Source organism: Cydia fagiglandana, chromosome 12, assembly GCF_963556715.1.
Source record: "Cydia fagiglandana chromosome 12, ilCydFagi1.1, whole genome shotgun sequence".
Classification (NCBI taxonomy): domain Eukaryota; kingdom Metazoa; phylum Arthropoda; class Insecta; order Lepidoptera; family Tortricidae; genus Cydia; species Cydia fagiglandana.
The window spans coordinates 11,001,398-11,145,576 of record NC_085943.1 but is presented as its reverse complement, the minus strand read 5'-3'; the positions used below and the strand labels follow the sequence as shown (position 1 = coordinate 11,145,576).

Here is a 144,179-nt window from a genome sequence, read left to right as displayed (position 1 = left end):
TACGAAGTGAGTGAAGATTATCAAAACACACTGGAAAAAATATAAGGTATGATTGTAAATATTCGGTGAAGACTCAAAAAAGCCCATGCACTGTAATATGATTGTATTTTTATTATAAATTACAATTACTATACAGATTTTTACGGATGTTGTTTGCATGCCAATTTAAAATGTATCTAGATATTTTCTTAAAGACTTTCTGAAACATCTATAAAAAAAACACAAAGAAAAGAAATTATCGCTTGGAGCGAGGATTCGAACCTGCGACCTTCCGACGCATGGAGCCGGAAGCTCTGACCAACTGAGCTATCCAAGCTCTGCCCCAATTGTTGAATCCTTCAATCACTTCCCTCTTGTTACATAAAACTACCTACAATACGATGGATTTTTATCATTTGTTGTAATTTAAAGGTCGCGTCACGTCAAGTCATAAACAATATTTTAACCATGAATGATAAGTTAACATAAAATATATCAGATTTGGCCTCAAAAAGTGTACCCGTACCATGAGCGCCTGACAATGTCAAAACTAACATATGCTATCGTCTATATCAGCGGTCGGCAACCAGCGGCCCGCGAGTCTCCCTGGCTATTTTGTATGTGATATTAACAAATGTGACGTCCCACGTGTAAAGGTACCTTATGGCGGTTGGCGCATACGCTATTATTAACGTCACTCCAATATTATTACGGCGCTTTGTGACGTAAGCGCCAGCCGCCATAAGGTACCTTTTTTCGTGGAACGTCACAAATGACAATGTCTGATTAAGTCATAAATTATTAACAAAGTGCGGCCCGCGTCCACTTCGTGAACTGCTATGTGGTCCTTGGCTGCTAAAAGGTTGCCGACCGCTGGTCTACATAATTTACTCTCTATACATCTCCTTCGCACTAATATGCGAGTACGAGCGAGACGCATAGAAAGTAAGTTACGTTCTCGATAACCCATAATCCCATAAACCAAATTTGTCAGTAAATAAGAACAAAGAAAACTATACCTGCTCATGCCTCTCGTTTCAGTGCTAGTACCTACTAGCGTAAGAAAAAAACGTACAGGTCTGTTTGTTTGAAATTAAATAAAATTGTATACAGCGTGTTTTTTTTTATTTCCGTTAATTTCAAGGGTGCATTCCTGAGCTTAAATCAAGTAACTTTCACAAAGACACCGATGTTCTAATTAAGTCCATTTCGGAGATAACCAATAATTTATTTTTTTCCTATAAGGCCTTACTTGCCTTAGGGCCGGTTTACATATTGATTAGTATTTAGAATGAATTCATACATTTGCTACTAAACTTCAGTACAATCTCGGTCGATTGATGTATGAAATGACATTGATATGTCACAGATTTCAATTGTTTGGTTGAGTTAACTGTAATGCCCGTGTTACAACAACGCTATATGCAACATTTAATTACTTTTTAAACAAAAAAAAATCCAAAAAAGAAAACAATTTTTTTTTTTAATTAACTATGCCATTTAGTTCTCTTAAACGTACTTAACCATACCCCGAAGTTAACGGAATTCAATAAAAACACGGTGTATAAGTAGGTACCTATCCATATAAAGTGATAGAAAAAAATGTTATTTTGCCCCTATTATTCCAGGGATGAAAAAAATAACTCGCTTCGTGCAAGGATTCGAACCTGCGACCTCCCGGCGTGACAGGCCAGGCGCTCATACCAACTGAGCTAACGAAGCCTTGCCGAAGCTAAGGAATATTTCCATCACTATAGTTCGTTTTTTTTAGCATTAGAAAGAACTTGAAAGAAGGTAAGCGATCTTGGCATATCTTTTAATTAAAAAACGCTTTTTAAAAATCAATAACTATTACTTATGAAAGCAGACGAATATAAATGATCGTATTAGATTCATAATTGTTACATATTTGCCGTAACTTATTTTTAAAATGTGTTTTTAAATTAAAAGACACATCAAGATTGTTTACCTAATTTCTAATACTAAAAAAACGAAGTATAGCCTAGGAAATGGGGATCTAAAAAAATGTACAATCCTAATTTTGTGAATACTATTTCTTCAATCTTCTTAGATAAAAGTGTAGTGGCATGAAGTTGAGCTGAATTATATTATATTATGTGAGTAGGTAATTTTAAACTATCTAGAGTCTGACTAGTCAAAAATTGTTGACAGATATTTCGTTGTTGTATCACCAATTGTCTATGATTTAAAAAAAGCTAAAAGTCAGTTGTCAATTTATGTAATTCATTCAAATTTTATAAAGTTAATAGGCCAAGCAATAAGTCGCTAAGACGCAAAGTTTCCAAGATATCAATGAAAAACCGAAAAATTCGACTTTCTTACCCCCCTCTACCCCCCAGCACCGGGGCTACAGCCGGGGACTTTTGATATGTTCACCTCCTAACTAGTCCAAACAAAGTTACGGAGTCAAAAATTCTGTTCCTAGCATTTCCCTCTACAACGTTTTTTGAGCATTCATTTCCTGACCTATAATATATGTAAAATACTTCTTTTATAGGAGACACTAAATAGTAAATAGGTACTATTTTCATTCCCTATATTGCAGTATCTGTATCTTTAGGTACCTACTTAAGTAAAAGTAAACAAATAATTTGTACATTCTCAGATAGTTAAAACAATTGAGTAACCAACCAAATGCAAAACCACCTGGATCTGTCACTGAACGACCTGACCTACATTATTTGGTCATGTTATGTTTTTATCTACCCTCAATTGCCTTAAGGAGCCATTTGAGGGTAGATTTTGTTTACTCTTTTTTAAATGCCTAAAGATACAGACTTGTAGATAAGACACTAAAGGCGCGATTCGGGAAATGAATTAGAGATTCACTAGATATGAAATAGTAAAGATATGTGACGTTCCACGGCAAAAGGTACCATTGCCCTGGCTAAATATTGGAGCGGCGTTAATAATAGCGTAAGCGCCAGCCGCCATAAGGTACCTTTTTCCGTGGAACGTCACATATCTTTACTATTTCATATCAAGTGAATCTCTAATTCATTTCCCGAATCGCGCCGTCATGCATTACTTGGATAGAGCGTAAAAAACTCCCTACAAGAACGCCAATAAAATAAATCTCTGTTCGTGTAGCATCATTGCTACGAATAGGTAAATATTTCCTGTCATTTCGTTTACACGAAACACTGCTCGGATACAAAGCAAAAGCAAGACAGTAAACAAAATGGCGTATTTAAATGGGCGGCAACTGCATTGTTGTTCTACGTTCCATCGATCATCGATATCGCTGTTGTTGTCTCGCTTGCACCCGCTCAAACTCTATAGCCGCAACCTCTTTATTTTCATTTGTCATTCGGAACGAGTATAATGCAGTAAGACTTACCCCAACTCACTGAAATTTGAATCTTAATACCATAACCTAAGGTTCAAATTAAATAGGAGCGGTTTGAAGTGAAATGGTATCGCGACTACCTTAACTATAGACATGTGAAACTGTTGCACGTTGCTCCGTCCCTATCTGGCTACAGAGGGGGAGAGGTGTTTTTGTAGCTGCGTCCCGCTCTGGCCCGCTTCCTGAGAAGTAATGTGTTGTTGTGTGTTGTGATATCTCTAAAATAACAGGGAAGCACTCGCTACGAAGTTGTCATTTGTAACGGTTTTGCAAAGTACCGTCAGCAAAAAACTAATGTAAAAAATAAGTTTTTCGTCGAGGTTTCTTTATAGATAAGCAGACATATTGTTTTAAAATTTAAGATGTATATAGATAGGTAGGTATTAAAACAGCCTTAGCGGGATTATACTGAGAATGTATAATAGATCAAAAATTAATCGCTCACAAACAAATAGGTATATAATATAGAAATATATTATTTTTAATAATTTGACATCGAATTATTTGTTCACCTAATGTTGGTTAGGTAGTTCCACCCTTCTTGTATAAAAAAAGCTTTAAGTAATATCAATCTCAGTTTAGTTTAGGATAAGAAGACTATTTATTATTTATTTTGTCGTCTGTACCTAACACTTTTATAAAAAACCCTAGTTACCTACACATTCAATTTATTATTTGATTTAGGTACCTGAGCGGCTACTGCGAAATCTGAAATTCGCAAATTGCGGGGATCTTTCTCTTTTACTCCAATGAAGTCGTAATTAGAGTGACAGAGAAAAATCCCCGCAATTTGCGAACTTCGATTTTTGCGGTTATAGCCCTGCCTGACTATTCCTAGCGCAATAAGAGCGTGTCAAATCATTTTGCGGCCTGTGTAACATAGGTAGATAGAAAATAAATATTGTTGCAGGCACGAGATACGAGAGAGATTAAAATTAGCATAATGAACATAATTATCGTAAATATAAGTATCATAAATATATTCAATCATCATCATCACGCAATCAAATACGTAGGTAACCGCCATAACTGTTAATTATATACATAGTTTTTTTTTAATTGTGAGGAAACAATTGAGACAATTGAATATTGTTTAATTTAATTTTTATATTTCACTAATATTTTATTTTAGTGGTACTAGAGACTTATTAAGGGTTAAGTGACAAGTTGTTAATGTGAAAATCAGGAGATTTATCTGCGAGCAGTACCTGTAGCCTCAAGGCAGGGCGCGCGTCGCAAGCCGCCGGAGTGGGGCGTCGCTAAACAAAAACACGTACACAGCCAGAGCGCGCCGCGATTGGCTGCGGGCGCGGCCGGCCCCCGGCCGGAGCACCCGTCGGGCGGAGCGCCTGCCCGGCTCACTCCGCCACGCGACCTCAGCCCGGCAACATGTGCAGCGGTGCCGAGGGAGGCCCCTGGCCGCTGAAAGACGCGCCGACCGTTACCGCCGCGGCTCTCGACCACTACCGACTCCAACTGTACAACTACGCCGTCGCCGAGCGACTCCGCCTTTACCCTCCGAGTGTCGCACCATGCTACGCACCATATGCTCCACGCTTGGCGCTCTCCATGTCCCTGCTTCAACACCGAGCGCTCCAACCTGAAGAACCGAAACCCCAGCACAGCTACATCGGCCTCATCGCCATGGCCATCCTCAGCTCCCCGGAACGCAAGCTCGTACTCTCCGACATCTATCAGCATATACTCGACAACTACCCCTACTTCCGCTCCCGCGGACCAGGCTGGCGGAACTCCATCCGACACAACCTATCCCTGAACGATTGCTTTGTTAAAGCTGGAAGATCCGCGAATGGAAAAGGACATTACTGGGCGATTCATCCGGCGAACGTAGAGGATTTTAGGAAAGGTGATTTTAGAAGACGAAAGGCGCAGAGGAAAGTAAGGAAGCACATGGGATTGGCAGTCGATGATGACGGGGAGGACTCACCATCGCCGCCGCCGCAGTCACCGCCGCCAACGACGCTAGCGCTGCCTTTTTGGGGAGCAGCGCGGTTGCCGGGCGGCGGCCAGCCGAGGAAGCGGCAGTTTGATGTCGCCTCGCTGTTAGCACCGGACGATGTGCCTGAAAAGCGCGCCCGGAGAGACAGTAATAGTGAAGAAGAAGCGGAGGAGGATATTGATGTAGTGGCTAGTGATCAAGAGCCGAGTCCGGAGGGTGAAGAGCCGTGCGCGGCGCCGGCCGCGTACCCGCTGCTGGGCGGCTGGTGGCCGGCGCTGGACCCGGCGCTGCTGCAGCAGCTGCGGCGGCACGCGGCCTCGCCGCCGCGCGCGCCCAGCCCCGGCCACCCCCAGCGTCCGCCGGACACTTAAACAAATTCCACGTCTCTGTATATTTTGTGAATACTTAGTGAACTTTACGTGTTAGAAATCCCGACGGATAATAAATGTTGCCTAGTGAAATACTCATGTTGATGTTAAGCTGTCCTATCTCCTGTTCTATTCTGTAATTTCTATGCTCACTTCTTCGTGGGTCTTCACCATCTATGTCTATTCTAGTTGTGTTGTGATGATGTTCTGAACTATGTTTCGTGATCGCGCGTTGATATCTTATTCGCCGCGGTGCCTGGTGATCTATTATTCTTAATTTTACTATAAGTATGTATAATCTGTAAATTATTGTACATTATAATATTCATATATTTCCAATAATAATACCTATTTAGCGAAGTGTTCGTTCGTAGTATTATTCATTCTAATAATGAAGTCTGAAAACGACCAATCGGCTGTAGATTGATATTCTTAGAGCTATTTGTATATATTATATGATAAAATATGATAATGAAGGTCACATTGTTATGGACAATGTTGAACATGCTGTTATTTGTTTAGTAACAAGACATTAATGGATTTAAATTACAATATGATGAGTCTATACAAATCTCTGAATAAATAGAAAGTTTAACTTAGTGCCTCTTTTATTTCTCACTGTTTTTATACATATTATAATTATTAAAACACTAGTTATTTTAACTATTATTTATATACCTACCTACTTATATTATGAAAACAAAGTAAGTAATTAAGGTAGATAAGTGGTTCACGTGGGTAGGTTAGGCTGATGCTGTCACTTAAATAATCTACCGCAATATTTGGTTATATCTATTTATTTTTAGATAGTTTGATCTATTCTACAGTATTTATTAGGTACCTATTTAACCCTTAAATGCATGATTCTTTTAGGGACAGCCAAAGTGGCCAAATACCTATATCGCAAATCGCCTTTTACCATAGGTTTAAGGTGCCGCGAGCCGCCACCGAGATATATATGTATTTCGCCACTTTAACTGGCCGAGGTAAGTTCATGTAGGTACTTAAGTTACCTAAGTACCTATTTGATCCCTCCTAACAGGGAATAAAAAGCCCTTTTTCGGATTGGTGATGTGAAAAATCATTTTCTGGACATGGACATAATAATATATCCCAGACATATAATTTGTTTAATGTAGTATGACTAGCAAAGATGAGTCAGATAGCTTCTAATAAAGAATTATTTAGCGTTATTTTGTTAGACTATGGGCAAATTTGTACCAGGTTATGCGCCTGGTTATATAACGGTTATTAAGTGACACTTAGAATCTACAAAATTTAACCAAAAGTACTCCGTCCTTCGATCTGCCTTTAGTTTGTTGTAATTAACATACAAGACGTTAAAATTACTGGTCAAGCTCAAGACAATGTAGAAGATACATTAATAGGTTAAAATTGTTTTCGTCGGAGAGTTTTATTCTAGAATAATTTTCAAGATGTAATATTTGAGAATAAATCGAAAAAATTACTTACCTATCTATCTAATCAATATTTAGTCACCTTATAATTTCGACGGATGACTATAGCGAAAATGAGTACGAGTAGGTACAGTCAAGGAATTTAAATTCCGACCCATTTCGTACTTTGTCACAGTGACAACCGTATGAGGTCTCTAGCGGCTTTCATATTGATTGTCACTGTGACAAAGTACGAAATGGGTCGGAATTTAAATTCCTTGACTGTACATACTTACCTATAAAGTCTTGATTACTACGGATCCCTACAAATGATTGAATGATAACTGATACCTTTATATCTAACAATGGTAAGTCCATACCTACCATTAGCGGTAACTTATCAAGATAATATACATGGATCGTTTTTAAACAATTCCTTTGTATTTGTTACCTACCGGAAAACGATTATGACATATTGTACATGCTTGTATCTACCTAAACTTACACCTAGTTATATTGTAGCATTTCTAAACTGACATTAATAAAGTAATCTAACAATAAATGATTTCGGATTCGGATTCTAAATACCCCGATATGGGTTAGGTACCATATAACACTTACATACCACTGCCAATAATTTGCCACATTCACCAAACCGAAACATTACCATGACCGGCATTACCACATTGGCTTTTTTTGGATGCAAAAAAATCTAAATAGTTTATTGATACCTACAGTGAATTATTGATTAAACAAGGTTAAGTAAACTTATTCTAATAGTTAAACACTGTTAGATGTTTTATAAGATATAGTAATTGCCCGTGGCACCTGCAACTAGGCTAATGCTACGTTGAGAAAGATAATTAGCAAAATTTCTACCTGGCGTCATTAACCCTTTACCTAGAACCTCTGATTAACCTAAATCCGAATCTTGGTGTGAAAGTACTAATGGGAGTGTTCCCACGGTCAGTCCTAGGAACTATTTATTAAACTGTGTATTACCTTCCTAATACTTAAAACTTGGTTAACAATGAGATAGTTGTTTGGAATTTGGAATTACAACATGGTGATTAAGATTTTAAGGAATCGTAGTACAAAAATTACTTACCGACGTGGGAAAGTTTTAGAAACAATTACAAGAAAAAAAATAACAGGTTAATAATTAGGTACGTGAATTATGTCTTTCTCGACTTGGCGTTTAGTTTTTTATTCACGCCTTTCAGGTTCGTGGTTAATGGTGGTACCTGAACTACGTACCTAGTAGAAGAAAATAAATGTTGGTTTTTCGTTAAGTTTGAGTAGGTATATAAAAACTAGGTTTTCTTGTATAACCTATGTATGTCTATTAGAAATTTAAATTTGATCATTGTTCCAACCGATTAATCCAGACATTTTTTTATATTATATGTATTTCTGAATACATATGTACTTGTTTTGAATGCAGTTTCATAATGATGGTGTGAGAATTCGTGCATGTGCACTATGTGCAGATAAAATCGTAACTTTCGCAACAAAAACTTGACAAAAGGCTCGACGGAAGAGCTCCGGTAACACTAGCGTGATCTATGATAAGATGGTTATCACTCACACAAATATGCTTTCTTAAGCCTTTCGTTTTATACGTTTGGCTAACTAGTTCCTGTACCTGGTAAATTAACTGATAAGTGAAGTTACCGATTAACTAATGCGTTTGCGATTTATTTGGTAACAAGGAACAATATACAACATAATAATTGATAGTCCTAATGTAATGTCACACATAAAACTCATTTCGCGTAATGGTTATTGTGCTGGAAATATTAACATTTCTGAGAAATTATAACACAAACCTAACCTAACCTACCCTATTCTACACAACCTATGCAAAATATTTTCGAAAATACTTTCTGTTTCAGCTGGAGAAAAAATATGCGAAAAGAGTTTTATGTGTGACATTACATTATGACAATCAATTATTATGCGACGAGATAGGATTCCACAGATTCCGGTCTCGGCCACTGGGGGGTTTGGTCACTTTTTCTTTAGTAGGTACCTATATCACATCTATTTCAGTTTATAGCTTGTAATTATGTACTACTTGTCATACAAACAGAACTGTCCTTCTAATAAAATAAGATAAAATGCAGTAGCCTGCGTGTAAACATGACAAGTTATAAGCTCAATAACAAGAGTCCATAATAATATTACTGGATCATATTGTTAGATGTAAACTAGTGCCTACGTCAAATCATGGGATTAGTTGTCAAGCGGACCCCAGGCTCCCATGAGCCGTGGCAAAATGCCGGGACAACGCCAGGAAGAAGATTGTTAGATGTAAATAAATACCAGTGCACACTGGATGATCGAGCATCTAATATGCTGCAACTCTCCCATCTGCCGGCCTAGCCAAGGTTACAATCGCTATCGCTTCGACAACGAAAAGCATTATGTCTCTCTATCACTCTTCCATATTAGTGTGACAGTGACAGTTGCGTTTCGATCGCTACGAAGCGTAAGCGATTGGCGTCTTGGCTACGCGGCCTGAAGTGTCTACAAATTTAATCTAGACGCACGAGTAGGACGAACGGAGAAGTCGAATCCAGCATACGAATCCCATGTAGCCCGGCCTTAAAGACAGAAACATGTTTAAAAGAATGAATTATGCAATAATGAATGAAACACAACGATTTAAAAACGGAAAGGAGCAAGTGACTAAACCACCAACCACGTCTAAAACTTCCTTATCAGTTAACAATGGTATTAAGGGTTATCGTTGTTCAATAATACCATCGTCCACAATTCACTGCTAATTCGTAAACCTTATTGTAAGGACATAAGATCCATCAATGGTCAGTTAAAAGTGTTGATGTTACTACAAACAGGTTGAATTTGGTTCAAAGGAAAGCTGAATGCGTCAACTTCCCGTGTCCTTCCTTTTGTCTGTGGCGCTTAAGCTGTAATCCGGGATTAGAGAAAAAACTATGGAAACATCATTTTAAATTGACGTCTTAATCTGGCATATTGCTACTGAATTTCTTCTCCATGAGAACAAGTCCGAGTCGGGTGTTTTTAAACTTTTTTTTACAAGCATTTAGATTTTCAGAACTACGATGTAATAAATTTGCATTTTTCACTGTTTATAATGAAAGTGAATTAATGCATTAAAAGACTTTTACAGTTCAGCAGGGACGTATTACGTACTAGTTTTCACAAATGTGTCCATAGTGAAAAGGATGCCATGTCACGAACTGTCTTTAGTGGAAGTCGAATTTGCTGTTGTTGTTCTTCCATCCCCGTCCCGTAATCGGCGGCAATGTCGTAATCAAATGTGGCGTGTAAGCGGCGCGGCGGACGCATGTAAATGCCCCCTAATAGTTAGTGCCGCCTAAACTCGACAGCGAAATATAAGTATGGCAACGCAGTGTTAAAAAGTAAGAAAAAGGGTGCACGCTGAGCAAAATATTAGTACCTTCATGACTTTTGATCAAAACTACGTGCAAACGCGGTTGTAAAAAAACGGTTTGGTGTGGTGGAGGTTTGATTGCCGGTGCCTAATACGCACAGCCAGCAAAACTATTAGCAAATAACTAAAGCTAATGTAACTACATGCTGGTAGTTGTAGCTGTAGGTACATGAATTTTGATGATGGTGATGTCAATTGAGATTCTAATTTGTTATATTAATATAGCCAAACCAATACAACTCAATTCAATTCAATTCAACCGTTTCGAATGAATTAAAAAATATGTATTAGACGCAACTTAGTAAAACAACATTAACAGCTATCATCGCACAAAAACAACCTCAATTAATTCCCACATTCGCGGAGTTTTATCGATCATATATATATTATCTCGCAACTAATCGGACTGAAACAACCGGACCACCTGGATAGCGAAAGACCTCCAACCACAACAATAAAATTATTTATCCACGCAATTCCCGGCTAAATTATTTAAACCTACAAGTTACAATTTGATGAATCTAAAACGAGTCACTCGATTGAGTTGGTTTTTATTTTTAGCTACTTACTTACCTATATTATTATAAGGTATGTACTTTGAGAAATAAATAAGGTGTTTGCTTCATGAGACGGAGAAAGTCTGCTTTTTCTGGTAGATTACATTTTTTTGCGGTCTGGATATGTTACGCCTCAATGACTATGCCAAAATAGTTCGCACCCACAAGAGTGCTCAAATGTCTTCAAACCCAAATCCATTAGGCTCCCATCAACGTACGAGCGTCCGGCCTGGATGTTCACAAAAAATATCGCATCAGTTAAAAATAACCGGTATAACTATGATCCCTGATCATACATAGAGGTGTTACGAATCTAGGAGTCAAGTTATACTAGTGAAGGAAACCAGGTTTTGTGAATTAGACACCAGTTCCCGTCCACTCTCCGCGATTACCCTCCCGAATCTAAACGCTCCCAATTCCAAGTGTCGACAAAGGCCGACTTTTAGCCCCACAATGACTGAATGAAGCAAATTACCGCCTTTCCACACTTGAAAGCGCCCATCGAATCGCACCGGTTAGCGCTTTGTCGTCGAACGGTTTGCGAGTCGAAACAAACGATAACAATAAACAGTAAAAAGGAAAGTGTAGCGTTTTGCGCGCTCACAAAAGGTGGTGGCAATCGGCGACGGTGCTCGCTGGCTGGAATGAACGCCCCGCGACGCGTCTTTCACGCGTATTGTAATTGTGACTTCGTAATTGTTATTATATTTGTGAGTCGGGAATTATTTGGCGCACTTAATTAACTTTGAAAACGAATCGTAGGTAACGTAAAAGCTTTATACAACAATGATGTGCATATTCGTATGCAAGACATTTCAATTCTGCAGTAAGTAGATGAATTAGGTATACCTAAGGTACAGGTAAAATATGAGTGCACGGATCATACTCAAAAATATGTAACATATTTTTGAGAAGTTGCACCCATATTTTTACACTTGACTGTACCTAGTACATTTTTGTTCTGATGAAATAAAATGCAGCTACTATTAAAGTGGAGATAGTTATCCCTATCTTTAGCACATAATTTTGTTGAAGAGCTTGTTGTTATTATGTATGTGAATATTCTTGTCATATTGTTATTTGTCTAAATCAACACCCATTTTATTTACGAGATATATATACCTATGTAACACAATCTGCACTACTTAATGGTGATCCCGTGAAAATTATGCAATAGCAAACAACCGCTGTACCCCAGCAGTTCAAACACTGGCAAAACAAACACTACTGAAGTGGACCTCCCGTGGTTCGCACTTCAGACCTTCAGCCCAGTCCCTGTTCCTATGACTTCCCGCGCTAAATTCATTCGGTCGCCAGTATAAATTGACTCCGCGAGATCCTTTAATTTGCGTAATCGGAAACATTTCTATTATAATTAGGCAGGTATAGTAGTTGGAAGCGCGGGTAAATCGAACTCTTGGGCTAACTTGTGTGACAATAGATTTAGATGGAACTAATACTGAAACTGCTGTATAGAAAATGCGTAGAAATCGAGTTTAGGAGATATAAGCAAGCATAGGATAACAATTAATACATAAATGATACCAGTCACTAAATTTTGAAAACAGAAAATACTGTTTCCCTGTGACCTGTGAGCGATTGGAACACCATCACAAGGCAGCTGCCCTGCCCCTAATTGGTGCGAATGTCAACACAACACCCTTACTACAATAATGTCACATATAACTATAGAGCACAAAGATATGTTAGGCGTTTTTGGCAAAGTAGATGGTTGTGCGTGTTTGCAGTTCTTCAGAACTGAAGTGTCGGAACAAAGCAATTATTCTCGCATTACATGACACTTAACTAACTGGTGTTATGAAAATGATACGTATAGGTAGGTACCTATCTTTTAAATATGAAACATAGGTAATTATCAACTTTATAGCATTATATGTTTAGGCTTTAATTAATAACTTTTTTGATTGTATCCTCCAATTGTAGGCTGATAGGCTCTTTGTTTTGCCGTTAATAAAAAAATCTGTTTTGTTTTACTTGAGATTTTCGAGATGCTTAGCTCAGTTTATCATTCAGACATATATAGGCCTGTGGACGCCGGAAGCGTGTGCGCTCCTACGCACGCGCAGCCGATGTGGTCTAGCCTTAACACTGATTGTATCTACCCACCAAGTGGTAACTTTCGAATAAAACAAGCCCACAGATAACTCACCCCCAATTCACCCAAATTACACAAACACAAAACATCAACTTAGTCAAGGAAGTAGGTACGAGGAAGTGAATTGTCAAGCCAAGAGCGAGTTCGGCCAATTTGCAACGTGGAGTCTGGACGTAGCGGACTTCCTGGGCTGATTCCATTTGCTCGCAGGACTCACTAACCAGTTTATGAGTAATCTTTATCCGCATATAGTTGTTTCGGGTCTGGGGGTCACTTAATACTGGTTTTAGAATAGTAGGACGTTCTGACAGGCCCAAAGTGCAGTTCACGTGCGAACAGCCGAGTCTGGTTTAGTGACGTACCAGCGTAACCTGACCTCACAGACGAACACCTCTTAATTACTTCGTTATCAAAAGAACAACACATATTAACTCACATTCATAGACGGGTCTTTCGTGAATTCGCGAGTTTATCGGTAAATAAAGGCAATAAAATTAATTCGCAATAGACCCGTCTATAAATGTGAGTTAGGTAATATGTGTTTAAAACGCGAAAGTTTTAAATTTTATAAAAGAACAACACTTAAAACCCTACGTGTTCATTGTTAACCCCCAATGCAAAAATCAAGTCTTCGATACAGTCCTTAACTTTGTTTTGATAAGTAGGTTACTTCGCAGTATTAGACTGTCATAATACTCATAATTGTGTACCTTTCTTGCCATCTTGATCGAACCATTCGTGGTATTAGGCTGTCATAATTCTATCGAGCCAGCCGACGACGCTGGTTCGCCCGAGCCTCGGACTCCCCGCGACCTCTGCAACACCGCCCTGCACCGTGTGTCACGCCACAATTAAATGTGTCCACCCCGCCAACTCTCAATGCGGCACGCATGGCTGCATTTTACTCACCATTCACGGCGATTTGTTATTCGACTCGATATTTATGTTCCGGGATCGGTGGATCGTGAATTTTGTGGGATTATTTGCGACTTGCGCGATTTTAACGAGATTTTTGTTTATTCGATACGTACCTACTGTACTGTACGTGAGCGTTTTAACAAACTTACCTATTCTATTTGCTTCCTTATGCTCCAGTTTCCTAGGATAGCGGTGCCGTCATATAGCGGCCGTCTCCATACAAATACTACGATATCCATATTTAGCCGTATTATTTAGTATGGAGACGGCCGCTATATGACGGCATCGCTATCCTAGGAAAACCGATCTTTAGCAGCAAGAATACTACTTAGCGGAGCAGGCCAGTAATTTCTCAATACAGTACAATCGTAGTTTTCCTCCCTGGATTGTGTATTATGGGAAATATTTTTTAGTTTAATGTTCACATCGATGCCTCTCCGTTAGATGTTAGATTCGAAATTTCAATTATACTCCGAGATCGACACAAAATGTCCAATAAAAACGTCGGCAATAGAATAGAGCTAGAGTTAGATTATGAAAAGTCTGCATCGATTTGAAACTTCTATGAAATTATGACGTACCTAAGTATAAATAACTGTGTGCTATGATGCTATCAAAATTGCAGACTTTCTGATACTACTACTGATTGAGATCTTTCTGTATACTGTATAGGTATCTAATATGTACATATATGTTGTTTTAATAAAAATACTTGATACGTACTATAGTTAGACCAATCTAACTATAGTACGTATCAAGTATTTTTATTAAAACCACATATATGTACATATTAGATACCTATACAGTATACATTTAAATAAATTAAAGGAAAAGCAGAATCCTTATAATATTGTTCGTATCATATAGGATTTTATAATTATTACTTATTAGTACAATACCTACCTTAAATGTTTAGGTAGGTATTTAAGTAGGAAAATTACATCCTATTGCGAAAGTTATGAATGTTATGATTGAGTTGCGTTTCTTTTGATTATGCTTGAATATTCACGTAGGTGGTACACTTCCACGTAACCAGGTAACCCGTAATCAAAATAAATTAAATGTATACCCACAATATTCCTAAATATAAGCACTGCATTACAATCAGAGTGTTTACCCACAACACGGAGACACAGAGTGACACAGATTAAATGCCTCTTTAGCAGATGTGCTACGCTTGTCTCAGGACATTCAATATGCTACGCCGGTATTTTAAAATAAAATAAAATTTTCACTAACATTTAAGTTCTGAGTGCCTGTTAAATGTTTCATAATAAAACTATATCGTATTTTCTGTGCAATGATGTTTCAAATAATTATTAATAAGTACACATTAAATAACTGCACTACGATATATAGCGAGCTGTAAGAAAGCAGTATGAATTAATTAATCATAAAGTGGCCATGCAATTTTGCGGCTTGGTGTATGTCTAATTCACTGTGCTGTGCTACATGATGTTAACTTGACTCAAATGCACGCGAAAAATCCGTGATGTCTTCCTACACATACACAAATCTCCGGGATAGAATGTAGATGTAATATGTATATGTTATGAAAGTTTCCTAAATTACGAAGTTTCTACATCCCTTTCGGATACTTCTCATAATTTCTAAGGAAACCAAAATTTTTCATTACCTAAATGAAACTTTCCATTGTTATTCCCTGGGAAGTTTTCGAGAACTTTCCCAACTGTCTACGTCACAAAGCGGTTAGCCCGGACTCCCGTGGTCGCGTCCCGATACTTCTCTTTCCTTTGGTGCTCGTTGCTGGTGAGGAGCGCCTCCACCGCTCCGGTGTGACGCCTCGCGTGGTCCGGTAGGAGCTAGGCCTTCCAAAGCCTGCTGTGATGCCGCTGAGGACCCTGGCCGCTCCGGCCTGGGTGGTTCGGGTAGGTGTGGCGATGAAAAGAAACTCAATGTTTCACATGCACGTATATTTTACGTTAATCTACACTTATTCGTTCGTACACTGACGCCTGATGCGTGACAATCGTGACACGACAACTACTATTCTTAGAAAATAACTATACTGAAAACACACGCGGCGTGGTCAATGGCTGCGGCCAAGTCTCGCTTCAAACCCGGCAGGAATGCAACCTACGTGCGTTCGCTACAACGCTCCGAATCGTCCTGTTCCGGAAATAGAATCCATCGATATGAAGTTTTACCATAATGAATGTAGTGACATACCATTTAAGTTACGCTTGAGCCTCTAGGAAATTGGCCTACGATTATTGCACACGGCACATGTGAAAGGTGCTTGCACTTGGCGTAAACATTCCTGCGGGGGGGAGGCCAGAGTTGAGCTGATACCTTGAAGCACAATGGATTAGCTAGTCTAACTTACAGCACTATCAAACATTGACCACAGCAAAGTGGTGACATGAAAGAACAAGTAACCAACTAAATACTTATAAAGAAACAGTACCTAGTACAGTTGCAATTAGAAATCAGTGAGTCATCTTGATATAAATAAATTCAATTTAAACAGTAGGTACCATAAGTTGTTAACATGTGACAATACCAAAACATAACTTATAAATTAATACAGTTAAGTACACTCTACTGGTAATTTACACAATTTGACAACGGGCCGGATTAAGTCGCCGCCCTGAGTTTTTAATTTAACTGATCGTACAATATCATCTGCACCTTTAAATAATTGAATCACTCTACCTCTACGCCAGTGGAGAGGGGGTGCAGTTTCATCCTTGATTAATACTAAATCATTTAAAGCCATGTTAGGAACATGATTGTACCATTTGAGTCTGGTTTGCAAATTATTAAGGTAAGTAATATGCCATTTAGCCCAAAAGTTTTGTGAAATCTTTTGTAAAGACTGGAAATGTGATAAACATGCTACATTAGTGTCTTTCCACGGGTACTCAGGTACCGATAGCAATGGTTGCCCTATAAGAAAGTGGCCCGGAGTGAGTACTTCCAAGTCACATGGGTCCTCGGATAAAGGAACCAGAGGCCGTGAGTTAAGCACCGATTCTACTTTGGTAAATACGGTTGAAAGACCCTCGAAGGTCAGTATGCGGTCCCCTAACTCACGCTTGAGTAGGTTCTTACTACTCTTGACTGCGGCTTCTACCAAGCCTGACATGTGAGGGGCACCAGGAGGATTGAACTCCCAGCGGACACCTTGGCGACGAAATTCCTCCTGGAGGACAATTTCGTTGTCAAGTAAGAACTGACTAACCTCCTTGAGGTATGAGCTAGCACCTTTGAAATTTGTACCTTGATCGCTCCTGACTAAGGCGGGCAGCCCTCGTCGACTGACAAACCGTGTGAACGCCGCAATGAAGGCCTCGGTGCTCAGCGACGAGACGAGTTCAAGATGTACGGCTTTCGTTCCTAAACATACGAAAACACACAGATAAGCTTTGAGTGATTTAGCATTTCTGAGGTGACTACTTTTGACCCAGTAGGGACCGGCAAAATCGGTTGCTACTCCTGAAAAGGCACGAGCCGCCGTGACTCGGTCCGCTGGCAAATCTGCCATAAACGGGGCCTGCGTTGAAGCGTTGAATCTGAAACACGACATACAGCTATTGATTACGCGGGATACCACACGTCGCGCCGACGGGATCCAGTAACGTTGCCGGAGTATATTGATGAGTGCGCTCGTTGAAGCGTGACAATAGGTACGGTGATAATGCTGCATCAACATTTGAGTCCATTTATGGTCTTTAGGTAGAAGGTATGGGTGCTTAGCATCGTAACGTAAGCATGAATGTCGCAGTCGCCCTCCGACGCGAATGAAGTGATTCTCATCTACGAAAACGCTGAGTTTTTGAAGTGACTTGCAAACAATCTTGCCTCCTTTCAATAACACGATTTCATCTCTGTAAGCATCCAGTTGAACGTACTTAATCCAGTGGTTCATTGCCTCACGATTTTCGTCGATCGTTAGCGTAGGGCGAACGTTCCGTTGCGCTTTCGGCAAACGAACGTTCTTACAAAATCGCAATACGTATGACGTCACATTGATAAGCTTGTTGAACGAACTGACTCGTGATAACAGAAACTCCTCCCATGACTTCTCGGCCGGCGTAATGTGATGTAACTGTTTGAATCCGGGTAAATCTGGTGACATGGTGACCGGCATCGTCGGCCACTGTGACTCATTCGTCATTAACCATTCTGGGTTCCACCAAAGATGAAACCCGATGAGGTCCTTCGCCGTAGCCCCCCGCGATGCGACATCGGCAGGGTTCGACTCCGATCTGACATACCTCCATGTCATAGGTCGGGTTGACTGTTGAATATCTTGAACACGGTTACCTTCAAAAGTCTGTAGCACATGAGGCTTTGTGTTCAACCAACATAGCACGATTCTGGAATCTGACCAAGCATTTATGCTGTCAATCTGAACTGATTCCTCGTATGCCGCTGCGACGTGGTTTAATAACTTATAAACCAGGTGAGCTGCATTTAACTCGCTCTTCGGAATGGTTTGTTTGACTCTCCTTGACGCTACGCGAGTCTTAGCTATCACTAACCGTACTAGTACATTCCCTGACGCGTCCTCAGTCCGGAGGTACACGCAGGCTCCGTAGCCGAGCTCCGACGCATCTCCAAAGCCGTGGAGGGAGTGTGACACCGCACCGGGCAGAGTGACGCACCGCGGAATCTGTAGCTGACTCAAGTGATGTAGATCTTGAATGAGTTCATTCCATTGAAGGTCTTGAGTATGGGACAGTGGCTCATCCCACTGTAATCCATCTGTGAACAGTGATTGTAAAAACAGTTTGAATCTAAATATGATTGGTGCGCAATAGCCACACGGGTCATACAGTCTAGCTATGGTACTCAATATGCTACGTTTCGTCGTTGGTTGGCCCAACGGTATGTTGAGTTGATACGACATGGAATCTGACATGGGGTTCCACTGTATCCCTAATACCTTTATGAAACTCTTGTCGTCAGTGTCAAACTGACGAGGCATCTCACAATGCTCCTGCGGAAGATCCTGTAATAATTCTCTGCGGTTAGACGACCATTTGCGTAACTCATATCCAGCGCTCCGCATGAGTTCTATGAGTTCTGATTTGAGTTCTTGGGCCTCGGTGAGTGAATCAGCCCCAGTGAGGATGTCGTCAACATATACATCTCTGCGCATGATATGAGCAGCCGGTGAGTCTGGATGCTGGGCTTCCCAGTCATCAGCTAATCGAAGTAAGGTCCTTATCGCGATGAAAGGACTGGAGCGTAGTCCGTATGTATTGGTATTTAACTCATATACCTGTACATCCTGCGACGGATCCTCGCGCCACAGAATCAGCTGATAGCGCCTATCGCTGGGGTGTATCCACGTTTGCCGGAACATCATTCTGATGTCGGTCGTGAAGACAACTTGATGACGTCTGAAATTTAACAATATTTGAGTGATATCATTTTGAAGCGGTTTGCCTGAGTGAAGGCATTGATTGAGCGATACTCCGGTGCTTGAGTTAGCTGCAGCGTTATATACGACGCGGATCTTTTCGGATCCCTTTTTGAAAATTCCGTGGTGGGGTATTACATAGTGTTCGCTCTCGAAATTAAAGTCTGATTTGGACATATGACCAAGTGCCTCATAGTCCCTCATGAATTCCTTATATTTTTCAGCAAATACTGGATTTTTGGCCAGCCTGGCCTCCAACGAAATCAGTCTACGCATGGCTAGAGCCCTAGACTCGCCCAGCTTGGGTCGGTCTGCCCGCAGCGGCAACCGCACCATGAATTGGCCATTATCTAAACGTTGAGTAGTGGAGGTATACAACCTTTCACATTCGAGGTGTTCTGGGTGTTGCGGCCGCTCCTCGGGGGGCTGCTCCACTCTCCAAAACCTTTCTAGGACGTCCTCGAGCCGAGTAGCATGGATGCCGTAGTCCTCTACTGATGTCCCGGCGGTCGGTGTTGTTAATGATGATGGGTAATTCCAAGTTGCCCCCATCAGCACGTGACCGAAGCAGGTGCCGTACGCCTCAACACCTGGAATGTTAGTGAGTATCTTTGAACCAGTGTATATATAATTGAGCACATCCGTTCCTAGAATGATGTCCACATCCTGCGATTTATCCAAGGCAGGGTCAGCTAATTCAAGTTTTGATGAATCCAAATGAGTCCTGATCTCAGTATCATAATAAGGTATGTTTCCCGTAACCCTGTACATGACTGTAGCTACTACACTGATGATAGGCACTGTTTTCCCGCGTGGTTTGAATACAAGCTTAGCAATCGTGCCTGGCACATTTACCTTTATGTCACCTACTCCAAAAATATTATTCCCAGTAAACTGTTGGTGTACTTTGAATCTTTCTACAAATGATTTCTTCACTACGGAGCACCCCGCTCCCGAGTCAAGCAAAGCCCTAGCTTTAACATAAGACCCATTGCCTGATCTGACCATGATCACAGCTGTAGGAGAGACACGAATTGGCGCCATTCGTAGTCTTTCCTCCGGTGCACCAACAGTGGCCTGATCTCATTGTTCAGGCTCAGGACTGCTCCGAGTCCCGAAGCGCAATGAGTGGAATGACTGCTGCGCCGCTTGAACACGCGCGCCTACCTTAGCCCTCGGTATATGACCGGTGGGAATCAGCTGAGCCGGCTGAAGCGCACTATGAGGTGACCCTGTCTCCCTCCTTTGGGGTTGGTCTGGTACTGACGGCTTGGGAGACTGCGGCTTCGCAGCCCTCGGCGGAGATGTAGTCCGTCGCTGGGGAGACGGCCACCGCTCCGGCAGCGTGACTGCTCTCGACGTGCTTGGCGTGGCAAGCGGCATGACCCTTACCCGATGGACAGCTGCTTCAACTGCCATGGGTGGGGCTCTCCCCGCTGCACCACCATCGCACAGCAGTGAGTTGTGTGCGGACGACTCACACTGTGCGCACCAGTTGCGCTGCATGCACTCGCGTGCATAGTGACTGCGCAGGCATCTGAAGCATGCGCCTGACTTCCTAGCCCAGGTCTTCCGCTCCGAAATCGCCAGGTTAAGGAACTTCGGGCATTTGTACAAGCTGTGCTGGTCACTCGAGCAGTATGAGCAAAGAACAGGGGGTGAATTCACCTGATTGGTCTCTTGTTCGATGGCGAAGACCCTCGCTGGCGGTCCCGGTTTCCTGGTAGCTTGACCCGACGGCCCCGCTCTTCCTCGTGCAGGTGCGGAACCACGCTGCGCAGTTGGTTGCTCCACCGCTGCTGGCGAGACCGCTTGCTGAACCCGGCACTGCTCCTCCAACAGCGCCAGTAGCTGCGTGAGAGTGGGCAACACCTCCGGATTGCCACCGTACCTCTCCTCGTATAAGGTCTTGATTCTGTTCGGTAGTTTCTGCAAAATTATAAAAACCAATAAGTATGACCACTCCGTGATTGGCTGCTTGAGCTTCTCAAGCGCCTGGACTGACTCCCGGAGCGGGTCATAGAAAGCTGAGCGTGACCCTGCACTCCAGTGCGCCACTGAAGGCAGGTTCATGATTCGGCTAATGAATGTATCCAACAGCAGCCTGTTATTCTGATACCGAGCCCGCAATAACTGTAAAGCTACCGCGTAGTTGGGTCCGTCCATCGGAAGGTGCTGTATAATGGACAGCGCCTCCCCTTGCAACGACGACCGAAGATAGTAATGTTTCTCCGCGTCGGAGATGTCCCTACTATTGACTAACGACATAAAGAGATCATAGAAGGAGAGCCACTCTGGCAGGTTGCCACTGAAGGTGGGCAGCTGCACAGAGGGCAATTTGACTTTACCTGCCTGTCCACGGGGTGTGTGTGACTGGCCAGCCTCTCCAGCCGACGCCTCGTCTAGCTGGATCAGCAGCCGGTTAACCTCGCTGAAGCACTCCTGGTATTGAAGTCGTTCCTCCTCCTCGAGCTCACCTTCGTAGGCCAGCAGTGACTCGTGGGCCTTGACGTACTCAGTATAAATAAGATCAAAGTGCCGCTTCGCCACCGACGCGGCCATGCTGTCAGGTCGTGATGTGACCGTGCCAGCATAGTCGGTCAACATTTGGTACTTGGTGCGCAGCTGCACCTTGATTGACTTTAACGACATGACGTGAATTTACTTTACGATTAATGAAAGACACTAATTTGTGACACTATTCGACTAACAGTTTACAAGTTAGGTGGCTTTGGCTTTACCTTAAAGTTGGATTTTATATTGACGATAACCTAATTAATCTATTGGCGACACTTGACGTTGACAGATAATTCTAACCTAAATGTCCCAAACTGACGTTTGCCGCGAACCGGAAATGTCCTTATGCTAAAGATGGCCGCACTCCGCACTGTACGGTCCCCGTCCGTTGCCTACGCAAGAAAATGGCGGCCGACGCCTTCCCTTTTATTACGATTTGATTTGATTTTTTCGCACTATGCCCAACCGCACCGGGCTCCGTTTCCACTGAATTTAACGGCAAAAATGAATAATGCTGACACGATGAGTACTTGAAGCGATGATTACGCTACCAATGCGATGTACCGCTGCGGTGCTCGCGTTGATGACGATGGCTTTCAATAATATCGTGCTGTAATTCCTCCCCTCTGATGGGAACACCAAAAATGTCTACGTCACAAAGCGGTTAGCCCGGACTCCCGTGGTCGCGTCCCGATACTTCTCTTTCCTTTGGTGCTCGTTGCTGGTGAGGAGCGCCTCCACCGCTCCGGTGTGACGCCTCGCGTGGTCCGGTAGGAGCTAGGCCTTCCAAAGCCTGCTGTGATGCCGCTGAGGACCCTGGCCGCTCCGGCCTGGGTGGTTCGGGTAGGTGTGGCGATGAAAAGAAACTCAATGTTTCACATGCACGTATATTTTACGTTAATCTACACTTATTCGTTCGTACACTGACGCCTGATGCGTGACAATCGTGACACGACAACTACTATTCTTAGAAAATAACTATACTGAAAACACACGCGGCGTGGTCAATGGCTGCGGCCAAGTCTCGCTTCAAACCCGGCAGGAATGCAACCTACGTGCGTTCGCTACAACGCTCCGAATCGTCCTGTTCCGGAAATAGAATCCATCGATATGAAGTTTTACCATAATGAATGTAGTGACATACCATTTAAGTTACGCTTGAGCCTCTAGGAAATTGGCCTACGATTATTGCACACGGCACATGTGAAAGGTGCTTGCACTTGGCGTAAACACCAACTTTTTTAACACTCCGCACCTGGCAAATCTGTAATGTTATGGCAAGATTATGGGTAGAATGTATTAATAGAACCTCTCATTATGTAATCTATGTCCAGACCACCGCGACGCACTCAAAAGGAAAGCACGTCTCCAATGGGCCAGTTTCTATAGGTTTCTATGACAACACTGTTATTTAGTTAAACAAGACGGCCATTATTCGAGAATCAATCCTTTCGAGCCCTCACATGCCCGATATTGTTTGTTTTATTACGAACAGCGTCAATAAACCCACGCGTGGAAATAAATACCTACTTATAAATAGAATTGTCCGCTTGAAAAATGGCTCAATATAGTGACAAATTATGAGGAGTTATGACCTTATGTTACGGTTATTAAGCATCAAGGCTGACTCACGTTGGCTTTTGAATTTCCAATAAGGTTTCTAGTGGAACGAATCTGTTTACAACACATTAAAAGCAACGCGATGTTTTATTGCAGAACATGTTCCTTTAAAAACTATTGTAATGAATGTAATGATGGGCGCAATTATTTTGTACCCACCAAAGGAACTCGTAGATTTTCCAAGATTGCGAAAATCACCAAGGGGTTTGGTTTGGCTTGGTTAATAAGAAAAAAATCAACTGCAACACCTAGCCTTTCTGACACTTGGACATATAAGGTAAATACTAGTGCTCGACATGCTAATGCTCAATAGATGACACCCTACTGTCACCTCTATTTGACATGTAGGTACTGGGACCATATAGGCAAAAGAATGTTAGGGATGAATGTTGATGGACGGAGAGCGTATGGTAGACCCAAAAAACGATGGATGGATTGTGTGAAAGAGGATATGAGAAAGAAAGGAGTGAGTGCTGAGGACACGAAAGACAGAGGAGAATGGAAGAGAAAAACATGTTGTGCCGACCCCACATGACGTGGGATAAGGGCAGGGGAAAGAAGAAGAGGTACTGGGACCGTGACGAGCACTAGTACGTTTACCTTATGCCCCTAAAAGGTTAAAAAAAGGCTAGTGCTAGAGACTTAACCACAGCTAAAATTTAATAGATGACAGTATTCGTACGTACTTATTTGTTACAATCCCGACTATCATGTACCTAACCACAGAATAAATAATAGTACTAAGTACAGTACAGAAGACTCACTCTCTAACAAAACGCGTCTGTTACGATCAGCAAAGATATGGCCGCTAGGTGGCGACAGCGCCACGTGCGGCTTTTGGCAAACCCCAAAATTGGGGCCGAACGGATGTACTTTTAGCTACCTGTAGCAAAGCGACGAAATCGCGGAGTGAGACACGCCTGACCTAACTGAAAATTCTGCAAAAATTCAAACAAAGCTTAATTTGGCATTAATATAAAGATGGCAGATCGGTTTAATTTTCAAAACTAAACTGAACTTTTCGATACCACTTCCAAAATCAATTTAACCTATCCCAAAAAGCAAACTTATCGACGCATACGACGTTCTTTGTGTGCTGTCAACCACACCGTGAAGTTTTGAAATGGACACGGCCACAAAGAGGTTCGGGGAAGATTCCTGGAGTGTTGACATTAGCCCACAATGGAGGCAAACTCGCCTGTCCTACGGATTATTTTGAAAGGTGACCCAAGTTTGTCGAGATGACTCTGACATATTGGGATTAATAAAAAACGCTTATTGTGTCGATAAATTAATTCAGGTGCATGATTTTGAGTGCGCATGCAAATATGTGTGGTTGGGGTTTGTATGCAGGTTGGATTAGTAGGACACAAATTGAATGTGGGAATCTTGCGATGTAAGATGGAAGAGAGTTTTTTACAAGTTTAGGTTTTAGTCGGACATATAACTTAAAAAACTGTTTTCTTTTATTTTTAGGAACTTTTTTAGTTTATCTACTGTATCACTGCATGATCGCTCGAAAGATATATATAGTTTAAAGACAGCAACAACGTTAAGTCGGCAATACAACAAACAGTTAACAAATATATATGTATTAGGAGTGCCGTAAAATAAAACACTAAAAAGTCGTAAGTAATTACAAAATATTGTTATTTAAAATATATTTATGTAGATGCTGTAAATAAAGATGTTCAAGCAAATCTTGTCAGTAGAAAAAGGCGCGAAATTCAAATTTTCTATGAGACGATATCCCTTCGCGCCTATACATTTTTCAAATTTGCCGGTTATTCCTTATCATATGAACATGGCAAGATGTTAAAGGAAAGTATTTTATATAATTAATCACATCCCATGACAAGATGGCTTAAACCTGAAACAGCTGATGTTATTTTTTTAGCAAGCAATGTTGACGGCAAGCGACCTATCGAGGTGACCGAGTCGGATTCGTTCGTTTTACTTTTTACTAGAACAGATACATCAAGCTTTACAAATGCCGTCCTCTAAATTAAAGTAATTGGAAAAACGTTTTCAGCGAGAAAAGAGTCACGATCCGCCAGTTATAAGGAAAACGAAACAAGGAGAAAGGGTACCCCATGCCTCGCTGAGGACTCTCTACAAGTCTGTCTCACATAGTAGGTGGGTAATTACCATAACAATAACAAGCCCATCTTATTTACACGTCCATATTTTTGTCCACTATGATCTCACAATGCCGTCAAACATTTCGAGTGCCTTGGCACTATTTAATTTAAATATTTACCTCGCCTTACAGTAGAATTACACAAAAACTAATATCCAATACTATTTACTTTCCCAGCAATATGTAGTTGAATTCTCAAAAATTCCAGGTAAATTCTGGCTTGCAATAACAAACATGATGTCTCTGTTTGATTTGGGTAAACACGGCAAACAGGATTATTGTTAACTATTTTTTTTAATTACTTGGTGGAACACGTTTTCTATTTGGTGATTGGGTAGTGAGGTAAACAATGGAAAGGAAAACTTCGCCGATGGATAATATCGGTAGCTCATTACCGGTCGAAAGTTTGAGGTAAATATTTGAGGTTACCGGGCGTATCGTAATTACCGTCGGTCAGTGGTCGCACAAAGACTGGTAGTTGGTATAACAGGCGGTTATCGACGAGGAAACAGAGGAGCTCATTAGAAACACATCGGGCAACATGTGTAAATAAATACGGGCGGACAAAACGCGCGCTCAAACATCTCGAGCGGTCGATGTGCGCTCACTAAACAGTTTATCGGACGTGATTGAAATTTTTATTTGACCCGTTTGTTTCAAATAAACACTTTACATTTAAATAGTATCAGAAAGAAATCTTTGGCAACCTTAGTACCTATTTATAGACTTTTTAGTTAAGTAGCAGTAGGTATTTTGTGAATGACATGGCGCACCAACAAAAATTTAAGAGTAGGTAAGTTGGATGTACCCGGGGGTGTGTCGTTAAATTACGTCCAAAAAAGAGGTACATATAGGCACTGTTAATGTCATCTCGCTTTGTGTGGTGGGGCACAGCACAGCGGTTGTCATTCCAGATCTAGAGTAGAGCCCAACAGGGGAAGTACCTCCACCACCTTACACAAACCCACAGTCAAATAACACTATAGGGTCTAGTGTTGTGTTCCTGCCAGTGAGTATGGTTACATTGGTTACCAGAGCTCAACGGGAACATCTACCTAACTATATTTTGATAGTCCAGATTTCAGAAATTATCCATCCGTCCTTTCAGACATAACTGTGGTTAGTATATGGTAATTGTCCCTCAGACTCTATAGCCTACATCCCGTGGACAAGTGCACAGAAGAGCAGAGACAACACGGCTCGGGTATCATTCTATACGGTAAACAACCCGTCGATGATGACTTGATGACCGCGCACAGTTTATTACAGGAGATGTTTTCAAGCATTGTTGGAGGATGGAAAGGAATTTCTTGACTATATTATTCCTTTTATTCAATACCAATACAATAAGGAAGATCTTAAATTGGATATTTGTTTAAACATAATTATTGACAAACGTTAAGTACCGTGAAAACGTCCAAATTTTCTCTGAAGGGTATTTAAGGACTGTATCGTTTATTATGAATACAACTTTACTTAGACGTTTTTTCTGGTATTATATTTTTATTAAAAAATTACACATATAGTTTAATTAGTGCTTTAATAATAAGTAACATTTTGTCCTGGGAGATCACGTAAAGCATATGGTTTGGACAATATTTACCCAATCCTCCCGAGTAACTACAACGATTTCGGACAAATACTACAAGAAAATTTACGGTTTGCGAACAAGACGAGATATTACACAAAAAAAATCGTACTATGTAAACAGCAATTACATATTATTCGTAAAGCGAAACATCTGGGCATAGTCTAATCATTTCTTTTAGTTGGAAAAAAAGATTTGGATCTGTGCTTGGTGGCCTTTTAGAGAATATGGCATGTTACTTACGACAACCCCGACTTTGGTATACAATATAACCATCAAGGAGCGTTTCTATCGACCTGTTCTAGCCATAGTTCAACGCCATGAATGTCCGTTAGGCTTTGGATTTCGGTAGATTCTTTTAGCTGTTTCCCTCATTTCGCTGGCGTCAGAAATTGACGGGAATCCAAAATGTTGCATAAAAAGTCGTTTTCATGTAAAGATAAAAATTCACCACATTTATTCTGTGGATGTTTAGTTGAGCAATCATGAAAAGGACACTTAGATGGCATATTTTGGCAGCATATTAACCTTTTGTTTCTTTAAATCGTACCAAGGAATCGGTGAAATAGTCTCAAATTAAGCTCGATAGGCTTGTCCAAATTATATTTGCTAGACGGTATTAAAATCATCATAAAGTCCCTAAAATAAAATAAATGTAAAACCTTCTTATATCAGATATGGCTTAAAAATACTCCCAGATTATACCTTAAGAACATAGTAATACAAAATAATACACACGTCAACAGTTAGACCAGGTTTTATCTGTATTTATAATAAACGATACAGTCCTTACATACCTACATATATCGCCATATCGCCATATCTCCGTCTATCAGGAACGAAATTGGATTATTTAAATGTAACTATTCTTAAATATTAATGGTGGTTTACCAAATATTATCCGACTGGCTGCCTTTTTTTTACCATTAGGTACCTATGTATAATATGAATTTGTCACTAATATAATTTCAATGGACTATTTTACCCTCCGACAAAATTAATGCCAATAGGGCAATATATACCTACGCGAGTATTTTTGAAATTGTAAATGTTTCACTTCGCTCTCAAGTTTTTGAATTTTTTGATATACCTACAAGTATATATTTTTTATATTTTCACAAATTATCACTATTAAAGAGTAGACCTACTTAATGTTATGTTTTTTACCCTAGTGGATTAATTGGAGTTTTGTCCGCTGATTTCGAACGATAACAAAAATCTTTAAGAGCCCTCTGAGGTGAAAAGTTGTTGTTTTGTTTATATACCGAGCAGTCCAATAAGTTCATGTTAGTTAGTTACTTAGAAGCTGGTATAGAAATATTGAAGATGTCTCAGAAATCATGTATGTTTGTCTGTGTCTCTGTTTGTCCCACTTGACCGATGTTTACATGGACATTCTTGGTCCCGACCCGCGTGACCCCTCGACAGCCCACGACGCTCTCGAGGTCTGCTTTAAACATATAAATACATGCACCTACAGTTATTTTGTTGATGGATGTTGGAAACAGTCGTAAGTGATCTCGTGCCAATGAGTGTGCTGTATGCGTATGATTCGTGGGTCACATTCCAACCTTTGGATATTTCGGTATACCCAAGAATTTCGTTATTTATCTTATTAACATCCAGATTCTGTATTTGGTGTCCATGAGCGACGGTAATCGCTTACCACCAAGGACATTCGTCTGCTCGTTTGCCTTCTATATAATACAAACAAGTTAGAAAACATACTACAAAGCATTAGCCCAACGTACTTTTTCTATACAATTACGAGTAACTCATTGGTTGGAGGTTAATATCGTATACTTAATATACTGTGTGGGTCAAAAAGAATCCGGGAAACGGGCGTATTTCCTGTAAATCATATTGATGATACAGCTTTTAAAAAACTTTGATTATTCAGCAGTAGAAGGTTTGATTGAACATACCTATCTTTAAGGGTACAAGAGGCAAGTCAATTTATTTTATGATGTCCAAAGGCTTATAACGTTAACTCATACTAAAAATGTTTTTGACCGTGTGAGCTGAAATCATAAGTTTCCCTTGAAGCGCTCACAAAGTAAAACAATTGTGTAGAAGTAAGCAGAGCCTCGTTTAACCGGCCAGCAGCTTTGATCACACAGTGAGTGTTAACCCGGCTGTTGCCGGTAACGAGTCTCGCCGACTAACCGCTACCAGTGATATCTTTACTCAATGAATTCTATAGTAATTTAAATTGTATTTTTTCTTATTTACTCGTAATACGTGTTAATTATAAGATGTAATGTTTTGAAAAGATGTGTCCCGCCGAGTTTGTTACCGGTCCCATATTGGGATACCCTCCTCCAATTGAGGGGGGATTTAAATCTTCTCCTACCTAATTCTATCTGGTTCTATTTATATAATTTTATACAAACCTCACTATTATTTTTTGGTTGACCGTCTTCTTCTTCTATTACCTACCCACCTATCGATATCTGATACTGATACCGATATACATTATACAAACCTCACAATTTTTTTTTTTTTGGTTGACCGTCTTCTTCTTCTATTATGTTTCTAACTCTAGCAAGATTGCGACAGTCTTTTGTTTTGCCGTGAAAATTCCAGGCTCTGTGATAAAGCTTCAAAAACATGATGTTACTTAAAAGTATCTACTTATCTGAAATATTTTTACTAAAATAAATTTTCAAAAAGCAAAATATTTTCACAAACAAATAGTTATTCTCGAGAACAATCAACAAGAGCAGCAGTAACCAGTAGTAGCCACGTACAAGTCTGACGTCGCGGATTAGGTTAGCCTGAAGTGAAGCCGTATGCAAATGCACTCCCGGGCGCCCTGTTTGTGTGGTAGGTACTTTACATGCGAACGTGTTATGTTTCGTTATAGTCTGTAGTTACATCAGGAATATAAGGGAAGACATGTGTTTGAAGAAAAGTTTGTGTCGAAAACAAAACGTTGTGACGACACAGGACGTGATAATGATAAGATTATAATGAATAGAGGTAGTTTTGGTCTGCAAAGAATAGCGTAGGACCTTTCTTAGAGAAAGTGACGATACCCTTCCATATCGCTATTAAAGTAATGACGAACCACCATAAAATACCAATAAGTGTTAACGTCAACACACTAGAATACGTTCAAAGCTATGTTTACTTAGGCCAACAGGTGTCATTCTTCGCAACAAGAATCGAAGACGAGGTCAAAAGAAGGGTTAACATTACATATACCTAATACAAGATTTAAAACAAAATTAAGTAATCAACACCAATATTCTCCTAAATTAACTGCCAGCGTTCCTTGAAATTCGTATTGATCAAATATTGGATGAACATTATGTTAGTTGTTCTCTTTGTAGAGAAAACAAACGTGATGGTGCCCGCTGCTCTTTGACGTCAGGAGCCTTTGTTTGAAATGCTTTTGAGGTGCATTCTCCCAATTTAGACTAACAGAACACAAGAGAACGTGTTACTTGCTGGTCGTAGGGATCCTGCGCTTTTGAAATTGTAGCGGCGATTACTCGGGGCCCCGATGACCTGAAATACCAAGTATTCGTAAATGGAATATCGGTTATAAAAATGTATAACGGTAAACAACAAATGCATGTCTAGTAATTGCAACAAAAATTCCATTCAGGTTTTCGCAACCAGTGCCTTCAATTACGACAATTCCTGCATCTCCTCCTTAATACTTCTGGAATAAGGAATAGTTATTTATCTCGTAAATAAAGTGTTTTTTCTATAACTTTTCCTCCCGGTAACTCAACTTAGTTGTGTATTTATTTATATAAACACCATACCTGTGAACACACAAACAGACAGAATATGCGGCGGGGGACTTTGTTTTATAAATTAATGTAAAATATTTGGTTCTAAACATTTTGGTTGTAATTTTTGAACCTAATATATTTTTTATGTTTGTATGTTCGCGATAAACTCAGAACCTATACTGAACGCATTTTCATGCGGTTTTCACCTATCGATAGTGATTCTTGAGGATCACTAAACATAAGATATAATAGTACATTACTACAGAGGCCGGGACGAAAGGGGTTGCCGGCCGAAGACATATAGACGGCCGAGCGAAGCGAGGCCGGATAGGTCTGAGCGCGGGCAACCCCATTTCCCGCCGAGGTATGTATAGTGCTTTTCTCAAACATGCAATGAAATAAATAAAATAAAAAATCCACGAAACCCAAGTTTTATTTATAGAAAAAACTAAAAGTAAACTACACCCAAAATATAACCAACACGTACCTATATCATTATCACGCTTATGTTTTACACGAGTCGTGTATTTTTACTACCCGTCTATTTTCATGTATCTTTGATTTTTTCGCCTTGTATCCGTCTGACTGTCGTTTTCGTCACATAAGTTTACATAGTCTTTCATTTTGATATCATGTTTCACATACATCGTTGCTTTATGCATGGAGTAAATAAGTATAATTTCCACAGTGTTGACGAATTTGTAGTTACATTCATTTAAAATATGCCACAAAACTGTTTCTAATAAACTGTAAACCATTTTTCTTAGTTTCTCATATAATAAAATTGCCATAAGCAACCATATACACACTTCGTCTTTTACTTGGCGGCAGAGGCAGCAAGTTATTTAAAATCAATTCTGCTTACGCTGCCAATTCCAACACCTAATTAATTTCATTATTTCGTCGGAACTCATATTAAAGTCAAAAAATCAACAACGCACCATAAATCCAATAAAACAGAATGAATATTTTTCAACTTTACCTCCATAACAATTTAAAAAATATAACTACGCGTGTTTGAGTAGACCTTTTTACCGCTAACGTTTAGATGAAATATTTTGAATGTTTTTATTTGTGTAGTTAAATTTATAATTTGAAATTATAAAATTATAGAATGTATTATTTATTAAGTTCATGTTAATTTTATACAAATTAAACTGCTAATTATAGCAAACATTGTTTTTTGTTTTTTTTATAGGCGTAGTGGCAGAGTGTCATTACGAACCATAAAGCAAATACTGCCTCTAGTTTTTTTTTTATGGATGAATGCCACGATGCTGTGTCACAAATATCTGTGAAATGAAAATTAAAAAAGAGGACTTTGCCGGCCTAGGCCTGCAAGATGTGTATGAAATTCCATTAACGACCTTTTGTCCTAGCCGCACCTGATCGCAGCCTATTATAAGGAACATAACATCAATATTTCATTGCATGTTTGAGAAAACAAACTTACTATTCAAATGGAACCCATTAAGATACATATGAATAAACTATTACAGTTTTAAAAGAGTTTCACAATAATTGCCCTCAAACACAATAATTATCGGACGTTTATCTCACGCCTTCTGTCAATTACCAGGTCCCACAATAAGGCACAGCTCAACGATTTCTTTCACCCGGCGTGTTCAGACAGAAATCATCGTTGTTCAACAAAGCATTGTTATAAAAATAAAACGGCACAATAGTGGATCTAATTGAAATGCTACATTACGTCAGCGTCGGAATAGGGGCACTGTTCGACGCTTTACAAATATAAAACAATCATTTGGACAGCTCAAAGAGCGCCGGCAACGCAATCATGCCTGGTGGGGCAAGTCGCCGAAGCAGGCGATATATCATGTAATGATGCATTTTAGAGCGGTATGCCGTTTAAAATCACAGTGTTCATTTATTTACCGTATAAAAATGTGAGACTAGTAAAAATAATGTCATAATCTGGCCTGAACTTATAATCCTTTTAATCAGATAGCTCTTTTGAATCTGGAATAGGACAAAAAATATACCTAATAGTGCTTGGTATGTTTAGATATAGACGTCAATTTTTCTATGCCGTTTGTAATAGTTGAAATAATCGCGGACGTTATTTAAGCAAAGCTTAAAGGTCTGAATATTAAACATTTAATATACCCAGAATATACCCATTTAAGACAGCGCCGATAGCGGCAGAAAAAAGATAGCGCTGTTCAGCCAGCATTGTTACTTTGTAGTTCTTATGTACATGCTTTGTAGTTCTAACTATGGTAAAGATACAAAAAGCGAACCTGTACGTCAAAGCATCAAGGAAGGAACTTTATCCTCATATTCATAAGCGAGTTTGAACAACAAACTGTATACAGTCGCCTCTTCACTCATGACTCGCGCCGCGGCCGGCGCGCGCCTCGTCATCCCGCGGCGCCTTTCAATCCACATCTCAAACGTTTGGATACTCCCCCACAATGCCCACAGCCTACGTGTGCCTCGTTATGTAAAACGCGCCAAACAATGCATATCGCTTTCTGTAAGAACGCAGTCGCACCGACAATGGGCCGGGAAACTGACAGCTTCGCTGAAGATTTGATTGTTGACTATGACTAGCTATTGTGGTTACAATGTCTAGCGCTATTTACATAAAGGCTTGTGTAAAACAATGAAGACGTGCCAATACTTTTGTAAATCAATACGTCGGTATGTGTATAGGTTATAGGTTCTCGCGGGCTTGGTTTCCGCAACTCGACGTCATAAATATTATTGCGCCTATTTTGCGTGGTGGTTAGCGGCACTATTCTTGCCAACCCAATTCTACCAAGAAGCCTAGCAGACCCTTGACGTTGCCGACGACTTCTGACAGAAACCCCGGTTAATGGAGTATGTGTATTATTTAGTTTATGAAATGAAATAATTTGGTGCGTCATTTTGATAAATGAACGATAGAGTTGCAATTCTACGCCGTAACCATGGGTAAAATTATAAGAAAATTTACTTATTCTACTCCATTTAAAAAAAAAACCTAGGACACATCGAAGACTTGACTAAATTATGGTTAAGTAGGTACCTAATTATTTATTTAAAAATATATTGCCCGTTGTTAACGAAAAATCTAGGTAGAGGAGGTTTTTAGAGAGATGGAGTACGATTCTAATTTTAATTAAAGCTTTAGAATAAATCCATAACAGTTGTAGAACAAGAAATTAAAATTAGAATCGGGCTTATTGGTCAATTGAGGACATTGAGGTGCAATAGTGAAACGAACATACAGAACTCTACAATTTTTATATTTTAATTTATTTTATTTTAACACAAATGAGTACCTATTACGAGTAAAATTACAAGTAATAGAGTGCTATCAGACAGCATTAAGATAAGGCATTAAGTCTACCATTGGTATTATTGGTGAATTTCAAAGTGTTTGCACATAGTTAATGCCTTCGTGGAACCATAATTGAGCTTGAAATACACACAATTTAATGGATTTAGTGCAACGAAAATTTCTTAATTAATGTTCGTAATCTTCGTTACAAAATCAATTAAATTGTAGTATAATTTTATATCTTTACAATATACTTTTTATATTAACTCCATATTGTGCAAATAGGGCTATAAAAACTGCTACTGCGCCACAAACACAATTAGTTCGCGCTGCAACTAAAGTGAGTCGTAGCCGCTACGAACAACTTCGTAGCACTTTCTACGCCAATTGTCTTTGATGCAACACTCTAACTCAGACTATTCAGGTTTTAAGAAGAAATCTAGGTTAAAGTTAGTCAGTAGTCAGACATTGAAGTGAAAATACACGTATACCATAATTTAATGTTAAATTTACGTAGTTATATGTACCTATTTAACTATATATTGTATGTTACAATTAGCGCGACATGTTTCCAATGTGGTGGACATTTTTCATCAGGATGCTTTTTAATTTCATACGCGCGATTCTCAATGAGCTGTGCTTCTGAGTTTCACCGTCATTATTATTATATTTTTATCATGATGCGTATTCAGGTAATTACCCTGAATAAACTTTCTAGGAGTTTTAGGTACCTGTAATACACCAATAGCTATAACTAAGGCCTGATTCGAAACAAATTTGACAAATTCAGAGTGATTTTTCTTGGATATTTTCTAGCTTACTTTATATATATGTCGCAGTCGGATCGTATAATCCGCCGTATTACATTACGGCTAGCCGTTTTCAAAAACAGGGGCGTTTTGAAATGCGGCGGTTTAACGATTAGCCGTATTGAATGCGGCTGAATGAGAATCCGCCGGAATGTATTCGGCGCCATACGTTCTTCAACACGACTAGCCGTAATGTAATACAGCGAGTCATTAGCCGCCGCTTTGACAGTTTTTAGTTCCCATTTTTAACACTCGTGGCGCTGCCTGACAAACGCTGGGGTGTCCATCAAATCTGGAGTTTGCCGGACTGTTTCTTTTCAAAAAAAAATTTCCTTCACAACTTAACTAGACGGAGCCCCGCGAAGCGGGGCTCCTATTTCTGAGCGGTTTGCCCTTCGGGCATCTGAAGCTACCTAACGAACCTAACCTACCTACCTATTGATTAAGTGAGACGTCCGTGAAAACATTACACCTTGGGGAAAAAAGCGTAGGTAGGTAATTAGGTTAGGTTCGTTAGGTAACTTCAGATGCCCGAAGGGCAAACCGCCCAGAAATAGGAGCCCCGCTTGCGGGGCTCCGTCTATTTAAGTTGTGAAGGAAATGTTTTGGAAAAGAAACACATGTAGTGCGGTGGGACCATGGTAGAAATAAATTAAATTGCAAACATTGTCAAAGTCCGGTTACGTAGGCGACCGAAAGAACTGGTCACTCTACAATGTACGATGCGGCTAAACGTGGGCCGCCTTATTGAAGAACGTATCGCAGTGACAATCCGGCTAATCGTCGAACCGCCGCATTTCAAAACGCCCCTGTTTTTGAAAACGGCTAGCCGTAATGTAATACGGCGGATTATACGATCTGACTACGACATATACACTACGACATTATAATTATCAGAATCACAAAATTATTATACCAAAAATTTTTTTTTTTATCAATTCTAAGATGATCAAAAAAATCAAATAAACGCCGCCGTCTTTTTAATTAGGCGCCAAATTGCTGTCAAAAACTTGATAAGTATGGAAGAAACTTGCACATAACTAATTTCCAACATAACCTAGCTGTTACCTAATATTATACCAATACTGAAAGGTAATTTCATTGCAATATCCATGAAACAATGAGGATCTAGACATATCTTCAAATATCTGGCGTATCAGGAATTTCGTCGATGTGGTGTCAGTTACCGGGCATTGGTTACTTTTCGACAGAGAAATCGACACCAACATCACTAAAAGAAACGGTTCGCAGCTTTAGTTTAATAATGCGGATTTCCAATATTACTTTGATAATATTTGGAGATGATCCACGATGTTTATGAGGCAATCAGCATGCTTAAGCCAGTACCCTCGAAATCGGACCAAAAAACTTGATTCAACAAAGTCCCACAGTATTGACCTATTGAACGGTATGGAGTGGAGTGTCCAAGGAATTAGTTCGTTAAAACAACAAAAACTATATGCAATATAATATTTCAAAATAAACATTGTTCTTGATAGGACTCAAACTAAGAAACTGTCAAAAAACACTGTCGGATGTATGATGGAGGGCATACAACAAAACTAACGACAGGAGCGGGAAGAAATGGAAAATGATGAATTTACTTATAAATAACAATTTTTAAACAAATTTTCAATAAATTATGGAAAAACAAATTTTGATTCAGCTAGCTTCAGTACCATTAATAGGGTTTTCAATTTGGCAGATTGAATTCGAATCAGGCCTTAATTCAGAAACCAGACTCGCCTATGCCCATAGTACCATATGTATTATTGGCATTATCTATCCCGCGAGATAGACTAACCGTCTTACTCTAACTGTAGGTATTGAGTAGAGAGGGACAGGGTAGTCTATATCTCGCGGACGAGACACTGTCGCGCCGCTCCTGTCCTAAGTCTAGTAGTAAGCAGTAGTAAGTCATAGTAGAAGTAGAAGTGATCTGCTAGTTAGTGCTTCTGGGCATTTTCCGCAAATCGACAACCATTGTGCCTTTTTGCGTGAAACGAGGTAGCGCTACTCTAACCACCCCAGCTTCTCCATGAAGCCTGGCAAAGTTTTCAGGTTGCTATCTGCCTCTTTTAGTGTGCTCGGAGTCCCTAGGTATTTTTTTTTACTTTGCTCCTGTATACTTCTACTTGTTTGCAGTCTAGGAGTTAGGAGAATATGTTTTGTTGTTTCCTCTTCTTCTATCTACATTTGCTACTTAAAGTTGTATCTAGACGAGACAATTTTTCGCCAATCTGATGAAATTCTCCGATCGAACAGGGCCGTGCGGGCACAAATACCAATTTGATTCCCCGATCACATCAGCAGGTGCGGACACAAAAATGCCAATTTTCGTAGTAGAATGCAAATTGGTGATTTAATTTGTGTACGTGTGGACGCTAGATGAGATTGATCAATTATTTTCCTGAACAAATCGACTGATTTCGTCAGTCCCGTCTGGATACCCCTATACATTATACGCACTCGTAATTGTACCTATACGACAATATCCCGATCCGGCGGAAGTGACGTCTAATTAGATCAGGCCGCGTGCATTAGCGCGCCTGTAATCACGCGCCGGCGCCGGCTGTGTAATCTGTGGTAAAAGGTAAAAGCATAGACAAATCGAATGGGCATTAGGGCGTTTTCACATTGTCCGATCCGATATTGAATGTCGGATGACCCTTGAAAGACAGTTGCTAAAGAGTACCCTATAGGGACTACTAGTCAAATAAGTTTCTTTTTTCGAACTGTCAAAACGATTTTCCTATTACTATGGATTTTATATGAAACACTAGCATGTGACGTCACGAACAAATTACCTACTCTATATAGTTTTATACGGGTTTTCAAATAGAAATTGTTCCTAAAAATAAAGTCTGCTGTCCACGTTTCTCTATTAATCTTCTGGTGCTTTATTTCACGCATGGTGTAAAATAATCATTTTTAAATATAGTCAAATACCCTATTGCACCAAGCCCTTTTATTTTATAACTGTATATTTGCAAATATTTCTTTATTTACGTGAAAAGCAAATAAATGATCTGATTCTGATGAGAACTACTAAATTTAAAATGTATAAAAACACAAATAAACGAACTTATATTGAGGCTGACGTTGACGTGTTAATATCGATAGCATCTCGGCGGCGCCTCACATCTCCTTAGCCTCTACCATCAGTTGGCAGAGTATTTTTCACTTACACTCGGTGAATAAACGTGCCGTGAGTCACGTTTTACGTTTCTTTACGGTCTTATGTACCTAACTTCACTCCACTCCAAACGATACTGTCCCTTTCTAACTATACTAAAAAACAGAGCAAGAGTTACGAGTATATCGGAGTTTTATACAGCGCCTCTAGGAGTCACCTAATGAACTAAATAACAAAATTGTCAAATTTTCTCACGTCTACGTAATTTACTATCTATGCATCTCGCTCTCGCATATTAGTGCAAGTGAGATGCACAGAAAGTAATGTTACATATACTGATGGTAGCCGTGAATATAGAGGTTAGAGGTAAGGAGAATCCTTTATGACTTTATGAGAAAACTCCTTTAAGGGAGAATATTTGCAAAAACTGGGCACGCTGTCAGCTATTATAATTTTTCTAAATCTCTCCAGAGTAGCGAAAAAAAGAAAACCCATAAACCTAGTTTTTCATTGTATCAATACCGTACTAAAAATCATGGAGAATGGAAGATACTCGTATTTATATACAAGTGGAAAAACGTTTTCTCTTTTTGTATGGACGATTACGTAGTATACTTCCCTCTTAAGGTTTTTGACGGACACTTTTTCATTATTAATTACACGGAGATTGTATTCCTTACCTCTACCATCCACTAAGAGCATTTAGAAGGGAGATGTCATCGCTGTCATTTTCTTTACAAAACAGTCCGCCGATTTTTGCGGGGGAGGGGACGTCAAATGTATTGCTATTTCTACATGATTTGTACGTATCGTACAAAAAGCCATGTCGGTCCATACAAAAGTTTGCACAATTGTGCAAGTTTTTCGGCAGAGGGGTAAGTAATAATGTCAACAAAAAAATAAAGAGTATATCTTCGAGACTACTACGACTATGATATTTGATTTATTCGGTTGTCAATATAAAACAAACGTAGGTGTTCTTTCTTCTCGTATGAGACGCCATTACTATGTAGTCTTGCTTGAGATTAATAAACATTACCTATATGGTGTTAAAACAAGCTTATCTTTCCTGCTTGGAACCCTAATCCTAAATCCTAACAGTAAGCACTCAATGGCCACTCCAGTTATTAAATACTCTAAGACCAGTTTTGTCACTTTGTTACTGACTCAACCTTCATTCTACAAATTTTTAAAGATTTGACGTTGCCATAGTTACGAAAATAATAAACACATCAATGTTAGTAAACAGTGTATAAATTAAAATATAATTGTATTCAAGACAAAAATTGCAAAATATGATAATTACGTAAACATCATTAATAATCGAGTTAAAATTATGACATTGCGTGTTAAAAAATAGGAAGCAAAGTATACGGCGCGATTATACAGGCTACTTTTGGCTACATATTTATTACCTATGATGAAAATAATACACACATGAGAAGAAATCTTAAAATATTAAAATAGGTATGTATTATAATGGTCCGCTTCAGTCCGCATCATGACAGCGGCCGTCTCCTACTGCTAAGTAACATTATCTAATAGAGTGTCCGGAAAGAGAAAAGTCGTGAAATTTAGGGGAGCCCATACATTATACCTACGACTCTTCTCTTTCCGCACAGACCCTACGTATGACCTTAATAGCGATTTTAATTTTATAGTACCTATATGATCTCGAGTATATTTCAGTGCCAAGCGCCCCATTTCCAATACAAAATGAACCCACGCAGCGGGTTTTTGGCAATAAATGTGTTTAAATCTTATTTAAATTTTCAGATTCAGAACCACCAGCAAAAGTTTTTGAAGAAAGTTTTATATTTCCTGTTACCAAGTTGACATGAAAAACGATTACCTAGGTACCAAACACAATAATTTGAACAACGGAAAATAAAATAATACTTACTTAGTAAAGAAAAATAAATAAACCCACAGAACATTTGTATGTTTTATTTTATATAAGATAATAATGCTTAATAAAACACGTAGCAATTCTTGTGTAAATATTATAATAGGTCTTGCGGTATGGTATGTCTTATTCTTACTATGTGTTATGTGCACCCAGCAACAAAAACAGCAACATTATCTATGTACCGCTCCTTGTATTGAGCCTTAATTCTTAATACATATGTAACTTCTACATGCATACATGATGCAATCCGGGTTTTCATGGAAATGTTGTTTTCAATCAGCTTCTTGCCTAAAACCAAAAACTGCTCGTTAGCAATGTGATTTTCGCAAATGTAGCAGTAGAAATAGGAAAATATGATGTCAAGTATAACTCATTACCTTTGTACTAAATCAGCCTTTTATCGAACTATTAATTGATTTATCCCTTAAAGTTTTGCTTGAAGTTCACATACTGTTATAAATTTATACATATTACGTTGAAAATTGCATTGATATTCGTGAAAAATCTGCGTATTTGTTGTGTTTACAAGTTGACAGAAATGTCACGTTGGAAACGCACGTATTTTTCCATAACATCTGTCACGTTTACTCGCGTAAAGTATTTACGCAGAATAATTCTGGCTCAGTTTTCATTATATAATTAGAAAGAGAGCGTTTTAGGTGTGAAGTTAGGCAAGTATGGAAAACTCGCGTAAAAACGTCTATAACTCATGGTACCAATTGAATTTTTTAGTTCTTTACGTGACCGGTAGAGGCTCTGTACAATTACTCCATACATTTTCCTTAACTTTCTCACTGTCTTCACTTCTCACTGTCATTCACGAAACTGATAGTAGAGCTACTTATTAAATGATTGCCACTCGATACGAACAAAAAACACTACAAAAACGTGTGTAGCCACAGATTTCATAACAGCAAGAAACACTGGTTTTTAGTTTTAATAATTAAATATTAATACTTAAGATAATTTAACAAATTCCCACAATATCATGAAAATAAAAGATAAATTAATGCAACTTAAAATTAAATTACAATTTAAACTTTTACAATTAAAACTTAATTAAAATTTAATTGAACTACACTTAAACTACGCCTATAAAAACCCCAATCATAAAAAGAATACCCCATCTAGCATCTATAAGGATGTCAAACTTGAAATCTAAACACATTACTAATACACGGTGTAACATGAGGAAACCGAATTATTTCAACCACGCATTTCTGAGGCCAAAAGAAGTAAAAAATGTAATATGAGTTTAGGTCAATTTCGCCAAAAAAAATTTATTTTTTGTTTTGTTATTTCAATTTTTTTAATGTATTTGTAGATAAAAAATAAATGTTATTGGTGGTAAACTTATCACTTAAATTTGGTTTTTAATTTTATTTTTCGTAGAACCCACTTTTTGCAAAGTGTTACTTGTCACTTTTTGACATCTATCAATAAGGATATTTAGACTACGTCCCATAGCAGCAACATCACCATCAAAAAGGCCTTTTACACTATGTAACAATAAAAACTTGTTTTTTTTTAATTATTAATATCTCTGAAACTAGGCGAATTTCAAAAAAGTTTATAGGACATTTTTGCCTCTAAATATGATCAGGAATACGCTGTTAAAATTATTCGGTTTACTCATGTTACACCGTGTATAATGAAAATAATGAATATTGACACAAAAGTCGTCAAAGTCCAAAATAAAACCCAATAGGTAAGTAAGAGCCAAGTACGGGTGTTTTTCCAAGAAAAGTCTGCAGCGATTTTGATAGCCCACGCGCTTTCTTGGTCTAACTCTCTCGTCAACGAGAGCACACGACGGAAAGAGAAGAGTACAAAATACTTTAAGATTTTGGACACATCATAGAATCTATAGTACCTATGTCAGGCCATTTCCGTCAGTAGAAAAAATGGGCAAAATTAAAAAATGTAGACGTGAAAGGTAATCGTCCCATAGAAAATTTTAATTTCGCGCCGTTTTCTACGGACAAAGTTGTTTGACCGGCTATTAACCTAAGTAAAATGTATATGTCACGCATTTCTGTTTTTGTTCGACGTCGTTACGCATTATAAATAAAATTAAGTAACTTCTATAATTTATAGATCATAAACACGAGAGTTCACTATTTGTAGACATTTTTTAAGCATTCTTTCCATTGCTATCTTTATACTCACGAAAGTACTTAATTTATATACATACCGGGTGTGGCCTGTAACATGAGCAAATAATTAAAACATAGATTGTACTCCTCAAACGGTGACACTTTTGTTAAACAACTTTTAAAAATTATGAAGTATTTATACTCCCTATTTTTCATACAAAATAAATATTATCTTCAATGGATTTATTGTCTGAGTACCCACAACACAAGCCTTCTTGAGCTTACTGTGGGACTTAGTCAATCTGTGTAAGAATGTCCTATAATATTTATTTATTATTTATTATTATTATAATGGACGCCATCGCCACGTCATATCATTGTGATTGACGTTGTTTGTCAAGCCTTAAACATAACAAAATTCGCAATACATTGCGTCTTTGAATAACCTTTAAAGTGTATAAAAATCAAACTACAAGTTATTTTCAAAAGTCGCTGAACAAATGTTGATCAGTATGAGGAGTACAGCCTACAGTTAATTTTTTTGGTCATTTTACAGGCCCCACCCGGTATATTATCATAAAGTGCACACAATTAATGAAAATAATGAGTATAATGACACATAAAGTTTTAACCGTCATTTGATCGTGTTAAAGGTTTCTATTTCTAGAAAAAATAACTAGGTACTAAGATATTGAATTTATAATGGTTGTTTTATTGCGGGAAACATAAATGTTTAAGTTCAGGGGTGCAAAAAATCGACCACCGACAGGGTTAGAAATCGTAGCTCCGCACCGGTTAGAGTTTAGAATAGCTACTTAGTGTGCGTAAGTCAACTAGAAGTTTACTAACTATTTTATGTACCATAAATAACTTATGTAAAGGTTGCATGCGTCGTTTAAATCGTAGTGACAACTGGGTGACAACTATTTGTGTGGAAAGCTATTTTGAGTTATAACTGAAGTACTGATGCCCGCCTTGTAATAATAATAGACCGATATTCTACTGTTCACTTTTTCAACAATAGTCCCAATGCCTGCTGTCATTGCGGTTCACGTCTATTGTTGCACCTGTGAACGGGTTCCAGCAGGCGTTCTACATGACATTAAAGCTCTCCAAGGGGCCTCTACGTGTTGGATCTATATCTCCACGCAAGCCTATCAAAAGACCGGGAGCTATAGGCCCGTGAAATCCAAAATAGAGTACAATAATAATAATAATCTAATTATTTGTGTTAGTTCATTGAATTTACGTAAAAAAATCAAAAATGGAAGAAAATGGTTAGATTTTTTGGATAGGCTAACGTTAAACAAATAAAAATATAAAGATTACATTACACAGAAAAAGCATGCAGTAGAGAATTACATACGAGACTAAAATCGGTAGGAAGAAACACAAGAAATTCCAAATTGAACAACTCTGTCACATTTTACCTGTTTCTTATAGAAAACAAAGCACTCAAACATTTGTTCCGCTAACTTCCTTTCACCTCACCGACACGAAAGATTTCAACTAAGTATTATTTGGGTTATTATAGAAAGTGTGAAATTAAGTCTGATTTTGTGTCAAAACGTGTCAATTATAAGCGGCGTGTGTATTAGCCAGTTGGATAACCGCTGCATTTCCAAAAACTAAAACATTCGGTGCACAAAAGTGTCAAATCATGGCTTCCATTTACACCACTATATTTGGCCAGGAGTCGGGCACAGTTGGTCGCACTTCTAAACAATTCAAATGCCTATTAACAATGTAAGTAGGTTATAATTGTGTCTAATTAGTAATTTCCCAGGATCAACAAAATGCGTTGTAAGGTACTTATACTCTGTATCTTTAGGTAGTTACAGTTCGTTTTTTTTTAGCATTATAAAGAATTTGCAAGAAGGTAAGCGATCTTGACATGTCTTTTAATTGAAAAAGCTTTTTAAAAATCACAAACTATTACTTATGAAAGCAGAAGAATATAAATGATCGTATTAGATTCATAATTCTTACATATTTACCGTAACTTATTTTTAAAACGTGTTTTTCAATTAAAAGACACATCAAGATTGTTTACCTTATTTCTAATGCTAAAAAAACTAACTATAAATAAAAGCAAACAAATAATTTGTAAATTTTCGGGTAGTTATAACATTTATAGGTTAACCAACAATACAAAACCACCTGAACCTGTCATTGAACGACCTGACTTTAACCTACATTATTTGATCATGTAATGTTTTTATTTACGCTCACCTGACTTAAGGAGTCATTTGAGGGTAGATTTTAAAGATACAGACTATAGTTAACATTTTAGACAAGTATGTAAGTATATATATGTATAATTGTATAGCCATACTGAGTAAGTCAAAGTACCTGTTATTTATACTATTAAACATCGGATCCAACAGTTGTGAACTCCTGCGCAGCTGGCGCCTGTTCTGTTTGGTTGTTTGCCGCCACCTAGTGGCCGATTTTATCTTTCACACAACACAATCACACAACGACACCTACTAGGGCCTTAAGTGAGCGTCTAAACACGAATGACTGGTAAACTAGGAACAGTTTGGAAAAATCGTGATGCACTTTTTGTGGAGCGGCGCTTTTCAACTGTTTGAGGAATCATGAGTCTGTGGGACATAAACTAATTATATATCAGCATACAATCTAATTTTAAATTACGTAGCCTATATCATTTACTACAGTTACTGTTCACATATATGTTACCTTGTATACCTACTAATAATGTTGTTCATGATTGCAATGATTAATCATAATTATTCCAATTTTTGGGGTTTGTCCTCTAACCTAACCTATTGTAATATTTGTAACGTTGCTAATGCTTCTCAAGAAAAATATTCAATTAAACCTATCAGCTCGTAATGGGTATTTAAATGTTGTGCTTATTCACCTTTAATTTCAACGTTCAAAATGTTTGTGTTGAATCACTTATGAAATATTTAAAAAAAAAGTATAGGTATATGTATTTTACAACGATGTTAGTAACATAACATCCTACCCGGGTCCGGGTCTATTATATCTAGGCAAGTATGTATACTCGGTATGTTAATTGTTATTAAAATACCTATTTGGTATTTATGCAATAAAAAAATTCAATCATACAGTGTTTTACGTTTGTATGATGGAATGGAATGATACAGCGATCTTACTATTTCACAAGAAAAGGACACGTCATAATCGCCCCAAAGGAAAATCCCTCAAAAGTATATCAAAATATGAAATTGGGTAAAAAGCAGGTAATATAACCTTTGTTCCCCTGCTTACTTATTGACTTAGTCATACATCATGACTTTGGCATTCAGTTAAATACGCACTAAAAGTAAACAATAGATATAGTGCGGTGATTATGGCGCCGAGATAACATTCTGTTGCGCCCCATTCAGCCATATTGTTAAGTTTTTGTTTGTTTCCGCCTCAAACCACAACAATGGCCTCTTGCATATATTAAAATAAAACTTCAGATAAAACGCGTTCATTAGCGCGTACGTATTTAGGTGGTTGGTAAATTGCTCTGTTTCTAAATTAAATTCGCATTAGGCGTAGTGCACACCAGTCTAAAAATCATTTAAAATTTAAATATGCCTACGTATAGGTATTAATTCAGTAGGTATATAAATACGTATTTATATTATTTTCCGATGATACTTAGGTAGATAGTTTTTAGGATGTCTAGGTATAGGTACTAATAAGTAAATAGAGCGAAAAGCCGCTTTCTATTCTATCCCGAAAAGACAAATGATAACAATAAATCCAAGTATAAGTATGTACCGTTTGTAACATCATGAAGAAAATGTCATAATATCATCAAGCTGTTTTGATGCTGGAAATCGCGAACTCAGAGTAGATACCTACGTACCCAGTTATAGAGTTTTTTCAAATCTCACTTTTTGTGCTGAGTTAGGTAAGAAGGTATTATAGGTTCGTAGGAGAAGTACCTAATTCCAACATGAGCTCCCAGCCTTACACGTGAGAACAAAACAAGATGGCGGTGCTCTTTCCGAACGTGTAATTACAATTTTGTCTATCAAAATATTTTAATTCAGTTTACGCGTCGGAATACTGTAATGTATGATTAGTGGGCTACAAAGATGTATATTTGCTTAATGGACGGAGATAAAAGCGCGCGCTATCGGTCGGATCTGATAATTAGAGGGGCCGCCTCTTCCTCCGCGAGCCACTTAAAACTACACTCCGGAGACATTGGCTTGTCATGTTCAGTGTTCGTTTATACACTTCATACTACAGTAACTTTTGCCCGCGACTTCGTTTATATATCCAGATGGAATCCGTTAAGAGGATCCTCTTTTCGTTAGTGGAAGGCGAAAACGTTTATCTCTAGCAATATACGACATCTTTTTCGCTTTGGAAGGAAAGAGTTCGTGATTCTGGCTAAGTAGAGATAACATAAGAACCACAGAAAATTTCACTTTTAAGAAAAATGCCAATTTTGTATGTAAAGAAACCCTACCTTAACCTATCAAATAAACCTACTTTTTTCCTTTTCAGACTTCAGACAACTGAGTGTACTTTAGCATACCTATCAATACGTTTATAAATTACGTAGAGACAAAAAACTTACTAACTTGACAAACAATATACCTAGTAGTAGGCATTATGTGAAAATATTCACCTCAAAACAACAGTAGTATGGATCATAAGATTCATAAGTTATTAAGAAACTAAAATTTAAGTCCAATCTAATACAAATGTATCGCAATGAAACACATGAAGCGAGCACACAACCAATGTGTTTTCATCATTTTACTCGATTTTTCCTACGACGGTAGGTAGGTAGGTATATGTAGTTTTGTAGATACGGATTTGTTTTTTTTTGTTTCCTAGATAGTTTTTAATAACTTACCCCCTTATTCATAAACGTTTACTAAAGTTGACAAGCCGATAATAATCGTTTGTCTCTTTCCGACGTATTGGTATGATGGAAAGGGACAAACGATTATTATCGGCTTGTTAACTTTAGTGAACGTTTATGAATAAAGCCCGATTTAGACGATGCGAGAACTCGCATGCGAGTTTCATACCATTGCGGATTATGATTGGTCGGTTGAATTGGACGTAATCCACAGTCCGCAATGTAACTAAAATCGCAAGCGAGTTCGCGCGCCGTCTAATTCAGCCCTAAGGGGGTTAGTGGGGGGTGCTGTTATTTTTTAAAATTTACGAATTATACTTTAAATTCAATCATATATTTAAAAATCCCTGAGAGCGTAATAAAAATGGAATGATATTAATTTGATTTCTAACTAGTTAACTAGTCATGGGTAAAAAGTACGCACTATACCTTGTACTCGAGTATCAATTTAATAGGCAACATACTCGTACTCTACTTCAGTTTCTGAATACGCCTCTCTGATGTGTGAAATAGAAATAGCACTCAAGTGCTCCCCTAACAGGTAATCATATTGCTTTTAGTAAAATTGCTTTATAAATATTCAGTAAGAAGGCGAAAAGTTAATGACGCCCTATCGCCCTTTAATTGCGAATTACGTACCTACATTAAATGCTGTGTCCGAGTTTTAACGGACAGTCCTCCATTTATTTAATGCACCTTTAATTATATTTTTATTGGAGAACAGTTGTTTCTTAGGCAGTTAAATGCTATTTTATTGAGAGTATAGCAATGGAATTAATTACTAAGTACTAATTATGTAGGTAATAACAACAGTAATTAGTACAGTTTTTTCAATCCGCGATACAATGACGTGCTTATTCGTTATGCTTGCGTATTTTTATGCATGCAATTAATGTCCCACCCTTCTAAAGTAAAAACAAACAACATGCAAAAATATAACAAACCACCACCAAAAGTACAGAACTCAACAAAAGGGAGTGTAGATAGTTTTATTTTAATAAATGATATTTTTAATTCGATCACGTTATTGTATACCTATTGCGGATCGGCAAAGTACTTGTAATATAATAGTTTTTTGATTTCCGCAAAGTAACGCCTGCCTGTACTTATAGTTGACTTACTATGAGAAAAGTTTTCTATGCTCTTCAATTGTCTTTATCTACTTATTACTTAGGTTACTTGCTGTGCAATGCGTGCGTGTTAAGCCGACCACTGACTAACAGTCCGCCGGACGATATCGGCCTGTCAGTTGTTCGGAACTGTCAAATTCTTGTTCTAACTGACAGGCCGATATCGTCCGGCGGCCTGTTAGTCAGTGGTCGGCTTTAGATCAATGCTTACTTTACTATTTGGATCAATGGGAGTGATCATTGACCTAATAATCTATTCATGTAATCTGCCTGGCTTTTTTCTAAGGACTAAAACCAACGTAACAAAACAGGCGCAAAATAAAAATGTCCAATACGAGAAAAAGGAACAACTTAGTTGTCTCTAAAAGCGTCCTACCGGCACTGTTACGAAACAAAGTGCAAATGGATTGATTGCGCCAATTTCCAGTCACAAAGGGAGCGAAATTGCATTAAAAGCCGAGTCTCCGGCCATTTCGCAAAGCACTTACTCCATTACACGTCACAATGTCGTTACCTAGTGTGGTGTGGGACAAAGGGCGCTTTGACAACGTGATATTGATATCTACAAACACTGATATGTACATTTACCTTACTTTGATATTGTTCGGCGATACTCGTGTCCATAAATATTATATACCCACATGAGAGGGACTATTAGATCATATCTGAGTATAATACCGGTTAAAATGTCTAAACAGCCATGAATAATTTTTAAAACGTACTTGCACCATATGATCTATAACAATTTTTTTGTCGGATCTCTAGACTAGTTGAAAAATGATAATAAGAAACTACTTATTTTAAAAAGTCAACATAAAGGTAACATTTTTAGAAAATTCTTTAAGTTCTTTAAGGCAGCAACTAATCTCCGGAAAAGTAATTACTTCCTTTAACGCCTAATAGGTAAACACATACATTTAAAATATTTAAGTTGGTTTGGGGACATTCCACGAGACTGTCGGTTACATAACGCAATTCTTCTAATACTTCTGGAAATGCTGAGTAAGCGAAAAGCGATATTGGGTCAGGTAATATTTCATGACTTGGCTAACAAATTGGCAGTATATTCTCGAGATTCACGTATTTTATGGAGGTAGCTGCCATACAAGGCAAAAGCGTTATGTAAGCGACAGTCTCGTGGAATGCCCCTTTGGATGTAGAGGGGCGTGGCGCACATCGCCCATTGTTGTGAATTTCCTGACCATTCGTGTGCCGTGCCTCTATCTGCGGCAGCCCCATAACGGTCAAGCTCTTACGCTCTCAAATGGCCAAGTGAAATCTTGAATTTTAATTACATCCCAAGTAGGGAATGCAATCTCGCACCAAGATTGGCGATTCGAGATCTCGCACGAAAAATCTAAATCGAGATAGGGTGTTTCGAGATCTCGACCGTCACACTTTCGAGATCGAGATTAATCTCGACGAGATCGAGATTTGACAAAGTAATTAAAAATGTGTTATTTTGAGCAAAAAACTCTAAGAATTCCGTTTATACTACTTATTTAGAGTACGTCATGTTTTATTTTGAGGATCTACAAATTAATCAACATTCAAGTAATAAATAAACTACTTTTATTTAAAAAAACTAATAGTATGTGTGTACTCGTATATAGCTCTAATTTGCATGTAATCATAAAAAAGTGGTAAACTTACAAAAAAGCGAGCAAAAATCATAAACAATTGTGACTGGGTACGTTAAGTTTGTCCGATTTTACCGCACAGAGCGCGCCACAGTGCTTATTAGTCAGCTAAAGCCGGCCGCATACAATAGCACTGCCTGAACAACATGAACCTAAGATAAAAAGATTACTCAAAACAAAGTAATTCACACGGATCTATCTTTCAATCTCGTTCGAGTTCTCGAAAATATTAATCAAGATCTCGACCGAGATTGCTAAAATCGAGATTTCCTGTCAACGAGATTGAATCTCGAAAATTCGTGCGAGTTCTCGCGAGATCTTGAAATTGCGAGATCGAGATTGCATTCCCTAATCCCAAGCGAACTAGAACTTGGCACCCTTAATAGATCTCAATTATTTTTCCGGCGAAGCCAACAACGACGCATATCGATTCTTAATATTGAACTCTTTTCAAATTTATGTTTTAGATGGGATTTTCAATTTTTCAACAACTCATCACGCTCGTTTATATTTATATAGGTTCTTCCGCAACCCTGCAACCGAAATAAAGTTTGCACTTCGCATAGGGTTGCATGATCGCATGCAAAAAAATATCTGAAGAAACTAGCTCACTGGGTTCGGTCTCCGGAATCCGGACCTCCAGTTGATGTGTGTGTGTTGAACCTCACAAACTCCTCAAAAACCTCACACTATGGGAAATTTCTATATTTAAAGACACTCAATTATATGTATAGGTACCTACACAAGTCATCAGTTCAGCACAAAATCAAAATGCCCAAAATGAACATAATGATTTAAATTAGATCACTTCGACACATGATCCGTTCTCCGTTTGCACCTTCTGGATACGTCTAGTATAGGGCCTTTTCGCATCAGATAATGTTAAGCTTCTTCCAGAGCTTTTTGTTTGATTTCGTTCCTGACTTAAGTAATGTTTCACGTCTAGCTGTAAGCTTCGTAACGAAACTTATGGCGATAAAAATTGAGAGTTGACCATCCAGTCTTACTTAGCCATCAAAGCTAAGTAGGTACACAACACCAACATGTTGGTTTATGGTTTAACATGCAACTTACAAAACAGGGCCCTGGCATCCTGACAACCCTCCGCCAGGCAACAAACGCGCGTTGCGACACGCTTGCGATTAATTAATGCGATTATTGCGCCCGAGTGCCGCGGCGCTAATTTGCGAATTATCGTTGCGACAAAGCGGGCTCTTATTCGCGCTACTGTTACAGCTCTAATATTGTACAGTCGACGTCAAAGAGAAATTTACAGCCAAAGTAACAAAAAAATGTTTACACGACCTAAATGGGTCAATTTCTGAACACGATTTTTTTTCTGTCCGTGATGAAAATCGCGGGTTAGCATCAAATAATACGTACCATTTTTTTTTTACATAAAGAAGCCACACTTTCACACCGGGTTCTATATGAATTCACTGATTAATTGGTTTTTAGAGTACACTTAAAAATACCTAAAGGCTCAAATTACTACTCCCGTGCCCTGTCCGGAATCTACTTTTGAGCATAATGAAAAATCCTACGAAAAATTCTACATTAGTATCACTAATTTAGTGTCAAATACTTAAACTAGATGATATTTACTATCACTGAGCACATACACTATTAACTTCATTGTGGTAAATAACTCGTGATCGAAGTTTAAATTTTGTCCGAGCGCGCGAGTAAAATTTCGTCGGCAAAACTCAAAGGGCTCTCACAGCCGACGTCTGTATCTGAACCGCCTCGTGTCCCGCCTCACCTGTACTGGCAATATTCGGCTGATTCTCAAAGCAAGCGGATGTACGTCAAGCCGCGGCGTGTTCGAGCAAATCGCATAAGTATTTCGGAATCCGGGTGGGCGACAATTTTTTTCTAATTTCGATGCCCCTTATAAATTTTATTTCCCACATAGCTTTTCAAAAACAATTATCATATTTAGGAGCCCTTTATGTATCTTTATGTAAGCGATAACATAACAGTTTGGTTAAACACGATTTAAATTTTTGGCGAATTTTTTTATTACGAATTCTAATTTCCGTGCCCTAATTCCCATAGAATATTTACCTAAAACAGCTGATTAAGTGGCACGGGAATTAGAAAGTATTACATTTATTGTCAACAAATTTTTAATTGGGGGCACTGTAAGTTAATTGGCAATGTTTACGTCATATTATTATTACATATATATATATATATATATATTGGCATTGAATATATATTATATGTAATAATAATATGACGTATATCTTTCTATTTTACATTTAAGGAAATCTCAGAGAATGCACAAAAATCTATGAACGGTTTTTTAGTATAAGTACTATAGTACATACTTACAGGGTGGACCCGAATAACCCGGGCAATTTTAATACGTAAGGTAAGGTGGGGTAAGACGACACTGGGGTAAGACTATCACTTGTATGGAATCCTCGTACTGTTAGTCTTGCGCCACCTTACCTTATTCATTTATCATATTATAATATTAAAATATTATATAAACATAAAACTATTTTTGGAATTATTACATATTATAATACCCGTACCTAAGGTTACATGAAACAAAATGAATCAAATTTACAATGTTTTTTTTTGTAAATCTGACAGCTGACAGCGTAAGCCGTATAAAGTTTAAATATCTGGGAGACCGAGCTTTGCTCGGAAAACATATACCTACCTAAAAACTCAAAAATGCGCGTTTTCCCAGAGACACATAGCTAGATCGATTTTTCATCCCAGAAAACGCCCATATATGATCAAATTTCATCGAAATCGTTAGAGCTGTTTCCGAGATCCCCGAAATATATACAAGAATTGCTCGTTTAATAGATTAGTTGTTATAAATTAGCTTTTCTAATAGGTATAAGAAAAATTAAATATATCCTATTCTTACTATATTATAGATGCGAAAGTATCTCTGTCTGTCTGTCTGTTATCTCGTCACGGTTAAGCCGCTGAAACAATATCATCTTGATAATACATATTTGGCATGGAGATAGTTTGAGGCCTGAAGAAGGACAAAGGATCTGGGGGCACGGCAGTGCCGCCGCCAAGTCGAGCAAAACAAAGAGGCACGGCCGTACCATCAAATCTCAATAACATTCTATCTAAATAACATTTAATTTGAGCATGTAGTCTAAGAATTAATACACTTTAAAATCCCTTAGTTTTGTCACTGGCACAATCACTCTCAATCAATATTATTTTAAGGTACTTCTAGCATACCCACAAGTTCCAAATTTGAAACGTAATTAGGTTTTAGCTTTTTAAGCCAATAAAAATATAATGATACTGCAATATTAGTCACGTTCTAAAGATAACTGCATAATTAAGTTTGTAATCCTATAGACTATATATGTTTGTGATAACAACGTTACCTTTTAGTTCTTAGAATTAGTAGGGAAAATAAAGGTACACTACGATGGACGATGTGAGTATGAATAAAGATGTATTATGATATGTATACAGGGTGAAATTTAATTCACTGGCCAAATTGAAACAACTGAAAGAACTCGAAAAAATCTTAAACACGTGTTTTTTCTTTTAATACCGCTCAGTACATTTTTTTCGAAATAACTCATCATCAAGTTGTCCTAAAAACCTCGTACGTTATGGTAAACCGACAACTACCCACTACACCCGCTTCTCTCTTATCAGTTAAGGTCATTGACACCCCGCCCCTCCCGCTGTTTGCAATCGCGTCACCAATTATGAACCCTATTGCAGCGAGATTACCTACATAAGTTGCTAATTTTTCCTTTCATATTAACGGGCTTAGAACCGTCATAATGTAAAGGCAACCCATTTTTAATCTAAAATGTTATTTCTGACTAATGATTATTAACAAAACGTCCGTGGCTTAAAAACAATGAGTAAAAACTAGGTCAGGAATCTTTGCATTCAGGCGTATTTAAAAAATTGAATCAACTTACGTACATTTGATTAAAAATCGACGCAATTAACGAAAGTCCCACGAGATGGTACTCTTGGATTCAATCCTTGTCTGCGAAGGCGTGGAACGGATTCCATTTCGTATAATCTTTGTGCACCACGTAAACACTCACCACTTAATAAATAACACCGTACCACTTCGTAATATTCCCGGTTCGAAAACATTTTTTTTAACCTTAGTAGGCGCGCGATTATTATTTTAAGGTTGGCGAGTGACGAGTGACTAATCATTTATGCTTACCGTTATGTTTACCGCTAGCACGGAATGGTTTAGACTACCCTCGAAATTGATAAACTTGCCTACCATCGCCAACACTAACTGGGTGGACCCTATTGCAACGATTATAAGGTTTAAGGCCGAGCCACACCGGCTTGCGTGTGCGTGACGTGCGCGTGTGCGTGCGCTAAAATGTTGGAGCCGTACACGCACACGTCACGCAAGCGGTGTGCCGTCTCGCATAAGGATCTGTATACTACAACGCCGCACGCGCACGTGCACGTCACGCACACGCAGCCGGTGTGCACAGGCCTTTAGTGAAGGTCAGATAAGGGTTTTGCTGATGTTGTTGTTAAAACCTACTATTAGGTTTGTTTACATTTGTGGTAATAGGGTGACCAAGACTCGTGGAAAATATTTAAAATTTGAAAAATGAAAATTTAAAAAAAGTGTACTCTTTTTTTTCGCTAAATAGATTCCTTAAGTGTAACCTAGTGCCGGGAATGAATATGGCCAGTGATTTAAATTTCACCCTGTATACATAGTATCAGTATGGTATGGGTATGTTTATCCGAAAAGAAGGACAGCCTACAAAAAGAGATGGGATCATTTCAATTCATGTAAAAAGATGCAAATCTTGCAACGCAGTTCTTCTACTCTACTACAAAAAAGTTTTGGGATGTAATGTGAAACCAAGTCGGTTATTTTAGTCAGTGCCAGGGGATATTTTGTAAGCAAGTTTTTTTTAGGAAGATTATAATAAGGTAAACGCAGCTATCAACGCCCCATCGAAAATCTGCAGGTATTACCGATCTATTCAAGTAATTACATAAGTTGTCGTTGTCAGAACTATTTTAGCGGTAGGTAGGTATACTTCCATAGGCGTTTGTTCCTTGGGTATCGAGTAGTTTAACGTTATTTTGGGTGGTAGTTCGAAAAAAAGATAAAATACACAAATAACGGCGCGGGTGGCGTGGACGCAGCTTATGTAGTACTGGCGCTTGTACTTTCAAGTAAGAACGTGACTTTTCTGTTTAAGACATTTATTTAAATAATTGACTACCGTACTTTACTTTTTATTACTAAGTGCATTGATACAATTGTAAATATTGGTTTTTACATTACAATTTATCAAATAAAGACATTTAAAATCATAAAATTTAAAATTAAAATAGGACGGTGATAGCGTCACCACTTTTAGTTGTAGCAGCTATCAACGATCCGTAAGTCGGTAACGACCACAACGTAATGTTTAGTTTAATCATTATTTTATATATTATTATAATATACCAACACAAGTATATGCACCCGTTTAAACTCAAATAATTAGCCTTTTTAAAAATCTATTACCGACATATACGTTATTATCTACTTTTCTTATTTTAGCGTTGTAAAATTAACCACAGTTGATATATTTTTGAGGACCGATGTTGTGTAGTAACAACATTAATGAAAAACTTTTTATTACTTGAAACTGCGTGTATGTGCTTATATTTTTTTTATGTTACATAATTACAAAGTGGTTTGTAGTCACAAGGTCAATTAAATAAAAATAATATATTTTTTATGAGTCGTTAATGCATTTTAAGTTAGTACTTGCATATTTTATCACCGACTCTTGGGAATCGGTAATAAAAACCATTATAAGAAGCTATTACCGATCTTAGATGTATAATTTATTTTCATACTTATACTTTTGTGACATGATAGGCACCTATTATTATAAATACACACACTCAAACTGACACAGATCAATCTCCCCAAACTAAACAAAGCGTGAAAGTTCCTAGAAAATTATGGAAAATGTTCGTTCATATTCGAAATAAATAAATTAATCTCCTTGTAAAAAAGTTAGAAATTTTCATAATTATCCACTATGGATACTATGTCACCACACCACACTAGGTATGTACGTCTCACTGCTGGGCACATACCTTCCCTTATCACGATCGGAAATAGCTGCTTAAAAATCGTTAATAACTTCACAGCTATTATTATGGGTCGGCAATAGTAACAATCGACTCAGTAACTTTATAAATTATTTTTTACATCATAATCCTTTATTTAGGTACAGGTAACTTTGTAATTACAATTTATAAACATAATATTAGCACATAAATATGCAAAAGTATATTTGAGGGCAACCTATATACTTAAAAACTATGATCGATTCTAAAATTGCCTTAAGGGGGGCGTTAATACCTGCATTTACCTTATTTTTGAGAAATTACTTAACCAACCTACACTTTGAAGATTTTCCCGCAGGGCAGTGACACCCCGTATACCTATGTATAAAGTAAGGCGGGGTAAGACTAACTTAGTTTATTTTGATCGGGGCAAGACTAACTGTATGAGGATTCCATACAAGTGATAGTCTTACCCCGGTGATAGTCTTACCCCACCTTACCTCATATGTGTTTTTGACACTTTTTAATGAATAGTTTTGTATGTAAAGGCGGACAAGTTTACGAAACTACTCAAAGTATTGTTTTGATATATGTACATTTTACTAAGAAAGAGAGATTAGTTGCCATTAAAATAAAGGAAAGGATTAGTCAAATACGTAGTTTTTAGTGTAACATACTTTCGTAGATTTGTCGTTCGAAAATAAAATTAAAGAAGGTAAATATGTCCGATGCCACTTCAGTATGGTTGCAGTATATTATTGTAGATTAAAATATACATAAATAATAGTTTTAAGTACCAAAATAAGATAAGAAAACAATTCCCGTGCCGTGTTTTAATTTCCGTCCTAGTAAAATCTAATTTCCATGGACACACTAATTCCCGTGCCCTAACCAAAATTTTAAATTTAAATAACTTTTATAGTTTTATGAATATTTTTATCCCATAAGAAAATTAATATTTATTATATTTTTTATCAAATTCTCAGCATATTTTTTTTGTGTAATGTTGGTATTTCAAAATTCCATGGAAATTAGACAAAAATGCTCGTTTGGTGAAATTGACCCAAATGCTATGACAATAAAGTCGTGTAAATAATTTTTTGTAACGTTAGTCGTAAAGATCTCTTTGACGTCGACTGTACACAGTGCTTTTACTTACTGTCACTGAAACTCTAATTTTCAAATTCAGCAATCAGGCGTGTCACTGAAGCGCTGAGGGCCTAGCGGTAAGAGCGTGCGACTTTCAATCCGGAGGTCGCGGGTTCAAACACTTCTATATAATCCCGGCTCGTACCCAATGAGTTTTTTTTGGAACTTATGTACGGATTATCATTTGATATTTACCAGTTGCTTTTCAGTGAAGAGAACATCGTGAGGAAACCGAACTAATCTCAATAATAAGGCCTAGTTTCCCCTCTGGGTTGAAAGGTCAGATGGCAGTCCCATTCGTTAAAATTAGTGCCTACGTCAGTTCTTGAGATTAGTTGGTAAGAAGAAAACGTGTCACTGAAAACTTGGCACGTCAAGTCTTACAAAATAAATATTATAGATTTTCATTTATTTATTTTTCTTCTTAGGCTAGGTCATTTATAACATGAATATAAAAGTAAAATACAAAAACACATAAAAAACAACAATAAGTATAAACACATTATAAAAAACCTAACCTAGGGTGCCGCCAGCAGCGGGGCAGGGCCCAAGCTGCCGGTGGTCAGGGCCGCAGAGAGAGGAACCGACGGACTATCCGCGCCGTGTCCAAGATCACCGCCTTCTGCATCTGACCCTTGATCCAACCACCTAGCGAGAGTCTCTCAAGATGTCGGTCGAGACTCTTCGCTATTAGACCGTTCACTGAAACGACTATCGGGACAATGATCGTCGAATCAACATCCCACATAGCGGTTATCTCGTGAGCCAAGTCTAGGTACTTACTGGACTTGTCCTTCTCGGCTTTCACGAGATTCTCATCATGGGGGATGGTGATGTCAACGAGCACGGCCCGACGTTGCGATCGATCTATTATCACGATGTCAGGCTTATTGGCTACAATAGTCCTGTCAGTGATGATAGATCGATCCCAATAGAGCGTGGCACGACCATTCTCAAGAACAGGCGCAGGTAAGTACTTGTAGTACGGTACTTCGCGGTCCACAAGGCCGTATAGAAGAGCAAGTTGCTGGTGAATAATCCTGGCTACGAGATTATGTCTGTGCAAGTACTCACCGTTAGCAAGATGAGAACAACCGGAAATGATATGCCTGAGTGATTCTCCGGGACGGCGGCATGCCCGACAAATGTCGACCGTACCGTCCTTCAGGATATATTTCCGATAGATGTTCGTCATCATCACTTCGTCCGCAATTGCACAGGCAAAACCCTCGGTTTCTCCGAAGAGGTCCCCGAATCGTAACCAGTTCACCGACGCGAGCAGGTCCACATCGGGTCCCGTGAGGGCCTTGTAGAACCGCCCGTGTAGCACCTTACTCACCCATGCCGCCTTGCGATCCGCAGTACTTAGTACCACAGGTTTGCGCCAGTTCTCGTTTGCCAAGGAGAGCGGCGTGAGGTTCCTGTCTACTGCCACCACATCACGATGCATCCCACACGCGTTGTTAAGGAAATAATTCCTGAGATTGTACACCTCGCGGTTGTGGAGATCCTTGGCGTTTAGGAAGCCTCGGCCTCCACACTTCCGTGGGATGTACAATCTCATAACCGACGAGTGTGGGTGTAGCATGCGATGTGTGGTGAGCAGTGATCGGACCCTCCGATCCAGGGCGTCCAGCTCGGTCAGAGTCCACCTTAGTATGCTAAAGGAGTATGTGAGGAGGGGCATTACCCAGGCGTTGAAGGCGCGCACTTTGTTGCCTCCTGACAAAAGACTGTTAAGGATTTTTGTGAGCCGACTGAAAAAGCGCTCCTTCACCGACCGTCTAATACCCTCGTCATCAATACCCAACGACTGTGACATACCAAGGTATTTATAGGTTTCTGATTCAGAGATAGATCTGAAAGACATTGTCTCAGAAAGTTGTAAATTTGTTGAATTTACAACCCTCCCCCGCTGTACATGCATAACCGCACATTTATCGACACCAAAAACTCCATGTTGATGGCACTACTGAAGACTTCGGTGGTTTTCAGTAGCTCCAACAAGCCTTGGGTATTTGGTGCAAATAATTTAAGGTCATCCATGTACAGAAGATGAGAAATAACTTCACCCTCTCTCCGAAGCCGGCAACCTAGTCCCAAATCCTTCAGCAGGGTGCTGAGGGGATTCAGAGCTAGGCAGAACCATAGTGGGCTCAGACTGTCGCCCTGAAAGATTCCTCACTCAATCCTTATAAAATCCTGCGGGCCAGGTCGGTCATCCCCGCCTCCTGGTTGACGAAGGACTGTGGTCCACTGCCCCATACACGCGATTAGGAAGGCTCTCAAAGCTGCATCAACTTTGTACAGCTCTAAGACCCTCCCCAGCCATGAATGAGGCACCGAATCATAGGCCTTCTTGTAGTCAATCCAAGCGGCTGAGAGGGCCCCCTTGGTCCGCCGGATTTGTTGGCAGATGGTCATGTCTATGAGGAGGAGCTCTTTAGTACCACGGGACCCAACCCTACATCCATTTTGAGCAGAGGCCAAAATATTGTTTGCGACAATGTGCGCGTTGATTTTTGCTCTCAAAATGGATGTAAGGAGCTTGTAGAGTGTAGGCAAGCATGTGATGGGCCTGTAGTTCTTCGCTTCCGTGGTACTACCGGACTTATAGAGCAGGAAGGTGACACCAGTTGTTAAGGAAGGTGGGAGAGAACCAAGCTCGAGGGCTTGTTGAAATTGTGTTTCTTATTATTATTAGGTTTTGCAAAATAAAAAGTTGAATTTGAAAACTAATTGTTTCTAAAGGACATGCAGGGTTATGTAGTGTTTTAGATTTTTCACTACAAATAATATCATTTGTACAAATAATAATCAACGCTTCGCTCGTGGTTCGATTTTGGGATCTTTCGCTTGCTCGGATATCAATATTAGCATGAGGGGTCAAACAACTACCTTCTAAAACAAATTATGTGAATCTAGTCTGTGGCCATGAGTAAGCCCATTCATAATTAAAAAAATCAACTTAACCTAACATAATTTTGGTTTAATTCAGGTACATTTTGGCTGCTACAACGATATACCTACTTATAGGTATTATCTACTTTAAAGTCTTAACACATAATATCGAAACTCAAGATACTGCTTACTTCCACACTCTACCACTGCCGTGTTTTGTCTATCTATTGCACTTTGTTCGCAATTTAGCTTTGCCGGTCCTGCCTTTATTCCTAAACTGTGGAGGGCGTTTCCGTGTGATGTTAAATCTCACAAAACCCAACAGCCTCTTTTTAGGACAACAGTCATTTTGAAAACTAAATATTTAGAGGTTTAAATGTCGATAGAGTCGGGCAAAAAAAGTCTGCAGCGGATTTGATAGCCCACGAGTGCAAGTGTAATTTGTACGACATAATTTCATAGAAGTTTTTACGTTTGAAATAACACTTTCACTGCGTTGACTATCAGATCCGCAGCAAACTATTTTTGGTCCGTCTTGAGGGTAAAAATATCTTTTCTGAAACTAACAGGAGACTGTTACAAACTTTTTTTATGGAAAAGGTTCGATAACTAGTTGACATGTAACATGTACGTGTTAATATTGTCATGTTATTGACAAATACTGTTGAATATACATACAAATAAAGATTTGCAGATGAACAGAAATATTAATTGGCCTTCGAGGAATAGTAAGTTAGATTTAAACTCTACCAAGTTCACCAATAACAAGGAAAGTCTTACCCTTGTGTAATTGAACATCTTCGTTTCTATAAAATAAATTTGTAATAAATATTCATCTCAATATATACCTATTTACGACACGAGCTCGATCTGTGTACCCTTTAAAACCGAAATTTCAGTTTGAATACACAACTTAACTTTTATATAAGTCCCTCCTCAATTACCTAGACTTCAAAAAAACACATATATTTTCAAAACATTACATCTTACAATTAACATACATTACTAAAAAAAATACAATTACAATTTCACAGATATCCATCATGCAACAAGACGGGAACCCAGATTTCTAACCAGTCAGATATGGATGAACGATTTGGAAAACGACATGCAAGCGCACGGAGTGGAAATCGTCGAGATTAATTCAGCAGATTCTTCTCAATCGTCGAGTGAAGGCAACGACAATCCTAAACAGCACCCGTGGAGTTATGCTAGTAAGTTAAACAGGGAGGAAAGCGAGAACCCACAAGCCAGACCGAGAAACATAAACGGTTATTTGGCAGAAAATAACGGACTCCATAACGAATTCGACGGTTCTTCTTACTTCAACAACTATAGAACCCCGGGTACTGCCGAAATTGAGGCATTCAACCAAACGTGCTTCAATATACTCGATAAGCTTTCAGCACTACAAGTGGTCAGTTCACCTGAAGATTTCGATTCCGACGAGGCACGTGATGGCGACACGGACGCCCGATGGAACGGCGAAGATAACGAATACGTTTTCAGCTCAGATTTAGACCCGGAGAAACACACTATATGGATTTATTCGTTAAACAATAGGCGGCTCCTTTCAGAGGACACCTACGAACTCGTCAACATCCCAAGCCGCGACACTATCTCTTCCGCTAATTCCTCCGAAAACGACATAGAACTGAATACGAGCAAGTCCACTAGAGTGTCAAGCCCAATCCCAGCTACCCATATTCCGAGATTGGACCTTTCGCTCGGTGCCACTTTACCCAACGTGACAGAAGTGACCGAACCCAAATCTTCGGAATCTTTGAACCGAAAATACGTGCCTATAAGACAGAAGCCGACTAACAACTGGTGTGGGGATAACTCAGAAAAGGCAACTAAGAACAATGTTGCTAATGTAGTTAAATGGATGGCGCTTTCACCGAGAGAAAAAGGTGACTCCCGACACATTAACCCCCAAATACAAGTTCAAAGTCTTCAAACAGTTGTTGAAGTTGCTCAAGAAGAGGATAGAGTACAAGTCCCTGAAACTAATTTTACAGATCCCGCGATTTTCAAGGCGAAATCAAATCGCGAAGACAAGTTAGACGAATCAGACGAAACTATCAAGACGCCTCCACAAAATGATACTCAAAGACCTTCGACTACTTCAAAAAGGAAGCAGTTTGTAGATACTACCTATTTAATTTCACCATTTGTGCGACCTGATCTTAACTCATTTACGGAAAATAAAACTAAACCGACTCTTAAGAATAAAGCTAGGAGTGCATTAGATGGCCGCAAAGTTGAAAAACGTGATATCACAGTCGGCCAACTCTTAAGATCTCCCATTATCAAGCCAAAAGAAAACCTCGAGAAGCACAATTCGATCGCGGAGTACGGACGAAAAGGTCGCCTAGATCGAAGAGTAAAAAGCGCTGGAGATACTTATATGATAAACAATTTGTACTTACCCAAATCTCAGAAACGGGAAACTTATTTATATGTACCTGCAAACAGACGGTCCATACAACGGGGAAGAGAGGTTGAGACCAACAAAACGTTTCTTCAAAGTTGCGTCAGCTGCTTCAGATGTTGTAAATAAAGGTATAGGTACTTGTAATATCATTTACTGTATTTTTATTTGTTTAGTTTTGGTTTAGGACACTGCCGAAATCCAAAACTACAGAAGATAAGGAAATTATTTTTTAGATACTTATTTATCTTTTTTTTTAGATCATTTTGGCAGTAGAAATTATGGGCAAGGGTATAAACAAAAGATGAGTGCGGAAAAATCATTCCATTGTATTGAAGTATTTTGTATTTCCTACAATGGGACAGCAGATAATAAGCACAACAAATTTTTCATACAGTCAGCAGCAGAAGTTGCTAAGTAGGCCAGGTGTTCAAAATGATCTTGACGCGACTTAATTGTTAAGAGAATAAAAGCGTGTCAAGGTAATTTTGAACACCTCGCCCGCTTAGCAACTTCTGCTGCTGACTGTACCATTCGGCGCAAAACTGAATTTGACTGATATCTGTAGCTCGGTTTTTTTCTCCTCGTACAATGAAATGCTCCTCTGATAATAGGACTGAATCGACCTAAGACACCAAAAACTCGTTTTTGTGTTCTTCAAAATTGACAATTCTGCTTATTCCAAGCGTTTGTCCCCGCTCATGGGCGCCTGGGGTCCGCTTGGCCACTAATCCCAAGAAATGGCGTAGGCACTAGCTTTTACGAAAGCATCTGACTTCATATCAAGTAGTGGTTTTGGTCAGGTTTGTATACGTGCAAGTTTTGACGTAGCGTTGATGACACTTTATTACTTCATTAACGTGGCGGCGAAAAGGTTAAAATTAACAATTGAAATGGAAAACGTACGTTTGAAATTTTCGTATGACGCTATAGCCAAGCCAATACAACTTGCATCGCTCGAGTTTTCGTCATCCAAGGGTTAATAAGTACAATTAAAATTAAACAACAAAATCATTTCATTGGCGAATTTATTAAATTCAATCACTATCAACTTCCAGTAATTGAAGTACTTAGATACATTAAAATAAACCTTAAACTTTATTATCATAAGGTACCCGGCAAATTATACATCAATGGGAATTGCGCGAACGCGGCACACATGATTTCATAAATATAAACAGCTCGTGATCTTTCCAAGGTCAGGATTTGAATTCTGTATCACAATAATAACGAATATGAAATACAAAGAAAAAACACAGCAAACTATATGTATAAAGTCAAAGATAGTTGATACACTGTAGCTCATCCCATCTACTTCTAAATGCGTCCAGGCCAATTTCAACCACGGCTACAATTGTCAGTGACATATGTCGAGCGACAATTGTCAAGCGAAAGGTGACATATTACACTTTTATATATAAATACTTACAAACATGACAGGCATTTTGCTACAATTGTATGTATTACAATTATGTTGTGAAACAAGAATTATTTTTTCTAGTCGACATATTTGTAGAATTGTCGGTGAATCTTGACAGGAAATGAGTTATAAGTCGGAATTTCGTGACAATTGTAGTGTTTCTTGTGACAATTGTCATAAACTTAGCAAGAGAAATATCTGTTTTTTTCCGATGTTATAGTTTTTTTTTATAATACAATGATGGTGGCAAACAGGACTACGGCCCGCCCGATGTCTGTGACGTCAGCAACAGTGATGTTTTACAATTGTCGCACCTGTCACCGTGGTGAAATTGGGGCCAGATCTAGCGAAAATATGTATAGCCGAGCATTCATAGAATATTCGGAAGTTTTGGAAGCATCTTAGTTGTCAAAAACATCTATTATAGTTTTTTCATCTATAAGTAGTTTTTTTTAGGATTAGAAAAAAGGTAAACAATCTTGACGTGTCTTTTTATATGTCGGCAAATATGTAACAATTATGAATCATATACCTACGATTATTTACATTATTTTGCTTGCATAAGTAATAGGTAGTCGCTGATTTTAAAAAAGTGTTTTTGAATTAAAAGACGTCAAGATCGCGTAGTTTTTTTCTAATGCCAAAAAAGCTATACCTATATGGGAGATCTGTTTCATCATGTAGTAAATGCCATAAATATTGAATACATTTCTTCACGTTACTTACATAAGGGCAAACAGTGTAAGCAAATTTATGGCTAACTGTACAGAATTCAAATTGGTTGACTGTACCTGCGTATAGCTAATGTCACAGGAATGTAAAATCCATCTGTAAAACTGAATCCACGGCCAATACGGCCATTGCCCCTAACTAAACAAGCTTAATACCGCTGGTATTCATACAAAAACTTATTATACTATCAGAGACAAGTCTATTATATAGACTACTTATCTTCATACAAAGCTGCGTTCTGCCGACAGATTGTAACAGGCGAGATCAAAAAACATTTTTTTTCATACTATACTGAACTGTCACTCTATACATGAGAATAACAGCGCCCTCTTGACAGTGATCATATATTACTGGTCAGGCTTATTTACAAGGGTCTAAGTGTTAAACATCGTTAAAGTGCGTTCACAACCAAAACGATTATTTCAGAGAAAAACAGATTAGCAGTTTTTATAACTTACTCATCTCTGATACTGCAAAATGCACTCATGGCATGACATTATATATAGGTATAGAGAAATTACAATTTAAATCCGATGGATTTTAATTGTGACGTTCCACGGAAAAAAGCACCTTATGGCGGCTGGCACTTACGTCGCATAGCGCCGCAATAATATTGGAGCGGCGTTAATAATTAATAATAATATTATTAATTATTAACGCAAGATTAAGCGCCAACCGCCATAAGGTACCTTTACCCGCGGGACGTCACAATTTGTATATAATACATAAGCTCCAAATTCATAAGTATTATATTCATTTTAAAGTAGACTTTCAAACAACTGCATAGACTATTTTTATTTGAGTATTTGTCTCTATAACTAGAACTTAACATATTATATAGATCTTGATCATAAATGCTTGTATAGCACTGACAGATGGAGGATGGATATTATTGCTTAAATGTTGTTTAATGTATCCAATATTGAGTTATAGTCCGTTTTTAAGCATTAGAAAAAAGATAACAATCTTGACGTCGTTTTATTGAAAAATAAGTCACGGCAAATATGTAACGATTATGTTTATTATGAATCATATACGATTATTTGCATTCTTTTGCTCTCTGATTTTTACAAAGCCGTTTTTCAAAAGGACACGTCAAGATCGCGTAGTCTATTCCCAATGCTAAAAAAAACGAACTATAGGGTTATCTAGACACGCGGCAGCGTGTCAAGCCAAGTTCAAGCAAAGGAACTGGCTAGCCAGCGCCAAGTGTAATATTACACGAACCACTTGGTGCCACTTTTGACCCTTCTATAACTCAAAACATCTTTAACGTAAACACATAAAACTACTTGTGTTTAATTATATCCATAAGGACATCTAGAAGCCCAAATTTCATGAAGCTAGCTCAAACGGTTATAAAGATATGAAGGTCAAAAAGTCGTAAATTTTAAGACTGACTGACATACCTATAGTACCTAAACCTAACCTACTTCCAGATGACCTAGAAGGATGAAATTTGGAATCCAGCTCAGTTATTGTGTGAAAGCGTAGGAAAAAATCTAAAAATTAAAAAAAGTTATATAATAGGGGGGGTCCCCATACAAAAAAACCATTTTTTATTGTGACTGACATATAAGTACCTAAACCTAACCTACTTCCAGATGACCTAGAAGGATGAAATTTGGAATCCAGCTCAGTTATTGTGTGAAAGCGTAGGAAAAAATCTAAAAATTAAAAAAAGTTATAAAATAGGGGGGGTTCCCATACAAAAAAACCATTTTTTATTGTGACTGACATATAAGTACCTAAACCTAACCTACTTCCAGATGACCTAGAAAGATGAAATTTGGAATCCAGCTCGGTTATTGTGTGTAAGCGTAGGAAAAAATCTAAAAACAAAAAAAAGTTAATAAATAGGGGGGGTTCCCATACAAATTTCTTTTTTATTGTGACTGACATATAGTACCTAAACCTAACCTACTTCCAGATGACCTAGAAGGATGAAATTTGGAATCCAGCTCGGTAATTGTGTGTAAGCGTAGGAAAAAATCTAAAAATAAAAAAAGTTAAAAAATAGGGGGGGTCCCCATACAAAAAACCTGTAATACGCGCTAAACAACCGGTCCACGGTGTGTCGTTGGCGGCGCGTGGCACCACATAATTAATACAAAGAACAGAAGTAAAAAACATGCAGCGGAAACACAAGAAAAAACATTAAATCTCAATACCTGCCTAGTTTTCTTTACAAAAAGTATTGATATCCCATCAAAAACATAAATGTAAAAAAGGAGAGCCAAGTTCAATACAAAAATTATGCTTGGCTGTGGGGTTCGCCGCAAAAAGAATGGAGATTTAAATGAGTGCCAAGTTCTATGCAAAATCCAAATATGTATTTATAGGAACAAAATAACATTATAAACAAGTATTAAACTCTATTTCTTTGCTTTATTGGATACCTATAACAATTGCTGTTATTTAAAAAAAATGTGAGATCTTAAAGTAGGTTAGATTTGGCTTGGCCAGTTTTTATCAGAATTACAAAATATATATGTTGAATAACTTTATAAAATGATTGATGTAATGAAAACTGGCCAAGTCAAATCTAACCTACTTTAAGATCTCACATTTTTTTTAAATAACAGCAATTGTTATAGGTATCCAATAAAGCAAAGAAATAGAGTTTAATACTTGTTTATAATGTTATTTTGTTCCTATAAATACATATTTGGATTTTGCATAGAACTTGGCACTCATTTAAATCTCCATTCTTTTTGCGGCGAACCCCACAGCCAAGCATAATTTTTGTATTGAACTTGGCTCTCCTTTTTTACATTTATGTTTTTGATGGGATTAATTTATTTACGATTGAACGTCACCTGTCTATATGCCTTTATATTTTGCAGATTCTATACAATTTTATAGACTATGACTGGGAAAAGTTAAAGGTGAATGTACAAAACAAACGGCTCTGTATCAAATCACCACATTCATAAAATTTTATCGTTAATGACCCCAGCCCTTTGACCGCCAAGACGCGCGACGCTACAGCCCACAGACAAAACATCCTCCAGACCGAGCATAGTCGCGCTACCCCCTCTGCCACGCATACGGTAATTTTACTCCATGTTCGAGTCGAAAGTGTCTTTGTATGACGTCCGTGTTTTTGAACGGACCAATCACGGTACGGGACCTTACTCACCTCGTCCCGCGCACCCCCGCATTTTTGGCATCATCGGTTGCGTGAAATAATTGCTCTAAACTCGGTCTAGAGGATTCCTAGTCTATGTTACAGCCCAATATCAACCTTCGTGCCTTCCGACAAGGTTCACTATGTTCACGCGTCTACGTAAATTGCTTTCTATACATATGTATACATCTCGCTTGCACTAATATGCGAGTACGAGCGAGATGCATAAAAAGTAAGTTATTTTGACGTGAGTGAATATGTCAATGTCAAAACTGGTGGTAATGGTAAAGGTTCACTATGACGCGCCGCACACGATAGCCGTGGCGTAGGGTTAAACCGCCAAACGTCGAAAATTTACCTCCTAAGGCCCAACCATACAAATGCAAAACCCAAAATTTGCCAATGAAATTTGAAGCTATAGTGCAGGTAACAGTGTTGATTTTTATTTGTTTGAATATTTACCGAAACAAAAGAAATGCAACTATGTTCCAATTGAATATGGTTTAAATTTCATCGAACTGAAGAAGTACTTTAAGTAGGACCTTGGGCCTTCGGAGGCTAATTAGAATTTTTGAACTGTCATAGTGAGGGACCGGCCTGCGCTATCCCTAATGTTTGCAGTTCATTGATAATTTTAACGATGCGATCCTAAAATCCTCACTCAATTAATTTTTACTAAATATTTCGTAAATATTTATCTAACACTCGTCACATATTCACGTATCTTTCATTTGGAGCCTGAATGGATGTAAACCGGATGTAAACAAACAAAACCACTTAAGTTGGATTCGGCCAATGAGGTACACCGAGCTGCAAAAGTGCTTACCCACAATGAATTATATCCATTCAGAAAGTGGGTATGCAATTTTGTAGCTAACTGTACGTACAGTCAGCGTCATATAGTAGGTAGCATCCAAGGTATTCAATAGTTCGGTACACCATATAATTAGTATGGTGTAACTGTTTGAATACTTTGGTTAATTACTATATGGATATAGGCCTCCCCCAAAGACTGCCACAATGACCGGTCTTGCGCCACCCGCATCCAGCGGACTCCTGCGACCTTTACCAGGTCATCAGTCTACCTTGTGGGTACAATTTGATTTATTTTCGTGAATTTGTTTGAATGAGTAGAAATAATTTATTTTGAAAGCTAGCTACAAAATATTTGCGTACATATTTTCGACCTAGGTAAGTTGTTTTTTCAAAAGACGTTTCATTTAGTAAGTAGTTGACGGTAGTTTTGACTTATTCTTGGTTTTCGTACCGAATATTAGACCTATTAAAACATTTTACTACTCAAGAATTCGCTTATATTTCTCAAAGTTAATACGATAAATAGAAGTGATACCACAGCACGGTGAATGTTCTAGTGAATGCTATTTTGTAGGCACGATATTTACTTTTCCAATAACATTTTATGAAACTTTCTACAGTTCACATCACTGAAATCCTCGGAATTATGTAGATATAGTCGAGCTAATATCAGCTGAAGTTCATATGATATTAGTTGTACCAAAGAGAATTTGAAGTAAAGAGTTACTGTCATGGTAAATTATGTAGCTACAGTTCATTTACTGCCATCTTTCGATAGATGATTAACACTGTTTGAACGCCATTTGAATTTGATCCTTATTCTTTCTCTGATATGTGTTAAATTGTTAAATATTAATATTAACGCCATCTACTCGAGCATAGGCTGAAGGTTATGGCGCCATCGCTCGAAAAGATTGCACTATACCTTTGGCCTATAGTCGAGTAGATGGCGTTAATATTAATATTTAATAAGATAACACATATCAGTGAAATAAGGATCAAAGTCAAATGGCGTTCTAACAGTTTTATGTTCTGTCGAAAGATGGCAGTAAATTTAGTGGCTACATAATTTACTTTGACAATCCGTCTCTATAGAGTCTATAGTTTATTATCTTTGGTTGTAATACAAGCGGTTATCATCTTATCACACTGATACGGATCCGCAAGCCGCTCCGGTGTTTGAGACAGACAGCGATATGCACGTATTCAGCGATGTCCCGCTCGCACAACGTGAGACTCCCATGTGAACGCTAAGGGACTTCATAGAGGGCCGATTCTTTTATGCAATTTTCAAACTCACGGCATCTTCGCTTCGGGCACGTATTTCTGGCGTCTCTCGTGACTCACATAGTGAGTTAAGGATCATGTGGAAGTTTTTGTTGAAACTATTTACTATGCAACTTTCAACTCACGGCACCTGCGCCTCGGGCACTTGTCTGTGGCGGGTGGGGGGAGGGGGGGTAGTCAGGAGAGCTCGTGGTCCTGGCGGATGTAGAAGAGGATGTAGGGCTTGCATGCCTGCACGGCGGCCGCGTCGGCCGCGCGCACCGTCTGGTCGTTGAAGTGGAACCACTGTCCGGAGTTGTGCGCGAACGCTGTGTAGTGCCCCGAACCCGCGCTGCAACAATATTCAATTCAATTTCTTTAATGTCAAAATAACACATGTAAAAAAATCACAATAGAACTACAAAATATACAACTAACACTAAACACTCAACTACAAAACACTAACACTAAATTAAATTAATACGTTACTGTTGGATAATGATTCATTGTCATAAGTCTTTAGATGCCAGCGACAGCGAATTTTAGGACTGATTTGGACGATGCGGGAACTCGCATGCGAGTTTCATACCATTGCGGGTTTTGATCGGTCGGGTCGGTTGAAATGGACGTAAGGACGTAGCCAACAGTCCGCAATGTAACTAAAATCGAATGCGAGTTCGCACGCCGTCTAAATCAGCTATTTTAAATAGCATATTTTTAATTGAGATATTTTTCCCAGTAGTTATCATTGATGACAGAGCCAATATTTCTAAATATTACGTTCACGTTCTTTTTTTTAAAGCAATTTTGAAAATCAAAAGCAATGCGACTATTGGATATATCTTTCTCAGCTGAACAAGTCGTAACAAATTGGTGAGCAAAACGTAGGTATAACCCGTCTACGTCAAGTTTTGCCAACCTATTTGCTCGTAGCAACGCTGAGCCGAACGGAGCCGAGAGTACCCGAATGGGCCAGTGTCCCCAATGGTAAGAGTAAGAGATCTTCTTCGTAGTCTTAGTCGATCTTCTTCGTAGTCTTAGTCGATCTTCTTCGTAGTCTTAGTCGTGTCTTTGCAGAGAGTCGTTTAATTTGATCAGTCCATCGCATAGGTGGCCTTTTACGCGGTCTAATTCTGTTTGCTCTACCCTATACCACTAGACGCTCTATGGAGTAATTGTTTCGTCTCGAGACGTGACCGAAGAAACTGAGTATGCGGATCTTTGCGAGAGTCAGGAGGGTAAGAGATATAGATGGTCAAGCAAATCTTGTCAGTAGAAAAAGGCGCGAAATTCAAATTTTCTATGAGACGATATCCCTTCGCGGCTACAATTTTCAAATTTGCCACCTTTTTCTACTGACAAGATCTGCTTGACCAAGTATAGTTAGCTGTTTAATAATATAGTGTTATGTGTTACACACACAAACACACACACACACATACCCGGAGCCGTGGTGCACGATGACGGCGGCGAGGTCGTACAGCATGGCGCGGCGCCGCTCCAGCACGAAGCGGGACATGTCCAGCGCGCGCAGCGGGAACGAGATGCCCGTGTCCACCTTCGTCCTGCACACACACACATACCCGGAGCCGTGGTGCACGATGACGGCGGCGAGGTCGTACAGCATGGCGCGGCGCCGCTCCAGCACGAAGCGGGACATGTCCAGCGCGCGCAGCGGGAACGAGATGCCCGTGTCCACCTTCGTCCTGCACACACACACACACATACCCGGAGCCGTGGTGCACGATGACGGCGGCGTGGTCGTACAGCATGGCGCAGCGCCGCTCCAGCACGAAGCGGGACATGTCCAGCGCGCGCAGCGGGAACGAGATGCCCGTGTCCACCTTCGTCCTGCACACACACACACACACACACACATACCCGGAGCCGTGGTGCACGATGACGGCGGCGAGGTCGTACAGCATGGCGCGGCGCCGCTCCAGCACGAAGCGGGACATGTCCAGCGCGCGCAGCGGCACCGAGATGCCCGTGTCCACCTTCGTCCTATACACACACACACACACACACACACACACATACCCGGAGCCGTGGTGCACGTTGACGGCGGCGAGGTCGTACAGCATGGCGCGGCGCCGCTCCAGCACGAAGCGGGACATGTCCAGCGCGCGCAGCGGGAACGAGATGCCCGTGTCCACCTTCGTCCTATACACACACACACACACATACCCGGAGCCGTGGTGCACGATGACGGCGGCGAGGTCGTACAACATGGCGCGGCGCCGCTCCAGCACGAAGCGGGACGTGTCCAGCGCGCGCAGCGGGAACGAGATGCCCGTGTCCACCTTCGTCCTATACACACACACACATACCCGGAGCCGTGATGCACGATGACGGCGGCGAGGTCGTACAGCATGGCGCGGCGCCGCTCCAGCACGAAGCGGGACGTGTCCAGCGCGCGCAGCGGGTACGATATGCCCGTGTCCACCTTCGTCCTATACACACACACACATACCCGGAGCCGTGGTGCACGATGACGGCGGCGAGGTCGTACAGCATGGCGCGGCGCCGCTCCAGCACGAAGCGGGACGTGTCCAGCGCGCGCAGCGGGAACGAGATGCCCGTGTCCACCTTCGTCCTGCACACACACACACATACCCGGAGCCGTGGTGCACGATGACGGCGGCGAGGTCGTACAGCATGGCGCGGCGCCGCTCCAGCACGAAGCGGGACGTGTCCAGCGCGCGCAGCGGGAACGAGATGCCCGTGTCCACCTTCGTCCTATACACACACACACACACATACCCGGAGCCGTGGTGCACGATGACGGCGGCGAGGTCGTACAGCATGGCGCGGCGCCGCTCCAGCACAAAGCGGGACATGTCCAGCGCGCGCAGCGGGAACGAGATGCCCGTGTCCACCTTCGTCCTATACACACACACACACATACCCGGAGCCGTGATGCACGATGACGGCGGCGAGGTCGTACAGCATGGCGCGGCGCCGCTCCAGCACGAAGCGGGACATGTCCAGCGCGCGCAGCGGGAACGAGATGCCCGTGTCCACCTTCGTCCTATACACACACACACACACATACCCGGAGCCGTGATGCACGATGACGGCGGCGAGGTCGTACAGCATGGCGCGGCGCCGCTCCAGCACGAAGCGGGACATGTCCAGCGCGCGCAGCGGGAACGAGATGCCCGTGTCCACCTTCGTCCTGCACACACACACACATATCACGCTTACACAAACTGTCACAAACACTCTTTCAATTCATTCGCGACCCCCAACCCAAGAGGAATGTTTACAGTTTACATTTTCACATTTGTGTCTATGTGGAGTAGTAGCTCGAACCTTTACGACGCCAATAACCGGTATATCCGCACCGCAGGTTCAGCACCAAAGACTGATTAATCGTGTGGTCTATACAGAGCAACATAGATCTACGTGCATATACATAACGTTCAATTTCAGTTTTGACAGTTCTGTGACGTGGCGTCAGAGTGACAGCTTTTGTGTTTGACACGGCGTCGAAAAGTTTAAAGAAGCGTTTTAAACTAAACACAAAACGGGAAAATCCCTCGCCTCGCGCGAAACCGCGACTCACAGCCATCTGAGATACCGGGATATCGACTCAATCGGTCTATTTAAGAATCTGGTCGACTTGAGGAAATAAATTGTGATGAACCAGCAGACATTCTTAAGCTTTTTATCACCTTATTCGTCAGTTCACAAGCAACACTCACTAATTACTACCAAGGTCATAGCCATAGTGAATTAGTACTCAAATAAGGTTGATTTTTGTTTCATTAGTAATTAGTAGGTTTTGCTTGTCACCTGACGATAAGATAATCCTGTTAGTGATATTTAAATATTTATTAAAAAGTTACAAAACCGGAAAAACCTAGGTATCTCACCTAAAGTAGTTGTGCCAGCGAAACCGCTTGAGGTGTAGACAGAGCACTTGCGGCAGACGCCGCACCCGGAACTGCTTGGTGGACTTCTGTTTGCTGCCGCAGCTGCTGCAGAAGTAGCGCTCCGTGTCCGCTAACTCTTCAACCTTGTAATGTGTGAAAAATCCAATTATGAAAGTACCAGGTTAACAAATTATACACCTAAACCTTCCTCATGAATCACTGTATTGATAGGTAAAAACCGCGTGAAAATCTGTTCAGTAGTTTTTGAGTTTATCGGGAACAAACATACAGATACGGCGGGAGACTTTGTTTTATAATGTATAGTGATAACATAGATTTTTGAGAAGTTACATATCATGTTTTATGAAGGAATAATATTGATTTAGAAAGTGGCCAGGAAATCTCTGAAAGCTCCTCAAACGGACTAATTACAAGGGAAATCTGGACAGATGTCAGCCTTATTTTGTTTAATTACGGACAAACATAACCAAATTAAGTATTGAAGTAAATAGACTAAACTTCACCATACCATACGCAGGTGCAATTTGACATGGAAACCCAAGCCCTCAATAATACTGAGTTACATCTTATCTTACCCCATTTTATACAATAACAGCTCGTGTTCACCTTTGGAAATCAGTACGTGGACGTATTTAGTCACCTCACGGGATTGGTATGCCTTGAATAACAATCTCGCTAGGACCCTAAATGACGCAACAATCGTGGAGCGTGATGGTACTTGAAATAGCAGTTGCACTCCTATTTGGGGCGGCCCCGAATAAATATGGAGGCATAATATATATGGTCCATCAGGGGCTCACCTGCACGAAGCTGGCGAGGCAGTCGAGCAGCGGCACGGCCGCGGCGGCCTCGGGCAGCTCCAGCGACAGATCCAGGAACGGGTCCAGCTTCTTGCTCTCCGCACCGCACGCCAAACACCGCACCTGCACAAAAATACAATTACTACTAGAAACGATGCTTTTTTGAAATACTTGGACGAACACTTGCTAGAAAGAATGCTTTTTTGAACACTAGACTTGAAGGATACCTCGCTTTGCAGGGTGCCGCCGAAGACTGCGGTGACGATGGAGGCGGCCGGCAGCCCCACCTCCACGCGCGCCGGCGGCAGCAGCTGAAGCAGCTCCGTGTGTAATCTACAAGACAGAGTACACATCAAACCTCCTGGGTCCCCCTTGTCATTATTGCAGTTTTGAATTTAGAACCTTGAATTTAGAATTTAATTCTAAATGCGATATGGATGCTGGCTACCCAGCGAGCCGACGGGTATCGAAAGGTTAATTAACAATTTATTATAATTATATTTTCTGTCCACCAGCCGGAAAGCATCAACTTTCGTCCTGCTACTTGTCGCTTCCCGGCACCGTAGAGCAGAGATATAGTATACACACCTCGGCCAGTAAATAAGAAAGCCTCAGATTACATGTTTTAGACAATTACAAGTAATCTGGACCATTTCTTAGTTTACTGCCCTAAAATAATAAATTAGTCCTTATGAAACACGGCGAAATTGGTAAAATCAACCTAAATATTTATTCACATAATGTGCAAATATATGGGAGACCGAGCTATGCTCGGAAAACGTATAAAAATGTGCGTTTTCCCAGAGATAAGACATAGCTAGATCGATGTTTCCCCCCCGAAAACCCCCATATAGCAAATTTCATCGAAATCGTTAGAGCCGTTTCCGAGGTCCCCGAAATATATATACATATAAATAGATAAATAAACAAGAATTGCTCGTTCAAAGGTATTAATAAGATTTTAGAGAATAATTCATTAAAAACCATTACAACTGTGAAATGAACGCGCCACCGAGGTTTTACTCCAGGCACTATGAGACATTGCTTCAATAAACTATATATTTATTTGATTGCCATTGACGTAGTATAAATAATCACCTGTCGAGCATGTATCTCAGGAACTCGTGCGCGTCCTGCTGCTGGTAGCCGCGGAAACGTGGCACCACCTTCCATATCACCAGGAACAGGCACTCTGGTGATATGGCTCCTTTGCCGCCGCACCCGCTGTTCAGGTTTATCAGCACCTGCCAGATTTAAATAGCAAATATTTTAATTAGGAAATTTTCGTAATGAGAATATTGTGCAAATTGTGCAATATAACAAGCCAATCATTATTCACGATATTCAAATAGGGAACATAAATAGAGTTATGCTTGAGTTATGCTGTTCTCCCATTACGGAGTAAACGGAGAATATTCTCGAGGAAAGGCATAACTCAAGGTCTGCCTCCTTGTTCTCGACATTTACGCTTTGGGATATGTGGAATTTGCTCAAATTGCTTAATGTGGACTCCGAGGTCCACAGCTCAGAGCCATGAATCTTTCACAACTCTTCAGCTATCACCGAGTCTGTTAGTCTTCGACTCGAAGCACAGAATAAATAATAGTACCTACTAGTTACAGAAGATTCTAAGAAAACGCGTCTGTTACGATTAGGACAGATATGACCGCTAGTTGGCGCAAGCGTAGCTACTTGTTGCGACGCGACGAAATCGCGGAGTGAGCCACGCCTACTCGAAGAAGGGAAGGCTGCTGAAGTAGCTGACTTGGATGCTGTACATCATCACATTACCTTCCGCAACTCTTCAGCCATCACCACGTCCGTCATCTCTTGGCGCGTGTAGCTGCGGGAGTGGTACACCTTGCGGTCGTTGGTCTTCTCCAGCTCAGGCAGGCTGCAGAAGTAGCTGGACATCATCACGTTACCTTCCGCAACTCTTCAGCCATCACCACGTCCGTCATCTCCTGGCGCGTGTAGCTGCGGGAGTGGTACACCTTGCGGCCGTTGGTCTTCGGCTCCAGGACGGACAGACTACTAAAGTTGCTGACTTGGATGCTGTAGATAATCACGTTACCTTTCTCAACTCCTCAGCCATCACCACGTCCGTCATCTCCTGGCGCGTGTAGCTGCGGGAGTGGTACACCTTGCGGCCGTTGGTCTTCGGCTCCAGGACGGGCAGGCTGCTGAAGTAGCAGCTGAACTCCTGGATGTTGCTCAGGCTCTGGAGCACCGCGTTCATGAAACATGTGTTGCCTGGAATTACGAACATAAGGATTAATCATTTAATCAAGCGTAAGGGACTATTTGCACGATTGGTTCGTGACCTGTAGGCCTAGCATATGATTGGCTAGACAGTATCTCCCGGCGAGATAAGACGGGTAGTCGTCTTTTTCTAACTATGTTAATAAAAGAGGCAGGGGTAGTCTAACTCGCCGCGAGATACTGTCGCGCCAAGGATGTGCTGGCTCGGCAGTGGCCCTTTGTCGAGTTTGCAACGTGCGCCAGAAGCGGTGCAGCGGCCGTGAAGGGTCAAGGCCTATCTCCATATTGCGCGGCAAACAGTCGTCAAAACATTGGCTCGCGAGGAAGCCGCGCGCAATGGATACCGGGTTGGCTCGCGAGCCCTTCGAGCAGGCGAGCGAGGCCTTCAGACAGGCAGACTACATCGCGACTCAGGTATTTGGCTATTGCAAAATCACCCACTTACTATTAATAAGGAAAAACTATGCAGGTATAATTATCGTTAACTGAGTACATGCGTCCCTTTGTTTCACATAAAGTTTTAACTCATAATGTATTGTTTGTTTGTAACCGTTAACTTTTCTGGATTTTCGTAAGGTTATCCTATAGATAGGTTAGGTTTGCTTTATAGCAATCATGAAAAGTTTATTTTATTTTATTTATTTGGAAAGAAAACAGAAATAAGTGAGCAGGAGATAAGTTTACAGAGACACACTAAGGACATTCACTTATTTCCTTAACAGCTCTCACTAAAACATGTATAACAGAAATACATAGCGTTGAACCAAACAAATTGACTAACGAAAATGCGGACAAATAATACATAATGACGACTTAAAACTTTTTGGGAAACAATAGAGACTCCTGAAACAACACAACACAAGCCTTATTGAATTGAAAAATAAAACTGAACCCACCTAAATTTTTTAATCCTACGACTTTCTTCTCCCTCTGAGTCTTGCCGTTGCAGGGCGAGCCCTTCTTCTCCTTGCTCTTGGCGCCGCTCTCTGTCGAGCTGCTGTCGTCCGAGTGAGATCTTTTACGGGACCGCGGTCTTAAGCTTCGCACTGTTTCTTCTGGCGTCTGTATAACAAAAATATATATTTGGGAATGAGCTTCTACTAATGGGTACTAAGCGATGCTATCCATATTTATATACAGTGGATAAAAAATAACTGCATTCCCGTTGCCAGGGACGTTTTGGGATTATACTGAGCAACTTTTTGCTATGGGACCAATCCCGAAATCGCGAAAAAAATCACCCTCCCATAGAAAATGGACCAGCCAAAATGTATGAAACAGTCAATTTTTTTTTATTTCGCGATTTGTTCCTCGCGAGTTGATCCCATAATAAAAGTTGCTCAGTATAATCCCAAAACCTCACTGGCCACATCCCCGTTGCAGTTATTTTTTAGCCACCCTTTATGGACCAGGATTCAAACATATGGCGTACTCTTTGTAGGCAGGGTCACTACCGACTAGGCTATGCTCGGAAATTTAGACGGCTAAAGAATGGAGGCTCCAAGAAACCTCAGTCCTTTGGTCAGTTTTCAAATGAATAATCTTTTAAATCTTTTTTGTACACCAGAAAGAGCTGGCTTCTAAAGGACCAATAGAAATCACCATATTCATGAAATGTAGTGACATTGCATTAAGTTTGCTTTTACATTGTATGCTTTACTTATTCATACTCCAGAATCATCCAAGCTGCTACAGTAAACAACTGTATAATTCATAAAAAACTTAACATACTATAAATACCAAAGCGTTTCTCGAGGCATTTGATATTTCATCATCATCATCATATCAGCCAGAGGACGTCCGCTGCTGGACATAGGCCTCCCCCAAAGAGTGCCACAATGACCAGTCTTGCGCCACCCGCATCCAGCGGCCTCCCGCGACCTTCACCAAGTCATCAGTCCACCTTGTGGGGGGTCTACCCACGATGCGCTTTCCGGTACGTGGTCGCCACTCGAGAACCTTTCCGCCCCAACGGCCATCGGTTCTACGGGCAATGTGCCCCGCCCACTGCCACCACACTGCCACTGCCATTTGATATTTACCTACATAATATCACTAACTTTTTGTTAAAGTAATGGTACTATGATGAACACTGTATTAGCTTACTTTGGACTCAAAATTCATCTTTGGAAAATAAATACTTATATTGCATATATAAATTTTATAAGTCCCGTGGCCGTGGTCGTGACCTATATTTTTTTCTGATCAAAGGTCTGTGCCTGTGAGAAATATAGTGCCCTTGACTTATAATGATTGTAGCCAGAAACAGGGAAATAGGTATGCAACTATGCATGACAAGACAAGCCCAATAAAGTAGATGGGAAGGAGTCTAACAGGAGCCTATTTTAGTGATGCAGTTGGATGCTTACCTGACAGTTCCATATAAGCTAGAGAACATGAGAATCCTTACTCGGAAGTGTGCAAAAATTTGACTTTAAAAAAGTATGTAAGTACCTTAGTATTTTTAGTCTGTTTGTCCGTATCCAAGCTCTCCTGTGCTTCTGTTGTGTCCGCACCCTTTGCTTCCTTGCTAGAAGAAGGCTCCTGCACAGAGGAGCTGGATGAACAGCTGTTCGGCTCGCTGCCATCTTTACTGTTCTCCTCATTACCTAGGTTATTTGTGTCGGTCACATTCCTTATTTGCATAATACTTTGCCTTATTTTGTCTATTGATTGTGTATCTGTGTCGTTTGATACATAGTCATCACATTTGTAGCTGAAATTTAAATAAAATATGTTTTTAATATTTTATTATAATTCGTAATTACACAAAAAGAGTGATTTAAATACTGGTAACTAGTGTGACAAGTTAGGTAGGTATGCAAGAGAAATAAATAAACAAATAAATATAAGCACCTATTAATGATATAGAAATCCTAGCTAAACTAAACAGAATTGTGAGAGTAGGTAGTTTAAAAACAATATTAAAAACTAAAATTGCTATGGAATATTCAATGTTGAATTAAGTATTTCTATGAGCTGACTTCTTGCTTTGACCAAAATAAATATATTTATTTATATTTTCCTTACCAGTAAACCGAGAACACATCACAATTCATGCACAGCTGGTGGCCCGAAGTCTCGGCATGTAGCTTTGCATGCCCATTCACATACCGGCCACAGTTCACCACACCACACTGTAGGCACAACCAATTCTGATCCTTTGCTGCACATTCTGCAAAACCAAACATTGTTACTTATTAAATACAATATCAGTTGAGAAACATATCCAGATATGTTTACAATTTTACAGAAACATTCCTAGCCTAGTGGGATCTAATTAAGAAAAAAAATCACTACTGTTCTATTTTACAGATCAGAATTTGATTGGAACTAGTTATGTTACTAACGTTAGTTATGAAGGGAGAGAAGGGGGAGGCCTATGTTGAGCAGTGGACGTCTTATGGCTGAGATGATGAGTTAAAATATTAGAAACAAGCTGATTACAGTAGCCAAACTAGATTCAACACCCTTTGAGAATGACCATATCATAAAACCACTTTAAGCTATGTTAATTAAAACATTTTTAATTTTACCTACATAAGGTACTTCATAAGTAATGTGTACTTAAAGATTTTTTTTTTAAGTACTTAGGTGTGATCGGTTTATATACGATAAGTTTCCTGAAAAGTTATCTTGATTCTGACACCTAACTTGTAAAAGTCATACTATCTCCTTGCGAACCTATTGACGTGTTTTCTAGTTCAACACGCTGCGCAATACGAAATTAACTAAACTAACATCATATTAGGCTTATTGTATTGCGATTCTGACTCATTCCATTTGGACTTTACGGAAAACGATATAAATGTTTATAAAACAGATGTTTGAGGAAAAATCCTAGGTGCGCAAGCTAGCGTATCTATGTCTAGGATTAGTTTCATATCGGAACGCAAACGCATGCTATTATCATAACATTTCAGCATAAAATAGCAATATTTTTAACACATCGCGGCAGGTAACGCGACATTCTCATCATTCACGGTCATTCGAGTACCCCGCGCCCCACCCCGTCCCTCCCACTTCCCCTTCCCCTCTGCGTCCCATGATAACAGCTGATTATTATAACTTCGCTGTATTGATTTTTCAAACTAACCCTAATAAATGCGACGTGGCGTCTCAACCACAATGCGTATTTCAAGATATGAAACCCTAGTCATATTTTGTTAACAAATTAAGTCATTACCTGAACAATCCCAGTTCTTTGTGACTGAGGTGTCTTCTGTGATGAGGTCGCTGTCCACCTTGACGTTATCTAACAAATGGGTACATTCCATTCTTCATAATAGGTGTGATCTAACCGAATAAAAATAATATAAGCTTAATTTAGAACTCATGGAAATGAAATAGATTTCTATCACAACTCTCTCGAGCTCACAAAACGAATGAGATCGAGCTAGGGAGCAAAAGCAAACACAACAATTAAAGTGGGTTACCATGTACAAAAATGCTGTTGTAAGAAAATTAAGCAATAGATTTAAAGTACTGATAAATGTACACATCCCACTGTATTAATTTAATAATAAAAATTCGATAAACACTGCATTTATGTTTAAAATAGACCAATATTTACTGAATATCAAACAACCAATTTGTTCTAGTAATGTTGCTAGTTGCTAAAATTCTAGAACATGCTTTGCTGCCTGTCGCGGGAGTTTTGAAACTAGGAAATGAAAGTAGTGGATATTCTCGGTATTTACATACCTTAACACATTCACTGCCAAGAACCCGCTAGGTGGTTTCATTTATAGGAAATGGGGCGCTTGGCAGTTGGCACCGAAAACATAAAATATCTTTTTCTCCTAACTGTCTCAATGATTTAAAAAAAGTTTGGTACAAATATTATTTGTGCAAACTAACCTTTTAAGTATATTTGCTTCAGATGCTGAAGACTGTCCTCAAAAAGCATCATTTAATTAATTAAAAATACGTGCAAATAAAAATAAAACAACTAGTACATTTTAATGTTTATTATCCTTAATTACGTCTGCCACCATAACCACCAGAGGTAGTTGGCTGCGTCAGCTGGAGGCCATTAATGTTGTTGAAGTCTAGCATCTTCAACATCTCCTTGGTGTCGGGGTCAACCTCGATGATGTCATGCTCCAAGGCGGAGACTTCAGGGACGTAGTTGTCACGTCTCTCACGCTCCTCCTCCTGCAGTTTGATGGAGATTCCACGGACCTGGGAGTTCCTGAGACGCCTCATCAAGTGGGTGGCAAACCTACGAAAAATTTGCAAATTAGACAATAGAATGAAAAAAAAAATATCCTTGTAGGACAAAATGTACATGTTACCATTTTTTAGGGTTCCGTACTCAAAGGGTAAAACGGGACCCTATTACTAAGACTTCCGTCCGTCCGTCTGTCACCAGGCTGAATCTCACGAACCTTGATAGCTAGACAGTTGAAATTTTCACAGATGATGTATTTCTGTTGCCGCTATAACAACAAATACTAAAAACAGAATAAAATAAAGATTTAAATGGGGCTCCCATACAACAAACGTGATTTTTGACCAAAGTTAAGCAACGTCGGGAGGGGTCAGTACTTGGATGGGTGACCGTTTTCTTTTTGCTTTTTTTTGTTTTTTTTTTGCATTATGGTACGGAACCCTTCGTGCGCGAGTCCGACTCGCACTTGCCCGGTTTTTTTCTTATATGGATCCACATACTATTAATTGCAAAGATAAAGGGATATATAGGTCAATGAACTTTCACCAAAATTAACTGGGATCCTTGCATCTGGGATGAGGCCTTCACAGAATACAATATAAAATGAATGCCTTTAGTGGATTACTATTTGTCATAAACACAACACTGACTGACAGTACTGCCAATGCTTAGAATCATGAATTAGTACCAAGGTAATGACTGTTAGGTTAAGAATGCCTCTTCTGAAACAAATTGAGATACACCCACATCATGACACCATACTAAGTAAATTCTTACTTATGTTTTGTTTAACATTAAATTTATAATCTACATAAGTAGTTATAGTTTACTCGAAATGATTTAGTGTTCCACTTACAAGTTAGTGAAGTTCAGAATTGGACAAAAATTAACTACAATCTTCCAATAATTTATTGAAATTTGAAGGAAACGTGGATATCTTAAGGCAAATAAGGAAGGATACTAATAAGTTTAGTGATCTTAATCAATCAATGAAATTGAAGTCGGTTAAAAAGTATAACCTATAAGTAGTGTAATCAAAACAAGACATCTCGACTTACCCGGCGATCTTGTTACGAAGGGGCTTCGTAGGAATGATAGCGATTTCCTCACATATCCTCTTGTTGGTGTCGAAATCAAGGGTCAACCTTGTGTAGTATTTCTCAATAATGATTTTGGCTGCCTTCTTCACGGTCTTAGTCCTGACGCGACCCTGGAATGTGTCAGGTTATGGGGTAAATAGCGACATCACAAGATGAGTTTCCACGCAGAGTTTCCTAAAATACACTATCGTAGCACATATTGAAGAGATTGGAAAGATTGAATGGGATTTAACTAAAATAAAATATTCACCATGGTTAGGAATTACTGTTGCCGTCTCTGACAGTTTACAGAAAAGAATCTATTGTCTATGGTGCATAAAACGTCAAACGATGGCGAATAGGGCGAATAAAAATTCTTAAGCCGTTTTCACACTATCTTTTATTTACGGAGCAAATATATGGAGCAAAAGCGAAAACTGAAAGAATAAAATATTATTATTTAAAGGTATTGAAAATGCATTGTTGTATAGTTTAAAATTATCAAAAAATAGAACAAAAAAATGTAAATATATAGTCTAGCAAACACAACTAGAGTCTGTGCGGAAAGAGAAGAGTCGTGGGATTTGAGGGCGCGCCAGTGCTATTTTATGGTATTTGCTATGCTGACAACACTGGTCACGTGATTATAGTACGACACTAAAGGTCATGATACTTGAATCCCTTTTGTTCCGGTTTTTTACCACGGCTTACTAAACGGAGCCTGGTGGTGGTGTCGGCTCGTCAACTCAATCCTCTGATTTAGCGCAGGCACTAGTTTTCTTTTTAAAACACACTTGTAGATACTAAAAAGTGACAGTGCGATTGACAAAACTGCTAAAACTAGTTAAGAATCTGCCCAATACAACTGTAATTTTAGTACCAAACAAGATAGAGTCTCATTTATGTACTGCCTAATCTGTGCAGTCCAACAGTTATTAAAACCGGGTAGATCGTGTAGAAATTGGGCAATAGAACTGTAATTTTATCTGGGATATATTTCACCCATTGTAAACTTGACTTGTAATGTATGTTTACATTATTAATAATAAATATGAATATTAATAAAAATAGTGCATAAGTAGGTAGGCCTTATTGGGATATGTCCGGTTCTCTCATCTCACGATATTTTACTTCGCCGAAAAGTCACTGCTAAATATGAAATATAATTTCGTAACTAACAGAACCTACAAATAAAGAAATATTTTATTAGAAAAAGTTTTATTCAGAACCCGAGAACCTAGTAAACGAACTTACAAATAAAGAAATATTTTATTAGAAAAAGTTTTATTCTTTGTAATCGATCTCAGAATTAAAATATTCAATGTCACTTGTGTTTGAGCTAGCTTCAGAACAACCAGGGACACTCATAGAACTATCTTCATCTGAACTGGATGTGCTTGAATCCGGCACGTAGATTACGAATTCTTGCATATCACCTACTTAGCGGTCTTTTATTCGAGATACCGTAGGTACTTTTACACAATCCTGAAAAAGAAATTACATATAAATATGCATAAAATAGCAAGTATCAAGACTATTTGTCAGTTATTTTAAAGATCATGAATGACCTGCATATTTATGAAAATTAAAATTAATATATTTTGAATGAATATACTTACCGATTATGTACCGGATACAAGTTACTTAGGGGGCTTATTAAATACAACATCAATACCCGCGAATAGCGGAAACACGTTCCGCGACTTTTTGTAAGTCGATAGTCGGCTTTTAGCCGTTTTCTTCCCGCTGACAAAACCGAACAATGTTAAATATAATTTTCCTTGTGGTTTTATGGACGGTTTTATCGTGTTTTGAAAATATTATATACATAAAACTTGCGGTTTTTGTTAATAAAAATATACAATGACAGAAGTTTGTTTACTTTTTACAAGACAGGTGTCAAAGGTTTGATTGCCATATAAAATTTAAAATGTTAGTTCCCGTTTCTGCCACGACTCTTCTCTTTCCGCACAGACTCTAGTAAGAACCTGGAAAATAATACTCATCCCTTTCTTTTGGGTGCTAGTATTAGCGTAAGACAAAGACAGTATGAATCACTGTGTCTGTAGGAATGAATTTTACATTCTATTGTTTGAAATTACATCGGATCTGATTGATGGACAACAATTGGACAGCACTAAGTACTATGATGGACAATGAATGGGTGAATAATTCGAAAAACTATAGTCTATGGTTGTGTTTTATCTGTGGCGTGTTCGTTCCGGCCTGCCATTCCGAGTTCGCGCCGTGTTCAGTTCCAAATTAAATTGAGAGCATTGTGATTTTAAAGCGATATTGCAAATCGTTGGTGTCGAAACAGTTCCAGAAGTTGGAATTACTAAATAACAGTCTTTATTTAACCGTTACCATTGAATCTTTATCCACCATGTTTTGGGGTAAGTAATTTTAACCGGCGGGACCGCCACCACGTGTTTTCAACCGGTAACATGCTTCTTGGAAAAAACCTATACTTATAACGTAGCACCTCAACGTCCTTTGTTTAATATTAATGCAGCTCTGTCTCTACTAGACGTATTTCAACAAATTGTTCAGCTCGGAGACGTCATCATACCTACCTACCCATACTATAAAATGCACATATCTGCATCACAACCGCTGCATTTTGAAGTAGCTGTCACGATAAACATGTGTACATTCTTTTTTTTACGAAATAAATGTTTTCCTACGTCTTGCTTACGGCGTGCGTCAGGTTTTGAGCACCCTTTTTTAGGGTTCCGTACCCAAAAGGGAAAAAGCAGACTAGCTGAGTTGCCGCTGTAACAACAAATACGAACTGAAAACAGAATATAATATTACATTAAATGAAGCTCCCATGTAACAAACTTGATTCTTTTGCCGTTTTTGCCTTATGGTACGGAATCCTTTGTGCGCGAGTCCGACTCGCACTTGGTCGGTTTTTATCTATCTCATGTTGGAGAAAATAACCGCGTATCATAAATTGTGCTGTTGGTGCTACGTTGCCTTGAATTTTCCAAAAATACTTTTTTTTTAATTTCTGCTTGAGGACAGGTGTTGGTTATGGCATGGTAACTTTCATTACAATTTATAGTTTTTTTATGTTACAATTGTAATAATTAAATCAGAAATCGACGTAGGTATTTTAAGTTGGTTATCGTAATAAATATTATGTTATGAACAAAGAAATATTTATTTTTTTCTCAATGGCTGTATTTACTTGCGCAACTTGATTTAAAATCTTTACAAATTATATACCTAAATCTTCCTCAAGAATCACTCTATTGATAGGTGAAAACCGCATGATAATCCGTTTAGTAGTTTGTGAGTTTATTGCAAACATACAGACACATACGGTACTGGCAGGGGACTTTGTTTTATAATTATGTATTGATATAATAGCAAGAATAGATGCACACCACAGAGCTATTTGTTTAGACTTAAAATTTAATACTTCATCTCACTTAAAGCCGGCGCCTCACTTCGTTTATAACTTTCATGCTGGTAATTTTGAAATAATTAATGCTGAACTTTCGGTTATTAATTGGTTTAATTTCTTTAATAACATGAATATAGATGACTGTCTAACTAAATTTAATAACTTGATTAAAACTTTAATTTCCAAGTATATTCCACAACGAATTGTTCGTCAGCCTACTTGTTCCGCCCCTGTTTGGCATAGCTCACCCCTACGTAAGATATTAAGAGAAAAACGAAAATATCATAAACGTTGGAAATTATACGGCAACCCCTTAGACTATCAGACTTTTAGTACTCTGCGCAAACGAGCCAACAAATTAGAGCTGGAATGTTATAATAATTATATATCTTATTCAGAAAGTAAAATCAAAAGTCATCCTAATTTTTTCTGGTCTTACGTAAAGTCTATATTCTCTAAAAATAAACCACCTCAATCAATGCACTATAAAGGCATAACTAGTTCTGACGGCGAACAGATATGTAATTTTTTCAATTGTCATTTTCAATCAGTTTTTGAAAAACCTATTAATCTAGACCTGGGTGACATAATAAATAGTCCAGCGCCTGATTCTATTATCGATCTAGGTACCATAGAGATAAATTACAACACAGTTTTACAATATTTAAAAACAGTTAATGTCCATAAAGGTGCTGGACCCGATGGCATTCATCCGCTTCTAATCAAATCTTGCAGTTCTACCCTTGCAACTCCTATCACCTTACTATATACTAAGTCAATTAAAGACGGCGTTGTGCCCAAAACTTGGAAACAAGCATGGGTCACTCCTATTCCCAAGGGTTCAGTAACTAGTGATGTTGTAAATTACCGTCCCATTTCTAAATTATGTATTCTTGGTAAGTTACTTGAAAAAATTGTTACTGACCAATTATTTAATGTTGTACGTCGCCATATAGTTCCAAATCAGCATGGTTTTTATAAGGGTAGATCTGTTGACAGTAATTTACTAACCTTTACTGATGAAATTTATAGTGCAATGGATGATGGTTATAGTGTGGACGCTATTTATACTGATTTTTCCAAGGCATTCGACAAAATTTGTCACTATACGCTATTGTCTAAGCTTTGGAGGCTTGGTATACATGGCGACCTCTTTCGCTGGATCAAATCCTACGTTGAAAACAGGAGTCAGGCGGTTGTCTTGTTGGGCTATCAATCTCAATGGATGTCTGTCAGTTCTGGAGTGCCTCAGGGCTCTCACTTAGGTCCTTTGCTTTTTACTCTTTATGTGAATGACATGACTAATCACATCCAGAACTCTAAAGTATTACTTTACGCAGATGACACAAAGATTTTTAGGATAGTTAAAAATATTAGCGATTGCGAAAAATTGCAAGATGATTTAAACAACTTAGTTAGCTACTGTGAAATAAATAACCTGTTTCTTAACTTAGATAAATGCAATGTCATCACTTTCTCAAAAAAGAAAAATGTAATTAATTATTCCTACACTCTATCCGGTAAAACCTTAAACAGAGTAACCGAAATCAGAGATCTCGGTGTGATTATGGATAGCAAACTCACTTTTATCCCACACATTGACAAAATGCTAGCAAAATCATACAAACAGTTAGGATTCATTATGCGTGTTGGCAAACCATTTAAAAGCCGCCTAACATATAAAATTCTTTACAATAGTTTTGTTCGAAGTCACCTTGAATTTTGTAGCTCAGTATGGAAACCTTTTTATAAAGTACACATTGACAGAATTGAGCGACTCCAGAAAAGATTTATTAAATCACTGGCCTTCAGGACTGGACTAACCTATACCGCTGACTATACTGATACTTGTAAACGTCTAAATATACAAACTCTTAGTCACCGTCGTGATGCTAATGATTCCGTTTTGCTCTTCAAAATTTTCCGTTCACAATTAGATGCCCCTATTCTTTTACATAAAATCTGTTTTAGAGTTCCGCGAAGACGAGAGCGCCGTTGTCGTAAAAGAAACTTATTTTCTATACCATTCTGCAGGACTGGCTACGGTAGAAACGTATTCATTAAACGCGCATGTAAACTATTTAATGAAAACCTTAAACTTAATGATGTAGACTTCTTTCACTGTACACTAACACAACTTAAGAATGCATTTAAATATTGAATTTAACTAAATTTATAACTTGCTTAACGCACTTAAAATGTATTTTTTGACAAAGTATCAAATCATAGATTTACAAATTTCTAGTATATAGTAATTGCAATAATACAAATTAAGTCTTTCTCTTATATAGTTAATAGCCACGGACCTATTTATATGTTTTTCTGTTATGAAACTATAGGTCTATTCTTATTGTCTTTAAAATATGTTCATAATCCATGTATGACTGTTTGTTTCTGAATAAATAATAAAAAAAAAAAAAAAAAAGAATAGCACAAGACCGTGAAAAATGGACATCTTTGGAAGAGGCCTTCACCTAACGGGTTCCTACAAATTAAATCAACAAAAATATATTAACAATCTTTATGTATAACGAAAGGCTTTTTATTTTTATTTTATTTATTTATTTTTTTATTTTATTGATATAATATATTATTTAACAGGACTGATAATGGAACCGAACAAACGGTACACCCAAGTGGTGGAAAAGCCGTTCCACATATCCCAGGCGGCGATGGACATCTCCACAGGCGATAATGACCCGTGCCAAGTCATGGTGGTGGTCGACGGAAAGAACTTCTTAGTGTGCACACTCCAGAAGAACAAGAATATCCAAGTGCCGTTGGATCTGTACTTCAAATCGGGAGATGCTATTTCATTTTTGACAAATGGTAAGTTGTGATTGGAAATTCTGGATCATACTCCAAAGCATGTTTAACAATTTCACCATAGTGTGGGGTCCATTCAACCCAAATTTATGAAGTGTGTTAATTTATAAGTAACATATATATGGCTTTCCATCAGAGGGGGGTGCAGCTTCATCTGCAATGAGGATGTTTCTATCAGAATTTCTGTTGTAATTTCAGATGGAAACATCCTTAAGGTTCATTTTACTATGGAAATTGACAATAACAGCGACGGTAATTTCAGATGGAAACATCCTTAAGGTTCATTTTACTATGGAAATTGACAATAACAGCGACGCGTTTAGTACTAGTAGTGCAGCTGCGGTCAGAAATGGAATGTTACCCTTATTGTACTTGAAGCATAAGGTACCCTTCTGGGATGAAAACCCACATATTAATAAACAGTTATTTTATTTGTGTTAAGTTGACATATCTAAATACCACCAATAGGTATTGATAAACCTACAACTTTTATGCAAGCAAAACGTACATTATAGAGTACAGTTATCACTGATTATTATCCTCTAGCCGCCCATACGTCAAACCTTGCCAAGCAAAATTAATTTTTATTTTGTCAATGCAAAGTTCCAATTAGAATGGAACAGGAGACCTTTTTATAGGTCTCTGGGCGGCTAGAGGTTATTGACAATCCAGGCAGCATGTTTGGCATGTTTGGCAATGGTGACATGTTTTCCATCCAATTTCAATATAGATATTTTGAAAAATAAGTCCCTATTGTACTGATTTAAGCCATAGTATTGAAAAAAAAAAGCGAATTGACGCAGCACACAGACATATATTGAAAATGTTTTCCTTCATTAATCACAACAAATACCTGCAGGAAAGTGCAATGTCCACTTAACTGGCTACCTGGACCCTGAGTTTGAAGACGAAGAGGAGTCTGAAGGTGAGGAGGAGGAGGAAGAGGAGGAGGCCCCCACGCTGGTGTCCGCAGCCAAGAGGAAGCTCGAGAATAGCAATGAGAAAAATGCCAAAAAGCAAAAGGTAACAAACAAGTAATAATTGCACCCTTTACTTTTTTTCGAAAAATTATTATTTCTATTCAGAATCATGAGGACTATCAATTTAAAAAGGTGTCTGAAATATTTTTCAGTTTTGTGCCTCATTTCCACATACATTTTGTATGAATCGTCACAAAACTGACTGCCAATTTTTGTACAAAAAGCTGTGGACACTTTTTTTCTTAATGGTACACTTTTTTTTCTAAAAACTCTAAGTTGCAAGTGCTCAACGGCTGCAGTGGCCGCTTTATATGACACACACTTGATTGGCACTTGTATGGTAAAAAAAATCTTATATGGAAGTACCATAACCCACACTATTAACTGTACATAGGTGGACCTTATGCCTTTTGTAATAAGGTACACCAATGTACAGGTGGGAGTGTTGCTATGTTTTCCGAGCAAAGCTTGATCTCCCAGATATTAAACCTTTATATAAATAACTTTATAACACATTTCTTTTCACTCAACAGAAGGACAAGAAAGCCGCCCAGGCTGACAGCTCAGACTCCGATGATGAAGGTGAAGACCAGCTCCAGAAGATCCTTGATGGTGAAGACCTGGACACAGACGACAATGATGAGTCCTTCAAGCTAAACACCACGGCTGAGGATAGTGACAGGTAAAAATATTACAGGTTTTAAGCAGAAGAAAGAAAATTGGGAATTATAGTTAAACCTGTAATTCAATGTGTGTTTAGTTAGAAAAATTAATGCATTTGAAGTTATGCAGGCTGCTAAGATCTTTATCTGGCCAATTCAAATGAAAATACCTCAAGGCATATTGCTCTCTTCACCTTACATGGTTGGGTTTGATGTTTTGGATGATAGGATTTGGATTCTATTGTAGGGTTGCCATAACTCGACCGAGGGATGCCAATCGGGACACAATGACATCAAAGTTATTTACAGCATATACTTGTCATAATAAAGTAAATATGAACGATAAAATAGGCCAGGTCAAGAGCACCCGGCGAGCGTGTATGAGTAATATTATGAAAGTGAAGGAAGCGAAAGAGGTATGTCAGGATCGTAAGCAAGTGGAAATCTGTGGTCTCTGCCTACCCCTCCGGGAAATAGGCGTGATTATATGTATGTATATGAATGATCATGAGAAGTAAAAAATGTTTCACAGTGATGAAGAAGATTCCGATGACGAAGAGGAAGCAGAAGACGAGGAGGGCGAGGATGAAGAGGAAGAGGAGTCCTCAGAGGAGGCTGAGACCACCCTCGACACCAGCAAGGAGGAGGCCAAGGTCGACACGTCCAAGCTGAGCAAGTCGGCCAGGAGACGCCTCAAGAAGAAGCTGCAGAAGGAGGGAAAGGAGCCTCAGCTCAACGGCGTCGACAAGCCTAAGGTTGGTATTGTCATTGATTTTGAGACCGGGGGCTTACCATGATGTTCTTATAGCGATTCTGTTTAGGACCTAAACTGAATTGGTAAGGGACGGAGCTATGCGACTTATACACGGTGTAACATGAGTAAACCGAATAATTTTAACAGCGTATTCCTGATCATATTTAGAGACAAAAATGTCCTATAAACTTTTTTAAATTCGCCTAGATTCAGAGATATTATTAATTTAAAAAAAAAACAAGTTTTTATTGTTACATAGCCTAAAAGGCCTTTTTGATGGTGATGTTGCTGCTATGGGACGTAGTCTAAATATCCTTATTGATAGATGTCAAAAAGTGACAAGTAACACTGCAAAAAGTAGGTTCTACGAAAAAAATAAAATTAAAAATCAATTTTAAGTGACAAGTTACCAATAACATTTATTTTTTATGTACAAATACATTCAAAAAATTTAAAAAACAAAAAAAAAAAATTTTTGGCGAAATTTACCTATACTCATATTACATTTTTTACTTCTTTTGACCTCAGATATGCGTGGTTAAAATTATTCGGTTTCCTCATGTTACACCGTGTATAGCAAGGAGGAGGCCAAGGTCGACACGTCCAAGCTGAGCAAGTCCGCCAGGAGGCGCCTTAAGAAGAAGCTGCAGAAGGAGGGAAAGGAGCCTCGGCTCAACGGCGTCGACAAGCCTAAAGTTGGTATCTATGCAAACCTTTGACAGTTGCCAACCCCATTGCTCAAAGGTTAACTGAAAGAGATCCCTTAAAGGGATAAGTTCGCCTTTGTACTAATGACGAATGTTATTTTTCCTGTTTTGTTTTTATTTTTGTACAATAAAGTGTTTTACTACTACTACTACTATTGTTATTGAGAACGATTTTGAGACCAGGCGGCGTAGCACGGTCGCGTTTTTATCGCTTATCACCATGCCTGTCACGTTCTAATAAGTAAGTGCGAAAGGGACGCGCATAGTGATGGGCGATAAAAATGGAACCGTGCTGCGCCCGTAGGGGTTTACCATGATGACCTTATTGCGATTCTGTTTAGGACCTAAACTTAATTGTGCTAAGGGGCTATTCATAAATTACGTCATTTCAAATTAGGGGGGGGGGGGTCTGGACATCGGATGACGGTAGTATGATGTAGAAGGAAATGCTTGGGGTCATTCGAAGCATGATTTTAGGAAGGGGGGGTCAAAAAGTCAAAAATGGATGACGTAATTTATGGACAGCACCTAAGGGACGGCGCTATGCGACTTATATAGCTCCATAAAAAAAGCGGCTCTTTAGCATTTCAGTTTAGGTCATAAACAGAATCGCAATAAGGACATCATGGTAGGCCCCTGGTCTAGACTTGGCTAGACAAGTGACAGTCATTCTCACTTGTGATAGTGAGACAACTAGTGAGTTGGAATTGTTTATAGAAAACAGCAGTCGAAAGTAAAATAATGTATGGAAATTATCACTTAAGTTTTTGTTGCATCTGTCATCCCAATACATTTTTCTATATGTTCGATGTATGATCTTGGCTGGGCCCCGTTTTTGCCAGCAAAGAGAAAGCTTGACGAAATGGTTTATTCCACTCAGCGAAACACAGTTACATTTGTTTCAGTGAAATTTTCCATTTAGGTAGTATTAGAATAGAATAAGGCTGCTCACTAAGCAAATTTTTTCATTTACAAATTAGCACTTTCTTATGATATTGCAATGTTTGTGCTCACTGATTTCCGTATATTTATTCCTACATGGAAAATTTTAAATTGAAATTAAACTAAAGAATTCTGACAAATAATTAAATTACAGAAAGACGCTAAAGGCGAGCAACAGCAGAAAGAAAAGAAGAAGCCAGAGGCCAAGAAGGAAGCCCAACAGAACGGACAAGTCGAAAAGAAGGAAAAGAAAGTCATCAGCGGAGGCGTGGCCATTGAGGACTTGAAAGTTGGAAACGGACCTGTTGCGAAGCCAGGCAAAAATGTTATGGTTAGCTATCATTGCTTATACAAGTTTAAATGAGCATTTTGACTTAATTGAACGCATTTTCACTTAATTGAACACTAACGGCCGGTCAGCAATCATTACATAACTGACGGTCAATGTCAAATCCCATACATTTTGTCAGGAATGTAATGGTTAGACGTTACTGAAACACGACTTAAGTCGCGCTTAACTTGTACAAGTTAAATGAAAATGCCCAAATATCTGATGACACTGATAACTTTTTTTACATTCCGCTTCAAGCTTCAATATTTATTTAGCAAATAGGCCAAAAGGGCACTTTTACACGTCCATTGAATTTGCATACAAGCAAAAATAATAACAATACATCAACAATTTTTTCACTGCTAGGCTACTATTTTGCTGTGAATGCGGGAAGAGAAGCTATATTTAAACCGTCTAGGTTTAAATAGTGGCGCCTTTCTGTCTTTCTGTGAAACGGAGCATTTTGCCGCCCATAATTTTCATGATTTTTTTTTGTTTAAAATAATAGATAAATCAGTTAGTAATCATTTTTATGGGATAAAATATATAAACTCTTAGAAAAAGTGACATTTACTATAATTTTACAATTATTAGTCCAAAAAAGACCTTGTCAAATGTTCATATAATCAGAGTTTTTTTTCGCTACGTGAGCACTAGGATTAAGCAGCAGATTTTAGTAGTTATATTTTAAGTGTACTGTTTAACAGAGGTGGTTAGTAAGAAGTAATTATAGCCAGCTACGGACTGGTTAAATACTATATGAAGCCGCTAGCTACCTTCTACTTAAAAAAAAAATTGTGCAGCTTTTTACCAACCGCTTGAGATAAGGGTAGCGTCTTGGGTCGTCCCATTCGTTTTTCGTCATGTTCTTAAATTAGCCCTATTCTGCTTTCGTCACTCATTCTACATTCGTTACAATCGTCAGTGGCTTTCAATGTAGAATAAGTGACGAAAGTAGAATAGGACTAATTTAAGAGCGCTCTTACAAGAAAAGTCGAAATAATGCAAAATTGATGATACTAGTCGACGAAATTCAGAACTTTGTGCTACTTATTAGAAACAATGAGTACTTGTTCCAGTAAAAGCGTCTTCTTATCTTTTTAAATATCGTTGTAAATATTAGAAAAAGGACTTATTAAATTAGTAATGAATTTTTTTCTGATGGTCGTTTCCGAAAAACCGCGTGAAGCACTGAACGGCAAGCTCTTATTTGGAAATGTTGAGAAGTTTACTCTGCTAAACCTGGCTATTTTGTATTACTAATACCCTGTACTTTAGGCATATCAAACGATATTTTTCCTACATACCTTTGAGAAAGAGAAAATCAAAGTAAAACGAACTCAATTTTCTCTCCGAAACAAGTGTCAATTTCTACGAAAATCTACTTAATATCGAAGTCATTTTCATACTCAAGCAAACTGCAACGTTTGCTTATACTGTTGGTATACATTAGTGTTTATGAAATTCTACTATAATTTTTTGGCAATTTTTTTAAAACTACTCTATATTACCGATGACGCGCGCTCGCCAGCTCAGTGCCGCGGCAGAGCTTGTACAGGCAGGACGTGTGTCGATCGGCTCCGCACATTTTCAACGGCGACGACGAGGTTTTTTATCATTGTGTGCGGCGGGCGCCGTGTAAAACGCTATACTGTGTGCGTGTAAACCGCAACGAGAGACTTTGATCCTAGCACTGTTTTTATAGTATTATAATTTATAATGGTACAGTTTAATAAACTACCGGACAGGATTAAAAATATTTGAAACGACCTGACATTCTATATGTATTTATTTGACTCAAGATAGTACTCAGGGTCTGATGATGGAGCCGGAAGGTGGTCACCGGTACCAATCAACCATGCAACTAAACCACTTCGTGTATAGGCTCGTTTTATTCGTCTTAACAAGATCTTTGACACAAAATAGTACTCAGGGTCTGATGATGGAGCCAGAAGGTGGTCACCGGTACTAATCAACCATGCAACTAAACCATTTCGTGTTTGGGCTCGTTTGATTCGTCTCAACAAGATCTTTGACACAAGATAGTACTCAGGGTCTGATGATGGAGCCGGAAGGTGGTCACCGGTACCAATCAACCATGCAACTAAACCACTTCGTGTTTAGGCTCGTTTTATTCGTCTTAACAAGATCTTTGACACAAGATAGTACTCAGGGTCTGATGATGGAGCCGGAAGGTGGTCACCGGTACCAATCAACCATGCAACTAAACCACTTCGTGTTTGGGCTCGTTTGATTCGGCTCAACAAGATCTTTGACTTAAGATAGTACTCAGGGTCTGATGATGGAGCCGGAAGGTGGTCACCAGTACCAATCAACCATGCAACTAAACCATTTCGTGTGTAGGCTCGATTTATTCGTCTCAACAAGATCTTTAACACAAGATAGTACTCAGGGTCTGATGATGGAGCCGGAATGTGGTTACCGGTACTAATCAACCATGCAACTAAACCATTTCGTGTTTGGGCTCATTTGATTCGTCTCAACAAGATCTTTGACACAAGATAGTACACGAAGTGGTTTAGTTGCATGGTTGATTGGTACCGGTGACCACCTTCCAGCTCCATCATCAGACTCTGAGTATCACCTAGTGTCAAAGATCTTGTTGAGACTAATCAAACGAGCCTAAACATGAAGTGGTTTAGTTGCATGGTTGATTGGTACCGGTGACCACCTTCCGGCTCCATCATCAGACTCTGAGTATCACCTAGTGTCAAAGATCTTGTTGAGACTAGTCAAACGAGCCTAAACATGAAGTGGTTTAGTTGCATGGTTGATTGGTACCGGTAACCAACTTCCAGCTCCATCATCAGACTCTGAGTATCACCTATATAGTGTCAAAGATCTTGTTGAGATGAATAAAACGAGCCTAAACACGATGTGGTTTAGTTGTATGGTTGATTGGTAATGGTGACCACCTTCCAGCTCCATCATCAGACCCTGAGTACTGTCTTGTGTCAAAGATCTTGTTAAGACGAATCAAACGAGCCCAAACACGAAATTGTTTAGTTACATGAGAGACTGGTACCCGTTGCCACTTTCCGGCTCCATCATCAGACCCTGTGTATCTTCAGTGTCAAAGATCTTGTTGAGACGAATCAAACGAGCCCAAACACGAAGTGGTTTAGTTACATGATAGACTGGTACCCGTGGCCACCTTCCAGCTCCATCATCAGACCCTGTGTATCTTCAGTTTCTTGTAACTTGTTTCTTTTAAATAAGCGAGTACCTGTAATTTCTTTCGAGTAATATACGTTCATAAGTACGAGTATGGGGCTATTCATAAATTACGTCGTTTCAAATGGGAGGAGGGGGGGGGGGGGGGTCTGGACATCGGATGATGGTAGCATGACGTAGGAGGAAACAGAGTCATCCGAAGCATGATTTTTGAATGATTTGAGGGATGGGGGGGTCAAAAATAGATGACGTAATTTATGAACAGCCCCTATGTACATTTGCACTGCATTTAGTATTTTCGTACTTACCAAATAACAGTTTTAGGTCTTTATAAGTTAAGTACAGTTAGTGTTGTTATGGTTGATTTCAATATGCTTCGCGAAGGATCAAGAATGTTTAATCCATCATTGTAGTGCGAGTGTGGTAGAAGGGATCGGAATACTGAGCTCGCACGGCCTGCCGCAGCGCGTAAAATACCTAAACTCGCTCAACCCCGAAATGTAATAGCACTCTTAAGAACTGACGAAAAACGAATGGGACGACCCAAGACGATACCGAGATAAGTGTCCTATAATTGTGTAAATATCCAGGTATACTATGAAGGACGGCTGAAGTCCAACAACAAGATGTTCGACAACTGCCTGAAGGGGCCCGGGTTCAAGTTCCGCCTGGGCGGCAAGGAGGTGATCACCGGCTGGGACGTCGGCATCAACGGCATGAAGGTCGGCGGCAAGAGGCGCATCGTCTGTCCACCCAACATGGCGTAAGTTACTCTATACATTAACAGGGGGGGTGTCACTACGCAGTTTAGGTACATTTGGCCGGCTGGCCTCCCGGGCAGGGCAGGCGTATGGCAGTGGGCTGCCGCTCGACCGCACGATCGGCGTGTCACGTGGCGCTCGCGCAAAGGAGATTCACGGTTCGTGCGCGGTTATAAGTTTCATTTCTGCTGCAGGCGGCGAGTATAGGTATAATTTTATACCTAAATCTGACTTTTGTGAAGGAGTGAATTTTCTGTACTATTAGTTATTCTGTGACATTAGGAAATAGGTGTGGGTTGTCAATTGCTGATCACATTCATTCAACCAAATAAGTTATCAGAGGTATATACCTCATAGAGGTATGTATCTCATCTTCCTCGCGTTGTCCCGGCATTTTGCCACGGCTCATGAGCCTGGGGTCCGCTTGGCAACTAATCACGAGAATTGGCGTAGGCACTAGTTTTTACGAAAGCGACTGAAATCTGACTTTTCAATCAAGAGGGTAAACTAGACCTTACTGGGATTAGTCTGGTTTCCTCACGATGTTTTCCTTCACCGAAAAGCGACTAGTAAACATGAAATGATATTTCGTACATAAGTTTTGAAAAACTCATTGGTACAAGCCAGGGTTCGAACCCGCTACCTCTGGATTGAAAGTCGCATGCTCTTACCGCTAACCCACCAGTGCCTTAGAATTGAAATTGATTCTCATTGATGACCCCTGCAAGTGATGGGTTTATCACTTTTTATCTGTTTTAGTTATACATTTTTAATTAAATAAATCTATCCTCAGGTACGGTGCTAAAGGCTCCCCTCCAGTCATTCCGCCTAATTCCACCCTAGTCTTCGAAGTGGAACTGAAGAACGTCAAATAGGTGTAAGGAAGCTGTCGCCAGTGTCACGGACACTAGTTTGTTTCGGATCCGCCGAGGTTGTTGAATGTTGCCATGAATGAGAAGATTGTTTGATCGTGGTTTGATAATGCAAGATTTTTTCTTATCATATTTTTCCTTGTATTGACTGGTTTAGGATGAAACTACCTTGCTTTATCAGATCATTGTTTGCTCATGTTAAGGTGCTTGTATGAAGTATCTGCAATGTTATTGCACAAAATGCACAATTTGTAACATCTGTTCCTAACCACATTGCAGAAACTTCATACTTGTGTTAGACTGTAAGCTTGTATAAGTTAGATTGTAAGAATTCTACTGGACATAATTATGAGTATTTCATTGACTTGTAATTCAATATTTTATGTTAATTTAAACACTGAATTGTAATAAAATAGTTTCCATCATAATCAGTAGAAGATCTACTTACATTTGGCAGTTTTAATAATTAAAGGCCTCTTTTGTAAGTCAATAAATTGTAAAAACTACCTGCATTGAATATTGCCGTCTGGTTGTTATATTTTATATGTCATATTCATATGTGATTAACTTCAGTACATTTACACAAGCAATATATTTGTCACTAATGAAATCATGGCAATAGAATCGCAGGAATAAAATTTCCGAATTCCAGTACCATTGTTTTATTTCACATTAGTCAAGACAGTAGAGTTACACCAAGAAAAATCTGCAGCGATTTTGATAGCCCATGCAGTGTGTTATTTATGTACTATCACTGTGTGGGCTATCAAAATCGCTACAGACTTTTCTTGGTGTAACTTTTAACAGTATAATAAACCTAGTCATATTATAATATTTATTGCATTCCAGTAGTTTCATATAACCAAAATATTACTAAGGATTTTACCTGATATTTAAATTTGCTAAACAAAACGTTGAAAAAAAAAGCAATATCCCATGTCAGCCACCCAAGTGGTGCATCAGTTGACAAGGAATGTTTGCTACTTATGCTATGGGAAATCACTCTTTTCTACAGCTCAAATGAGTGTATGGAATAAAAAAGTACTCATACATTTTGAGTAGTACAAATAAGTTCAAAAGCAACCAAAAGTTATCCTATTGAGATTATGTGCATATAAAAATCGGTAAAATTGACAATTAAATATACAGGAATGTTTTCTGCAGCAATGTGCAGTGGTCACAATAATAAAATTATCCTTATAAGACTCATGTTCATTATATATTCATTGCAACCTGAAATAAACCCTTCTTGATCCAAATAAAGTAGCATTCCTTTTGTTTCATAGCTTTTTCAAACAAATTAAATGCATTCCAATTTGATTATAGAACAAGTTGAAAATTATAATGAGTAAGATTTTGTATTGTGGGCCTTACAAAGTTATATTTAAATCGATTTAATACTCAACATGCTATAATATAAAATTCATCTAGCTGACATCTCCAATAACACAACAAAATAATATAGTTTTTTTTACACTTCCTAAATAAATGAATTTGAATACTACAAGTGCAAGTATTAAAAACAAAGAATCACATAAAGTTAAAGATAAAAGTATGTACAGTTACAAGGTAAATGCACTTGCTCTAACAACACATATATTAAGAAACAATGGAAACATCAACAAACTATTCTGCTTTTAGTCGCTCATTGCACTTTTCTTTGTCGTCTTTTGACGCTTCGCTGCCCTTGTCTTCATCTGCTTTGTTCTCCAACTTCTTCTTTCCAAACATACAAACTCCTCCTTCACAACTGAAAGGGGCTTCCGTCTTCACTACGTTTCCGTCCGCGTCCTTCACTGCCCAAGGATTCCAGAATCGAAGCACGTATGGCTGGATAAATCTGTGCCAAATGAACAGCAGCAGCGGGATGATGAAGCAAGGCACACAAACCATGTTGACGCACGACTCAAACTTGTATGAGAGTGTCACGTATCTGTAGAATCGTCGAAAATACGTGACCAAATTGCTTATTCAGAATATGCAAGATTTCCAAGTCGTGTTTGTCAATGCCGTTTCTTAGAGCGATGACTATGCATATATTATGTTCCAAACTACAAAAGTTACAATTTGGTACTCCAAAATCACTTCACTTTATTTTTGCGGATAAATTATTATCACATTACATTACCACTTCATTACCATTATCCATAGACATAATATATATATAGACGTAGTCTCAGCGAGCTGTCACTGTTGCCACTTTTGTTTAGTGTACGATTAACAATGAGGCCCACGTTGCTGTAGCCATGTCGATAAAGTCATATCGATAAACTATCGACATTTCTTGCAATTTTAATTTTACTTCAAAGACTTAACGATACCTAAAATGACCAAAAACGCTTTTATTCTTTATTGTGGTTATCAGATCACAATTTTATAGTCACGCCCCAGCAGGGAACCAAGGGAAAGTTCAGATATTTAATTAAAATACATAAATACCTCCTAAAATAGGTGTTCCGCAATAATTGAATTATATTATTATATTATAATATATTCATTATCCATTAGCATTTCAATAATGTTTATGTTTAACGAAGATATTGAAGCTTCAATTAATCGCTATTACGTTCCGCTGTGTAGCGTTTATCGATATATAACATGATTAACATCGACTTTTCACATCCCTAAAAGAGCACACATATACGCTTTTACGCACACATACACAGGGTGGGCGCATCAAGAAAGGCAACACTTGATTTGAAGTCCGCCTTGTCAACAGTATGGTTGTCCTTTTTTGACAAACGGCATTTTAAAAGAGCGAGGTGAGAGAAATGATACTAGTTGCTGCGTCGTGAAAGAGAACAGAAAAGGTTGGGCCCTTGCCATTATCAAAGTATCAGACGAGCTTATGTCAAAGTCAGATTATGAATGTCATTGTCAAAATGAAACAATTAATGTACAGCCGAGTAATGTCCGAGCCGACCGGCCACACACGCACGGAATGACATGTGCTAGCAAGAGAGCGCTATGCATTTGTAGAGCGTCGTCCCGTTCCCACCTGTCATTCCGTACGGAAACCGAATGAAAATTCCGTATAGTCCTTGGAGGATATAACCAACGGAGACGCCATGTCTAAAATTTTCGGTACAAAATAGTCTGCCGTTTTTTGCGGGGGAGGGGCACATCAAATGTATAGGTACGTCATGTCAGATAAACGTCAGTCCATACATATGGTTGACATGAGGTTGACCATTGGCCGCCTATTTTCGACAGAGGGGAACGCCTGTTAATGGCGGCTCCATTGTTAATTACTCCGAGGTATAGTCAGACCGTAAAAAGTCTGCAGCGATTTTGATAGCCCACGCAGCGCAAGTGTCATTTCATGATTTATGATTTACACTGCGTGGGCTATCAAATCCGCTGCGGACTTTGTTTGGTGCGACTATACGTCGGAGAAAATCGGCTGTGACAGACGGACAGACAGACAGACGCACGAGTGATCCTATAAGGCAGCGGTCGGCAACCTGCGGCCCGCGGGCCGCATGCGGCTCGTGAAACTGTCACTTGCGGCCCGAGTGCCGCCTTGGCTATTTTTTATGTAATAGTGACAAACGACAATGTCTCATTAAGTCATAAATATTAACAAAGTACGGCCCGCGTCACCTCCGTTTCTTCTCTCTTCTCACTCTCTGCGAAAAGGTTGCCGACCGCTGCTATAAGGGTTCCGTTTTTTCCTTTTGAGGTTTTCAACTTGACCTTTCTTGTAAGTTTTCGGGCCTAAGCATAATTTATAGTAGTAAGTAGCCAAAGACAATCCTATAGGATTGTCCTTGGTAGTAGCAGAGCAGTAGGTTAAAATAATGCATTTCTAAAATGATACAACTTTACTCACAACCAACTTTATATTTCTTTTCAACAAACAAACTTTGGAGCTCTCTTTACTTACATTACATCATTTAAATTCGTAACGTGTACTGTGGTTATCTACCTATATGAGGTAAGTTTGCCAAAACTTTCGAACTTGACCGGGGTTTCATTGACGAATTTATTTCGTTATTTGTTATATCCGTGATGTGTGTTACCCGATAGGGTTGCGATTATTTGCATCTTTTTCCTCAATATGTCCAACGGAAATGAGGTAGCAACTCAACACAATAAGAAGAAACCCTTTACCAGGCCGATATTTCAAAAATGACAAACGAATGTCAGTCTTACTCATCGAAAATAGAACACATGTTTGAAATGCCGTATGTGGAAAATATATATTTTATAACATCCCTTAGTGCCACTTGCACCATCCCACTAACCCGGGGTTAAGCGGATAAACCGTTAACCCAGGGTCAAATTGTACTGGTAACCATAGTTACTTCCTGATTTAACCGGTTAACCCCGGGTTAGTGAATGGTGCAAGTGGCCCTTAGCCTGGGAAAGGGTTAAGAAGTATAAGAACAAATAAGTTTTCGGCTTAACACATTCACTGCCCCCGACGCACATGTGCGTCCACCGTTATACAACTTTGTTCCTAGGCCACGCCCCCCATATCGTGGAACCATGAGAACTGTTGGTATTTACCTAGTTGGAACTGATTCGACTAATGCCTTATGTATATTTTTTCAACGCTTCTATATAATTCAGGCAAAACCACTGTGTAGGTAAATGTGTTAAGTATCGTTTGCTATTTACTATTTAGGTATAACCTGATTTACATGCTCCTGTGTTTAAACAGTTGATCTTTGTAACCACAGGGTATTGAAATACTTTATTCTACAAAACACTACGTAAACTTAGTACCAAACACTATCTGAGCCAAAATTTACAACTAGTCAACAATGTTAGATAGAAAACTCATTTTTTTCCAGGTCTGTACAGTCAACAACTTAGAGTTTACGTCACATTGTATCACTGAGCGCTTTGAATTTGAGCGGTTAAAATAAGAGGTTATTGCATCTATCTGTGGCCTATTTTATAAAGCTACAAGTTACAATTTACAAGCGGAAGTCTCTTTCTAACCCTATGTGTTAGAACGAGACTTCCGCTTGTAAATTGCAACTTGTAGCTTTATAAAATAGGCCACTGGTCGCCGGGCACTTTCTGCTGAGAGGGATAGAGAAAGGTAGGTGTTTCCCTCTCGCTTTTAGTAGCAAGATAAGAGACTAAGCTAAGTTGGCAGCGATTTTGATAACCCAGACGGTGCATGTGTTATTTGAACGTCATAATCTCAGTCGTTTGTCGTTTAAAATAACACTTGCACCGTCTGGGCTATCAAAATCGCTCTCAACTTAGCTTTGTCTAACTCTAGTTGAAAGTGTCCGACGAAAGGATAGATTTCATAATGCCGGCTACATATGTAACGATAAATCGTTGCGATAAAACTGTGCAGTCCGACTGTGCAGATAAATCGAACCGTGTGTATGACAATTCGTTACGATAATCGACAACGATTTGTCATACACACGGTTCGATTTATCTGCACAGTCGGACTGCACAGTTTTATCGCAACGATTTATCGTTACGTATGTAGCCGGCATAAGCCCTAAAATTATCTACATAACTACATACAATATACCTACTTACGCAAACAAAGTCTACAGGTCGCCATAGAAGGCGTACCCTGAGGGGCTACCGCGAAAACCGAAATTCGCAAATTGCGAGGATCTTTCTCTTTTACTCCAATGAAGGCGTAATTAGAGTGACAGAGAAAAATACCCGCAATTTGCGAACTTCGATGTTCGCGGTTATACGCCCGATTATTACCGTTCCGTCAAGGCAGACGTAATTAACAGGATTCATTTTTATTACTTATGGAAAATACAACATTGACTTGACACATTGCTTTCGGTAAGTAAATTTAATATTTGACCATAAGCAAATCTTTCGCCATATTAGTAAGGCACACGAAGTTTCAGCGAAACTAGCAACGCGGTATATGTACCTAAGGGCTAGTTATAGGTATCTGTATAGGTAGGTACCCTCATTTTTTGCTAGCTGATAGTGTCGGTGAAAGGTATGCGTTATTTTCCTGTCTCTTGTACCAGAAACATGGCAAAAGGTTTCCTTAAAGAAAGTACTTACATGTAGGTAATTACTCCTAAAAAAGAAATAGAATACACATATATAATAAAATCTCGACTGGCGCCGCCCAAGCCTAACTAACATACGAATTATTCACACACAACTCACAATCATTCCTAACAAAAATATATTTACATTAACATAAACTAACAAACGTAAATTATTCGTAAACATAAAAACCAGCCAACATGTTGGGCCATACTTAGTGTAGGGTTCCGTAGCCGCTAGGTACTACAATAAAATACACTAGGTACCTAATTAATTTAAACTAAGCTCCGAAAACGGTTTCCTGTTGACCACAGAACCCAATAAAGAACAAGTTATAAAACTACCTAATTGGATACTAAGTATGTATGTACAGAAATATATAATTTTGATATGAGCTTAAAATTATTCTAGCACCTCTATCACGTAAGCCGTCAGTGAAAAAAGTAATCTGAGATCTTAGTCACAGCACACATTAACAGAAATTATCGTAAAAAAAATATATATTACTCTTGAACTTTTATAATTTTATGACTAACGTATAGTAACTTAAACAACATAGTAATCATAACACAAATAAATAAATCTCTGGACAAAGACACATTAAATTAACAGTATAATTAAAAACATAATTAAAATAAGAACAATATAAAGACAAGTGCAATGGCAAGTGTCAAATGGCACCGTAAACTATACGAGCTACGAGATTGACTACTGAGCTGAGCTGTGGCAACTACCTATTATTATTTTAGTTGCAAATATTTATGAGTAAAAGAAGTAGATACCTACGCTCTTATACTGCTTCGCTTGAGTATCCCTGTATTTAAAGTCATGCATGGGCGAGAGGCCAGAAATAACATTGTCATCCGCTCTTGCAAGTCTGTGAATACAGAGCTTAAGGGGTCATTGCATCGCATAGTCGGCCTCTACGCTGGTGAGCGCACGGCGAAGCGACGCCGGCAACTCGGGCACCTGATAAATCGGATCCGATAAAGGCGGCAGCGGCAGCGCGTCACCGGACTTCTCATAACTACTGTACGATAAATACAACTGCGACACGTGCTTTATCTCGTCCTCCGTCATCGACACCTGTCTCAGCAAACTTCTGAAATCCACCGGCGATTCGCACTTGGACCGGTCGTAAACTCTCTTCTCGTAATGCTCTTTGGAGTCTTTGGTCTGAATGGGTTCGACGAATTCGTACTTCTTTTGTTTGCTGTGGCGTTCGCGTTGCCGCTCTTCGCCGCTGTCAGAGAGGACTACCAGCAAGCTGCCAGGGTGTGTTAACACGCCTGTTCTGGCGATGACTTCCCCGCCAGCCTTCATGAGACACTGTCGGAGTTGCTCGGAGGGGTTCCCGAAGTCGTAGTAGATACACCGGGACTCCGAGCTGCCCCGTGCGTTATTTTCTATCAGTAAACTATATTTAAGCCGTATCCTCTTCGGTTTGGCGCTGTATTTCAGGTACACGTGGATAGGAATTTCGATAGACGCGCAGCCAGACTCTTGAATCTCATATGGCGGCTCTTGGAGAACTGTGAATACGAAAAGTAGTGATGTAATTTAATATAAATAGTAATTATCACAAGTTATATAGAAAACAATACAGTAGGCATCCGGCTGCGATTAAAGGCGTGCTTAATGTGTATGATAAAGGTGATAGGACTTTATGGGCCGTTAAACATGTTTATGTCATTAAAGATTACTCAGACGGTTGCTTCTTTGCATGAGCATTACACATAATATTTAATATCGACAATAAATTTTATATAATATTATTTATTTAAAGTAACAGAAAATTTATTTGTTTTCGGTATTCCCGGTACCTAACTTATATAAAGAGTGTTCATAAAAAAGCTATCGCAACAGTAATCCGTCTCTATACTGTCACGGTAGCAGTGACGGCGCATTAAACATGACAATTTTGGACAAGCTGCAATGTATTTTGATTGCTTTTGAGCAATGGTTTATTTTTTCGTACATGATCAGTTAGATTTCATGATATCTGCGGCTTCCGGTACTAAGTAGGTACTATTTAAAAGTGTAAATAGATATAGGTACATAGATAGGGTAAATTATCAGCAGATTAATTAGATTAAACATATACGTACAAATATTATTTTTGATAGGAAAAGTTTGTAATAGGTGCCTGAAGGGGATGTTTGTGTAATGAATGAAGCTTGTTTTTCTACTCTAGGTTTTTATAAATAATTAAGAAGCGCAATTTTACGAGAATTATGCAATTTCTATTCTTTGCCCAGCAGAGGTATAAGTTACATTTTGAGGCCGTGACCAAAACCATTAGCCTTATGGCTTCAATAATTTGAACTCTTAGGGTAAACGCACTCCATGGCAGGGTGCAGGTGGAAGACTACCTTATACAATAGCTTGCTGATGATCCTAATATCCTCAGCTAGAAGCGTATGGCTCCCGATATTCACCCATACAATCTTATTATTAGCCAGACGTGGTAGGTACAAGTTTCATTTTGGTGCTACGACCAGGATTATTAATAGAATAGAGTAGAATAGAATAATTTATTGAGAAACCTTATTGCTAATGTTACATTGTGCGTGAACTTTTACATTTTACTGTATAACTGTATTCTTAACCGGCTCACCTCTCTTAGGATAGACGAACTCTGTAGCCGGGTTCAGGTGGAAGACCACCTTGTGCACGAAGTTGCTGATGTCAGCTCCAGCCACGCCGCGGACCCACACCCGCCAGTCGGCGCGGCCGGACGACGACCGCTGCGGCTCGCACGCGTGACCCACCTCCAACCAGATGCGTATGCACATCTGTAATGAGAATAAGGGTTTTATATTATTTCGTTTGGCAAGAAAGTTGGCTTTAGTAGTACTAGCTTGTAGACTAAAATAGTACACAACATAAAATTACTGGTTGGTATTATCTGGTTGCTGCTGTTAGGGCTGAGGCCCTGGAGCCTGGCTCCCGCGGGCCGGACGCTTTGGGCCGGATTGGAACGCGCCGCGGGCCGGATATAGCCCGCGGGTCGGGGTTTGGCGTGCACTGCTTTATGGGATGAGATGCCGACCCTCGAACATAACAGATGGTCTAGTTAAATTTGCTCTATGACTGAATACCAAACTAAACTATGTAGAACAAATGAACTAAACAATCACCGAATGAATCAGAAAACACTCTTACAAATTCTTCCACTGAAGAAAAATCTACGCCAATTGCCAGTCAACGCATTGAACCTTAATACTGATTAAATAATACTATATACTATCGCAACGCAATATATATTATAGAAACAGTTTTGAAATAATAGATTTTCGTAAATTGCCTGGACTAAGTATGTGACGATCAACTATATAAAACTCAGGATACTTATCACTATTTTCCCAGAACTACATTATATATTTGTAGACTAATTTTATAAACATTGCATTAGAAATAGGATGTCTCAATTATACAAGTAGATAATGGATAATTAAGTAAATTATTATCTTTCAACTCTATTTTACTTATTTTTTTTTTGTCACCCCTCTCGTCCATTATAAAAACCGGGGAAGTGCGAGTCGGACTCGCGCACGAAGGGTTCCGTACCATAATGCAAAAAAAAACGGAAGTAAATGAAAAAAAAAACCGGGCAAGTGCGAGTCGGACTCGCGCACGAAGGGTTCCGTACCATAAAGCAAAAAAAAAAACAAAAAAAAAAAAACGGTCACCCATCCAAGTACTGACCCCTCCCGACGTTGCTTAACTTTGGTCAAAAATCACGTTTGTTGTATGGGAGCCCCATTTAAATCTTTATTTTATTCTGTTTTTAGTATTTGTTGTTATAGCGGCAACAGAAATACATCATCTGTGAAAATTTCAACTGTCTAGCTATCACGGTTCGTGAGATACAGCCTGGTGACAGACGGACGGACGGACGGACGGACGGACAGCGAAGTCTTAGTAATAGGGTCCCGTTTTACCCTTTGGGTACGGAACCCTAAAAAAACGGAAAAAATGCAAAAAGAAAACGGTCACCCATCCAAGTACTGACCACGCCCGACGTTGCTTAAGAGTGCTATTACATTTCGGGGTTGAGCGAGTTTAGGTATTTTACGCGCTGCGGCAGGCCGTGCGAGCTCAGTATTCCGATCCCTTCTACCACACTCGCACTACAATGATGGATTAAACATTCTTGATCCTTCGCGAAGCATATTGAAATCAACCATAACAACACTAACTGGACTTAACTTATAAAGTCCTAAAACTGTTATTTGGTAAGTACGAAAATACTAAATGCAGTGCAAATGTACATAGGGGCTGTTCATAAATTACGTCATCTATTTTTGACCCCCCATCCCTCAAATCATCCAACAATCATGCTTCGGATGACTCTGTTTCCTCCTACGTCATGCTACCATCATCCGATGTCCAGACCCCCTCCCCCCCTCCTCCCATTTGAAACGACGTAATTTATGAATAGCCCCATACTCGTACTTATGAACGTATATAACTCGAAAGAAATTGTAGGTACTCGCTTATTTACAAGAAACAAGTTACAAGAAACTGAAGATACACAAGGTCTGATGATGGAGCTGGAAGGTGGCCACAAGTACCAGTCTATCATGTAACTAAACCACTTCGTGTTTGGGCTCGTTTGATTCATCTCAACAAGATCTTTAACATTGAAGATACACAGGGTCTGATGATGGAGCTTGAAGGTGGCCACGGGTACCAGTCTCTCATGTAACTAAACAATTTCGTGTTTGGGCTCGTTTGATTCGTCTCAACAAGATCTTTGACACAAGACAGTACTCAGAGTCTGATGATGGAGCTGGAAGTTGGCTACCGGTACCAATCAACCATGCAACTTAACCACTTCATGTTTAGGCTCGTTTGACTAGTCTCAACAAGATCTTTGACACTAGGTGATACTCAGAGTCTGATGATGGAGCTGGAAGGTGGTCACCGGTACCAATCAACCATGCAACTAAACCACTTCATGTTTAGGCTCGTTTGACTAGTCTCAACAAGATCTTTGACACTAGGTGATACTCAGAGTCTGATGATGGAGCCGGAAGGTGGTCACCGGTACCAATCAACCATGCAACTAAACCACTTCATGTTTAGGCTCGTTTGATTAGTCTCAACAAGATCTTTGACACTAGGTGATACTCAGAGTCTGATGATGGAGCTGGAAGGTGGTCACCGGTACCAATCAACCATGCAAATAAACGACTTCGTGTTTAGGCTCGTTTGATTCGTCTCAACAAGATCTTTGACACTAGGTGATAAACCAAATACGAAGCCCAAACACGAAGTGGTTCAGTTATGTGATAGACTGGTACCCGTCGCCACCTTCGAGCTCCATCATCAGACCCTGAGTAGTATCTTGTGTCAAAGATCTTGTTGCGACGAATCAAACGAGCCCAAACACGAAGTGGTTCAGTTACATAGTAGACTGGGACCCGTGGTCACAGTCCAGCTCCATCATCAGACCCTAAGTACTAACTTGTGTCCAAGGTCTTGTTGAGACGAATCAAACGAGCCCAAACATGAAGTGGTTCAGTTACATGATAGCAGTGTTGGCAAAAAATCAATTCGAATTGACGATTGACGATTGAGAATTGACCGATCAATTCGAATTGACGATTGACGAAACTAATTCTAAATCTACTGATTGAAGATTGACGATTAATAATCGTTAATTCGAATTGATCGGTCAATCCTCAATCGTCTTCTGTCCTCATGATACTGTTACATGATAGACTGGTACCCGTGGCCACCTTTCAGCTCCATAATCAAACCTTGTGTATCTTCAGTGCCAAAGATCTTGTTGAGACTAATCAAACGAGCCCAAACACGAAGTGGTTTAGTTGCATGGTTGATTGGTACCGGTGACCACCTTCCGGCTCCATCATCAGACCCTGAGTACTATCTTGTGTCAAAGATCTTGTTGAGACGAATCAAACGAGCCCAAACACGAAGTGGTTTAGTTGCATGGTTGATTAGTACCGGTGACCACCTTCCGGCTCCATCATCAGACCCTGAGTACTATCTTGTGTCAAAGATCTTGTTGAGACGAATAAAACGAGCCTAAACACGAAGTGGTTTAGTTGCATGGTTGATTGGTACCGGTGACCACCTTCCGGCTCCATCATCAGACCCTGAGTACTATCTTGTGTCAAAGATCTTGTTGAGACGAATAAAACGAGCCTAAACACGAAGTGGTTTAGTTGCATGGTTGATTGGTACCGGTGACCACCTTCCGGCTCCATCATCAGACCCTGAGTACTATCTTGTGTCAAAGATCTTGTTGAGACGAATCAAACGAGCCCAAACACGAAGTGGTTTAGTTGCATGGTTGATTAGTACCGGTGACCACCTTCCGGCTCCATCATCAGACCCTGAGTACTATCTTGTGTCAAAGATCTTGTTGAGACGAATAAAACGAGCCTAAACACGAAGTGGTTTAGTTGCATGGTTGATTGGTACCGGTGACCACCTTCCGGCTCCATCATCAGACCCTGAGTACTATCTTGTGTCAAAGATCTTGTTGAGACGAATAAAACGAGCCTAAACACGAAGTGGTTTAGTTGCATGGTTGATTGGTACTGGTGACCACCTTCCGGCTCCATCATCAGACCCTGAGTACTATCTTGTGTCAAAGATCTTGTTGAGACGAATAAAACGAGCCTAAACACGAAGTGGTTTAGTTGCATGGTTGATTGGTACCGGTGACCACCTTCCGGCTTCATCATCAGACCCTGAGTACTATCTTGTGTCAAAGATCTTGTTGAGACGAATCAAACGAGCCCAAAACCGAAGTGGTTTAGTTGCATGGTTGATTGGTACCGGTGACCACCTTCCGGCTCCATCATCAGACCCTGAGTACTATCTTGTGTCAAAGATCTTGTTGAGACGAATATAACGAGCCTAAACACGAAGTGGTTTAGTTGCATGGTTGATTGGTACTGGTGACCACCTTCCGGCTCCATCATCAGACCCTGAGTACTATCTTAAGTCAAAGATCTTGTTGAGCCGAATCAAACGAGCCCAAACACGAAATGGTTTAGTTGCATGGTTGATTAGTACCGGTGACCACCTTCCGGCTCCATCATCAGACCCTGAGTACTATCTTGTGTCAAAGATCTTGTTGAGACGAATCAAACGAGCCCAAACACGAAGTGGTTTAGTTGCATGGTTGATTAGTACCGGTGACCACCTTCCGGCTCCATCATCAGACCCTGAGTACTATCTTGTGTCAAAGATCTTGTTGAGACGAATAAAACGAGCCTAAACACGAAGTGGTTTAGTTGCATGGTTGACTGGTACCGGTGACCACCTTCCGGCTCCATCATCAGACCCTGAGTACTATCTTGTGTCAAAGATCTTGTTGAGACGAATCAAACGAGCCCAAACACGAAGTGGTTTAGTTGCATGGTTGACTGGTACTGGTGACCACCTTCCGGCTCCATCATCAGACCCTGAGTACTATCTTAAGTCAAAGATCTTGTTGAGCCGAATCAAACGTGCCCAAACACGAAGTGGTTTAGTTGCATGGTTGATTGGTACCGGTGACCACCTTCCGGCTCCATCATCAGACCCTGAGTACTATCTTGAGTCAAATAAATACATATAGAATGTCAGGTCGTTTCAAATATTTTTAATCTTGTCCGGTAGTTTATTAAACTGTACCATTATAAATTATAATACTATAAAAACAGTGCTAGGATCAAAGTCTCTCGTTGCGGTTTACACGCACACAGTATAGCGTTTTACACGGCGCCCGCCGCACACAATGATAAAAAACCTCGTCGTCGCCGTTGAAAATGTGCGGAGCCGACCGACACGTCCTGCCTGTACAAGCTCTGCCGCGGCACTGAGCTGGCGAGCGCGCGTCATCGGTAATATAGAGTAGTTTTCAAAAAATTGCCAAAAAATTATAGTAGAATTTCATAAACACTAATGTATACCAACAGTATAAGCAAACGTTGCAGATTGCTTGAGTATGAAAATGACTTCGATATTAAGTAGATTTTCGTAGAAATTGACACTTGTTTCGGAGAGAAAATTGAGTTCGTTTTACTTTGATTTTCTCTTTCTCAAAGGTATGTAGAAAAAATATCGTTTGATATGCCGAAAGTACAGGGTATTAGTAATACAAAATAGCCAGGTTTAGCAGAGTAAACTTCTCAACATTTCTAAATAAGAGCTTGCCGTTCAGTGCTTCACGGGGTTTTTCGGAAACGACCATCAGAAAAAAATTCATTACTAATTTAATAAGTCCTTTTTCTAATATTTACAACGATATTTAAAAAGATAAGAAGACGCTTTTACTGGAACAAGTACTCATTGTTTCTAATAATGAGCACAAAGTCCTGAATTTCGTCGACTAGTATCATCAATTTTGCATTATTTCGACTTTTCTTGTAAGAGCGCTCTTAACTTTGGTCAAAAATCACGTTTGCTGTATGGGAGCCCCATTTAAATCTTTATTTTATTCTGTTTTTAGTATTTGTTGTTATAGCGGCAACAGAAATACATCATCTGTGAAAATTTCAACTGTCTAGCTATCACGGTTCGTGAGATACAGCCTGGAGACAGACAGACGGACAGACGGACGGACAGCGAAGTCTTAGTAATAGGGTCCCGTTTTACCCTTTGGGTACGGAACCCTAACAAGCGTACTATAGTGGGGGTACTGAGGGGCTACCGCGAAAACCGAAATTCCCAAATTGCGGGGATCTTTCTCTTTTACTCCAATGAAGGCGTAATAAGAGTGACAGAGAAAGATGCCCGCAATTTACGAACTTCGATTTTCGCGGTTGCAGCCCTGGTACTCGACGCGGTCCCAGTATATGTCATCTTGAAACTTATGTTCATTGTCAAAAGAGGTGACAGCAGGGTGTTATCTATTGGGCATTAGCATGTCGAGCACTAGTACCACCACCATACCTACTTATTTTCTATTTGGGAATTTTATTTTGGCGTATAATAATACGTACGTACGTATACAGTCGCCATCAGATATATCGGAGCGGTCAAAGTGTTCACAATATCTGAACACGCACTCTTACGCCCTGACAATAGAGGCGTGTTCAGATATTTGTGTACACCTTGGCCGCTCCGATATATCTGATGGCGACTGTACGTATACCTACGGCTGCCGGGTGAAAAGAGGCTCTGCCTCTACTCCACGTCACTTGCCGATGCATATAATATTTGAAAAGTTTGTTCTACTAAAGAAAAATACCGCTTTTACTAGATAGTTTATGTTAAACAGTGAATGAATGAGTGTACCTAATGATTTTAGAGCAAGCATCAAAAATAATTAGAAATATTTAGAGTGATCTATCAATTCCATGATGAGCGGACCTAGTCACAGTACGGGACAAACGCTAAAAGGATGAAGGATGATGAATCAATTCCATGATGAAGAGTATATTAGCATTTTATATTCTGTACTACTTTTATATTATATAGTATTATTTCAAGTTTAACAACGTAACGGCTTAATAAAACAATATGGCTAATACAGTGTACCAACATAAGATGATTGTAATTTTTTTTTTCTTTATTAAGGGGCTTTTTCGATTGAACGAATATGTCACCCCAAGGATGATTGTAATATTAGTTCTAATGACAGTTATTGAAAGCCCGCCAAAAGTATACTTTTAAACGTATAGGACTAATATATGTTATCTGTGACTCTTGACTTTGCCTGTCAACTGGTGAAGTATTGCCGCTAAATGAGAAACCTGCTTTGTAAAACTAATATTAATTATAAACCTGTCAAGAAGAACATCGTTTTTATATTTGGAAGCACCATAAGAATCCCCAGGACGAGGCCCACAGGGTGGGCTAACAATTACCAAGCACAAATAATGAGCCTTACTATAATTTAGATATTGACTTGATCTACTTCACGCCGGTCTATCCGTATTTCACGTCCATTATATTCTAAAAACAAATAAGTTACATTTGAATGAAAGGAACCGTCACCTGTAATAATATGTTATTCAATGAAGGCCGCAAAAATATCTGTGGCACGATCTTATTTGTAGAGTCATAAGAGCGTGTCACCTATTTTTGCGGCATCCGAAGAGTAATTGTAGGTGACTGAACATAATTATACATAGGTGTATTTAGTGAGCCACTACTTAAAATAAGTAAATTCTTACATATTTGAGCGATAGAGGCTAATAGAGGAACGAACAAGTTCGAGATAGACCTTTAGGTCACCATCACACATTTTATAAGTGCAATTTTACGTGAAAACGGCTACGCGCGAGCAGCACTACGGAGTCATGTCTTACCAGGCGTGGCTCACTCCGCGATTTCGTCGCTTTGCAACAGGTAGCTAAAAGTACGGATGTACGGAACGGATGTTCCACATCAATTTTGGTGGCTAGCCATAAGCCGCGCGTGGCGCTGTCGCCACCTATACTTCGTTTTTTTTAGCATTAGAAATTAGGTAAACAATCTTGATGTGTCTTTTAATTGAAAAACACATTTTAAAAATAAGTTACAGCAAATATGTAACAATTATGAATTTAATACGATCATTTATATTCTTCTGCTTTCATAAGTAATAGTTTTATATTTTTATAAAGCGTTTTTCAATTAAAAGACATGTCAAGATCGCTTATCTTCTTGCAAGTTCTTTCTAATGCTAAAAAAAACGAACTGTAGCGGCCATATCTGTTCTGATCGTAACAGACGCGTTTTGTTAGAGTGACTCTCAGAAGAGTCACTCTAACAAAGGTACAAAACAACACAACAACAGTAACAAAGGTAACAAAGGTAGTAGTAGGTATTACAGATACCTAGTACTATTATTTATTCTGTGGTCTTACATCTTTTGTGTTCTCCGTCACCTTTTTGCCTTAAATTTATGTTAAGTATGTGAATATTTTTATTTACCCGAATACAGATCGTAAACGAATCTCATCCAGGGCTATAACCGCGAAAATCGAAGTTCGCAAATGCGGGCATTTTCTCTGTCACACTTATTACGCCTTCATTGGAATAAAAGAGAAAGATCCCCGCAATTGCGAATTTCGGTTTTCGCGGTAGCCCCTCTGGTTATAGTTGTAATACAGGTGATGACTATAGTTTGTAACTTTACCAAATTCTCGTTATAGTACAGTCATTATATCCAAAAAACCGACCCTACCCGTGAATAATTAGTTCTTGGATTTTTTTTTCGTAGGTCCCTCGGGGGGGTCACTGGGAGTGTAAATTCAAAAAGTAGGCTTAATCAGGCTCCTGCGTATATTCGAAAAATGGTTTTTTTTCCAAGAAAACGGTTTTTCTTCAATAACTCGGCCATTTTTGATTTTACAGTAAAACCGTAAGGACAAAAATTGTAGGAAATTTGATTCTCTACAAGTTAGTCCAGTCATTATATCCAAAAAACCGACCCTTCAGGGTCCTGTGTATATTCGAAAAACGGTTTTTCTTGAATAACTCGGTCATTTTTGATTTTACAGTAAAACCGTGAGGACAAAAATTGTTCAGAATTTGATTCTCTACAACTTTGTTTCCCTTCATTTATGCCGTAAAGCGTGGAACATAGGAGATAATGATAATATTTTGAATTTGTCGCGTTTTTCAGGTTTAATTTCTAAAATATCGATTTTGGGGGAAAGAAGGTGGGAACCAAAATTGTTCAGAATTTGATTCTCTACAAGTTTAGTCCTCTTCATTTATGTCGTAAAGTTGAAAATAAACGAGATGTTGAAAATATTTTGAATTTGTCGCTTTTTTCAAATTTTATTTCCAAACTATCGATCCTAGAAGAAAAATTGTGAGGACCAAACTTATAGAGAATCAAATTTTCTAAAATTTTTGTCCTCACGGTTTTACTGTAAAATCAAAAATGACCGAGTTATTCAAGAAAAACCGTTTTTGGAATATACACAGGACCCTGATTCAGTCTACTTTTTGAATTTACACTCCCAGTGATTCCCCCGAGGGTCGTACGAAAAAAAAATCCAAGAACTGATTATTCACGGGAAGGGTCGGTTTTTTGGATATAATGACTGGACTAACTTGTAGAGAATCAAATTTCCTACAATTTTTGTCCTTACGGTTTTACTGTAAAATCAAAAATGGCCGAGTTATTGAAGAAAAACAGTTTTTTTGGAAAAAAAACCATTTTTTGAATATACGCAGGAGTCTGATTAAGCCTACTTTTTGAATTTACACTCCCAGTGACCCCCCCGAGGGACCTACGAAAAAAAAATCCAAGAACTAATTATTCACGGGTCAAAATCTATAATGACTGTACTATTACGAGTTAAATAACAATACATACGAGTAGAATCTTAAAAGGCCAATGCCAAAGCAGTGTGTTTAGGTACGGAGGTCGCTAACTACTTCCTTGATTTGAGACAAAGCATAACCTTTCGACTAACGGGGTTTTGCAAATTTGCAAATAATTGGCGACAAACACGGCTTAGTTATTATAACTTAAAGGCGTTTATACATACGTAGTCTGCTAATAGCAGTTAATTTACGATAGGACTTAACCACAATACGAGGTACCTAGTACACAAAATTGTTTTTTTACCGCTCGAGCTTGACCCGAAATGAAATATATAGTAGGTATTTACACTTACTTACTTTGTTATTCCAGAATTCACTGATCAGAGAACAAATGTGGAAACATCCCAAAAACTCGTAGCTACACATACAATACATGTACTGTATGCAGTTTTACGACATAATGCATATTTATTTTTTACTGCCAGCCAGGCTATTTCAGCCAGGAAGCTTTATATAATTTTAAAATAGTTTTCATACGTATCTACCATAGTACAGTCAGCAGCAGAAGTTGCTAAGCAGGCCAGGTGTTCAAAATGATCTGGACGCGACTTTATTGTTAAGAGAATAAGAGCGTGTCAAGGTAATTTTGAACACCTCGCCCGCTTAGCAACTTCTGCTGCTGACTGTACATAGTGGTTTGTTTGTCTTTAAATTGCTTACGAAACCAATAGGTACCTACATAGTTAATGGTAGTGTGGCACTTCGTTTGATAGCAATTTAATATTTTATTATGTTTCAGTGATGAATGAGTTTGGTTGATCAGCAACGAGCGTCATATTTCAGATAGGTATACTTACCTACCTAATTTTAGTAGGTAATATTTATTGGGTAGTTATACATATATGTGTATTTGTGTTATGCTTTTGAATAAATATTTGTGTAAGTATTAAATGTGCCATACATGACATACATGTCTTCTATATTTGTATGCCATATGGCGAAGCATAGTGATAATTTTTTATACATTTAAGACCTGTTGTACCTATGTTTAACAAATAAATAATTTGGAATTTAGACTTATTGGGGCAAACATGCCCTGAATTCGAAATTATATTATAGTTATGTATACTATAATTATAAATGCATTAGATTTTCCATAAAATGTGGCATTCTACTTTTTAATGACCAAAACCATGTTAAAAAAATAGAAAATTTAATTATAAATACACAAAAAAGGGTCGAATTGATAATTTTCGAGCCGATATGGTGTATGTCTTAGTTTGTTGTTCGAATTATCTCAAAGGTGTTGTTGTTCCCCGTATGGGGTCATCCATTAATTACGTGACACGTTTAGGGGGTGGGAGGGGGTCAAGAAAATGTGACATATTGTAACATGGGGGAGGGGGGGTCAAAAACATTGTGACGTCATTTTAACTTCATCACTATTCAATATTCATCAGTAACAGAAAATTAATTTATATTTTTTTATTCGCTGTACATTTAAATAATGAGGTTTTGGAAGCAAGTAATTTTCGTTCCTGATTGGTTTTGTGTTATAAAATTACTAATATTTCGCTTACCAAAAATATTTTTTTATTAAAAAAAAAATCCCGAGTTAGTATTGTCCATTTCGTTGAAAACAAAATTGCCTAAAATGTGACGTCACACCAGGTGGGGAGGGCTTTGAAAAATGTGACCAAGTGTGACAAGGAGGGGGGGAGGGGTCAAAAAACCTAGAAATTCGTGTGACGTAATAAAATGAATGGATGATCCCTATCATAATTTGCAGCGTCGCGTCGGACTACTATTTCACCGCCATTAATAACTTCGAGCATAATTATAATTATTATCACCTCTATTGCAAATTGTAAGTACTTTTACTCACTTTTATATCACCTTCAACCCCCTGCATGTTGTAGATCCACTGGTCACTCGATACTGATGTTACTGACGTTCGAATGAACTAGTAATTTTAATAATGACTGTTATTATTATTACAGAGCCAAGCAAATACCGATAGCACTTAGCTACCTAGGCAATTTCATGCCAATGAAAATTATTTACGATCTGTAGGTATGTATGATAAATTAATGTTTCCAGTTTTTAATGCTCTGTTGAGTTGAGTACGATAAAGGTAATGGATTGTTTGTAATAAACATAAATAATAAGAATTACTTTATAACTAGGTTTTAAAAAATAAGATTTATAATAAGAAAATAAGCGTATTTTCTTAAGTAAGTTTGGTACCACAAGGAATTTCGTACATTGACCTGCATTTTGCTGTCTCTATCGCATTGGGGGTCATCCATTATATACCTCACACGAATTTCTAGGTTTTTTGACCCCTCCCCCCCTCATTGTCACACTTGGTCACATTTGGCAAACTCCCCCCCTGGTGTGACGTCACATTTTTTCAACGAAATCGGTAAATTGTATTCAGAAGGTTGTACCTACATATTATTAATATTTTTGAAAAAATAAATATTAGTAATTTTATAACCCAACGATTGTGTGTTACGATTAGGTAATTAAACGAATAAAAATGATTATCGTTCCAAAACTTTGTTATTTAACTCTTTACTGTACAGAGTATTAAATAATCTAAATAAGTTAAAGTGACGACACAAAGTTAGTGACCCTTCCCTCCCCGTGCTAAGCGTTTTAGTATCGATATACATACAGGGTGGCCTCGAATAATTCGACCTTCTTTAATTGAGTCACCTATGAAGGTACCTATTCCTGAAGGTATTTTTTAGGTAAAAATCGACAGACTGATTTGTACTGAAAATGACAGCCAAGGCGTCTCCAGTCCAGTTACTAAATGCTCTAAGACCGCTGTACTCACACTTACAGATTGAGATCAACAACCAATCAACATTATTACTATAACTACCTACTTACTGACACAAGTACCTTTAAACGAGCAATTCTTGTTTAGGTATATATAATTTCGGAACCTCCGAAACGGCTCTAACGATTTCGATATATAGGGGTTTTGCTATATAGGGGTTTTCGGATCTATCTAGGTCTTATCTCTGAAAAAACGCACATTTTTGAATTTTTATATGTTATCCGAGCAAAGATCGGTCTCCCAGATCAGATATTTAGCTATTAATGAGTTAAGGGGTCCTAAATCAGTAAGTTCGGGTACTTCAACAATACGAAAAGCCCGTGTTACGGCTATGCACTCGGCAAGCAATAGATATACAACCCTGGCATCTGATTTGCACAAGTCCAGAGAGTAGGTATGAAATGATAATAGATATGTAAGTGCTATAATGCCCTTCAATCACGGAAGGTCAACGTGCGATGTGCGATACTATCATCAATGTCATCAATCGTCATGTTATTGAGAACAGAGTTCAAATGAACTCGTTTTAATGACTTGTCACGTGGTGTCACTTCTTGAGCTTAGGGTCCGTTTGGCAAGTACCACCCTGTTTTTCTGACACACAGTCACACACACCCAAGCTCTAAGGTACTGAAAAAAATAGGATGAAACTTGACAAACCAGACAGTTCGAATTAGCGAACTTGCGAACGTCGACGACGTCGAAATTCGAACTATTCATGCCGTACCCTGTTGTCGAATGCATAGAAATCGTCGTGTGCAGATAGGTGTCACATGTTCGTGCAAGCAACACGTGCTGACCATAAAGATAGCGAATCACACAATCAATTTCATACCAGTAATGCTTACCTACATGCAATTGATGCAATCTACAGCTCGATCGCGGTCGGAAATTAAAATCGGCAAATTTTACTGTACAACATTTATGTACAGGCAAGGTTACAAGTTACAATCCACCCTGTATGGTTTATGAATATTATAATTTTAGTACCTATAGCTTTTTTATTACCTACTTAATTTTACAGCGCATTGGCGCCCCTTTGCTGTAATGCTGTAAAATACTCACACATATTGTCACGTCAGACGTTACCGAAGTGAAATAACGCAAATGACCTTAACTGTCTGCTTCCTCCAAAAAGCCGGAAACTAGTCTTATGTAATTTTCCTTTGTTTCGTGACTTTTGCAAAATCCTGTTCGGTCACGTTACAGGTTCAAAATTCGTGGAATGAGATAAGCCTAGAATCGGACGTGCTTCCCCGTACTGGGGCTGCTAGATTTCTTACTAATCTGGCTATTGTGTTACAATAACATTGCCTAGTAACTTGTTAGGTGTTAGGTATGCTCTTGTATCTACTTGGAGCAAATACACTTAAATTAAAATAATAGAAATCCCGGGGGATCGGATACTTACTGTCCTATTCGAACTTTAAGATACGTCAGCTAATAGATCTAGAAACGATATGGATTAGATATGTCAGTGTCAAATGTGACATTTTTGTTTGAAGAAACGTCATATTTGACACTGACATATCTAATCCATATCGTTTCTAGATCTATTAACTGACGTATCTTAAAATTCGAATAGGGCCGTTAGTTATACTTAGTGTAAGTTTATGTATTTTCTCACGAAGAAGCGCTTTGGCTCGTTGGGTCGATGACGGAAAATCCCGGGGAACTTTTGGATGATACTAGCCCAGGATCGGGATAAGTACACGAAGAGAGGCCTATGCCCAGCAGTGGACGACTGAAGGCTAAAATAATGATAATGTGACATTATATTACTTTTCATTCAAAAGAAAATTATTCTGCAAAGAACATCATAAATATAGTGTAGTTTTATCTAGAGTTCTAGACGCACTCATTAGTGGCTAAGTAGGTAATTACTGTTATCTACGTAAATATTAGTTACATTACTAGTCATTATAATATAATTCAGTGGAAGCTCGACAACTTGAACTTCGATAAGGCGAAATTCTCATTGACACAGTAAAATAATAATCATATTTATATCCCTTCAAAGTTCAAAACATCCATAATTAACCTCTAGCCGCCCAGACACCTATATAAAGGTCTCCTGTTCCATTCTAATTTGAACTTTGTGTTGATATGATAAAATTTCATTTTGCTTGGCAAGGTTTGACGTATGGGCGGAACCTCACACGACGAGTATTATAATGACGTTGTTCTATAGGAAATATAGTAAGATTAAAACTGTTTCAAATCAGTATTAGGCTTAGCATAGGAGCGCTGAGACAGACTATCTATCCTTTTCTAACTGTATTAATGAGGGAGGGACGGGCAGTTATCTCGCGGGCGTTGTGGCGCTCCTGCCTGTGCCCTAGCTGTGCTAAATAAGCCTTGTTTCCAAAGCTCCACTAAAAAGATTTTTGGAAACACAACCCTTCAGCGGGTGAAAACCGTGGTTTTAGGGTTGATAGATATTACTTTATTCCTAAATCCGTACACGGCGGGAAGAACTTGATAACTCGAGATATTCTACCGAAGAAATTTGAACTTAAAAGTAATTTGCATAAGGTTCAAATTTCTTCTATTTTTTCCCAAGAGATATCAACTTCTTCCCGCCGTGTATCTACGGAAATATTTTTATTATATCTAACATTTGCTTCTTCTCATTTGACGCTTTCCCGCCTTTCCCGGTTGCATCCTCAAGGAGCCCGGATTCCGGTTTGGCAACCTAATCCCAAGAATTTACGCAGGCACTACTTTTTACGATAGTGAATCCCATATAAAGTTTAAACCCACAGGGAAAATATAGATAGACTTTGTTGATTGGAATTAGGCAGGTTTTTTCGCAATGGCTGAAAAGCGTCTGGTAATAATTAAATGATATCTCGTATACTTTATAAGTTTCAAGAAACTCATTGATTGGAGCTGGTTTGAACCCACAACCTCAGGTTTTGAAGACGCACGCTTTACCCCTAGGCTAAATAGGCCACCAGCGTGCAGGAAATTCACCATAGTCCGTTTTTTTTAGCATTAGAAAGAACTTGAAAGAAGGTAAGCGATCTTGACATGTCTTTTATTTTAAAAACGCTTTTTAACAGTAACTATTGCTTATGAAAGCAGAAGAATATAAATAATCGTATTAGATTCATAATTGTTACATATTTGCCGTAACTTATTTTTAAAATGTGTTGTTCAATTAAAAGACACATCAAGCTTGTTTACCTTATTTCTAAAGCTAAAAAAACGAACTATAGTAGGGTAGGTGCCATAAACGATGATATCTTGGTATATGACTTTTGGTTCTATAGTAGGTAACCTTGAAATTGGAGTTCATATTGCCTCGCTGATTGATAAACCAGCATCTTGACCTCTAATCAAAATAGCTTGAGCATGATTTAACCTTTTGAACGCCAATGACCGATGTATCCGCACCGTAGGTTCAACGCAAAAGACCGATTAATCGGTCACAGACCACAGAGCAACATAGACCTACGTGCATATGCATAAAGTTTAATTTCAGTTTTGGCACTTCGGTGACGTGGCGCCAGAGTGACAGCAAGGTTTTCGGCAGAGGGGTAAGCGTTAGGGGTCATCCATTAATTACATTACACGATTTTCTAGGTTTTTTGATCCCTCCTCCCTCATTGTCACGCTTGGTCACATTTAGCAAACCCCTCCCCCCATAGTGTGACGTCATATTTTTTCAACGTAATCGGCAAATAGAATTAAGTAGGTTGCACCTATTTTTAACCGACTTCCAAATCTCAAAGAAGGAGGTTATCAATTCGGTTGTATGTTTTTTATTAATATTTATAAAAACATTTTTGAAAAAATAAATATTACTTAAGTAATTTTAAGTATAACCAAAACTGATTAGGAAAGAAAATTAAACGAATAAAAATTATGGTCCATAAACTTGTTATTTAACTATATCTACAGCGAATTAAATAATTTAAATAAGTTAGAGTGACGTCACAATGTTTGTGACTCCCCCCCTCTAAACGTGTAATTAATGGATGACCCCTTAGGGGTCGTCCATTAATTACGTCACACGAATTTCTAGGTTTTTTTACCCCTCCCCCCTCCTTGTCACACTTGGTCACATTTGGCAAACCCCTCCCCCCTAGTGTGACGTCACATTTTTTCTACGAAATCGCCAAATCGAATTAAGTAAGTACCTAAGTATTATTAATATTTTATCAAAATATTTTTGACGATATAAATATTAGTAATTCTATAACCCAAAACTGCTTAGGAAAGAAAATTAAACGAATAAAAAAACGATTCTCGTTTTAAAAATTGTTATTTAAATGTACAGCGAATAAAATAATTTAAATAAATTTTCGGTTACTGATGAAGTTAAAGTGACGTCACAAACTTTGTGTCTCCCCCCTCCCCCTAAACGTGTGATGTAATTAATGGATGATCCCTTAAAGGCGACTCCGGTTATTACTTATTAAATGCTCTAATAGCCCCGAAAAAAGAAGTTCGCTAAATGCAGGCATCTTTTTCTATCACTCTAATTACGCCTTCATTGGAGTAAAGTAATTTCGCTTTTCGCGGCAAACCCTACATAGGATGGGGAATACCGATTCGTTGTTCCGTTCTTAATCATTTTGTCAACACACAAATTATAGTATATGTACTATGTAGGTAGATATATTTTTAGTTTCTTAGTGTCCTTGGTCCATGAAATTGCTTGCGAAATCGACGATAAACATTTTAAGTAAACTACGTCGACATAATCCGTAATTTCCACTTATTTGATAAGAATGATAAGGAAATGTACCTACTAACACACGTTGATGTTCATTCATCATGTTTATGTCCGAAAAGCCGGTATAAATAGATATATACCTACTCATAATGTAGCAACAACGAAAAACTAAATTACTACTGTCAGCATACATTACTAACATTCTTAGTCACGGGCCGCGTACGCGATCCGGTATTGTCGCCGAAGTTTGCTTTGGCATAAATACTCATACTCACCGACTTGTCATGATGACGACCTTCAGTCATTTTCTAGAATATGGTAAAACCGCCGTTGTTCCTGCGGCGATGGTTGCCTGCAAGCCACCGTCATGCTCGTGGCTTCACTGGTCACTACACGGCCTTCATCAGCTCATGGAATGGAGCGAATCAGAGCGACGGGCGACGGCGACGAACGAGGGCGCGCCTTCGAGTTGTGTTTATCACTGAATCATTGAATGACCGCGCGGGGCGAGGAGCGAGGGGGTGACGTCACATGCGCCGACGCATGACAAGTGTGACGCAGACGCGCTCCCTCCAAAACTTGACGTTTAATTTAACGTTCCGTTATGCGGAACTCTTATATTCTTTTGACTTTGTATAAATTAGGTACTTAATTAATATTTATTTGTAATTTATGATTATAGGGCCTGTTTCATAATTCAGGCATCGGAGATTTTATCGCATGGTAAGACTAATAGCAAGCTATGGAGTCGACATTTGCCATAAATGTAAACTCATATTCATACTCATACTCATTTATTTAATTTATCTTAAAATGCCTTTAGAGCGGTCGGTCGTGTATATTATCTTAATCGAATTATATAAAAAAATATTTTTCTATTTTCTAGTATTTGCTGTCGTGTAAAGTAATAGAAAAGGTGAATGGATCCTCAATTGCTAAATTAGTAGAAGATAGTTTAATTTTTTTGTGGCAAAATGACTATACACAGAACATTAATAAATTTTTGATATTTTGCACGGATAGTGCTGCATATATGCTTCTAGCTGGCAAAATTTTAAAAAGAACTTTTTATAATATGAAACATGTTACGTGTTTAGCACACGCACTCCATCGAGTTGCAGAAGAAATAAGATCTGAGCATGACGAAGTTAACACTTTGGTCTCAAACGTCAAAAAGATATTTCTCAAATCGCCACAAAGAACGAGGCTATTTAAAGAGATGGTTCCCGATGTGCCATTACCCCCGCAACCAGTAATAACGAGGTGGGGTACGTGGCTGAGTGCTGCTTTCTATTATGAAACTTATTATGAAAAAATAAGAAGTGTTATATTTGAATTAAATAGCAGAGAAGCTATCGCAATATCGAAAGCCCAAGCCGCATTGTCGAGCGTAAATATCCAAAGAGAGCTAAGTTTTATAAAGGATAACTATGAACTTATTGTCGAGTCGATTACAATGTTAGAATGTACCAACATATCCATAAAGCAAACTTTCCGTATATTAGACAAAATTAGACAGTATTTTACATGTTTCGGCCCTGAAACGTTCAAGATAAATTAGATAAAGTACTCTATAGAAATCCGGACCTCATAGAGGTTAGAGCCATGGCAAATTCTCAGCAATTCGAAAGAATATTAGAATACGCGACGTTAACATCAGTTGATGTAGAACGATCGTTTTCTAGTCACAAGTGGATATTTGATCATCATAGAACCCGATTTACCCCCGAAAATATGGAAAAGGTCGCAGTTGTTTACTCATTTCATAACTGTAAAATATGAAAAAGATGATGCATTTATCATGTCATATCAGGACTTTGAAGTTTTTATTCCTGTAGCTTCATGTTCTATGGAAATTTCCACTAATTAAAAGATCCTACATTCATTTGCCGAAAATATGTCTTGGTTCTCATTTCAACTTAGTCCGGATGAATTCATAATTGTAAATGTAAATATCAGTTTACGAGCCTGTCTTAATCTTCAAATGTACTGTAAAACGATAAACCTGCGAATTGTTGTCCTTGATTATAAAAAAATACCTAACTAATGAAATAAATGAGTATGAGTATGAATATGAGTTTACATTTATGGCAAATGTCGACTCCATAGCTTGCTATTAGTCTTACCATGCGATAAAAACTCCGATGCCTGTCATAATGCACTGTAGGTAAAATAAAATTGATTGAATTTTATCAACGAAATCTGCAAATCGAATTAAATTTAATAACCCTAAACTGATTAGGAAAGGAAATAAAACGAATAAAATAATAAGGTTCCAAAAAATTGTTGAAAACAGCGAATAAACAATTTAAATAAGTTAAAGTGACGTCACATATAGGTAGTTCGTAGACTCCCCCCTCCCCCTGTCACAACATGTCACATTTTCGTGACCCCTCCTCCCCAAGGGCCCAACCTTTTCTGTTCTCTTTCACGACGCAGCAACTAGTATCATTTCTCTCTCCTCGCTCTTTTAAAATGCCGTTTGTCAAAAAAGGACAACCATACTGTTGACAAGGTGGACTTCAAATCAAGTGTTGCCTTTCTTGATGCGCCCAGGCTGTGTATGTGTGCGTAAAAGCGTATATGTGTGCTCTTTTAGGGATGTCAAAAGTCGATATTAATCATGTTATATATCGATAAACGCTACACAGCGGAACGAAATAGCGATTAATTGAAACTTCAATATCTTCGTTAAACATAAACATAATTGAAATGCTAATGTATAATGAATATATTATAATATAATAATATAATTCAATTATTGCGGAACACCTATTTTGAGGTGTTTATGTATTTTAATTAAATATCGGAACTTTCCCTTGGTCCCTGCTGGGGCGTGACTATAAAATTGTGATCTGATAACCACAATAAAGAATAAAAGCGTTTTTGGTCATTTTAGGTATCGTTAAGCCTTTGAAGTAAAATTAAAATTGCAAGAAATGTCGATAGTTTATCGATATGACTTTATCGACATGGCTACAGCAACGTGGGCCCCATTGTTAATCGTACACTAAACAAAAGTGGCAACAGTGACAGCTCGCTGAGGCACCGTCTTTATATATTATTAAGTCTATGCTCCTCCCTAAGCATGTGATGTAATAAATGGATGACCCCTAAAGCAATTTTCTGAATCGGATCTTTTGCTAAGCCTTGACAAGTCTGGCCCTGGCTACTAACTCGTCAGCCAAAAGCGCCTCCTTTATAGCTTTACCCTCGGTAATAATGTATACTTTACCTATTATTTTACCTTTAAAATAAAATAATAATTATAAAAATAAAAATATAGATGGTCAAGCAAATCTTGTCAGTAGAAAAAGGCGCGAAATTCAAATTTTCTATGGGACGATATCCTTTCGCGCCTACATTTTTCAAATTTGCCGCCTTTTTCTACTGACAAGATCTGCTTGACCCAGTTTAAAAAGCCTTTTATTTCGTTGCAGATTACAAAAATTTGAAAACAAAAAAAAGTTAAATCTAATAAGTTAGAAATCCATTTTGTTAGTAATACAGTTATTAGTGATTTAAAATTTAATTTTTATTTAAATGTTGGTATTATTTGATAAAATTTGAATCTGCAAGAACCCCTCTGCAGGTGAAGGCCTCCTCCAAAGATAGCCAGTGCTCTCTAAATTGTTTTTACCTTTATACACCGTGAACTGCTATTACATTAGTGTCAGGCGCTCGCTTTATCTTGATCGCTTGCTCGGGTACTCGGGTATCAAACGAGCGGTTACAGAACAACTTTGCCCTCTTGTAATTGTAAATAACTATTAAATATACGCAGACAACCCTGGACAGAATTTCCTTTTGACGCCATAGGGTTTAGTGTTAATTATTACCTATATACTTATACATAGGTATAGGATTCTTCTGCTCTCTTGCTGCTCAACTCTCGTATGGCAGCTGCTCGACGCAACATTGACGCAACTGCGCTTCAACGACGCGACGCCAACGCTCAAAAGACGCTAGTGTGCGGTGTCCCTTTAGCGGTCAAATAGATGGAATACAGGCTAGGCAGAAGGGTAGGCTAAATTTGGTGTGCTGTAGGTTAGTGTATGATAATGTTTCACCTACACGTGGAACTTAGTTACGAGTACGACTCAATATATGTAGGTACATTGAAAAGTAGGTACCTACCTAGGTAATTATATTTGCTTTCGGTAACATGCGACTAGATAACTAAGTATGTATTAATAAATGCGATATTCAGGTTTGATAACTGATAACTTACATCAAAAACAATCTTTTACTCGGAAATGGCAATTTTTAGATGATATCAATAAATTATATCTGTATTATGTATCTTTTATGCTATACCTATATCTTTTGATGCGTATGCAGTAATAGTTAATGGGATATCGTCAGTGACTTATGAACGTCACTCGAAGGTGGCTCAAAGGTGAATGATCATCCCCCTTATTGATAAAGACTTAGCAACCTCTTATGGCTCCTCTTCACGTTGGGCCAACGCCAACGCCAACGAGGGACGCATGTATGCGTTAGAGGGAGCAAGTGATATTGCTATCTCATTCTACCGCATGGCTGCGTCCCTCGTTGGCGTTGGCCCAACGTGAAGAGGAGCCTTTACAAACCTTTGTTAACCCTTTGAACGCCACGCCTATCGTGCGCGGCGCGTCATAGTGAACTATGAAAAGATAGACCAAAAAAAGTCAGCATCTATTTTGATAGCCCACGCAGTGTTATTTTTATTTTAAACGTCAAACTTTTTTATGACATTATAAGTATACCCTATAATGGACGTGGAACCAGTAATGGGACAAAAAAACATAATTCCTCTAAAATAAGTATCTAAAAGTAGTTTATAAACACTGGCTGTATATTATCATAAATAAGAGTCCTAGAGCTGTTTCAGAAGTTTCATTAAATTTGGTTGCTTTTTAAGAAATTGGCGTCGACCCAAAAGTTGTCGTGTCACTGAAAAAAAATACCACTACGAATTCTTAACAACTTCGCTAAGAGAGGTGAGTTAATTTATTAAATTTCAATTAATTAATACTTGATGAAAACTAGAATGTGTTTTGGTAATTGCATTTACCATGAGATAATTAAGGTATACACCACACTATGTTGTGACTCCACAGATGTAAAAAAATAGTGGTATTTGGCCCAATCCCATTATAGGAGCTGTAAAACTGCGTACCTCCTATGATGGGACAATTGACAGAATGATGCTTGCCATGCCATAATTTCATGTTTAAACAATACAGAAGTAAAATGTAGTTACGAAATATGTCAATCAGGAGGTATTCTCGGACTTCGGATAAATTAATATCGTTTTTCCAAACTTTTATTTAACTTGCCCTGTTAGTTAGTGTGGGTCCAATCTTGGTAGCTGAATTTGAGCCACTTTTCGATTTCCGATTCAGTTGAAATTTCGTGTAAGTACGTAATTAAGTATGCAAATCGGATGATAATGCAATATTATGATAACATGGACCTAATCTGATGATGGAGACAGGAGGTGGCCATGGGAACTTTATCGTAATAAACCCTAACTAATTGTGTTTGGGTATATTAGAATTGTCTCGATGGATCTAATACAATCATAATTGGCTGTGGAAAGAAAAATACATTCAGCGATAAAAGCTTATACCAAAAATTGATTTTTTTTGCCGTAACTTATTCCTCATTTCAATATTTTATACTGATAGAGCAATGTCCATTATAGGGGGCCCATTACTGGATCCACGTCCATTACCGGGGGCCCATTACTGGAGCTTTAGTGTCCATGACTGGAGAAAAAAAGCATAGTTTTAATTTGTTAAATATGTGGAAACTAATTGCTGTTTCTTTCATACAACACGCCTAAAACATGAAAGACGGATAGGACTTTCATCTTTTAACACGCTAAGCGGTAGACCATTTACATGTATACGGTAAATATCATAAATACTCCAAATTTCCTCTTAAATATCCCATGACTGGTGCTGTTACTATATGTCGCATAAATAAGTTAAATAACATTTGCACTGCGTGGGCTATCAAAATCGATGCAGAGTTTTCTTGGTCTAACTCTACCCGTACCACATGAGAGTTACTTACTGTAAAGTCCAGTCCAGCTGTTTTTGAGTTTTTGCAATTTAATATAGTCTATTTTGACGGACGGGTACTTAACTACGGACCCCTACAGCTACATTGAGCATGGTTCGACATGCACTTGGCCAGTTTTTTTTGTTATATTTCATCAGCGGGTTGCTAAGCTTGCTTATTCTTAACATTTATTTATGATGATGATGAACAATATGATAATGATGATGAACAATTACGAAAAAAAAGACGTTTTCTTAAACGGTCTATTTTTTATCTATTTGTTAACTTTAACAGCCTGTAGCTCCTAAAGTATTGATTGTAGAGTAAATATATTTAATTTTCTTGAGCTAACTATATAAGTACCTTTATGCGATCCAATATCAGCCCAATATGGATCCGTTGATAAAGTCATGCTCATGTGTCATTTACTCATTAGTCTAGGAAAAAATATCTAAGTGAATCGATTTTTTATCATTTTATGAATCAATTTTCCTTGACAACACCAAACGTAAACAATAAACATTAATTGCTAATACTAATTAGGTAAGGCTTTATATCATGATTAGGTAGATAGACCAACTTCATTAAGTATAACACATTCACTGCCCCCAACGCATATGTGCGTTCACTTTCATAAAAGTGTGTTCCTAGGCCACGCCCCCTGGCAGTGAATGCGTTAACCCATATACATACTACATCCATCCATTCACCCAATCATACTCGTACAGCCATGTAGTCCCAAAAGTAGAAAAAGAAAAGAAAAAGGAAAAAAAAAAGAAAAAGAAAAAGGAAAAGCAAAGGAAAAGTAGAAGGGGTAGTGAACTTACTGAAACTCGAACATATGAACATAATTTTAAACGTAGGTACTTATTATCAAGTCGAACAACCGCAAGAGATTTTTTGGCCTGTTTTTGAGTATATTAGTATCTTTGACTGGAACGGAACCCTTCTAGAGCGAGAATTTTCTTTGTTTATTCGTTTCTTTGTCTTTTCCTATAGGTATGTATTTAATATACATATTTATAAGTTATGGGCTCTTGGCCGACAGCTTGTGGTATTTCCGAAATTGTGTGACAGTGATAAGTTGATACCTAACTGATAATTAAGCTTTCTGCGTGCGTAAATATATGCGATTGACTAAACTTTTATGACGTTATTCATAAACGTCTATCAATAACTCGATCATGCCGTTGATTGTCCCTAAATATCTGTAACAAAGGTTTACTAAATTTTTGCTTTGGATTTCTCGAGTTTTGGATTTTTTTGGGAAATGGAATAGGACAGTTTCGGTGGTCTAGTTTGCTCTATTTTGATTAATTACCAGGTCAATTTCTGTACAATTTTTGCAACAATCCACCAAAAAATCCTCTAAAGCCAGTCTGTTATTAACACATTGGTAACTTTAAAACGGCAGGAATGGAGAAGCCTGAAATGTCGCTGTCTCATTAAAGGGCCAGCTACCCTATCTATTGATATTATGATTAAACGATTCAGCAGGTGACTAATCTTTTATAAATTAGGTACTGGTAATTAGTCATAGAATTAGAAGTACGTTAAAGGCATGAATAATATCAATTTTCCATTGTTTACCTGGATTTAGGATTTAGATATATTTTGTAACAATTCATGAGGAAGCTAATGGCCAGCTATCGATCTAACACCGCTTACCACTTAATCGATCCGATATTGATCATCATCAGTTTCTGGTAATCTTTTGTTGATAATCTTTCCGCAACAAAAGAAGTATAAATTGATGATACGCATCGAAATCGCTGCATAATATCTTTAACATCTGAAAGGACTGAAGTAGCTATATTCATACCGAAAACAATATTATGAAAGGTAAGTTTTTGTGTGCTATTTCTAGTATAGTCACCCGTAGCAATATTGTCAGGACAATTAATGCGCTCAAAAATCATACATCGGTAGAAAGACACCCAATTGGACCAATAATGCCTGCTTCTACATCAAAAGAAATCAAGCTTCCATAAAAATTAACTAAAGTTAGACCAAGAAAAGACTGCAGCGATTTTGATTATCCGCAGTGCAAGTGTTATTTTAAACGTCAAACGTGTATGAAATTATGACGTATAGTTTGCACACATTTTCATGTTCTGTTCTCTGTTCCTGTATGTACCTATAGTATAAACAATAAATATTTTAAAGTTACATTGTCATGGCTCATGGCTTCCTGGTCGACAGCATTTGCTGTATTCAGAATTGCGTGTCGAATTAATTTCTTAAGATTAGATTTTTAACGGGAACATTTGCGATACGGGTCAAAAATAAACTGTTTCATGGTATTTATATATACTAAGTTTTAAGTTTTCTAAGTGGCCAGTCCAGGAATTTTTAGTATGCCCTAAGTACGAAAAAAAATCCTTATTGCTCATACGAAACCATGCTGTTTTAGGTATTAAACTATAGGTAATCTCGCAATAATAATAAGTACTCACGCGAAACTTTTATCTATTTAAATATTTTTTTTTATGTACTTCAAAGTTTATTGATAAGGTAGATACAAATATTAAAATTACAAATATAAATATAAATATTTATACAAACATAAATATTTAAATAAATTAGATTGGCCATTGATACATCTCATTTAAATTTTAGAAGTAATTTTGTTAAAATTTACACATGGTTTTTAAGTATTTTCCTATTGGTTTAGTGCACTCATTTAATTTAACAACCTTATTGATTCCAGGCGCAGTCCTAGCACTCTTTTGTGCTATAGCACTTGTTAGTGCTGAACTTAACGAGAACGGGTGTCCCATAAACCCTTACGTGGACGTCCTCAAACCGCATCCCAACTGCAACAAGTACTACCAATGCGTCCAAGGTGATCTCTATGAGCGGCCTTGTGCCTCAGACCTTTTGTTCAATGAGGAAACACAGGAGTGTGACTGGGCAATCAACGTTGACTGCGGCAACAGGCCAATAGCCCCAGAGGGTAGCGAAGAAGCTGGAAACGACAGCAACGCTAGTGGAGGCAGTAGCGAGTCTGGAAATAATAGCAACAGCGATGGAGAAAACAGTGACGCACAAAGCAGTAACGAGGACAGTGAAACTAGCGAGAACAACTCCAGTAGCAACGAGAGTGGAAATGATAGCGGTAACAATAGCGGTGGTGGAAACGGAAATCCAAGTGAAGCTTCCAATATCTGTGCTGCTGAAGGCTCAGACGGTGTACTAGTAGCCCATGAAAACTGCAATCAGTTCTACAAATGTTCGGAAGGGTCACCTGTTGCGTTGGACTGCCCATTAAACCTTTTGTATAACTATGAAACACAGCAATGCGACTGGCCAGAGAACGTGAACTGCGAAGACAGAAACCAAGGTGATAACGGCGACAATGACAATGACAAGAGTGTCGAAGATAGTAGCAGTGGAGAAGCAGACAAGGAAAACGGTGTCGAAGATAATAGTATCGAAGAAGCAGACAAAGAAGACGGCAATAATGATAATAATGGTAACAACGGTGATGGAAATGGTAACCCCAGCGAAGCTCGCGAAATCTGCGCTGGCGAAGGTTCAGACGGTGTACTAGTAGCCCACGAAAACTGCAATCAATTCTACAAATGTTCAGAAGGATCACCTGTTGCATTAGATTGCCCATTAAACCTTTTGTACAACTATGAAAATGAGCAATGTGACTGGCCAGAGAATGTGAACTGCGAAGGCAGAAACGAAGGTGGTAACGGTGACAATGACAATGACAAGAGTGTCGAAGATAGTAGTAGCGAAGAAGCAGACAAGGAAGATAGTAGTAGCGAAGAAGCAGACAAAGAAAATGGCAATAATGACAATAATGACAACAATAACAACGGTGGTGGAAATGGAAACCCTAGCGAAGCTCGCGAAATCTGCGCAGGTGAAGGTTCAGACGGTGTACTAGTAGCCCACGAAAACTGCAATCAGTTCTACAAATGTTCGGAAGGATCACCTGTTGCGTTGGACTGCCCGTTAAACCTTTTGTACAACTTTGAAAAGGAGCAATGCGACTGGCCCGAGAACGTGATCTGCGAAGGCAGAAATCAAGGTGGTAACGATGATAATAGCAATGATAAGAGTGGAGATAGTGGTAGCGAAGAAGCAGACAAGGAAGACGGTGTCGCAGATAGTAGTAGCGAAGAAGCAGACAACGAAGACGGAAACAATGACAACAATAATAACAACGGTGGTGGAAATGGAAACCCTAGCGATGCCCCTGAAATCTGTGCCAAGGAGGGCTCGGATAGTGTCCTAGTCGCCCATGAGAACTGCAACCAGTACTATGTATGTAGAGACGGCTTGCCTGTGACTCTTGATTGCAATCCAAATTTGGTCTTCAACCCTGATACCGACCAATGTGACTGGCCAGAACTAGTAGACTGCGGTAATCGTCGCACTTTCACATCGCTCAACAAACATCTGCGCTTTGTTAGGATACTGTAAATAAATTCTTGTAACAAGTATGAGCCAAAACTATTTGAAATATGATATTTGTATATTCTAAATTTATCTGTTAAACTGTAAATATATAATTATATGTATACCATAATTTTCAAATTTTCTATGCCTGCTACTTTACCGCATTAGTGCGATAATTAGCACATTAAGTAACTATGTCGAAAATTTAAAGGGCCATATTATGTACTGTAAAACGTTGTACAATACATGTGCGAATTACCTATTTTATCGCACTTGTATCGGTATGCCCTAACTTTTTAATAAATATCGATGATATACCTGCACAGTATACCTAATAAATAATGATATTATAGAAAACTTGCAGTCATTAATTTGTTTAAATATAAACTGTATTTACCCTTATAATTAAATATTATTGAAATAAGAGTTGACTTCATTAAAATGAATATTTAATTTACACTATGTTTCATTTATTTTTCCATTTTAACTTTAACGCCATCTATGAGATGCAGCATGCTTTTTCAGTATTTACCAATACGTTTTACAAATCAGTGTCCTGTTAGTTCATTTCAAGTCGCTACTTCTTGCGTGGCGCTGTTGTATCGTCATTGTATCTAGGGGCGGGACGGGTGGCGTGAGGGGAGCCTCGATTGTAGATTTCATTTGGGTACGGGAACGGCCTTAATTGAATGTTAGTTTCTACAACTATATCCTAATACAGCGATCCAAACACGAGTTAGCCACAGGTGAAATATAATCAATCTCCTAGCGTGGCATGGGCACCTCATATAACAAAATATTTTGAATTTTTTATGAATGAACGTAGAGAGCTCTAACTAAAAAGCTCAAGAAAACGAGAGATGGACGAATTAAATTACGAAATTGCGAGCGACAGTGACGTTAGTAGTCGTATTCGGAGGTCGCAGGGAATCCCTGAAGGAAGTGATCAAAATTTCACGTTGAATGTCAAAACACACACACACTCTATTATATCACTTCCTTGGAAATATCCCGTTAATTTATCAAATCTCTGGGTTGACCAAGTGATAGGTATGACCAAATAGGCCTAGGTAGGTAATCACTAATCAGTATTCGCTTTGTCGTTTCACTAGACCAGTTTGGTGATTGATCAAATCCCCAAAACCACGTCAGTGAGTTGAGAAAATGAGTGCGATTTACAGCTTGTTTTACCATAAATCACTGTGCTATATAAGTATATTATGGAATTGAGTGCGTTAGAGTGATTTTGTCAATTCCCTAATCCGGTTAAGTGAAAAGAACGAAGCAATGTAGGGGCACTTGGTATTCGCTTTAAATAGTTTGAAATTATACGTTCTAACGTCATTAACACCCACGCACTGCTACTTGTGCGCTGCTCTCATACAGGAAAGAACAGGAAAATATTGTGAAAGGCTTCTTAAATAACAATGGATATAGAGCGATAATACGGTTGGATAGATGAGGGAACGAAAAATTAAATTCGCGATTGCATTCACCATTAAAATAATGGTAAATAGAATTGTGAAAACACGAACACAACATCTAGGATGTAAAACAAAACAAAACACTATCCTGACCGTTGTATTTATTTAGCGATTTCGTAATTTTATTTAATTTATGTAAGAAATAATTTCAAATATTTTTTCCAGAATATTTTTCTCCAAGAATATCGGTTCTCGCCGCAAACGCGTTTGTCGCTTTCGAAATTATGCATCAGTTCAGATTCTGGAATTTGTTATGCCCCTGAAAAGTTCCGTGGCAAAAAGTCTAGAGTATTGTCCCATGTCGTGTTTGTTCAGCGCTGTGATGCAACCAGCATCTCTGGGCCAGTCACAAACCTGAAAATAAATTGGCAAGTTGGTTCACAGACGTGAGTTGTATGCGCCCGGGTTTTAGTTATTGATAAATAGATGCATAGGTTTGAAGATATAAGCGAAAACCCGAAAACCTTCTAACCCCCCTCTAACCCCGGCTCAAGCTACGGCCGGGGACTTTTCACAATGTTCACCTCCTGTCCTCCTAATAAGTCCCAATAAAGTTACGAAGTTAGAAATTGTGTTCCAAGCATTTTCAGATACACGCCTGTTGCACCAAAATAGTACATTTCGATGCTAGTGCGGAAAGTATGTCATTACTTCACGAGTACCGAGATATCTTGCCACGAGCCGCAGGCGAGTGGCAAGACTCGGGACGAGTGAAGAATGACATTTCCGCACGTGTATCGAACGACGTTTTTTAATACAGTTGCGAAAAAATAAGAAAAACATTGTTAATCGTACACTAAACAAAAGTGGTAACAGTGACAGCTCGGTTAGACGTCGTCTTTAAGTATATTATATCTATGGGCGTTTGGCAGCTATTCCGTTCCATTCAGTCAACTTATTAAGAACGGAATTTTCAATATTGAATATAAAAAAATAAACGTGTTATAATGATGAAGAGGTAAGTAATTAAATATGAAATATGTAATATTTTTCGTATTCTTACATTAACGGTAGGTTTTTATGCTGATTACGACGTTTAAAGGAAACTAATATTAACACTCATCAATAAGTAGTCGTGAATTGGAACAAGTATAAATTTAAAAAAATTGGAAAAGTAAAAAGCACTAGTTCGAGATAACCAACTTTCCGCACGCTAAACAGCTACGTAAAGTAGCACTTTTTGAGCAACTGTATTAAAAAACATTGTTAATCGTACACTAAACAAAAGTGGTAACAGTGACAGCTCGGTTAGACGTCGTCTTTAAGTATATTATATCTATGGGCGTTTGGCAGCTATTCCGTTCCATTCAGTCAACTTATTAAGAACGGAATTTTCAATATTGAATATAAAAAAATAAACGTGTTATAATGATGAAGAGGTAAGTAATTAAATATGAAATATGTAATATTTTTCGTATTCTTACATTAACGGTAGGTTTTTATGCTGATTACGACGTTTAAAGGAAACTAATATTAACACTCATCAATAAGTAGTCGTGAATTGGAACAAGTATAAATTTAAAAAAATTGGAAAAGTAAAAAGCACTAGTTCGAGATAACCAACTTTCCGCACGCTAAACAGCTACGTAAAGTAGCACTTTTTGAGCAACTGTATTAAAAAAGGTTTTTTGTTATACCTAATCGATTAAGTAGTCAAAACTAGTTAACACTGAAATAAATATTTGAACAATTAGTCAAAATTAGTCAAAACTAGTTTTCACCGAGACACTTTCCTAAAACCAGTTTTGTTTAAAATAATCCCAGTTAAAACTAGTTTTCATCGAGTCTTTACGGAAATATAGTTTTAACAATGAAAACGCGTTCCGAAGCGATACGGAAAACTAGTTGTAAGTAATTAGGGAAAACATTTTTTAAAAGCGTTACCTACACTTAGATTAAAATATAGCTTACTTGAATTCTCCTATTGAAGTGCAGGGTGGGCGGGCAGGCCCTCAGAACCAGTTCTCCCCACACGCAGTAGTAGAACCCGTTGCAGTCTCCCTCCACAGGCAGCAGCCAGTGGATATGGGGGTCCACGGGGCAACCGTTCGCGAGGAACCCAGCTGCGGGTGTTGTGGGTTCGACGGTGGTAGGTGTAGGGGTTGTGGGCGTAGTGGCGTTAGGTTCTGGAGTGGTGGGTTGTGTTGTCGATGGCACAGAAGAATTGCAACCTGCGTCCGCGGGCCAGTCGCAGACCTGGAAATAATTTACTGATAATTTAAGCAGACCAATTCAAATCCATAAACCCATAAATATAATTATTCTCTTTATTCATTGGTCAATTAGTATTATTTTAGCTGTCACCTGCAAGTTCTTTACTAGTCGTTAAAAACTATTAACACAGTTATCACATCGCTTGGACATAAAAAGGTGAAACGAGGGTAAATAGAGCTAACGGTCACTTCAGTTAAAATGTTTAAGTATAGTCTGTCCGTTTTTCTAATTGTAAGATCCAGCTATTTCAGCCAACATAGCAAAGCATACCTGGATATCCTTATTAAAGTGAAGGGTGGGCGGGCAGGCCCTCAGAACCAGTTCTCCCCACACGCAGTAGTAGAACCCGTTGCAGTCTCCCTCCACAGGCAGCAGCCAGTGGATGTGGGGGTCCACGGGGCAACCGTTCTCGAGCCACCCAGGCGCGGGTGCTGTGGGTTCCGTGGTCGTAGATGCAGGAGTTGTAGATTCTATTGTCGTAGGTTCAGGGGTTGTGGGTTCGGAAGTGGTGGGTTCCGTTGTAGTAGGTTCAAGGGTTGTGGGTTCTGTAGTGGCCGGTTCCGTTGTGGTAGGTTCAGGGGTTGTGGGTTCTGAAGTGGCGAGTTCCGTTGTTGTAGGTTCAAGGGTTGTGGGTTCTGAAGTGGTGGGTTTTGTTGTAGTAGGTAAAGGGGTTGTGGATTGAGTGGTTGTGGGATCAGTGGTCGTAGGTTCTGGACTGGTAGGTACCGTTTCAGTTGGAGGTTCAGAAGAGTTGCAGCCAGCATTTGCGGGCCAGTCGCAGACCTAAAAATAATGTACGAATAACGTAATTAAGTACACTTCAAATTAAAATCTAATGTAGTTGTATTGACCTGAGGGTCAATAGAGATGACGGCCATATATCATTCACCATCGCAAAGTTTACCTGGAGATCCTTATTGAAGTGCAGGGTGGGCGGGCAGGCCCTCAGAACGAGTTCTCCCCACACGCAGTAGTAGAACCCGTTGCAGTCTCCCTCCACAGGCAGCAGCCAGTGGATGTGGGGGTTCGTAGGACAACCGTTCTCGAGCCACCCAGACGTGGGTGTCGTGGGTTTCACGGTGGTATCTTTAGGGGTTGTGGGCGTAGTAGCATTTGGTTCTTGAGTGGTAGGTTGTGTTGTTATAGGTACAGAAGAGTTGCAACCCGCGTTTGCGGGCCAGTCGCAGACCTGGAAATAATTTAAGTAGACTAATTCAAATCTCTAAATCCATAAATATAATAATTTTATTTATTTATTGATCAACTCGTATTATAATTTTAGCTTTAGCTGTCGCCTGCAATTTCTTTACTGGTCGTTAAAAACTATTAACAAAATTAACACATCGCTTGGACAAAAAAATTGTTGAAACGAGGGTCATCATCATCATCTCAGCCATAAGACGTCCACTGCTGAACATTGGCCTCCCCCTTGGACCTCCATTCGTACCGGTTGGAAGCGACCCGCATCCAGCGTCTTTCGGCGGCCTTAACAAGGTCGTCCGTCCATCTTGTGGGTGGACGTCCTACGTTGCGCTTGCTAGTCCGTGGTCCGTGGAAACGAGAGTAAATAGAGTCATTTCAGTTAAAGTGTGTAAGTATAGTCTGGCCGTTTTCCTAAGATTCAGCTATTTCAGCCAACATAGCAGAGCATACCTGGATATCCTTATTAAAGTGCAGTGTGGGCGGGCAGGCCCTCAGAACCAGTTCTCCCCACACGCAGTAGTAGAACCCGTTGCAGTCTCCCTCCACAGGCAGCAGCCAGTGGATGTGGGGGTCCACGGGGCAACCGTTCTCGAGCCACCCAGGCGCGGGTGTTGTGGGTTCCGTGGTTGTAGATGCAGGAGTTGTGGATTCAACTGTCGTAGGTTCAGGGGTTGTGGGTTCAAAAGTGGCCGGTTCCGTTGTAGTAGGTTCAGGGGTTGTGGATTCTGAAGTGGCGAGTTCCGTTGTCGTAGGTTCAAGGGTTGTGGGTTCTGAAGTGGCGGGTTCCGTTGTAGTAGGTGCAGGGGTTGTGGATTGAGTGGTTGTAGGATCAGTGGTCGTAGGTTCTGGAGTGGTAGGTACCGTTTCAGTTGGAGGTTCAGAAGAGTTGCAGCCAGCATTTGCGGGCCAGTCGCATACCTAGAAATAATGTACGAATAACGTAAGTAGAGGTCCCTCAGGTGAATAGAGCGGACGGCCATATTTCATCCACCATCGCAAAGCTTACCTGGAGATCCTTATTGAAGTGCAGAGTGGGCGGGCAGGCTCGCAGGACTAGCTCTCCCCACACGCAGTAGTAGAACCCGTTGCAGTCTCCCTCCACAGGCAGCAGCCAGTGGACGTGGGGGTTCGTAGGACAACCGTTCTCAAGAAACCCAGACGTGGGTGTTGTGGGTTTCACGGTGGTATCTTTAGAGGTTGTGGACGTAGTGGCATTAGGTTCTGGAGTAGTGGATTGTGTTGTTGTAGGTATAGAAGAATTGCAACCAGCGTTTGCGGGCCAGTCGCAGACCTAGAAATAATGTACGAATTACTTAAGCACACTTCAAATCTAATTTATCATTGATTCATTCATATATTTAATTAATATCATTATTAAAACAAAAACTAATTACCTGCGAAGTGTGGCAATCTTTAATTATGTTGGTGTCTTCTTTAAGTTACAAAAGGTAACAGTAGTAGCTCTGTGAGCTCATGAGCTGTAGAATTCACGTATCACTGTCCGCCATTTAGAAAAATTGTATTGACAAATAATTCCTTATGATTGATATATAAAAGTTAAATGGCAAAGCGTGGGTCAATAGAGCTGATGGATATTTCAGCCACCATTGTGAAGCATACCTGGAGTTCCTTATTGAAGTGCAGGGTGGACGGGCAGGCTCGCAGGACTAGCTCTCCCCACACGCAGTAGTAGAACCCGTTGCAGTCTCCCTCCACAGGCAGCAGCCAGTGGATGTGGGGGTCCACGGGGCAACCGTTCTCGAGCCACCCAGGCGCGGGTGTTGTGGTAGGTGCAAGGGTTGTGAGCTCAGCGGTTGTGGGTTCAGAAGTGGCGGGTTCCGTTGTAGTAGGTTCAGGGGTTGTGGATTCTGAAGTGGAGGATTCAGTTGTCGTAGGTTCAGGAGTTGTGGGTTCTGAAGTGGCGGGTTCCGTTGTTGTTGGTTCAGAGGTTGTAGGGTCTGAAGTGGCGGATTCAGTTGTCGTAGGTTCAGGGGTTGTGGGTTCTGAAGTGGCGGGTTCCGTTGTAGTAGGTTCAGGGGTTGTGGATTCTGAAGTGGTGGGTTCCGTTGTAGTAGGTTCAGGGGTTGTGGATTCTGAAGTGGTGGATTCAGTTGTCGTAGGTTCAGGAGTTGTGGGTTCTGAAGTAGCGGGTTCCGTTGTAGTAGGTTCAGGGGTTGTGGGTTCTGAAGTGGCGGGTTCCGTTGTAGTAGGTTCAGGGGTTGTGGATTCTGAAGTGGTGGGTTCCGTTGTCGTAGTTCCAGGGGTTGTGGGTTCCGAAGTGGCGAGTTCCGTTGTGGTAGTTTCAGAGGTTGCGGGTTCTGACGTGGCGGGTTCGGTTGTCGTAGGTTCAGTGGTTGTGGGCTCGGTGATCGTGGGTTCTGCAGTGGTAGGTTCAGAGGTTGTAGGTTCTGAAGTGGTTGGTTCTGTTGTCGTAGGTTCAGGGGTTGTTGGCTCGGTGGTTGTAGATTCTGCAGTGGCAGGTTCCGTTGTAGTAGTTTCAGGTGTTGTGGGTTCCGAAGTGGCGGGTTCCGATGTCGTTGGTTCAGAGGTTGTAGGTTCTGAAGTGGCGGATTCCGTTGTAGTAGGTTCAGGGGTTGTGGGTTCTGAAGTAGCGGGCTCCGTATTCGTAGGCTCAGGAGTTGTCGACTCAGCAGTTGTAGGGTCAGTGGTAGTAGATTCTGAAGTGGTAGGATCTATTTCTAGCTCAAGCGTACGCGTAGAATTTTCTCCTGGAATGTTTCTATCACCACAGTCTACATTATACTGCCAGTCACACTGTCCGGTTTCAATGTTGAAGTAAAGGTCGCAGCAGCAGGTCATCTCTACTGGTATGCCTAATGAGCACATATAAAATTTTTGGCAGTCTTCGTGGGCCAGTAGTTTATCATTTGCCCACCAGTCGGACGGACATGACTCGTCGGCCGCTACGGCCACCACAGCCACTAAGAAGGCTGCTATGACGGCTAAAAAGTTGATGAAAGCAACAAGTTAGTTACCCATTCTGTTTTTTCTATATGAAAAACTTTGGAACTTAAATGCTCTTTTTTTGTAGAAATAAAAGAGGTTTTTTTTGGTTTGTAACGTTCTTGGATAAAAAAGAGATAGATACTTAGACAAATTTGGTCAACTGACGCACAGGAAAATAATAATATATTTCTATAATAAATTTAGCTAAATATTCAGTCCACGGCAAAATGAAAATCTGCATTCCATTTCTTCAAACGCCGGCCCGCTTTCCGAAAGCAAAGTAACAGTTGCACGAGTCAATTCACAATGTGCCGTGAGCCGCGAGTAATATTCTATCGATTCATCGATTCGATTCGGTGGATATCTCTGGGATCCTGGGATCCTATCACCAGACAATAGCACTAACTGTGAATTTATTAAAACTCTTCAACCAAGAACAAAATCCAAATCTGCCCGGACGTCTTTAACAAATCGGGAAATTAAGAACTACTGGAAATAACTTCTTGGAAATTTGGAAGGTTTATAGAGGTATAGTATGAATAATCTCTGGTGAATTTTCCGGCTTGGACCCTAATCTGTTAAACAAAAGATATTGTTTCCTTTATGCAGTGGTTACAATGCTTATTGCTAATAGCCCCGACGCAAGTAACGGGAACAAATTATAATTTACCATAATTATATGGTTCAAATTCTTGAATCAGTCCATTCGGAGATAACACGTTTTTGTTATCTCAAAAAACAAGACCACCCTAATTGTTCTCTGAACAAGCTGTCATATGAATTTGAACCTTAATACTATCACGATAGTTGCTTTTTAAACGACATGGTGGCTTTGGCACGAGCTGTAGACCGCTCTTAAAAGAAACAAAGGCTTTTGTTTAACGGATTAGCACCCGAACTCGAAAAAAATCATCTGAGACAATTCATACTATACCTATATTTCATTCCGATTCGAGCGCCATCTAGATACTTAGTCACGCATCGTGATTAGTTCCTTTGTTTTTTTGCTCTTTAATACCGATAAGTACAACATTATACAGTAAAATGTGATGAGAATTAATCTTGAAACGCATTTAACCACTATTTTGGAGTTAACGGCCAATAGTCCTAATACTGACACTGGCGAAATAGTCTCACTGGAGTCTGGACTGAAGCCATTTAATTTTAAAAGAACGAATTGAATCATATCTTAAATAATTAGAATATTTACACTAATATTTACCCTTCATTTTTCGTTCGTTGGTCTGGTTTGTTAATAGAAACAAACTTGATGTGATTTGAGACCGGATGTTTTATATGGCTTTCCACGTAAGTGGGTACTTGACGATTATAAGATTTATATGTAGTTCAGCGATGATATCAACGCTTAACAAGGTAGGTATCTAATTGAAATTACTGTGCGGTTCCGAAATGGAGGAAAATAGCGCGAAATGGAGATGGCACAGTAAAGGATGACTCACGCTAGACCGGGCCGGGGCCGGAGCTTCTGGTCTAGCTTTACAAATTTTCTGCAG

General features: G+C 39.0%; 10 protein-coding genes and 2 non-coding genes across 12 annotated transcripts; 4 read left to right on the top strand and 8 right to left on the bottom strand.

Annotated features, from left to right (window-relative positions):
* Positions 1 to 239: 239 nt before the first annotated feature.
* On the bottom strand, positions 240 to 316 carry Trnam-cau (transfer RNA methionine (anticodon CAU)). Its single transcript has one exon. It is a non-coding gene; the product is annotated as a tRNA-Met (tRNA).
* Positions 317 to 1,624: 1,308 nt separating this feature from the next.
* Trnad-guc (transfer RNA aspartic acid (anticodon GUC)) lies at positions 1,625 to 1,701 on the bottom strand. Its single transcript has one exon. It is a non-coding gene; the product is annotated as a tRNA-Asp (tRNA).
* A 2,935-nt stretch (positions 1,702 to 4,636) lies between these two features.
* On the top strand, positions 4,637 to 6,276 carry LOC134669584 (forkhead box protein L3). The gene has a single exon (XM_063527235.1). The coding sequence runs from the start codon at positions 4,739 to 4,741 to the stop codon at positions 5,678 to 5,680; it is 942 nt and encodes a 313-aa protein (XP_063383305.1). The 5' UTR covers positions 4,637 to 4,738; the 3' UTR covers positions 5,681 to 6,276.
* Positions 6,277 to 18,735: 12,459 nt separating this feature from the next.
* LOC134669583 (uncharacterized) lies at positions 18,736 to 20,543 on the bottom strand. The gene is made up of 2 exons (XM_063527234.1): positions 19,359 to 20,543; positions 18,736 to 18,838 (listed from the first exon to the last, which is right to left on the bottom strand). Exons 1-2 carry the CDS (start codon positions 20,541 to 20,543, stop codon positions 18,758 to 18,760), a joined length of 1,266 nt encoding a protein of 421 aa, XP_063383304.1. The 3' UTR covers positions 18,736 to 18,757.
* A 40,231-nt stretch (positions 20,544 to 60,774) lies between these two features.
* LOC134669345 (uncharacterized) lies at positions 60,775 to 63,270 on the top strand. The gene is made up of 3 exons (XM_063526860.1): positions 60,775 to 60,833; positions 61,140 to 62,491; positions 63,226 to 63,270. The coding sequence occupies exons 1-3, from the start codon at positions 60,800 to 60,802 to the stop codon at positions 63,268 to 63,270; spliced, it is 1,431 nt and encodes a 476-aa protein (XP_063382930.1). The 5' UTR covers positions 60,775 to 60,799.
* Positions 63,271 to 69,094: 5,824 nt separating this feature from the next.
* Positions 69,095 to 81,292, bottom strand: LOC134669582 (ubiquitin carboxyl-terminal hydrolase 3-like). The gene is made up of 11 exons (XM_063527232.1): positions 81,051 to 81,292; positions 79,895 to 80,039; positions 79,319 to 79,580; positions 77,761 to 77,926; positions 76,677 to 76,855; positions 75,701 to 75,846; positions 74,830 to 74,935; positions 74,603 to 74,725; positions 73,782 to 73,924; positions 72,959 to 73,081; positions 69,095 to 70,255 (listed from the first exon to the last, which is right to left on the bottom strand). Exons 1-11 carry the CDS (start codon positions 81,139 to 81,141, stop codon positions 70,102 to 70,104), a joined length of 1,638 nt encoding a protein of 545 aa, XP_063383302.1. The 5' UTR covers positions 81,142 to 81,292; the 3' UTR covers positions 69,095 to 70,101.
* Positions 81,293 to 81,819: 527 nt separating this feature from the next.
* Positions 81,820 to 83,478, bottom strand: LOC134669581 (small ribosomal subunit protein eS17). Its single transcript, XM_063527231.1, has 3 exons — positions 83,388 to 83,478; positions 83,096 to 83,247; positions 81,820 to 82,088 (listed from the first exon to the last, which is right to left on the bottom strand). The coding sequence occupies exons 1-3, from the start codon at positions 83,388 to 83,390 to the stop codon at positions 81,842 to 81,844; spliced, it is 402 nt and encodes a 133-aa protein (XP_063383301.1). The 5' UTR covers positions 83,391 to 83,478; the 3' UTR covers positions 81,820 to 81,841.
* A 1,857-nt stretch (positions 83,479 to 85,335) lies between these two features.
* LOC134669642 (46 kDa FK506-binding nuclear protein) lies at positions 85,336 to 99,212 on the top strand. The gene is made up of 8 exons (XM_063527312.1): positions 85,336 to 85,512; positions 89,133 to 89,360; positions 90,217 to 90,380; positions 90,871 to 91,019; positions 91,532 to 91,754; positions 93,557 to 93,733; positions 97,519 to 97,691; positions 98,483 to 99,212. Exons 1-8 carry the CDS (start codon positions 85,503 to 85,505, stop codon positions 98,562 to 98,564), a joined length of 1,206 nt encoding a protein of 401 aa, XP_063383382.1. The 5' UTR covers positions 85,336 to 85,502; the 3' UTR covers positions 98,565 to 99,212.
* On the bottom strand, positions 98,983 to 100,723 carry LOC134669660 (UPF0729 protein AAEL015238). The gene has a single exon (XM_063527338.1). It carries the CDS (start codon positions 100,452 to 100,454, stop codon positions 100,188 to 100,190), a length of 267 nt encoding a protein of 88 aa, XP_063383408.1. The 5' UTR covers positions 100,455 to 100,723; the 3' UTR covers positions 98,983 to 100,187.
* A 3,229-nt stretch (positions 100,724 to 103,952) lies between these two features.
* On the bottom strand, positions 103,953 to 124,838 carry LOC134669580 (protein ENL-like). The gene is made up of 3 exons (XM_063527230.1): positions 124,606 to 124,838; positions 107,179 to 107,356; positions 103,953 to 106,093 (listed from the first exon to the last, which is right to left on the bottom strand). The coding sequence occupies exons 1-3, from the start codon at positions 124,633 to 124,635 to the stop codon at positions 105,462 to 105,464; spliced, it is 840 nt and encodes a 279-aa protein (XP_063383300.1). The 5' UTR covers positions 124,636 to 124,838; the 3' UTR covers positions 103,953 to 105,461.
* Positions 124,839 to 132,557: 7,719 nt separating this feature from the next.
* LOC134669344 (chondroitin proteoglycan 2-like) lies at positions 132,558 to 134,821 on the top strand. The gene is made up of 4 exons (XM_063526858.1): positions 132,558 to 132,591; positions 133,092 to 134,108; positions 134,139 to 134,465; positions 134,505 to 134,821. Exons 1-4 carry the CDS (start codon positions 132,558 to 132,560, stop codon positions 134,819 to 134,821), a joined length of 1,695 nt encoding a protein of 564 aa, XP_063382928.1.
* Positions 134,822 to 136,476: 1,655 nt separating this feature from the next.
* LOC134669343 (mucin-2-like) lies at positions 136,477 to 143,975 on the bottom strand. Its single transcript, XM_063526857.1, has 12 exons — positions 143,888 to 143,975; positions 142,247 to 142,661; positions 141,684 to 142,171; positions 141,319 to 141,608; positions 140,705 to 140,989; positions 140,526 to 140,616; positions 140,406 to 140,495; positions 140,149 to 140,375; positions 139,400 to 139,684; positions 138,766 to 139,278; positions 138,193 to 138,477; positions 136,477 to 136,635 (listed from the first exon to the last, which is right to left on the bottom strand). Exons 1-12 carry the CDS (start codon positions 143,892 to 143,894, stop codon positions 136,516 to 136,518), a joined length of 3,096 nt encoding a protein of 1,031 aa, XP_063382927.1. The 5' UTR covers positions 143,895 to 143,975; the 3' UTR covers positions 136,477 to 136,515.
* Between the last annotated feature and the right edge of the window lie 204 nt (positions 143,976 to 144,179).

Coding starts and splice junctions, on each gene's coding strand:
- LOC134669582 (XM_063527232.1), bottom strand. CDS start 81,141: ATGGAATGTACCCATTTGTTAGATAACGTCAAGGTGGACAGCGACCTC. Junction 74,936..75,700: donor CTGAGATACATGCTCGACAG/GTGATTATTTAT, acceptor TCTGTCTTGTAG/ATTACACACGGAGCTGCTTC. Junction 73,082..73,781: donor CGCTGGCACAACTACTTTAG/GTGAGATACCTA, acceptor GTGTGTGTGCAG/GACGAAGGTGGACACGGGCA.
- LOC134669584 (XM_063527235.1), top strand. CDS start 4,739: ATGTGCAGCGGTGCCGAGGGAGGCCCCTGGCCGCTGAAAGACGCGCCG.
- LOC134669583 (XM_063527234.1), bottom strand. CDS start 20,543: ATGGCGCCAATTCGTGTCTCTCCTACAGCTGTGATCATGGTCAGATCA. Junction 18,839..19,358: donor ATCCGTCGCAGGATGTACAG/GTATATGAGTTA, acceptor CACTGTTCACAG/ATGGATTACAGTGGGATGAG.
- LOC134669343 (XM_063526857.1), bottom strand. Junction 140,496..140,525: donor AGAACCTACGACCACTGATC/CTACAACCACTC, acceptor CAACCCCTGCAC/CTACTACAACGGAACCCGCC. Junction 139,279..139,399: donor ACTTCAATAAGGATCTCCAG/GTAAACTTTGCG, acceptor CATTATTTTTAG/GTCTGCGACTGGCCCGCAAA.
- LOC134669581 (XM_063527231.1), bottom strand. Junction 82,089..83,095: donor CTTCGTAACAAGATCGCCGG/GTAAGTCGAGAT, acceptor AATTTTTCGTAG/GTTTGCCACCCACTTGATGA.
- LOC134669642 (XM_063527312.1), top strand. Junction 89,361..90,216: donor TATTTCATTTTTGACAAATG/GTAAGTTGTGAT, acceptor AAATACCTGCAG/GAAAGTGCAATGTCCACTTA. Junction 91,020..91,531: donor ACGGCTGAGGATAGTGACAG/GTAAAAATATTA, acceptor AATGTTTCACAG/TGATGAAGAAGATTCCGATG.
- LOC134669580 (XM_063527230.1), bottom strand. CDS start 124,635: ATGACTGAAGGTCGTCATCATGACAAGTCG. Junction 107,357..124,605: donor GTCGTCATCATGACAAGTCG/GTGAGTATGAGT, acceptor TTCTCATTACAG/ATGTGCATACGCATCTGGTT. Junction 106,094..107,178: donor GTTCGTCTATCCTAAGAGAG/GTGAGCCGGTTA, acceptor TCGTATTCACAG/TTCTCCAAGAGCCGCCATAT.
- LOC134669660 (XM_063527338.1), bottom strand. CDS start 100,454: ATGGTTTGTGTGCCTTGCTTCATCATCCCGCTGCTGCTGTTCATTTGG.
- LOC134669344 (XM_063526858.1), top strand. CDS start 132,558: ATGGCTCATGGCTTCCTGGTCGACAGCATTTGCT. Junction 132,592..133,091: donor CCTGGTCGACAGCATTTGCT/GTATTCAGAATT, acceptor TATTGATTCCAG/GCGCAGTCCTAGCACTCTTT. Junction 134,466..134,504: donor CAATGATAAGAGTGGAGATA/GTGGTAGCGAAG, acceptor ACGGTGTCGCAG/ATAGTAGTAGCGAAGAAGCA.
- LOC134669345 (XM_063526860.1), top strand. CDS start 60,800: ATGAACAGAAATATTAATTGGCCTTCGAGGAATA. Junction 60,834..61,139: donor TAATTGGCCTTCGAGGAATA/GTAAGTTAGATT, acceptor ACAATTTCACAG/ATATCCATCATGCAACAAGA. Junction 62,492..63,225: donor AAGGTCGCCTAGATCGAAGA/GTAAAAAGCGCT, acceptor GCTTATTCCAAG/CGTTTGTCCCCGCTCATGGG.